Source organism: Lytechinus variegatus, chromosome 15 (assembly GCF_018143015.1).
Source record: "Lytechinus variegatus isolate NC3 chromosome 15, Lvar_3.0, whole genome shotgun sequence".
Classification (NCBI taxonomy): Eukaryota; Metazoa; Echinodermata; class Echinoidea; order Temnopleuroida; family Toxopneustidae; genus Lytechinus; species Lytechinus variegatus.
The window spans coordinates 7,670,073-7,814,251 of record NC_054754.1 but is presented as its reverse complement, the minus strand read 5'-3'; the positions used below and the strand labels follow the sequence as shown (position 1 = coordinate 7,814,251).

Sequence of the window (144,179 nt, the reverse complement as noted above, 5' to 3'; positions counted from 1 at the left end):
TTTTTCGACAGCTCGCGATTCCCATAGGCGCGCGTGTATTAACTGTGTCGGTGCTCGGCTCGGCCCCGCTCAATAACTGACTTGATTTTGTGATCATTTCTCCTCAAAGTACCACTTTTATCGCAGAAGATGGACTTTGTTGTATTCCATTACCTCCATTTTCTCATCACAAGGATAAAATTTGGTGTATTTGCACGATTTTGATCAAGTTTTTCACCTTTTTCTCTCTGGTCGCAAGAAGCGAACAACCGATGAACGGTCCGCTGCTCTTCATCGTAATTCTCCGTAGCTCGGCCGCCTAAACTGGCGGGGTGGGATTCAGACCGAATCCACAATGGAAGTGGGCGTGCACAGCAAAGAGCTGAGCTTGACTGAGTGAGAGAGAGTGAACTCGAGTTTGAAGCTTGGCAGTGTCGTATATAGGCTCTGCCTTTTTTTGTAAATATATATTTTTCAATTTTTTCTATATTGATTTTCCCTGGTTTCGAGCTCTAAGATTGTAATGATATAATTATGCTTCAATTTCTTTGACTGAGTGTGACTATGGAGTGGATGTTTGAGTTGCTCAAAAATATTGTTACGTGGGTGGGGGCTCGGGGCGATTTCACTCTTGCCCCCGAAATGCGAAAAAAATATATTCGGGATTTCGGGGTGTAGCTGTGTGGGCATGCCGGGCTGAGGCTAGCCATCAATATTTTTTTTTTTTGGGGGGGGGCTTAATTTTTCACTTTAAATTTATTATTTTTAGGCCTATTTTTTGTACATTCTATTTTTCATATTGAGTTTCCCTGGTGTAGAGAGTTGAGTTTTAAGTTGCAATAATTAATATGCTTCAATTTCTTTGACTTTGAGTGTGACCGTGGTGTGGATGTTTTGAGTCGAACAAAATACTTTTACGAGCTAGGGTGGTGGCTCAGGGCGATTTCACTCTGCCTCCGAAATGTGAAAATGATCTAAGTGTATCTGTGTGGGCATGTCAGGCTGAGGGTAGCCATCAATTAAAAAAGTGTTTTATTTGGGGGCTTGATTTTTAATTAAATTAATTATTTGTATTTTTTACAGGATTTAAAATAAAACTGATTTACTTTCTTTAATTTCATTTCTTGGTCTCAAGGGTGGATGTCAGGCTGCCGGGATGGAATTCAGCCACAATTGCCAATGGAAGTGGACATACTTGTACAGTCGTGAGCTTGGAGACTGAAGCCTTGCCCTACAGCTTAGAATATTTTTTAATCAAGTTTTAGGCCACTCAGTCTTATTCCCATTTGAAATATAATCAGGGCCGGGGGGCATTTTGTCTAGGAATTTTTGACAAAAGGTCTTTACTGCCAAATCACAGTAATTTTTTCTCAGGAAAAATTTGACAAGCAAAAAAAAAAGAAAAAAATGTTGTAAGTTGCCTTTTCAGTACTTTTTAAGGGGGGCGAATGTGCCCCCTCCCTCGATTCGCCACTAGAACTTATGTCCATATTATTTAGTTTTAATTTTTACAGGAGGAAAGAATACCAAATTAAATAAGTTTTATGTTTTGCATTTTTACCAATTATTGTTTATTCAAGTAAAATGTATTTAATTTAGTATTGTTCCAAAATGCATCATCTAATTAACTTGTTTGAATTTAAAATGCAAACCTGAATAAAAATGAATTATGAACTTTGAATAAATAGAAAATAATATGTTATATTCTGTAAATTGTAATATTTTCAAATCATATTTTATCTCCATTCTTATCTTATCATTGTCTCCCTTTCCCATTATGTTCATCACTCTCATTTCAATTAAATTTATATTCTATTACTGGAATAAAAAAAGACAATACCCAACACTGAAACATTGATCAATAGAAAAAAAACAAAGAAAAAGAGGGAAAATACAAAGAAATAACAGGTACAAGGAGGGGGGGGGGGGTAACAACAAGTCATTCTTGTCTGGGTTTTAAAAACAGGAGAAGAGTCGTCAATACAATATTGCAAATAGCAACTATGAAGAGGGTTTGGTTTTTATCAAATAATTTTTGCAGTTCCTTTGGAGTGATGTTGTTTTTGTTTCACCCATTCTAGAAAGTGAACTTTGCATCTAACACTAAGTTGCCCTAGTGTTGTTTTCCAATCTACATTTTCTAGTTCCTTGTATCATGTATGGATGAAATCATTTAAGGTGTACCAGTTAGAAAATTGTTGACTTTTGGTATATATTTACATTAATCATGCAAGTTGCAGGTATGATCACCTTCTCAATGACTCTTAAGACAAGCTTCTGCAATTAATAACATATATTGTATTTACTAGATAATTTGAACAACTGGACCAAATTGTGGCAAGATTAATGAGCTATATATAAGTGACAATGGGGAACCCGAGGCTGATAATGATATGATTTGAGCAAAGAAACAATAAAAATTTGATCAAAATCGGATAAGGAAAAACAATATTATCGCTGCATTTTAAAGAATGATTTGTATTTTTCTGGTGAAACAGGTCTGGCGTTTCTTCATGGATATTTAATCAGCAACCTCATACATGATGTCATATCCTCACTTGTTCTTTGTATTTTATTATGTGAAATTAGATTAATTTTTTAAAGTTGAATTCAATAACCCCGCTATTTGTTATCAGATTTTTATGAAATAAGCACTTTGATATGTGAATGTTGCTATGTCTACATTATTCATATATAAATATTTTCATCCCGGAGCATCCCTTTAAATGATTTATTATTTCTTTTTCTCGAGAAAGAGTATAGTCTCTACAATAAAACAAGTGGAATGCCTCTGGCGGTCTCACCTGCATCACATGATTCAATATAACAGTAGTGCTGACTTTGAAAACTACTATATACAACTCGCACAAGATGTTCAGTGATACTGGGTTACTCTTATTTCCATGTCTTATGAAATATACCAATACACTTAAAGAGATATGATGGTAATTCAACAAATACCCCCAATGTGGCCAAAGTTCATTGACCTTACATGACCCTTGACCTTGATAATGTGACCTGGAACCCTCGCTGCAGGATGTTCAGTGATATAAGTTATGCTGTCATTTAATAACCTTCGGTTATTAAATGACAGCATTAAGATTTGATGTTGATGCTGCCGTCGGAAAAGCGGCGCCTATAGTCTCACTCTGCCATCCAGGTGAGACAAAAATCATGACATGCACAGTGATGAAATATAAAGCAATAAAATGAATTTAATCAAAAAGAAAAACCACATGCTATGTAAAAGAAATTAAATTTAAAATCATAAATTCGTCATTTTTATTGAATGAAGAATTTAATTTATTTATAATTGGAAAAAAGGATTACCCCTATTTTCTTACCAAAATACTTGTAGGGCCTAATATGATTTTTCATCACATGACATGATTTTGAACAAAAATCAAGCCATATTTTGGGGTTATGTGGGACGGAATCTACATGGCGGCATTCGTGGGACGGATTTTTCTTCTTAAATCTATCTCTGCCGGCTATTCACCTTATCCCCATCCCTCCCCATCATCCTCGTCCCTATCATCATCCCCTTGGGCGCAAAACTGTCCGCAAAGGTAGAGGGGACCACAGGCTGCAAAATTTGACAAATATTAAAAAAAGGTTATCGCCCAAATGTAGGGTAATTTTTAACCCCAAAACAATTGACAAGAAAAAAGAGGGGGTTTTCAATAATAAAAGGTCATTTAGTCCTAAACACAATGTATCATTTCAATTGTGAATGATTCATTATTTTGTTCTCCATGAAGAAAAATAGTAGGGTGGATATTTGGTATTGTGTCCCCCTATTTTTGGTAGGGGGACACGTCCCCCCCCCCCGATTTCCTCCCATAATCACCCCTCACATCCTCGTCCTTCTCACCATCTCATGCACCCCTCTTATCAAGAGTCATGCATCTCTCTTATTTATATCCCTCATGCACCTCAGTCTTTCCTCTCATCATCAAGGCCCACCCCTTATCATCGCCATCCCTCACATCCTCATCTCCATCTCTTTCCCTTTGTCCCTCTCATCACCCCCCCCCCCCTCATCAAGAGTCATCAAAGATCCTCATCCCTCTTATCATCACCATCTCTCACCTCCTCGTCCCTCTCATCAAGGCCCACCCCTCGTTATCGCCGGTATGCTATCATCGCCATCCCTCACATCGTCGTCCCTTTTACCCTATATCCAAAACTCTGCTCTCTACACAAAGGAAACTCAATATAAAAATTAAAAATGAAATTGGCATGCCCACACAGATACACCTAGAACATTTTCACATTTCGGGGGCAGGAGTGAAAATGCTCGGAGCCCCCATCCACATATTTTTTGTTCGGCTCAAACATCCACACCACAGTCACACTCAAAATCAAAGAAACTGAAGCATATTAATTATTGCAACTTAAAACTCAACTCTCTACACCAGGGAAACTCAATATGAAAAATAAAATGTACAAAAAATAGGCCTAAAAATAATAAATTTAAAGTGAAAAATTAAGCCCCCCCCAAAAAAAAACCCCAACATTTTTTTATTGAGGGCTACCCTCAGCCCGGCATGCCCACACAGCTACATCCCGAATATTTTTCGCATTTAGGGGGCAGGAGTGAAATCGCCCCGAGCCCCCACCCACGTAAAAGTATTTTTTGTTCGACTCAAACATCCACACCACAGTCACATTCAAAGTCAAAGAAATTAAAGCATATTGATTATTGCAACTTAAAACTCAACTCTACACCACGGAAATTCAATATTAAAAATAAAATGGAAAAAAAGGCCTAAAAATGATCAATTTAAAGTGAAAAATTAAGCCCCCCCCTCTCCAAAAAAAAAAAAAATTATTGATGGCTAGCCTCAGCCCGGCATGCCCACACAGCTACACCCCGAAATCCCGAATATATTTTTTTCGCATTTCGGGGGCAAGAGTGAAATCGCCCCGAGCCCCCACCCACGTAACTTATTTTTGAGCAACTCAAACATCCACACCACAGTCACACTCAGTCAAAGAAATTGAAGCATAATTATATCATTACAATCTTAGAGCTCGAAACCAGGGAAAATCAATATAGAAAAAATTGAAAAATATATATTTACAAAAAAAAGGCAGAGCCTATACGACACTGCCAAGCTTCAAACTCTAATTCACTCTCTCTCTCACTCAGTCAAGCTCAGCTCTTTGACTGCACGCCCACTTCCATTGTGGATTCGGGCTAAATCCCACCCCGCCAGTTTAGGCGGCCGAGCTACGGAGAATTACGATGAAGAGCAGCGGACCGTTCATCGGTTGTTCGCTTCTTGCGACCAGAGAGAAAAAGGTGAAAAACTTGATCAAAATCGTGCAAATACACCAAATTTTATCCTTGTGATGAGAAAATGGAGGTAATGGAATACAACAAAGTCCATCTTCTGCGATAAAAGTGGTACTTTGAGGAGAAATGATCACAAAATCAAGTCAGTTATTGAGCGGGGCCGAGCCGAGCACCGACACAGTTAATACACGCTCGCCTATGGGAATCGCGAGCTGTCGAAAAACGCCTAAAATTACACTTTTTTTTATTTCAGCGAAAAAAAAGTAATAAAATGTGAAGAACATTACCATCAGACCATATCTCTAAAAAATCTTTACAAGAAATTTCGAAATGACGGAAAAATAGACGCAAACTTGTGGAAAAAAAATCTCGTACTGGGTGGGACAACTCGGCCCGCGGTCCGAGATGTCCCGTGGTCCGAGTTGTCCCGTCCCCATATTTTCGTGCCGTATCCTAAGTTGAAGACGGTTTCTGGAACGTGAAGACATACAAACGGATCTTGCCCTTGCCCTTGCGTGATAACAAATCGAATTGCTGAATTGATCTCGCGTTATTATCTTTTTAACGCTGAGTATTGATTACCTCGTATGGGGTCCCATTGTACCCCTCGAATCCTTCTATTACCCCTCATTCTTCCACAACAAAAAGTTTTTTGCTTTGACGTCATCGATCGGTTTACACATGCGCAAATCGAAGCAGGAGATCGCGAGAAAGTTGACGATTCACGTATAACACAGCCGCAAAGATTCCCAAGATTCTAACTTTAATTCTGGATTTATAACACAACTACAGCCATACAATATTGTGTGTAGTTTAAGAGATGGGTAAAAAGAATAAGGTGGAGGATGGAGAAAAGCTGACAGACGAAGAAGATTCTAAATATGGTGAGTTTATTCAAAAATCTGAGCGAGGAGTGTCGGCCAGTTTCACTTTTTAATGCGCCCGTCCTAGGCGGTTGCTAGTGTCGCAGCGTCCTATGCTACCCCAGAGGGTTCGGCATGCAATACTCGCAGCGCTCCGGTGGGTATTTAGCAGAGCGATGTGAACTCCCACTTCGATCTCAATTTGGGAGTTTTTAATGTGTTTCATGAGACATTAGAGTCTGTAAAATGATGCTTGGGTTGAATGAAAGTTTTTGTTTCAAATATAGTTTTTGGACGTTTTCGTTGACTTGATATTTACATATTAAAACCTAGTCAATCATCATGACATCAAATCAAAGGACAAAGGCAAGCCAGACCAGGCCCAGGCAGTAAAATAAGGCCATCAATCGTCTTCATCATCTCCACCCCCTACCACATCCTCATCTTCATTTCCTTCATCTTTATTAGCTACCCATCAAAATTATAATTCATTTTTAGATCTATTCTACTAATAGTAAAAGGGATTAGATTAAGTTAGATCTTGATTAGTTTCCATTTCTTAGACCTAGACTCGAGTCTGACGTTAGGTCTAATGTTAGACTACTTTTTATCATTCTGGGGTGTCTTGTATGATTATGAATATAATATTAGCTTGGCAGTTAGTACTAAATTGTTTGGAATGATAGATAATCTTTTTACATGTAGATCTATGGTTCACAGAATGCTTGGAAAAAAAGAATGTATCAACTGTGTGTTGTTTCTGAGGCTTATGCAAATTCAATTTAATATTATATCTCACATTGTACTAGGTCTAGATCTATATCCTAATTTAGTTTATATAATTTCTTCAAGCCCAAGCCTGAGGTACCGGTACATGTGTCAATGATTAAAACAAATTTTTGAAATCTAATGTAGATCTATTCAGAGTTTAGGACTTGCTTGAAACTATTTAATTGATAACACTGTGTAAACTATATTTCAGGAAATACCAAATTGTGTATGACGTTATGAATTGATTTTGGGCATACATGTCCATGTGATTACTTTCTTCAATTCTGTTTGACTGCCTGAAATATTGCTCTAATATATATTTTTTTTCAAGGAAGGCTTTTTTTTCAGTTTAGTTAAATTATCAATATTTTCCTTTTAGTTTCATTATACATGTTTATTCTTTTTATTTATTTATTTTACCTATTGTACCATTGAACAGAAATGACCGGCCATAGCTCAAAGTATACAAATACATTACTTTTTTTAATAGTTTGATTACCACTTTTCTACATTAAATTATGAAGTAGCAAAGCTGGCAATTTCTTCCATTCTTTGTATTTGTGTTTCTATCTACTCCGTAATGGTAAATTTATTGGTATTGTTTTAATAGCTGTTATCCATCAGCCAGATTTTTCTTAATCTGAAGATTCTAGTTTGATAAGCCAGCCTTCTTTAGAATTAATCTGAAAATTCAGGAAACTCCATTGTCTATTTAAAGGTCAAGTCCACCTCAGAAAAATGTTGATTTAAATCAGACAAAAATCAAACAAACATAATGCTGAAAATTTCATCAAAATCTGTAATCGGATGTAACATAAGAAAGTTATGATATTTTGAAGTTTTCCTTTATCTTTTTAACAAAATAGTTACATCCACAATTTAGTCACATGCAAAATAAGACTCAATCATGTCCCTCAATCACTATTTCATTTGATTTTTACTGTTTGAATTGTACATTATTTTATTTTTTACCGATTTGACAATTGAGAACCTTGACTGAACCGTAAATCTACATGTTTAGGGAGAAATGAAACTTTGGTTCACATGACAATGAGGAGAAAATTATGATATTTCATATAATAATTATACAAAAAAAATAATGAATGACTGATGTCATCAGTTCCTTCCCTTCATGTGCATATTACTGTTTTGTAAAATTGAGCAAAATTTTAAAATGTCATTACTTTCGTATTTTACATCCAATTTGGATGAAAAATTCAGTGTTATGCGTGTTGGATTTTTCTCTTTTTATTCAAATCAACTTTTTGTCGGCGTGGACTCATCCTTTAAGCATAAAATGTAAATTACAGCGTAGAAAGGAGCACAGTGCAGCTTGTGCTCCTTTGGTACAACAAATGAATTATTCTGTGCCATTAAACTCAAATGTATAATACAATCAAATTTTTAGTGAAGTCCAAAGTTTTATAAGTATGTGTTTCTCATCATAAACTTGCTAATAATATTTACTTTGAACTGTAAACGTATGTTAAAAGTATAGAAGTCACCATACCTGTATTCTACTTTGTTTACAAATTCTGTAAGCAGCCAATGTGACTTGCCCTTTATAAATAGTTGCGCTGCATATTGTACATGTATTCCATTTATTCACTTTCTTTTCAATCATCAAGGGATCCTTCCAGTTAGTGTTTCATAGCCGGATCATCTTCATTGTATAGGGCTTGAAGTGACACAGTTTGAAACCTATGCCTGATGCCCAATGAAGAGGCAGTTCTGGAGTGGAGGAGGGGGGGGGGGCAGTCTTACCTTTTTAATTTTCCAAGTAGATCAAATGAAGAATGAGGGGAGAAAAAGGAGCAGGCATATACATACATGTTGGGGTTTTTTTTGGGGGGGGGATGAAAACAATATGATTAAATTTACTCTCAAGATAGCAATTACTTGTAAAGGGGTGGTTTTTAAAAAGGACCTTTAAAGCCAGTGGGGTATTTCAGGAGCAAAATCATTTTAATAATTATGGAAAGACAAGCAAAGACACTGAAAATCATTGAAAGGGGGATTAAAAATGTTAAAAGTAAATGATTTCAAAGTTAGTTTACGAATGCATGTCTACATGTATGTACATGTACATGTATGTAATAACTGTGAGCTGATGAAAGGATTTAAGGATATATTCCTTGTATTAAGTCACAGTAATGATGAACTTGCGCACTACAGTAGCTGAATATTGATATTCTTGGCGCAAAAAAAGAATTAAAATTTATATTTTATTTTATAATAGTTAAATGAAAAAAAAAGAGATGATATAAGTAGGCCACTCAGTGAGCATCTATAGGCCTACATGTACTATAGATCTGTTAAAAACGTTGCCAAAAAATGGAATTCCATTATTTTTCCTGCTTTTCCAACAGTATAAGATCTACATTGTTTGTTATTATAGATGGATATATGTCAATAATCAATTGACATGAATTTAGGTCACATGATTAAGGTCAAAGCATTTGACCTTAATCATGTGACCTAAATTCATGAAAGGTCATCATTTAGGATCTATAAACTTTTACAAGGTTATGGGATAAACATAAAACTTAACCAAAGGATATGGAATGTGTGTTTTCGAGAAAATTTTGAAATTATTTGTCCCCGTTCTGTGAAACTTACTAGCAATTATTATATGTATGTCAGGTTACTGTGTCTATTAAGTCAAAGTATATTTAATAGGGTTTGAGTTCTACATTTACCCCCCCCAAAAAAAAAAAAAATAATGAATAAATACAGAAATAGATAGATAGATAAATAAATAATATTCCGCATTTGTATAGCACTTAACACATCGGAACGACGTCTTTAAGCGCTTTACAGATATATTATTACCCCGGTCATCGGATCCTTGCATGCCCGCATACAATGTTTGCAATAAAAAGATTTATCTAGAATAGATAAATAAAAAAATAATGAAATTTGTTTGAGATGGTTAATAGTGGATATCGAAATGACATGAGGTCAATGAATTTTTTTTTTCAAGTATTATTTGTTTCAATCAATATATTCATCTTTTGTTCATATCACATGAAGCTTGTATATAAAGGAGTATAATATTTTGGCAGTTTAATGAGTAAAATTTCAGAATATTGGATGAAGATCAAATGTCAGAAATTGAAATAAATTATAAAGTGTATCAGTTGTGTAATGCAGGCTAGACTGCCAGGAGCATTTCTCTTGCTTATTTTTTCACCCAAATGTGTTTTAATTTCAAGGGTTTACATGTAGGGGAAGGCGGGGTAAGTTGAGCATAGGGGCAAGTTGAGCCACCAGCCCCAGGCCAATAATGAATGATTCAGATATTGTGGTGGTGTCATGTATTGATGACCCATAGCATAACCCCTAACCCCACCACATTGTTTTCAACTTGAAACAAAAAAGCAGTTTTTTAGAGGGAAAAATATGAATTTCAGCCAAAAAAGTAAAAAAGAGCGTGAAATAGATAAGTGCTTTATAAACACACACGTCTTTAAATATAATAAAGACATGATAACAACATTATTAGTCCAGGTATGGATCTTCATTCTTGTCATAGTCTTTTATATGATGGATGCATAATAAATGTGTGGATACAAAATTATCGCACGAAGTTCGGACTGGGGTAAGTTGAGCCAAACAGCATGGGGCAAGTTGAGCCATGGTAATTCCTATGGTAATGTATCTTAAAAACAAACAAACCATAAAAATCGATTGAAATGCTGGCTGAAAGGAGCAAATTTACATGACTGCTCTTTTCCTTTTAAAGAATGTTTGTATCTATAGAGAATTAGCAAGTGAAAACACTTTAAACAAAAAATTGACATGCTGGTTCTCCCCTCATACATTTTGTACATAGTTTTTGTGGCTCAACTTACCCCAGAAGGTGGCTCAAACTTACCCCATATATGGGGCAAGTTGAGCCATTTGACATCGTTTTTTTCAAAGGTCATGATGACTTTCAGTGTGGGGATAGAAAGTTATATATAGGTGGAAAATATTTCAGAAGAATTAAATTTCAAGGCAAGGTACTTATTTCGACAAGATTATTAATCATATCAATTCTAACATGCAAAAAGCAAAAACTGTCACAACTTACCCCGCCTTCCCCTACTTGTTAAATGAAGACTAATACTCATTTTCAATAGTATTTCTTTACATTGAATACCATATTCTGACAGTGATCTTGCTGGAAAAGTGGATAAAATACATGTACATGGTATTTCAAAATGTGTTCTTGTACAAACCTGTGTATTATGATTTATGTTTTATTTAGTATTATGGTTTCTTTATAGTTAGGGAACTTAGTGTATAGCATTTACTTTGTGATTAAAAATTGCCTGCATTTATTTATTGAATCTCTGGCTGTATGAACAATGGAAATATAATTTTTACAATGATTTGAAAATTAAGTTAAATTCAAGAGTACCTGTAGGTTTTTACACTATTATCTGCCTATAATTTGCATAATAAATGGAAAATGGAGTAGTATATTGGTTAGACCAGTTGCATTAAGTCTGTATTATCATACATTTTCTCATTACAGCCTACACTGTACATGTACATTACAGGTCTGGGTAATCTCATTATATGCCTGAGGAATTTATATACTCCATCATTTCAGCTGACACTGCCTTCCATGTTTGCCAATTAATTGGCTTTCTCATAACAAGCCACGTTTGTCAGGATTGTGTGCTAATGATTGTGCAGCCTTGATGTGAAGCACTTTCATCTACATGTACATTATTAGCCTGTCATCTCTGTCAACCCTTGACTTCATATCTACATGTATATAGGCATTAAATTTACATTTATATGCAGAATATGTAATAAATTTCTGTCAATATTTACATGTACATGTACATGTATCCCCATCCCTGTAAATGTTCTACCCATTATTATCATAAACCTGATAAATGAGGATAGAGAATTGTGTTAGCCTGTGATACACGTATGTCAGCGCATCATGGTCTTTATTATTCCATTATGTTTGCATCATGAACTAGAAAAAAAAACAAATAATTTCTGATGCATTAATTCCTACTCAGTCTTCTTGCTCGATCCTAATTGCTATGCATTGTCAAGCACATGCCGTCAGCTTCCCCTATTCAGAACACAACCTGTTACTCTGTTGCTAGGCAACCCCAAGCTACTCTCACAATAGGTTCTTCCTCATACACAATGCCGATGATGGGACAGTGTCATTCAGCCCCCTGGTATAGGCAGGCACTCTATGGCTGCCCATTGACTGGAACAAAATAAAGCCATGGGTTACACTGTAATATTTATCTCCATGTACGTCTGGTGCTGGGAGGATAAGCAATGATTGGCTGAATGGAGCAGAGCTCCGATGGAAAATTGGGGAAATAAACAACCATGTATTGCATGTTATGTTTAGCATAAAACAAGCCTGTGGTACATTAGAGATGTTAACTAGAGAGTAGAGAGAGAGAGAAACAGACAGAGTGTGAGAGAGAAAAATGTGAATATAAATGTGATAGACTCGGGTGAAACATGTACATGTACACAGTACTCACAGCATATTGTACTATAGCACCGACTGCTTTTTCCAAGCTTCCTAATTCATTAAGTATTAATGTTAAATCAATAGCTTGTGATGATCTATTGAGAGGTCACAGGGTATAAAAATATTAATATGAAATGCTTATATCGTACAGTACAGTATAATGTAGGGTTAAAAATGAAAAAAAATCCTAATTCCTATTAAACTTTATGATGACAGTTTCAGATCTACTGGGGGGTTAGCAAATTCTTTTGTTAGACTCATTTCCCGGAACTCGCAATGGTTTTGAATCTACATGTACATGCACATGTATGTGTAAACCATGGTTTATGTTGTTTTCATACCATGTAGAATTAGCATATTAATCCATTTTAGTTTTTAGATACAAGAAATAAAACTTAAAAATCTTGAAAATATAAAAGGAGCTGTGACATATCATATCAATGCCAACAAAAAACAACAAAAAAGCAATAAAAAGTAGAACCATATGGTACATGTACCTAGCACAGTCTTATCACTGACATTGTGGTAAACACATATTAGCACAAATACCTATAGCTTGCAACATTGTGGGAAAAGCAGTGAGCCTAATGACTGTCATTTTCAGTGAGATAATGAAACATATCCTAAAAGTGACAGATCAGTGAGATCTCCTTAGGCTAAATATTTGTAATCTTATATGTCAAGATTATATCTGATATCCTGTCTAATTATGTACCATATAGACATATTTTTTTCCCTTCTGTATGTACATGTACATGTATTTTTTATCCGTGCGTCAACTGTACATGATGATACATAAATTGCCTAAACATACATTTAAAGGTTGAGTCTAGACAAGAGAATACTTGAACTAGACTTGTAGAATTGTGCACTTTGGAATATATATTTTTGTGAAATGATTCAGTCAAGTGCATACCTGTATGTGTGGTGGGATTTTTAAACATAAATGTACAGGCATGGTATTGTATTACTTCATACATGTAAATTGTTTGTTTTACTTGCTTTCTTTTTTTTTCTCTCCCTTATTTCACTTTCTTTATTCCATTTGATATTTTTTTATTAATATATATTCTTCCCTCCCTCTGTTTTTATCTTTTGAAACAATCAGGATTTCCATTATATACAAATATTCAGAACCTCTCATTTCATTGTTTATGTATTTTTTAAAATGTTGTTAAATATATATATATATATATATACAAGTCCCTCTTTGTTTTGCAAACTCACATTTAATTCTTCTTTTCTTGTTCTACAATGACAGGCCATCCATCCAAATATGACCCAACATTTAAAGGACCAATAGAAAATAGGTAAGTAATGGTTTGGGGTTGGAAACTTGGATTTTCACCAGAAATTATTTTGAAATTTGTGTTCATATGTCAAGGTCTCATATTTATCTAGTGATTATACCCTTCCTTTTCCAATGTACAATCTTTCACATGCGATATTTGAAAGCCATGTGTATGTGTTGTCGCCATCCTTTTATCATTGGAGGGACAATGCAATTGCACATCCTGGGATACATTTAGATATTACATATGGCTTCTTTAATCAGGTAGAGATATACATGCACTTTCAAAATAAAAAAATGTCAGACCTTGCCATGGGTGATTGCAGTTCTTCATTTTTTTAAATTTTTGCATACAGTACTAGTGGCTCTAATGTGCTGTACAGTATGCATGGAAAAAAGGCTGTGGAAAACAGTTCCTTCCCATGTTTCCTAGTTGCAAGGCTTTAATTTTACATGTTTGAGTGCAATAGCCAATTTTTAAAATGTAAATTACATGCATGTACCAGAATTGTCATTTGCATGGCAAGGAAAGTGACACTATTGTGATGAATGCGGAGGATTTGGATGAATTCCCATGATTTCAGACAGTTTCACTAATAACATCATTTTGTTAAAAAAATCACACAGCACACATGGAATAGAAAAAAAAATGTACACATGTACATGTAACTGCAACATATAATATTATGCTCAAATGACATATATTGTAAAAAAAAGGCATTACTGGAAAGGGGTGCTTTATACAGTATGTAAAGTCTTACCAATTTCATATTTCCAAATCTATTGATGAACAAATGGTAGGCATTTGCAATATATTTTTTTCAAAGAAGTCTTTTATAATTGTTAAATCTAAAATGTATGTGTAATACATATTTCATTTCATCTAATGTTTAATATACATCTGATATAAAGCTTGATGTGCCAATATTATACACTACATGTTTATATATCTTATACTGATATTTCAATTTCTTTTGAAATAATGACAATGATGAAAATTCTTTAAGCATTTGTTAAAATGATATACTTTACAATATTCAAACTTTACCCAAAGATATGGCCAGCTTAAAAGCAACTTTCCATTCACTTTCATTTTTTTTGCAGGGGCTGTACCGATGTGATATGTTGTATTCTCTTTCTAGCATGTTTCGCTGGTCTGTTTGTGGTGGGTTACCTTGGTAAGTGCATGGATGTTGTATTCATAATTCAGACTGCAGGGTTGGAAAAGATTAGCAGGTGCATGATAATCCGTTGAAGAAATTTTGAAAGATTGAAAAAAAACATATCCAACTTCAGAAGATCCTAATCGAATAGTGGATTGAAATGTTTCCAGGCAAAGGGGAGGGTGGGGGCAAATAAAGGAGCATTTAGTAGTTATGATGGTACATTTCATTTCATTTATTTCCTTATTCATTAAAGGGGAATCCAACCCAAATGAAACCTTGTTTTTATAAGAAAAAGAAAAATCAGACAAGTTGATAGGTGAAAGTTTGAACAACATTGGACAAATAACAAGAAAGTTATGAATTTTTTAAAGTTGTAAATATTGGTAATCACTGTACCCATGGAGACTTCAAATTGGCCGCTTATGTGATGTCATAGTGATGTAAGGCAAGGACTACTCTTCCATGTACTCCAATACTATTATGGCTAAAATGTCATTTTTCCCAAAAGTTTTATTTCAAATTATATTTTTCTTTCATGAGGACATTAAACAATATACTACAATGGGTTATATTTAGATTACTGCCCCAGGGAAATGGGTACTTAGGAGAAAACCACAAATCCCTGACAATAAAGTACATGCCCTAAGGGAAAGTTGTCCTTGCCCCTTGTCATAATTTACTTACCCAGTTGCCAATTTGAAATCTACATGGTATTAGTGATCTCAATTTTAAAGCAGCTATATTTTTCTTATTGCTTGTCCGATTTCTTTCAAACTTTCACCATTCTGTTTAATTCATTTTTCTCCTTCCCAACACAACATTCTATGGCCAAGGCTGGATTCCCCTTTAAGTACACCCTACAGTGATGACTGCAAAATTAGATTAAACTCTACCTGTAGGTTAATAGACCACACTTTTATGGAGTTCGAACAAAGTCACCAAAGAAAGATTATGTCAATCCTGCAGTAAAAATGTATCTCAAAAATCAAATTTGTTGTGAAATGAGAAGAAAACAATTAGTCAATTATTAATTTCAATGAATTTTCTTGTACATATTTTCTTTTTATTCATATTTAGGAAGATGAAACCAACTATTCCTTAAAAATCTGGATTGAATTTTTTGCTTAGTCTGGAGTTAAATCCCAGTTAAATTCTGAGAATGCAACTTATCGAGTCCTACATGTACATGTATATGCTAAATATAACCCAAGACAAATGTGTATCACGCTTGACATCATGTTCAAAAGCCCCCCTTTTCTTCTTCTTTCAGCTTGGACCCAGGGTAATCCTCTGACCCTCATCAAACCAACAGACACTCTGGGAAATATCTGTGGCTACTCAGATACAGTCACGTAAGTAGTGGTACCACAGGGTACACTGCTGGAACCATTTTGTTTTATTGCACAACAAACATATATCTACAAAGAACAAGCAATTTTTTCTTTTGTCCTTTACCTTATTTTGAATTGAATTCATCACTTTTTATGGTTCGTTAAATTTTCAGGTATAGAAAAGTGAATGTTGATGGACAAGTGCAAATGGTTGTGATATCATCACGGATATCATCACTGACAAATTAAGTGGAAAGTTAAAAAAATTAGTTCACTTCATGAATAAATAATATTGCTGAGAGATTCTTCATTATTATCATTGTTTTTTAAATTATTCTAAGATATGTTCTATGTGGAGGTAAAACTTTTACAAATCTGTTATGAAGTTTTTTCAAATTTTCAGATTATTCTCCTAAAATATTATATCAAGATAAGTACAATTGACAAATAAATTTAATTAAATGTTTTGTTGACTAAATCTATTACACAGGGACAAGCCCTATTTGTACTTCTTCAATTTCCTTGATTGCCTGAGTTATTCCACTCTTCTCAACATCAAGTGTGCTACTACACAGGTATTAAAAATCTCTTGTTTATGTCAATTTCATTATTCTTATTCTATTTTATGCTAATATTTAATTGTTTTTTTGAAGAATTTGAATAGGTATTGTTGTTGCATTGTGCTGTTGTTGTAGATGTTGGTATTTTTTTTAACATATAAAGCACTTAGTAAAGTTGGTCTGATGTAATAAGCACTAAAGTTGATGATTTTTTTTTTTGGGGGGGAGTGAGTTAGACATGTGATATCATATTTTTTATTCAAACTTCATTAAGCTACCAATATGCAATTGATCATTCCTTTTCTAGATCTGTGTGTCGTCATGTCCGAACTATACGGCGGCACCTTATACATCAGTAGCACTCAGCATAGCCGATAATCTACCATTAGATGTATCTCTCATCAACTGGGATAACTTCATCTGTGACTATGACTTCGACCCTCAAGCAGAATACCTCCTTTCGGGTGGACAATACGTAAGTTGAGAACTCTTAAAAACTTGAGGGTATTCACAATTTGCTTTGCGGCAAGTGCTTTTGCAAGGTATTGTGGAAATTCAAAATTCCTGCATTATCATTTACCTCACAAATTTAAAGCTGTGCATTATTTGTTTTATAAAAAAGGTTGGCAGCATGAGTTTGTAGTGAAAAATTTGATAAACCCCCTCCGAATTTCCTTGGATTGCATAGGCAAAGAGATCACATCCGCTTTCTATTGTGGCACAAAAAACGCCTTCTCACTGTATTGAGAAAGACATCAAGTGGTGCACTCAAAATGCACAGTGCTGATATTAAAAATGCATGGCGGGGGGGGGGGGTGTAAAAATCAATTAATGCATAAACACAGGACTTGCATGTGCAGTTGCTATTGGCTAGCTACATCGTTGAACCTGTGTTGTAGTAGAGACTGTCAATAAATATATGACTTATGTCATGAGTGTCAGTGATACCCTGATTATAAACAGATCGTACATTATGTTGATTTTTTTTTGTAATTGCAGGAAGGCTCAGATGGATTAGCAAAGATGTTTGAAGATCAAAAGTGTGCTTCATATGTGATTCCACAATCTCCTTGTAAGTATTTAACATTGCCATCCTCACCATATCTGTATCTTCATGTAATGCTCCGGTGCTCTCTGCCTGAATCCCAGAATATATTTTGTACAAACTTTTGTTGGTTGACCAATCTCTCAAGATCAATGTGAAGGAATGATATGACATTAAGGGTGAACTTGCATGCAAGTATCATGAAACGCTTGAATTGGACCATATGTAGTTTGCATAGAGGCTTTAAAGGACAAGTCCACCCTGACTCAAATTTGATTTGAATAAAAAGAGAAAAATCCAACAAGCATAACACTGTGATTTTCATCAAAATCGGATGTGATATAAGACAGTTAAGACATTTTAAAGTTAAGGTTAATGTCACAAAACAGTTATGTGCACATCCTGGTCCATATGCAAATGAGGAGACTGGTGACATCATCCACTCACTATTTCTTTTGTATTTTATTATGTGATATGTGAAATATTCAAATTTTCTCCTCATTGTCAGGTAAAACAATGAATAGTTCCTCCCTTGACATGTGGAATTAGCATTGTTTAATGCTATATGGTTCAGTCAGGTTGGTCCTTATTGTCAAATCTGTAAAAAATGAAAATGAAATATTGTGTAATTCAAACAATAAAAAACAAAAGAAATAGTGATGGACAGCATCAAACGACTCATTTGCATGACACTGAGTTGTGCATGTCACTGTTTTGTGAAAAATAAGCGAAACTTTACCATGTTGTGCTAGTTAGATTTTTCTGTATTTATTCAAATCAATATTTTTCTGGGGTGGACTAGCCCTTTAACCTAGGTTGGGGTTTATACCTTCTTTGTGTTTAAACTTCTTTTGATTATTTTGGGGTATTGTATTTTTATCTTGTATGAAAATCTGGAATAGTTTTATCTCATCATTTCTTGAAAACAAAATCAGACTTCAAAACATATTCTGATGGAAATGATGACACATTTGAGTTCTCTATTCAGATTTGGATCGGTGTATCCCATCTTTCCTCGTCAACTCTCTAAGCACCGTGACAGAAGTATTCTCAGAAGATGAATTTATTCTTACTGGTTCAGGAGAAAATAACAATATCACAGCAAGCAACGCTGGGCAGCTTTTTGAAACGTAAGCTTACTTTATATCATTGTTTTCATCTCATCAAGATGTTAAGAAGCATCTATCTTTTCATTTTTTTGTGCATTATTATTATCACCAATTTGTAAAAAAAAAAATAATTGCACTGGCTCAGCTTAAATATTTCATTGCATTAGAATATGGTACTATGACATTTAATGTATTTTCTGCATTTCTCATAATCATATTTAGACTACATGTATTACATTTCAATGTGAAAAGTATTTTCTATATCAAGAGTGTGTTGTTGATAATAATGGGTGTCCATCTTTGTATACCAGTAGTTTACTTTACAGTGCATGATTGAAAAGAATGGAAATAATGTTTGACGTATCAATAACATGAATGTACATGCAGTTTCAATTCAATTAAAATTCAAAATGGTGTATTAAAAATACTTTTTTTGCAGCAAAAGTTTAATTGCAAAAGTTTACATTAAAAACAAAATCATCAATAACAAGGTATAGTACTATAGTACTCCGAAAAAAATTCAATATCGACATATATTTAAATCGATATTCAATGATCAAATAGCAAAATACATGTAGATATACCTATTTATACTTTTTTATTAATGGTGCAAATTTCTTGTTATCTTTGTGTAGTTCTGTTAATCTGATCCTTGATGTATTCAATCTGATTGAAGTCATCTATCAAGATGTTGCATCTTCTTGGTATCTCATCCTGGCGTAAGTATAACATTATAGTAGGCTTGATTACTCAGCATCCATTATGCCCCGTTAGCAGTTGGTCTACGATCGTCGTAGGATCATCATATGCTGCTAATCATACAATCTCCTTATGGTGGCGTTCCAAAATCATAATTTTAAATGAATGAATGAATGAATGAAAGAGTTTATTACCAAAAAAAAAAACAAGATAAAATACATATAATAGAGATGAGTTGTTTTACTTTTGTTTGCTAAAAGGAATCTACGGAAATAGCAAGTTCTGCTAGTGAGATATGTAGACCCCTTTGTTAGGCTATTTACAATATAAACACACTTGGAGTATTTAGCATGATATAGCATGAAATAATACAACTAGAAATATCTTATAAACTTGAATATCTTACGGTTAGGTGCTTTTGAATAAAACTGAATACATGGAAGTAAATTAGCGCATTGTATGAGACAATTATACATGGAATACAAACTATAAACAGAGTAAATTAAAATATATATATTTTTTATATCAATATACTTGTATGAAGCTTTTTTTAAAAGCTCTGTGCGATACAGATTCATCAATAGCATCAACAATTTTGTTCAGTGCAGGGAAAAATGAATTTGTCAAAATCTTAGGATCATAGCTCTTTAAAAAATTTGGGGGAATTGTCCGATCAGTACGTGGTAATCTCATGATCAGCACGGGCATTGTACATGTACAATATACTGGCATTATGCAGTCAGCAAAAGGGCACGTTATATTAAACAGACATCCTGTGATCAATGCAAGAACATTGTATGATCTACATAGTCCCTCTGGATTGGCTTTGTCTTTAGCTATATATATTGCCTAATGCAAGAAAATGTATGATGGCCATAAATAATTCAAACGCAAAAATCATATCCTGTAGCCATCTTTAATGCCACCAAAAGTGTAGACTTTTCCATTATACAGTGATTGTAGCAAATGTAAACGAGGCATTATGATGCTGTTTGCATCCCCTCGTGGCTGGAAGCAACCTCTTCCAGTAGGCCCTGGACCTCTGGTTTAGAATGCTTCAAGTGGGATCGATATTGTGAAATTCATCTCTTTTTAGAAAAATATGTTCACATCTAATTTAGATGAGATAGTGTACAAATAGCAAATAATAATAATAATCCACTTTTATATAGCGCTTAATACATCGGAACGACATGTCGAAGCGCTTCACAGATATATTATTACCCTATTACCCACTCATATGCCTATTCAAATAGGCATGAGTGCGATGGTGCAAGATTTTGCATAAGGTGAAAGAAAAATGCTTTATTTAACAAGGTGTAGCTGAGTTGAATAGAGTGTCTCTTTCTTTCACCGAATGTGAAATGTATCATTGCATGAAAAGGAATATTCGCTATTTTGTGTTGTACAACACCTAGGAAGCTAGCAAAAATACAAACAATAAATCGATTCTTTCCTACGTAAATCTATGAAAATAAGAAAGAAAATTTTGAAAGCGAAAGAAATATCCCTCAAGCGCGCATCTGATCGGCAGCAGCAATGCGCATTTAGCCAGTAAGCCCTTTGTGTATTGCATGCACAGTTACTAAGCATATGTAATGCATTGAATCATAATTTTTGTCTCACCTGCGAAGCTGAGTGAGACTATAGGCGCCGCTTTTCCGACGGCGGCGGCGGCGGCGTCAACATCAAATCTTAACCTGAGGTTAAGTTTTTGAAATGACATCATAACTTAGAAAGTATATGGACCTAGTTCATGAAACTTGGCCATAAGGTTAATCAAGTATTACTAAACATCCTATTAAAGTTTCATGTCACATGACCAAGGTCAAAGGTCATTTAGGGTCAATGAACTTAGACCATGTTGGAGGAATCAACATTGAAATCTTAACCTGAGGTTAAGTTTTTGAAATGTCATCATAACTTAGAAAATATATGGACCTAGTTCATGAAACTTGGACATAAGGTCAATCAAGTATCACTGAACATCCTGCATGAGTTTCACGTCACATGACCAAGGTCAAAGGTCATTTAGGGTCAATGAACTTTGGCCGAATTGGGGATATCTGTTGAATTCCCATCATAACTTTGAAAGTTTATGGATCTGATTCATGAAACTTGGACATAATAGTAATCAAGCATCACTGAATATTTTGTGCAAGTTTCAGGCCTAATGATTAAGGTCAAAGGTCATTTAGGGTCAATGAACTTTGGCCGAATCGGGGGTATCTGTTGAATTACCATCATAACTTTGAAACTTTATTGGTCTAGTTCATTAAACTTGGACATATGAGTAATCAAATATCACTGAACATCCTGTGCGCATTTCAGGTCACATGACCAAGGTCAAAGGTCAATGAACTTTGGCCGAATTGGGTGCATCAGTTGAATTACCATCAAAACTTTGAAACTTTATTGGTCTAGTTCATTAAACTTGGACATATGAGTAATCAAATATCACTGAACATCCTGTTCGAGTTTCAGGTCACATGATCAAGGTCAAAGGTCATGTAAGGTCAATGAACTTTGGCCATGTTGGGGTTTTTTGTTGAATAACCATCATATCTCTGTAAGTTTATTGGTCTAGTTCATAAAAAGTGGACATAAGAGTAACCATGTATCACTGAACATCTTGTGCGAGTTAGAGTAGTATTCAAAGTCAGCACTGCTGCTATATTGAACCGCGTGATGCAGGTGAGACGGCCAGAGGCATTCCACTTGTTATATAAAGTGATATCACCTTTTCCTGACCCGTGCAATGGTACTTTTTTGACGGAACATTTTGGATGGTACAAGTGTTTGACATTTACCCACTCATTTGTTCGCATACCACAAGCTACTTAGTAAGTAGGCATTGTACAATAATAGTAATATATTCAGTTCTTGTATAACACATATCATGTTATCTTCTCCTCCTTATGCTTCCAAAAGAACTATGACAATATTTCCATGACCTTAGACCTGCAAACCATTGAGGGCGTGCATGCATGATAACCAATCTTATATTGTTTTTTATTTTCAGTGGTATGGGTATCGGTATGTTGTTATCGTTTATCTTCATCATCATCATGCGTTGGTTGGCTGGTGTTATCATCTGGTTCTCCATCTTTGCCTTGTATGCCGTCCTCGGAGTGGGTGAGTTTAATAGTGAGATAGTTCTAGGGGGTGTTTCACAAAGATTTAATTGTGATTTAGAGTCGCATTTAAATTTCAGTTTCGTATGATATATAATGCATCTCTGCGTTGGTCAGATCATTTTTTTAGTTTGTCGTGTATAAACTTGCGACAAAAAAAAATTTTACGCTAAACTTTTTAAGAAAGTTATTAGTCCACTGACTGATATTTTCTACCTCTGTGAAGTTTTATTTAACATTTTGTATCTTACTGACTTTATACTAAAAATATTAGTGCACTATGTCATGACTGAACAAGGATCTTTCTAATATTTAAGTGATTTACATTATGTTCATCCACTTGCTTGTCTTTATTGCCACAGATTTTTAGTTTACTATTTGTACATTTATATTTACCTCTGACTTTCTTTTGGTTAATCTCTATGTATCGTCAATTCTTTGCTTCTAAATTGTTAAGTTTGTCTGTTCTTTGGAGGGTAATATAGTCGTTTGCTGATTAAAAATGCTACTAATATTATCAATATCCTCCACTAGGTATCTATTATTCATACTACATGTATAAGAGCTTAGAGGGCGTAGATGGAGCGGATGCTGCCCTCACATTCACATCAAACTTGAGCAGTTATCTCAGACTTCAAACAACATGGCTTGTCTTTGGTAAGTTTGTTGCTTTTGTGATAGATGTATGTAGTTCTGTCTTCTATTACTTTTTCTTTTCAGCTAGGGTTGTAGTAATTCACCAAGTCATAGTGAACAAGAGTTTCAGAGAGAGTACATTATTATGACGTGATGCAGATATACATATAAAATACTAGTTCAAAATTGTCAGTTGGAAATTAAAAAATATGTGTCAAAGTGATATACTGATTATAATGAGCATCTTGTGTGTGCATGCAACTGTATAGGAAAGGCAACATTACTGATAAGCAAACAAGGAAAAAAGGGAATAAAGTATGAAAAGATATTGTAGACGGTCTCGAATACTCCACAGAGAGTGGATTAGATACATGTATGCTCACTGTTTGATAATGAGAATCTTTAAGGCCGGAATTCACAAAGGTGGTTTTGAAAACCCACGGTTGAGTCCATGGTTTATGCAGATTTCCTGTATTATTTACGCTTAATTTACCGCGTATCAGGCGCATGTATAAAACGTCCAATGCTGATGCGCGCTTTTGTCACAGTGTGCCAAATTGACGCCTGTTACCATGGTTCGATATGCTATTTTATTCACGAGTCCACTGTTTGAAGAGTGGACTCATGAATAAAATAGCGTTGATAACCACAGCAACAGGCGTCAATTTGGCGCACTGTGACAAAAGCGCGCATCAGGACTGGACATTTTTCATACACGCGCCTGATACGCGGTGAATTAAGCGTAATTTATATAGAAAATCTGCATAAGCCGTGGGTTTTCAAAACCACCCTTTTGAGTTTGGGCCTCAGTGTTTGTTAGATGCTTTGTCAAAACCCCCTAATTATCCTGAATTTGAACCAAAGTTTTTAGTGCTTGTTTCATTGCCATATTTCTTGTAGGGCATGCTCCTTATGAAAAATTCCCTTTCCTTGTCTTAAGCAAATTCATATACACAAGCATGATATTCTCCCGACTAAAATCAGAATTCTGATTTTTTATTCGTTTTTTCAGATTTTTTATTTCTTCTTTTACGTGATATCCTTTGCCCAAGAACATTCTCATGCTGTTGAGCTTGTAACCCTGACCGGGGCGTCTTGGACTTTGGCAGGGACTTAGCCACCCTTGGCTATTTTTCAGATACAGTTGCAGAGGTTTTGAGGTCTGTCCCAACCCCCTTATGAATAACTGTATTTACTATTTTATTTATTTCTCCCTTGTTTTTTCAGGTATTATCTTGTCAGTGGTCCTGGCTATACTGCTTCTAATGACACTATGTCTCTGCACTCGTATACGTATTGCTATCTCACTTATTAAAGAAGCAAGCAGGTAAACATTGTATACAATACTCACAAGTTCTCATGAACTTTTAAGTAGTTTTCCTTTTTTCTCTTTTTGTGTAATTTTTACTCATGTACATATTGTATATTGTCATTTTATATTGATGAGAAAATAAATAAACTGAACTGAAAAAACTGAACTGAACAAACATTGATAAATCTTTAAATAACATCAATTCCATTACATTTTGCAAAAGCCAAATTTGTCTCTCTAGTTCTAAAAAAGGGTTTCTTATATGGAATTATGAGCATTTTGATGTAATGTACAAACCCATTTATACAACACTTTAACATTATTACAGTTACTTTTGAATAATATTAGTCTTGATATTGATGATTGAAATCAATGAGATGTACTATTGTACTCTATTTCATTCTTCACTTTAGATTGAAAATAGTGTTTTTCTCAATGTTTACCATATTCTTAGAATGAAGCAATTGAATGATTATATGGTAAATATTTGTTTTTAGAGTGAAGTGACAAAATATACAACTTTGTAGAATCTGTGTTTAAAATGGGAAACTGAAAAAAAATTATGTAATTTCTTTTGAATTTTGCCTTTATTAGCTGATTGTAATTATTTGCACTGAACATTGATAAGATAATGTCTTTTTCCTTTTCTTTCAGAGCAATTGGGCATATGATATCAACACTCTTCTGGCCTATTCTACCATTCTTGCTGGAATTGATTGTAGTAGCACTATGGGCTTGTATTGCAGTGTATCCTTTATCATATCTGTAGTTATAAGAATAGAAATTCACACCGGGGAGTGTTAATACATAATACAATACAGTGTTAATCTTACAGTTACCATAGTAACAGTGCCTCTCGGCCAATCAGATTCAAGAAAAGATGTCGGATCTGACAACTTGTCGGACAAAATGTTTGATGAAACGCTTCCCAGGAAATACTGCTCTGTAATGTTTCTAAATTGTTACTAAAGGGATGGTCTGGGTTGAAAGGATTTATAGCTTAATAAATAGAGTAGAAATCAATGAGCAAAATGATGAAAATTTCATCAAAATCGGATACCAAATACCTAGGGACAAAGTTATTGAATTTTAAAGTTTGGCAATATTTTTTGAAAACAGTCGTCATGAATATTCATTAGAAGGGCTGATGATGTCACATCTCCACTTGTTCTTTTGTTTTTTATTATATGAAATTAGGTTTATCAATTTTTTTCCTCCAAGAACTAGAAAAATTGGATTGACAACTAATTTAGTGCATTAGATATTTATTGTTAGCATCTCTGTTAATTTCATTATAAGGGAGACACAAGTACACAAGTATGAAATAATGAAAAAATTATGATTTTATATAATAACATTAGAAAACAGAGAGTGGAGATGTGACATCATCAGCCCACCTAATGAATATTCATGACGACTGTTTTCACAAAATATTGCTAAACTTTAAACTTCAATAATTTAATTATTTGTTATCCGATTTTGATGAAATTTTCAGCATTTTTCTCAGTGAATTCTACTTTATGTATTAAGATATATTTTCAGCTCGGACCATCCCTTTAATGGAAATTGTACCTTCTCTAAGGTTGTCAAAAATGAAGGTATTGGAATTGGTAAACGCCTTCAAAGGTCCGTGTCAAAAAGAAAAAAAATACAACTCTGGTAACTTTGTCATAATTGCAACTAACATGGTAACAGGACTCAGCCGCCAGTCAAAATCAAGGTTTACTTGCTTAAAACAAAAACATTAAAACAACCACAACCTTCACATTTTATTGACAAAAAAAAACCTCACCAATTTTTACAGCTTACAAGTATACCATCACACAGCTTCGTGTTTGAAAAGTTACATAGTGTGCCTTTTCTCTAGAAAAACTAACAAGATATACTCATATTTTTGATTAATGTTTAAAAACCTTGACTCTAGTTTTCTTGTCACAGTTATCTCGCCACGTCCCACCAGGCCATGTATGTAGTGTACAACGCTCCATCAGACTATGGGCTTGCTAACGGCACATCATGTGATGTTGCTGTAAGTATTCAATTACTGTATGTTTCCTTGTTAAGTTTGTTTTTTCAATTTTGGTCTCAAATGTCCAACTTGTTACCTCATTTTCTTTTCAAGCTATCAATTCTTTTTTCCTTTAAACAATTACTTGTTCATTTTATTTTTCCTCCAAAAAGTTTGCTTTAAAGTTCCCTTTAAAGATTACTTCTTATTCCTCTTCTATAGATTACTGAGTCCCATTTGAAAGATCAGTTTGAAAAAAAATATCATCATTGATCGCAAAATTGCTTATATCATCCAGCTTTAGAAAAACAGGTTGGAATATTGCTTTTAAGCTTTTATTTTACTCATTTGTAATTTTAAAAAATTCATAATTTAAAAAAATTATATTCTGAAGCTACCATTTGTTATGTGTTGAGACATTATGGATACCAATAGTGATGTCAAACAATTTATTTACATTTACACAGGGCATATGTAATTAATCGATTTGAAAGGTTTTTCTGGTTACAGTCAACTTTGAACATAGTCTTTGACTAGTCCATGAACAAATTGAAATTTAATTCAGTCATTGTAGAAATTAGAAGTAAATGAATGCTTGCAATGAATTTACAATGTACATGAGTTTGACTGTGACTGCATACTTATGTACGTACCATTTTAAATTGTTTTCTCAATGCAGACCTTTGCGTCCAACAACACCACCGCCCACTGTGGTTTCCAGGAGTATGCACTTCCTTACTACACCATCTACCTACAGTTCTACAACCTCTTCATGTTCTTCTGGTTGGTCAACTTTATGATCGCCCTTGGTCAGATCACCCTGGCTGGAGCATTTGCTTCCTACTACTGGGCTTTCACCAAACCACAGGACATTCCTGCCTTCCCGCTCTTCAAGTCATTCTATCGGTCTATTAGGTAAATACTTAGAGATAGATGTAGGGTAAGGATTAGGGTTAGCCCTTGGTCAGATCACTCTGGCTGGAGTTTTTGCTTCCTACTGCTGGGCTTTCACCAAACCACAGGACATTCCTCCCTTCCCGCTCTTCAAGTCATTCTATCGGTCTATTAGGTAAATACTTAGAGATAGATGTAGGGTAAGGATTAGGGTTAGCCCTTGGTCAGATCACTCTGGCTGGAGTTTTTGCTTCCTACTGCTGGGCTTTCACCAAACCACAGGACATTCCTCCCTTCCCGCTCTTCAAGTCATTCTATCGGTCTATTAGGTAAATACTTAGAGATAGACGTAGGGTAAGGATTAGGGTTAGCCCTTGGTCAGATCACTCTGGCTGGAGTTTTTGCTTCCTACTGCTGGGCTTTCACCAAACCACAGGACATTCCTCCCTTCCCGCTCTTCAAGTCATTCTATCGGTCTATTAGGTAAATACTTAGAGATAGACGTAGGGTAAGGATTAGGGTTAGCCCTTGGTCAGATCACTCTGGCTGGAGTTTTTGCTTCCTACTGCTAGGCTTTCACCAAACCACAGGACATTCCTGCCTTCCCGCTCTTCAAGTCATTCTATAGGTCTATTAGGTAAATAAATAGAGATAGATGTAGGGTAAGGATTAGGGTTAGCCCTTGGTCAGATCACCCTGGCTGGAGCATTTGCTTCCTACTACTGGGCTTTCACCAAACCACAGGACATTCCTGCCTTCCCGCTCTTCAAGTCATTCTATAGGTCTATTAGGTAAATAAATAGAGATAGATGTAGGGTAAGGATTAGGGTTAGCCCTTGGTCAGATCACTCTGGCTGGATTTTTTGCTTCCTACTGCTGGGCTTTCACCAAACCACAGGACATTCCTCCTTTCCCGCTCTTCAAGTCATTCTATCGGTCTATTAGGTAAATACTTAGAGATAGATGTAGGGTAAGGATTAGGGTTAGCCCTTGGTCAGATCACTCTGGCTGGAGTTTTTGCTTCCTACTGCTGGGCTTTCACCAAACCACAGGACATTCCTCCTTTCCCGCTCCTCAAGTCATTCTATCGGTCTATTAGGTAAATACTTAGAGATAGATGTAGGGTAAGGATTAGGGTTAGCCCTTGGTCAGATCACTCTGGCTGGAGTTTTTGCTTCCTACTGCTTGGCTTTCACCAAACCACAGGACATTCCTCCCTTCCCGCTCTTCAAGTCATTCTATCGGTCTATTAGGTAAATACTTAGAGATAGATGTAGGGTAAGGATTAGGGTTAGCCCTTGGTCAGATCACTCTGGCTGGAGTTTTTGCTTCCTACTGCTGGGCTTTCACCAAACCACAGGACATTCCTCCCTTCCCGCTCTTCAAGTCATTCTATCGGTCTATTAGGTAAATACTTAGAGATAGATGTAGGGTAAGGATTAGGGTTAGCCCTTGGTCAGATCACTCTGGCTGGAGTTTTTGCTTCCTACTGCTGGGCTTTCACCAAACCACAGGACATTCCTCCCTTCCCGCTCTTCAAGTCATTCTATAGGACCAACGGGTAAAGATCTAGTGCAAATAGTCTGTGATTCGACTCTATTTTGTGGTCATGACATCAGAGTTTCAGTGTTGTTTTTTTTATTCATTTTGAATACGATTGAATAGCTCTTGAACTAAACATCATAATGAGAATGATATAATTTGTACAGTATTTTGATTTAGATGTGGAAGTTGAAAAATAAAAATTTTATATTAAAAGTAAAACAAAAATTTGACAGTGTCTTGAATATCGTTAGCTCAAGTTACCGACATTGAGTATTATTAGAGGTCCTCAACAGTAGGCGGACTGTGACCCAAAGGAAACAAATGATTGGAGGGGCACTGTATTGTTTGTGAACAATGCTGTGCCCCTCCAATGTTTTGTCTCCTCTGGGTCACGGTCCGCCACTGGTCCTCAACCATCTGAACAGCAGACAATATTGGTTGGCTTTAGAAATATTATATTTGACTATTTTCATGAATTTGTGTTGTTTTCATCAGGTACCATCTTGGATCTATTGCCTTTGGGTCTCTGATTATTGCTATCATTCAGATTATCAGAGTTTTGCTGGAGTACGTAGAGCAGAAACTTAAAGGTAAGATTTCCTCTTTGTTCTGTATTCTCTCATTGCACTTCCCTGTAGGAAGCTCTTTCTCTTTTTTCATGTAATAATAATGATAATAATAATTTAAGATTTGTATAGCGCACATATCTGTCAATGACACTCAAGGCGCACAATCAACTAATTATACAATACAGATAATGAATTAAATAAATACACAAAAATTGAACAAATTGACAAGAAGAAAAAAAATCAGTTAAAGTTGGGCGTAAAAATGAAAGTAGGCCAGATCCCACAACAATTAAGGAAATGCTTCCTTCATGAAGTAAGTTCATGTAATATGAAACCATGTCATATTTGAATTTTAACGGTTGAAAAGAGACTTAAATGCTACTAAACTTTTTTTTAGATGGGAAGGTTGGATGATTATGGTCCGTATTCTGAAGTCGGGTTTAACTTAAACTCAGGTTTAAAGTTGTGGTTTAAGTATGGAAGGCCAAAAGTATCAAAATTTCATCAAATTGTATGTTTCTTATGTTTACTGTGCTATTTCCTGATTCATCGATGATGAAGACAATCATTTATTTATACTTCCTACACAATTAGTAAATGATTTGAGAACCGAATGAGCTGAAGTATGATATCTTTACTGTTAGTGATTATGTGACAATTGGCTGTCCATACTTAAACCACAACTTTAAACCTGAGTTTAAGTTACACCCGACTTCAGAATACGGCCCAATGAGTATAATTATATAATATTGACTGGCCTTGAGGGGAACATCAAATATATTGCCAGCAAAAGAATCATATTGGCCCGAGTCTTTAGACGAGGGCAATATGGGTCATTTAAGGGCAATATATTTGATGTTCCCCGAAAGAAGAGCCAGTCAATATTTTTATTATCATCCAAATCAGATATCTAGAGCAAAAATCATGATAATGGGGATATTTCTTTTAAAAATAGAGTTTGTGTCATGTTAATATCGGTCTAGGCTCTGCACTTTACCATTATGACGTACTTGCAAGCTCTCGGATCCAGCGTTGTCTTTATTATGACGTATATTGTTGGTGCGCGGATCCTTATGAAGCGTATCTCTTTATACGCATCCACAAATGCCCGGATGTGAGACCAGGGAAAATACAAAGGTATATTTTGCGTCGTCTCTGCATGCAAAGTAAATGTGCACATTGAGACCGAGGAAAATACAAACAATATACCTACCCTTCCCGATATTAAGAAAATGTAGGGCAATACGGTTTTGTAAATGACCAGCTCAGATGTCTGATACGGGTGATAATTCACAATATAGACCCTTCACAAAAGCTTTAAACAGGCTTTAAACACTTATAGTAGCCCTTTATACTACTACTACTACTACTACTTCTTATAATAATATGCAACATTTATATACATGTAGCGCTTGATACAAATGTTTCTAAGCACTGCATATTATTACCCCGGCTTTAGCACAGGGTAATAGTATATAGCCACATTTCTTGTATTTATGTTTGAATTTCTGCAGGGAAAGCTGATAATGACGTAGTGAAGTACATTATTAAATGTCTCAAGTGTTGTTTCTGGTGCCTGGAGAAGATCATGAAATTCCTCAACAAGAATGCATATATTCTGGTAAGTATTCCTCTTAGTATACATATACAGTGCTTCCAACAACAACAACAACAACAAAATGGAAACCAAGGATCTCATTGATATTGCAGGCATGGTCCAATGATTTGTATTTTAAATGCATTGATATCTAATGGATTATCAAAAATGTATCTATCAATAATTAAGAAGGGTTTAAGATCTCAACATCAAGTTGGGCGGAAAACTTGGTCAAGAACTGTTTAGAATGCAACTATTTTGTGTATGCTGGTGAATTTGTTATTATATTTCTTTCGAAGAATCAGTAAATGATTGTGAGTGCATTTTTTTTGCGCAAATCGTTTCCTTGTGGCCTTGCCCTTAAAGTATCACAATTTAAGGCTTAGTGATTGTTCCCAGGTTCTGACATTTTTACCGCTTGTATTAAGTACAAATCTCATATCATGCAATGTTTATAAACCCTTTTCCCTTTCAGATTGCAATCTATGGGAAGAACTTCTGCACGTCAGCTAAGAATGCCTTCTTCCTTCTCATGAGGAATATTGTCAGGTTAGAAATATTCACATTTATATAATCAACCAGGAACACAAGCAAAGGGTCCATTTACATAGTTTCCATGAAGTATACATGAATGCAAATAATAGAGTCTGCATCATAGCAAATGTTTTGGGACCGCAGATATGTGTTTTAAATACAGGTTTGTGGAAACTGACTTGTAAAAATCACTTTTTCCAGATTTTGGTCTGAAAAGTGCTTCAACTTGGCGAATATTCAACTAAATGGAAGTTTGATTCATGCACACTGTACATTAGTTGGGCCTGGATTGATTTCTTACATGATTTGCAATAAGGTCCAAGCATGTGAAATTTTCACTTATACAAGATTTCCATTCATTTCCAAATTTCCATTAAAACCCCCCATTAAAGTATGAAGTTAGGTTTTCTGGTCTTGTGAACCGATCCATTTCATTTTATTAAGCACAGAACAACTTGCGGACAAACTGAAAAAGGCGTTTTCTGTGAGATATAAAAATCAAAAGAAATAAGCATTCAATTGGGAACTGAGCTATGATTCAAAGATCACTTGCTAATATCTCGTACAACTAAACATGAAATTGATAAATGTTAATTGAAAAAAATATATGGTCAATATTGACGTAATATTTCTGTTGTTTTTCGCCATTTTTAAGCAAGTTGTCCTGTTCTTGATGACAATAAACCATTGCCCATTTGAAACCAAGTTTGATAGCAGTTGCTCATTGGTAATTGGAAGTTTGGGGTCAGACCTGATCAGGAATAAATGCTAACCATTATATTTGTTTCTATTTTTTATTTTACAGGGTTGCAGTAGTGAACAAGCTGACTAACTTTGTACTCTTCATGGGAGAGTTGCTAGTCGTCGGGGCAGTGGGCGTGGCTTCATTCTTTTATTTCACCAATCAGATTTCCTTCATATCTAACTTGGTCACCGTACCAGATCTCACATACTACTGGATACCTATCATAGTACGTATCTTAACCTTACGTCCTCTTTTGATGATATACCAGGTGTGGATCCAGAAAAATCCTGGATCTGCGCCTGAATACTCCTATTTCTTATAACTTGGGTGAAATGCGTAATAGGGGAATAGTATCCCTCTTTGGAATACTATATTTATATGACATTGACTGGCTTTGAGGGAGATGTGATATATATTTCCCAAAGTAGTCTCACATTACCCAAGTCTTGACAAAGGCAGTATGGGTCTACTTAGGAAATAATGATGTATCTCTTAAAAATTAAAGCCATGCAGTCATTATTATTATCATTATTATTACCTATAGGCCTACAGTTGTATGATGTGTAATTCAAGCTATTATTTGTAGCAAATTATGTCTGTTTGCCTATTGTTACCTTTGAATTTAGGATATTCGTAAACTTGAAGTATAATCCTGGCTAAGTAAAGTAATTGTGTCGTAAAGTGTATACAGCGCATGCGTGCATCATGCATGGCGCGCACATCCACTTAACACATACACAAGACTTGCGCTTGGGTTTGATAAATGGGAATGGACTGATAATTTATTACAGAGGTGTATTAGGAAAATTACAAATTTGCAGAGGAGGGGTGTATGAATAATATGGTTCCTGGTCATGCACCTGTGCCCTGGCTTGGCCATTATGACGTATTGTGGGTTTAGTTAATCAATAAGACAAACAAAATATGCATTTTTTATCTTGCCTCCATAATGATTCATTCATGTTTTAAAGTGCGTTATTTGTCTGCGTGAGGCATTTTAGCTGCAAAAGAAAAGGCAATATTCTGCGTACCATTCTTAATCCGTACCTTAAGCTGCCAACATGTACTGTATTCGCCTACTGTGTTTTCCTTATATACATGTACCACATATTGTAGGGCAACATTGTGGCTAATTTACTTTTTCACTATTTCAAAAATATAAAATCATAAATTCCTAGTTAAATTACCTTATAAGTCAATGGTCTAATAGAGATTGTCTCTTATTGCTACAGAACAATGAGATTAAGCATGATTGAGTCATTAGTGTTATGTTAACCCTATCTAGGCCGGGGTATTTTGGGAGTTCCTATGGCCGGGGGGGCTCCCAGGCCCCCCCCTAAGATCTCGGCCGTCGACCGCGCGATCGCGCCGAAAATTGGCACGCGGGTTGTCTGGGATATAATCTACAAGATTGTATAGTAATTTTTTTCATGCGAATTGCTATTAAGTGATTATGCTAATTTATGCGTAATTAGTATGCGAAATCATACTTTTTCCTCTAACTCCCTAAATAAAGCTCCAAATGTACTAATTTTTGGTATAGGAACTCTTTGTGGTGTCCTTAGCAAGAGTACATGAAAAAAATTGTGATATCAAATCATTTTCTTATGTATTATATTGTTTTTTGGAATTTCTTATGTATTTCATTGTTTTTTTGACCTTTTGTTTTTCATTGTTTTTTCAATGAAATTTGTTGGGGACTCTTCTGTGATCATAAAAATCATAAAATGAATACATTTAGACTGGCAAAACTAAAAATAATCATACATTTATGAATTTTGGTTGAAAACACAATTTGCATTGACTTTGTACACGAAATCACGTTTTTGAGCAATTTTCGGTCTGACATGCACTTACATAATGTTACGTAATTTCGGAACCACATACCCGGGTGACGCAAAATTGGTCTCAAAAGTTGCGCAAGACTTGAAAGTAAAAACTCAGCGAGCGGCGTGGTAAAAAAATTTCGCACGGCGAAAATATCGCGCAATTCGTTGAGGGGGGGGCCTCCGAGGCCCCCCCCCCCGGCCTAGATAGGGTTAACTAGCATACTTTTGAGAACATAGAATGAGACCCATAAAGAACTGCCATATAATGACTTACGTCATTCAGGTCAGGAAATACATTTCATGCTCCTTCAAGGCCCATTAATATTTTATAAGTATTTGAATTGGTAATCACATATTTCTGTTTAAAGTAGCTGTGGTGAAGTTTCATGTGAATTTTCCAGTGATATGAAATACTTAGTAGAAATGTTCATTGAAATACTGATTTATTGCATTGAATTCTCCGCCCTGATTCTGAGCTAGTTCATAATAACACTCTGTTTTTATTATAAATTATTTGCAGGTAATTGTAGTAGGTACATATTTCATAGCAGTCTGCTTCTTTGGAGTCTATGACATGGCTGTTGATACACTCTTCCTATGCTTCTGTAAGTAATCCTATTGAGATATTTATCAATGTGATTATGGAAAAGAAACTGTTGCAGACATGTTGATCACATTGATGGTGATAATATGAATGATTGGAATGGTGATGATGATGATGATGATGGTAATGATGGTTATTGTGATGGTGGTTATGATGTTGATGATGATGAGGATGATGATGATGGTGGTGGTGATGATGATGATGATTATTGCGATGGTGATTATGATGTTAATGGTGGAGGTGGTGGTGATGATGACGATGCTCGATGATGAAGATGATGATGAGGATGACAGTAGTATTGATGGAGGAGTAGGTGATGGTGGTGATGATGATGACGATGGTGATAATGATAATGACAACGGTACACCCAAATTCACTAAATTAATACCAGGCAGGAACATTTCTTGAAATGCTTGCATGTCAGAATGACGGCCAAACTAAATTCAAGTTGATGATAATTAGCTCTTAATCGGTGCACTCTGCAGAGGGGATACAAGCACTTGATTGCAATCTCAGTTCATTTAAAAGCATAACTAATGATAACTTGTTTATATTCAATTTCTTTTTTTTCTTTACACAGTGGAAGATCTTGAGAGACATGATGGCTCTGCAGAAAAACCTTACTACATGTCAAAAGAACTCATGAACATCGTCGGCAAGAAGAACAAATTCGGTAAAGGCAAAGGTGACGATGACGATGATTAAACAGTCTCAACAAGGCAACACAACCGGACTCAACAAGCAATATGCTTTGCATTTGATGGATAAGATAATGAAAACCATTGTTTAAAAGAAATTGATATGGTTTGTTGAGAATGTGGAATCAATCCATTGGTTTATGTTAAGCATCCATGCCAAGGTCAATCATATTCTGATTGTGACGTGTAGAGAGATTGACCTTTAAAATTCAGAGTTACATACATCAAACGTCAGTAAGGCCTGTTTGGACAAAAAGTGGCAAATTTGTAAGTTTGTTCAAGCTGGTATGAATTTTAATTGGCTTTTCAAATGACCGAGAGATATATTTTTAAATATATTTATTGACATTAAATTTCTAGTCATAAAAAGAGGATACTTTTTATTTCTTTTTTTTTAAATTGGAATTGCAGAAGTATTCTACTGAATACAGAATTCCTTTGAAAGCACAAAGCCATTACGCATAGTGTCTTTTTGGCTGAAAAGAAAGCAATAAGATTTTAGTGGTAAGATGATAAGGTGGCGTTTTTAAACAGAAATTAGGTATCAATATTTGAAATTTTTCATATTCGGGTAATACTTTTATGGCCTTTGTATACCATTTATATACTGTGTGCTCTTTATATACATGTATATGGAAAGATGAAATTAAAAGTTTATTAAGAATTTCATTTTCATGGAGGTTTGTGCTTTTAATACATTTCAGGCTGAGAATCAATGGCTGATATTTTGTGCTTATAATGCTTGACCAGAAAGATAAGTCTTGAGGATGTTAACATTTTTTACGGAATGTACATGTAGAGTTTATAGATTCAGGTTGGTACAGTACTATGTGCTTATAAAAGTAAAGGTGAAACTTCTCCCTTTATCAACGCATCTTTTAACTTTTTTCATTGCGTTTTCAGTGAAAAAAAAAATCTTCCAAAGTTAAAATATATGCATGTGCTCCATTATAGTTATGCAGATTCTTTAATGAAGTCTATGAATAGAATTGATAATATGATTCTGTTATAAATGATGCGTAATGAAGTTAAAATTTAGTACGTAAACCCAAGAATCCTGCAATGAATTAGAAAGTGCATTTGATGAAGTTGAAACAAATTAGGGAATATTATAGTTAAAGGTCATAACCGATGGTGTGGGAACGCTGTGAGCATGCAGACAAAAGTTAGGAGTTCAAACCATTGTTTAACACACAAAAACACTCCCGGAACTACGTTTGACCTGGAAATGGTATCACAAGTCTTAGCAGTCATCGTAGAAGAATATCTTAACAATTGATTGCATTAACCACAATGTACAATCAGTCGTTAAAATGAAGGGTACAAACATACCTACTGCTAATATCAAAAGTAGAAGTCAACTCTTAAATGTATATATGTAATGTATTTTATAAACTGTATTTGTACTATAAAGTGTCAACACTGTGGACCAAGCTATGTACACAATAATTAAATTTTATTGAAGAAAAATGGTTTTTATTCACATTTATAGTGTATCTTGAAGAACGCTTGGAGGTGCATGTACACAGAAATAAAATGTTCAATGTATTTGTCATATTGCTATCGAGGGTACAAGTATTGTACAATCAATACGTGCATATTCCAGCTCAACCCAACTGTAAATCACAAATGAAGGTTTTTATCATTTTAAAGCATAAATTTGCTCTATCAAACTACATGTATATAGAATTAGATATTTCATCTTGTCCAATTTATTGTGGATTTGAGCCTGGCTGGCACATATTGTATTGCATTAATAAATTGTGTGCGTGCTGTATAGTATATATGTGAGGCCCCTCCAAAAATAGGGCACCCCTACAAAATTCAATTAGCTTTACTCATTCACATATACCACCCATTCATTTTCAGTGTATTATATAACCCTCAACTAGAACACTTGCACACCCCTATTTTATAGTGGAGCAACCCAAAACCTCCATCTCAGTTGTCAAGCATGTGGTTGGTCATCATTACCTTGTTGATGCCCATACAAGCTACATGTGACTGACAATTGTTTCTCTCTTCATTATTATTTACAGGTAAGAAAAGATACATTTTTATTGTTATTAATACCCAAAACTGTTGTATATATATATATTATGTTACTATGATTGTAATGATACTTTTGTTGTATGATATGTCTTCCTGAAAGTATATAGACTGATTGGGTAGGATGAACATTATAATTGAGAGTATACTGTTATATATCACTGGCATCTCAATACAGAGATATTCACCAATTAATAGTGAAAACATTAGTTATAGTTGTTACTGAAGCTTTTGGTATAGAAATAGAAATAGGTATTGATCAGTATATTATTTTGACATTTCCTTCTAATGTGTACTTGAACTGTATATAATATTAGATTCTGTAGTCAGAGGTGCATGTGCATATACCTATGCTGTATACTCCTTTGTTCTTGTTCTTCTCGAGAAAGTATCTGTTATCAACGTGTTATGTAAATAGGCTCTTCAACTTTCAGCTTGTTACCTTGACTCCTGGAACTTGTGTTTACTTTTAAGATATGTTAGGAGTTAGTGGTAGATTAGGGGTTATTAAGCCATATAGCATGCTGGAAGACAGTGTTAGTATGTTAGTGTATATTGGTTACTGATTCCAAGAGTGAAAGAGTTAACTTGGAGAGAATTAAGGGATCACCTCAGAAATGGCAAGGGATTCTTTTTGGATGTCAGAACAAAGAAAGTTCTCAAGTTGTACATAAAAGTTCCATAAGAATCAGGGACCATCTTAACAGTTTAGACCTGAGGCTTTAGGATGTATTCCCCTGTATCAATTGGCCATGTGTTCTCTTATCATTTAGTCTAGTAGTTCAGACTTTATTTCATCAATGTTTGGTTATTAGAATTAGAGACTATTAATAAGAATTAGGAAGTACTCTCTAATTCATATAATTTAGACTGATTGTTAGCAGTTATATTTGTATTGATTTGAGTACTTACATTCGTTTATTATTTAAGTATGTTAAAGAACAAGTGAATATATTATATAATCATAAGTTGAGAAATTAGTTTGATAGATTATGTCTATTCTTGATATTAATTGTTATTTGAAATGGTTCTTGTGACATTCTTTTTAATAAACGTACATGTATGATCATTACCTTGTTGATGCCCATACAAGCTACATGTGACTGACAATTGTTTCTCTCTTCATTATTATTTACAGTTTAACGCCCATCCCACCCAGGGAGGGGTAACATTTTGGCGACCCTGCCAGGACAGCAACTTTCGATGTAAATCTTCAAGACTGCTGTCTAAGGACGACCACCTGGAATCGGTGAGGATGCGACCAGGCCCATTTGAAGTATAAACATCTGAACTCAAATCATTGATGCTGTGAAGGTGACTGGAAGAAAGCTGTGGACAGGGAACTGCAAGACTACCTAAAAGAGTTCTAAAAGGGCAAACCAGTGGTAGTTGGACCAGTCAGAGGATCCACAGCATAGCTTTCGTCAACATGGCAGACATCGAGGATTTGGTGTTCGAGGTGGAGGAGGCGATATTTGGTCTGGCAGTAGGACAACTGCCAATGGTTTGCACCCATCTAGCTATCCCGTCATCGGAGACAGAGGGGAAGCCCAGGAAGTTTTTGGTCCGTCGACTTCAACGGCTAGTAAGGGAGCTGGGAGATAATGAGGCTGGTGCAGCCACGTTGGCTGCATTAAAGGACATTCTGCAAGGGTTGAAGGACGAGAGTCTAGAAGAGGTACCAGACTTGCACCTGCCTGTTGTAAAAGATGCGGTGGAGGAGAAGCCTTCAATTCCGGTTCCGGTTCAACCCATGCAGATGATTAGAAAGGAGCTGCGAATCAGCGGTCAAGTGGGTGATTCGAGTCACAAGGACAGGCTAACTCTATCTAGCCTCAACCACCAGATAGATGCAGCTCTTTTGAAAGGATATTCAGAAGCTGAGGTTGTGGAGAGTGTTTTGAAGGCCATTCACCCCAGCCTAAGGCTTCGATCATATTTGGAAAGCTGCTCCAACCTCAATCTTGGTACTCTCAAAGCATTCTTAAAATCGCATTATCAGGAGCAGGATGCGACTGAATTATATCAAGAGCTTTCTCAGGCAACCCAGGGGAAGACTGAATCAGCACAGAGCTTCGTGATGCGGGCTCTGGATCTGCGCCAGCGGATAATCCGGGCCTCCGAGGACACAACAACTGGGCTGAAATATGACGTCAGCCTGGTGCAGAATATGTTTATTCACACAATCATTACTGGGTTGTTGAATGACCAGATCAGGCAAGATCTTAAAACATCTTTGTCTGTCACAACCAGTGATGAGGAACTCCTGGAAAAATTGCACACTGCAGTTGCCCTGGAATCAAAGCGGCAACTGAAAGCTGGGATCAGACCCGCAGCACGGGTGAATGTCATCACGGAGGACAATGCAGAACCTGCAAAGCAAAGGAATAAGAGCCAGCACCCGGAGTTTGAGATGATGAAGGGCTTTGCGGCACAACTGGCCGAACTCAAAGCGTGTGTGGCAGCCTTGCAGGATAGGACACCTGCACCGGGACCAATGCCAGCAGATGGCAGGCCGCCCCGGCCTAAGGGATGTGAGAGATGCCGAGAGCAAGGTCGGGGAAATGACTGCCGTCATTGTTTCAAGTGTGGTTCATCTGAACATTATGCCCGTGGATGCAGGAAGAGGAACCAGGGAAACGGGCAAGGGTCAACCCGAGGGGACCGGGTTTAACCCTAATTGATCAGCTCCCCAAAGAGAATGTGGCATTGAACCAGATGCACTCAACCCCAAGACGCCGGAAACTTGTTGAACTCGTTGGAGAACGTTGCCTGGTAAAATGCACCATGAACGCCATAGATGCAACAGCGTTGTGGGACACAGGAGCTCAGGTGTCTGTGGTGACAGAGGCATGGTGGAAAGAAAAGCTACCTGATGTTGCTCTTCAGAAGGTAGAGGATCTACTTGGACGTGGACTCAGGGTGGCAGCTGCAAATGAGACTGTCATGCCTTACATTGGATGGATTCCAATTGATTTGCAGTTGTCCTCTAGGAGCCCAACGTTGTCGGTGCCATTCCTTGTTGCGACAGATGACCTCCGGGAACCCATCATTGGCTCCAATGTCATTGGAGAAGCAATTAACAATTTCGATGGTGATCAAATCCCACTCAGTACTCTACAAGCATCAATTCCAAACCTATCCGAAGACAAAGCCATGAAGTTGTTGAACGTCATCAAAGCAAGGGAGACTGAAGAGATCTGTTGTGTGCGGACTGGAAGATCAGTTGCGAGAGTTCCAGCCTACTCGACAATCAACCTAGCTACCAGAGTACGAGCCAGGTCTAACGCCAAAGACACCCAAGTCTTATTTGAGCCCAACTGTGATGGCGAATGGCCTGAGGGACTGGAGATTGAGCCGTATCTACTGCGACTTCCTCAAGGGAACTCCTCCCGGATTGACATTCCAGTTTCAAATCATTCTGACCGACCACTCGTCATTCCAAGCCGCACTATACTAGGCCAGGTACTCCATGTTCGTTCTGTGTTGCCTGGCTACCCTCCACCTGCACGTGATGAGATGTTCGTCAACACTAGTTCAGTGTCTGCAGAGTCAGGCGACTCTTCAAACAATGACCAGACATTTCAACTCCCCCATTTGCCTGAGGAGCAGAGATTAGCAGTACAGGAGTTACTTAGACAGGAAGAGGCAAGTTTCTCTAAGGGTGACAAAGATATGGGTTCAATTCCTGAATTGCAGATGACTCTGAGACTAAGCGACGATACTCCAGTGCAGCGTACTTACCAGTCTATACCACGCCCATTGTATCAGGAAGTAAAACTGTACCTACAGGATCTCCTGGATAGAGGGTGGATCAAGAAGTCAGAGTCCCCCTATGCATCCCCGGTAGTCTGCGTGAGAAAGAAAGATGGAGGATTACGTCTCTGCATTGACTATCGTGAGCTGAACCGGAAGACGATTCCTGATAGACAGCCGATCCCTCGTATGCAGGATATCCTTGACAGTCTCGGAGGAAATCGCTGGTTTACTACTCTGGACCAGGGTAAGGCGTACCACCAAGGCTACATGGCCGAGGAGAGTCAACCAATGACAGCATTCGTAACTCCATGGGGACTTCATGAATGGAAACGGATTCCCTTTGGGTTACGGAATGCACCAGCAACCTACCAGAGATGCATGGAAACAATTCTTGATGGCTTGAATCACAACATCTGTGAGGTATATCTTGATGATATAATTGTGTATAGCCAGAGCTTTGAAGAACATCTCACCCATCTTAGAACTGTCCTGCGACGCCTAAGTGAGCATGGGGTAAAGCTTAAACCATCAAAATGTAGTCTCTTCCAGAGCGAAGTCAAGTTCCTGGGAAGAATTATCTCAGCAGAAGGGTATCGAGCGGATCCCAAGGAGACACAGGCCCTCACAACCATCAGAGATAAGAAGCCAGAGACTGTAGGTGATCTGAGGAAACTTCTTGGTCTCACAGGCTACTACCGAAGGTATCTTCAGGACTATGCCAAGCGGGCAAAGCCACTATACGAGCTTCTAAAATCACAGAATCCACCAAGTACCCCGAAGCCTAGAGCAAAGTCTAAGAAGGCGGGAAAGAAGCAGCAACATGGCCAAGCTCCATCCAGTACTAGAATTATATGGACTCAGAAGCATCAAGCTGTTATCGACTCTATGATTGAGGAGCTTATCAACCCACCTGTCATGACCTACCCAGACTTCGACCAAGAATTCATACTTCACACAGATGCATCACAGGAAGGTCTTGGTGCCGTGCTTTATCAGAAAAGAGAAGGAATGTTGCGGGTAATAGCATATGGATCCCGGACCTTGACCCCAGCAGAGAGGAACTATCATCTCCATTCTGGGAAGTTGGAATCGAGTTCTCATCAAAAACTGTAAACCAAGAAATGGTCCAGGTAAGCTGAGAGCTTATTTTGAAGATGACATCTACGTGGTAGTTGCGAGGAAGGATGACTTGCCAGTGTATGAGCTGCGATCTGAGAGTGGTGAAAAGAGAACACGGACTCTTCACCGCAATCTTCTCTTTCCCTGTGACTCGTTGGAAAGCAGCCAGACGACACAACTTCCTACTACAACTAAGAAGGTTAACAGACGCTCTATTAAGAAGGAGGAACAACGTGAGCAATCCCATCAAGCAGAATTAGACAGCTCAGATGACGAAGATGCATACTTGACTGAGTATTATCATCGAGCAGCTTCTGATGCACTAGAAGAGACACCCAGGGTAGACTCGCCAGTGGCAGAGCAGGCACCTTTAGACTGCTCTGACCCGGTTGAGGACGTTCCTCTGCAGATTCCTGAACCTGCGGACCATCTCCATGAGGACACCAGGCCTGATGGAAGTACTACTTCTGAAGGAGGTCAACCTCTACCAGACCCAACAGTGACTGTAGACAGAAACCAGCCACCAGTGGAAGCATCTGGGTATCCCAGAGCTGATGCTTATCTTGATTTGCAGCCAACCGGACTGGATGAGATGCAGCCTGTGGACAACTCAACAGACCAGGTCCTTACACCGGATGAGGTTAACTTGCCACGATGGCCCGCCAGGGATCGACGACCTCCCAACCAATTCACCTACAGTGGACTCGGAGAACCAGACAGGCGAAGTATGAACTCGAATATAGGTGGAATGTATGTCCACATGCCCCCACAACAGATGGTGTATGCCCCAGAATATGTGCCAACCAGTAATAACATTTACTCTTACCCCAACCAAAGTGGAGTATATCTAAATCAACCGTCACAGTATTCCACACTGAATCAGCACGTGTACCCGAACTTCGTGTGCTGAAGAACTTTTATTGAAAATCATTTCCGAAATTGATAGTTTTGGAAGAACTTTTTAACGATCAGATAGAGATTTGTTTGGGAGATGAGATGCACAGAAACTTAAATTAGATACTGCGCAGTTGGGATAGAGACATAGGCATTTCTAAATTTCATTTTTTATAGTTATATAGCTATGAAATGTAGAATGCATTGGTTATCAGGCATCTCTCTCAAGTGATTTTTTTTAATGGACTGCTCAAGCACACTAATTGTGTTGTATGAATTTTTTTTTTTTTCGTATAAAGATCTAACTGATCGAGAGTTGTATACTATCAGGAAAGGCCGCCTGGTATGTTTACACTTTTCACGCAATGTTCTTAAACTTGCGATATTTAGGATATTATTCTTCTGCAAAAATTCATTGAGTAGACATGTGTTTATACACAACCATTATGTATACAAATTTATTCAGAATTTTGTGTCAGGAGTAATCCCCTTGATTACTTGGACAGCCGTTTTTGTATTGATATTTTGTTTTTGTTGATTAGCATCTATGTATTTGTTACTTGTAAATATGTGTCGCAAATGTCGAGGACGACATTTCTTTGAGGAGGGAAAGATGTGAGGCCCCTCCAAAAATAGGGCACCCCTACAAAATTCAATTAGCTTTACTCATTCACATATACCACCCATTCATTTTCAGTGTATTATATAACCCTCAATTAGAACACTTGCACACCCCTATTTTATAGTGGAGCAACCCAAAACCTCCATCTCAGTTGTCAAGCATGTGGTTGGTCATCATTACCTTGTTGATGCCCATACAAGCTACATGTGACTGACAATTGTTTCTCTCTTCATTATTATTTACAGGTAAGAAAAGATACATTTTTATTGTTATTAATACCCAAAACTGTTGTATATATATATATTATGTTACTATGATTGTAATGATACTTTTGTTGTATGATATGTCTTCCTGAAAGTATATAGACTGATTGGGTAGGATGAACATTATAATTGAGAGTATACTGTTATATATCACTGGCATCTCAATACAGAGATATTCACCAATTAATAGTGAAAACATTAGTTATAGTTGTTACTGAAGCTTTTGGTATAGAAATAGAAATAGGTATTGATCAGTATATTATTTTGACATTTCCTTCTAATGTGTACTTGAACTGTATATAATATTAGATTCTGTAGTCAGAGGTGCATGTGCATATACCTATGCTGTATACTCCTTTGTTCTTGTTCTTCTCGAGAAAGTATCTGTTATCAACGTGTTATGTAAATAGGCTCTTCAACTTTCAGCTTGTTACCTTGACTCCTGGAACTTGTGTTTACTTTTAAGATATGTTAGGAGTTAGTGGTAGATTAGGGGTTATTAAGCCATATAGCATGCTGGAAGACAGTGTTAGTATGTTAGTGTATATTGGTTACTGATTCCAAGAGTGAGAGAGTTAACTTGGAGAGAATTAAGGGATCACCTCAGAAATGGCAAGGGATTCTTTTTGGATGTCAGAACAAAGAAAGTTCTCAACTTGTACATAAAAGTTCCATAAGAATCAGGGACCATCTTAACAGTTTAGACCTGAGGCTTTAGGATGTATTCCCCTGTATCAATTGGCCATGTGTTCTCTTATCATTTAGTCTAGTAGTTCAGACTTTATTTCATCAATGTTTGGTTATTAGAATTAGAGACTATTAATAAGAATTAGGAAGTACTCTTTAATTCATATAATTTAGATTGATTGTTAGCAGTTATATTTGTATTGATTTTAGTACTTACATTCGTTTATTATTTAAGTATGTTAAAGAACAAGTGAATATATTATATAATCATAAGTTGAGAAATTAGTTTGATAGATTATGTCTATTCTTGATATTGATTGTTATTTGAAATGGTTCTTGTGACATTCTTTTTAATAAACGTACATGTATGATCATTACCTTGTTGATGCCCATACAAGCTACATGTGACTGACAATTGTTTCTCTCTTCATTATTATTTACAGTTTAACGCCCATCCCACCCAGGGAGGGGTAACATATATTTATAACAAAAATTAATACATGCATGCCTAGATGCATTCAATAGTGATGGCAATCGTTCCTGAAGTGCTATTTCTATCTATTTTTTTCTCTCTTTTATGATCATCCGCTATGCAGTCAAACATGTAGGATTATTCTCTTTCTGGCCATTAATTTGGGACCAAATTTTCATGTCTTATCGGTATAAGTTTATAAGCTCTATATCTACATGTTCAAGACCACCCCAATAGCATGCAGCGTGTATTCATTTGGTTATTCAAAGGAGTCTCTTTTCATGAACGATATTTATTCATTTAACATGTTCAGATAAAATACACATACACTGTTTTTCAACACAGTCCTGTTACATTGAAAATATTAAACAAAAATGCATACAAACTTAAGTTAATATTTGCAATAAAAGTTGCATCAAAAATAGAAAGAGCAGGAAGATAGAGATATTTCAAAATGATTGTGTCATAACTTGTGCTAAGAAACAATCCATTTGAAAAGTTGTATTGTTTTAGTGCATATATATATTTTAGTAATTCAAAAACAATTTAATGGAATTATTAAGTTTCTTAACCTTGTTCGATTCAAGTGCAATTATCCGCCTAATTAACTTTCACCTTGAGGTCATGGTTAATTCCTATACCAGTTTAACAATATTTCTGATCAGGGTGCAGTGTGTTTGATGAAGTTACCTAATGCTTCCTTATCATTATTCCTCACATGATATATGATGCCTAGCAAACTATCTATAAGCCTTCTGTTTAAGCCTTCTAATAAGTCTTCTTATAAGTCTTTCAATTTGTATATAGGCAACTAGGTCATAGATTGTTCACGATGGTTCAATTCTTTCTAAACCATCATTTTCACAAACCATAAGTTTTGCTTGTATGACAGAGAGTCAATAATAAACTTTCCATTTTCATGCTTTGGAATATTGATGCTTTTATTAATATCTAAATCATTTTATGCTCATGAATTGTGTAACACAAGGCTGACTCTAATGAAAAAATGACACTGTCTTTGAAACTAATTGAGTCACATATCAAGTTGTTTTGTTAATTTACATTTAAAGAGAATTTCAAGCATGAATTCTCATGAATAAAGTAGATGGCTTATTTGGGAATGTCAAAATGGTTACTGGTGAAAGTGGCGATGTTAACAATAACATGCATATTAAAAATTTATATCGAAATCATACTCTGTCTACACATAGCCTTAGCATATTGCAGAAAATTAGACACTATCCTTATTTCAGTTCGAGATCAATATTTATTTTTGATGGCTTATGAAACTAGAAATGAGGTATCAAATTGCAAATATACAGCAAAGCTAAATTATCGATCAGAATATTGTCTTGGTCCCACCTATTGAATATTGTGCATCTATATCTTATTTTCACATATTTTTATTATACATATATACATTTAGTTTTGCAGTATTTCATCCACCACCGTCTTTCACGTTTCATCCTTGGTTTATGTCTTTATGCATTTACATGTATCATAATACTTGCAGTCTTGAATTTATCAAAGTATTTTATTTAATCACATGGCTGAAGCATATGTATCATCTGTCTTCTAAGAATTTTTATCAATTGTTTTAATGAAATTATTGAAGCAGATCTCAAATACTTTTCTCAGTTTTCCTTTTTTTATTCATGGCAGTCTCATTTTGACTCTCTTATCTTGTATATTGTGTACATGAATGCCTCCATATAATACCTTGATATCAATCCGCACCTGTGACTATTGCTTCTCAGCATTGGTTTTAATCTTGCATTTTATTAACCTTTGGGGGAATCAGGGGTTAAAAAAGGATTAGAAAACATATATGCATGACATATTGTTTCTTGATTGTTTTGTGTAACATCGGTCATTCCCTCACTTGAATGTTCTTTTGAAATTGAATCAGATATGTTAGATGAGACTTAATTCATCTTTCCTACAAATTAAGGACTTGGAATACATTTATGGAATTCTTCTTGGGAATCTGAATCCATTTTGTAATGTGAGTGGTATTGTTGTATTACATCTTGTGTGCATTTGAGCCTTTTGAGGGAAAATAATTACTATATTATTGAAAATACATTGTAAAAAAAATAATAAAAAGATAAATGACATCATAAATGATTGGTGGAAGCTCCGTGGTGTAGCGGTTCTGACTCTTGCCTTGTAATCAGAGGGTCTTGTGTTCGAATCCACCATGGCCTAGCGCCCTTTGGCTTTGCCACTCTCACCCAGATGCTAATTGGGTACTGGTAGGAAACATCCGTCATTGTGGTTGGTTTAGCAAGTTCGCGCCTAACAGGCTGCTTGGAATGCTATGAATTCAGTGACCGGGTAATAATAATTGTGAAGCGCTTTGAACAGTCATAGATTGATAAAGCGCTGTATAAATGCCAATTATTATTATTACTAATAGAACAAAAGATATTGATGTAGTATTATACTCAGTGGTAGAGAAATAATTGTTTGTCACACAAAGTAGTAAACTGAAATTGATCAGGTTGCTACTTTAGTTGACAAATCATTATTTATCTACAACTTGTAAATTATATCAAGTTGAAGTCATTGTGTTAAAAAAATGTACAATTTATTTGCTCTTATTCTTATCAAACAGGATTTGATTTACCTCAAAATAAGAATACAATAGACATCTGTAATTATTTCAGATTTAAAAATGTAATTGTGATCATATACTTGTAATCGACATCATGCCGTTTAAATCAAAGATGAAAGAGGACTATTTTCCAGACATGAGAAATTACAAACTATAGTTTTCATAGCGCATGCACTTGAACATAGGTTTGTAAAAGATTCAATATGTGAATCCTGTCATTACACTGGATTTTTAAAGAAATTTATCTGGATAGTTTAATTCTGATGTCATTGACTTGTCATAAGGCTTGCATGCATTGTGAACCGTCCAATATGGTGATTTTGCAATATAAGAATTGAGACATTCGAGGACAATGAAGATGTTTCTCCAGACTATATTTATGATGTAAATATTTCAGAATGTTCTATTTTGAGAAGATATTTCATTGGTCCGTGACTTTGTATATTAAATATTTTCTTGTCTGTGCTGCTACACCAGTGTTTTGTGTGATTCATTTTGCATACATGTGTGAAATGTTTGTGATAGGTGTTTTTTCATTTTCTTTTTCTGTTACAATTGCGAGTTAATGAATGGGATGCGGATCCCATGGTCACTGATCGAAGTTGGCTCAGTCGGTAAAGCATCTGCCCATTGAACCAAAGATCGTGGGTTCAAGTCCACCCCGGGTGGATGACTGAAGCCAGTGCGTTGTGTGTAAACGTTTCTCTCGTTTCATAGATGCAGGCTATGTTACAGTGGAAAATACTCTGTCCCTCGAATAGGACGTTAAATGGAGGCCCCGTGTTGAGGAGAATCGCCACCCTTTGCACGTTAAGAACCCACTGCACTATTCGATTGAGAGTAGGGGGGAACCCCGGTGTAGTGGTCCACCTGCATTCCCCCAACCAGTTATCGGGAGGAGAGGCCTACGGGTCACAGTTCTGTGCGCGTGCCCTTGTAGGCGACCCAGATTGGCTGGCTCCCCCAATGCGCCTTTGAATGTCTTCGACAGATATATGGCGCTATACAAATGCTGTGCATCATCATCATCTTCATAATTACCATTCTTCTTTTGTTCAAGAAATTATATTAAAGGCAAAATATCACTTCATTCAGGATCTAAATGCTGTGATGCTGTTCTCATACAACTTTGGAAATAGTGATTAGTCCAGATCGTATGGGGGTTTAGTAGGAAAGAAGTCTAATAATTATTTCCTAAACTATAATTGCAAACATTTACAGGAATCACTCGAGATTTGTAAGCTAATCGGTTGCTTATTATACATGTAATGCTACCAGAAATACCAATAAGCCTCCATATGGACATATAGATGCTTAAGATAACGCTGTACATGTAAGCTATAGAGGGGAAATAATCACTTTTTTAAACTTTATATTGTAATATATATTGTAATGATACTTCTGAAATAAAAAATCTCAGGGTTTTCTTTTGAACATCATTGCATGCATTGACCATACGTAGAGCCCCACAGCTCAGAGTTTTGCAAAGCTCCACAAACTTACTCAATCCCTCCCAAGTACATTTCCAAATTTCACATCCCCAATAAGACTGGTCTAAAGGGGGCGTCACACCAGGAGCGTGTTTCACAAAGATTTACACAAATTTTCAGATTTTCCTCATCATCAAATTGCATCTTGCCTCCTGAGCACAACATATGTAATGGGGAGATATAATTCACACCACATACATGTATGTCAAGGTCAGGAGGAGATAATGTGAAATATGTAAAATAATGGGGAAAATCTGAAAATTTGTTTACAAAACAAGTGGAGAGTTGTCCACAAAATCAGCCATTTTGAAGCACGTTTGCCAATTTAAGGATCCCCATAGAAAGTACAACAAGACTTTCTAAACGTCCATAACTTGCTTATTTCATAACTGATTTTGATGAAACTTTTTTTAAATTGTTCCTCTCATTTTACTCTTTCCAATAAGATTGCTTCTCTTCTTGGGTTTTGGAGTCGCACTTAAATGCTGATATGCAACGCGCAATCTTAATACTTCCTTTGTATTATTCACTTACTGCTTATCCACTTGTCTTAGGTATTCATTGTTTGTTCGTAGTTATTAGTGTGATTTGTTTTTCTCCTTTTCGACTGTTTATACTTTATTTGTTCTTTGTTTATTCAGTATTATCTTTGTATGTTTGTCTTGATGTATATTACATGTAAGTTATTCGTTGATATGGACCTCTGCATATGCAGCTGTGTCTGGATTAAAGTCTTGAATTGAAATGAAAATTAATACGCAGTAGTACGCGTCTTCTAGGTATTGTCTGGCCAATGCGGTCATGCCTGTTATATCCAATGCAACTAGGCATTTAAGTGTGACTCTAATGGGGTGTTGCAAGAAACTTGCAATCAATTGCAAGTCTTTTTTGGTTCCTAAATCAATCATATGTCTTGCAATTAATTGTAAATTAGTAATTGATTGCTATAATCTGCTCCATGAAACAAGGAGTTTAATCTGATTTGCTGTAACTAACGTTGATCTATCAGTTGTAAAATTGCAACAGAATATTTGCGGTTGATCGCAAATATTAGTCATAGTTAAATCATCTGTAACTTCTGAAGTTTGTGAAACACCCACCAGGGGGCATTTCACTTTCACAAAGTGCAGAAGTTACGAGCAACTTTACAAACAACTGATGACCCTTTCTTGGGCACTAAATAAAAATTTGCATTACGTCATTCACCATAAGGATCATCGATCACTCGTAAAGTCGCTTGTAACTTAGTTTAGCCATTACGTATCGCAAGCTGTTTCATCAATTCATACCATTTCTTCATACAAAACATTGTCATTTTTTAACAAAAATGATTTCCTTGTCAAGAAATGAATTCATGATATGAAGAATATGAGTGTTTTTATATCAAGATTTCAACAAGTTAAAAATACCTCTATATATTACAACCATAACTTCAATATGATTGTGATAAATTCTAAAAATATTTATTGTGGTAACAATATATCATCAATCATCTTTACAAATATTCTCCTGTGACACAAAATTTCCTAACTCTAACACTTACACAAGTTATATATTAAAAATCATACTAAAATCAAAGTAATACATGTATCTACCCAATCTAATGAACAAATATACCAAATCTAATAAAACAAAGATATCATGAAACAATATACTCATCTGTAAAACAAGAACAATGAATTAGGTTAGTATAACATTTCAAACTTTGCAATAAAAAATAATTTCATCACATTTACACAGATACATGTACTTTGAAAAACTGTTTGACATAAATATTAAAAAAATAATATTACTGTGAATTGTTCCATTGTAAGGAAGTTTTCAAGAGTAAATTATTCCAACTAATATACTTGTTTAATAAAGAATACCATCAAAAGTCTAATACAATATGAGAAGTTGTTTTTTAATAGATAATTAAAAAAAACAATAATACAACAGAAGGAAAAGAGGAAAATTTGATAAATTGAAAAAAAAGTATCTCCATACACAAAGATGATATCTGAAAGACACTGACAAATCTCAATTCACATTGTGATATATATATATTTCTTATCTAATAAAGAGTAAAAAATGACTTCTCAACCTCTGATCAAATTCATGACCTCTTACAAAACCAGTCAGCCTTTTGCTTTTAAGCCTCAAAGAATTAGAGAGAGAGGGGGGGGGGGAGGAAAGCAGATTTTCAAAACATTTGATTTAAATTCAGCAGAAATGCAATATACTTTTCTTTCACGATTTGATTGCACAAACACAGAGAGAACAATATTTTTCCTTTCATACCAATGTTTTAAAAAACGCATTCTTGAAATTAACAAACACAACTTCATCTACAAACATCAAAGATTGATAAAAGTGATTTTGTGTAATGCCGAGAGTAGTTTCCAGGTAGTATGGATAGCCAAGAAATATTTTATAAGAATGAATAAAAAAAAATCAGTATACAGAAATGCATCCATGCCATAAAAAGAAACAAAGCAATGCATGGAATGAAGAAATAAGCCTGTATGGTCTTTGACAGAGACTACATTGTAAGTTTGGAAAAAATCACATTCAAAGTACTGAGCCAAATTTGCTAGAAAAAAAGAAAGATTTTCTGATGATCAGCCTGTCTTGATATTCTATGAAATGCACATAACTCCATATACATGAGTTCTTGATGGTGAAAGAAGACAGTGGTATTGGTAGCTTGCCAGAGATAGGAATGATTTCTGATAGTACATGTAGTCTTTGTCCAAGGATCAATACATATTAATTACCAAATGTGCTATTATAATCTCAATACCAATAATAATCAGTTACAGAAATTAATTTTTTTCTAAGCCTCTTAATAAGAGCAAGGCACTCTGTCATTAGCACCATTTACATATATTACAAGATACTTTCTATAATTCAAACTCTTTCATCACTTTGCACATTCCATTCCATTTTTTTCTCTCACAAGTTAAAATGCACCTCATTAAAATGAATTTCTACATTTAAATATTTTACAGGTATCCAGAAATGTGATGTAAAAACAGACTTTCCTGGCTCTAAATCGACAAAAATATTTGGAAAATAAAGACAGAATTAAAATCAAACATACTTAAGGGGAATACAGATCAAGTGAAATTAATTTTTAAATGAGAACATTTTAACAAATTATCCCGAGGTGCGATGTAAACAAACATTAATCACACATACCGGTATTATGAATAAATTATGACTAAAATTGGGAACAGAAAGGGAGGACTAAAATTGAATATATTACAAGAGAATACAAACCAAGGCCATAAGTACATGAAGCTGACAGGGAAAAAATCTGACGAACAGTCAATCTACTTTTGATTTTCATTGTAAACTCATGTGATTTAAAATGGGAATGGCATACATATCACTGTACATAAGGCATCAGATCAAACAGTCATACATGTAGCTTGAATAAAAAAATGTTGGTAAAAATCAGAACACTATATTGCCACTTAACATATACAGTAAAGCAATACCTTTTCCCCAACATCTTCTTAAAGGATTCACATAACTGATTAGTGATGGTATTTTTATGGAATGCTGATTTGATAAGAAAATCTGTTTCATATGCATTGATTGATGCACTATTACAGGCTATGTTTCCTTAAATCACTTAATATACAGAGTGAGTAAAAAAAAACTTAACACCTCACAAATCTTCATTTTAAAGAAAAATATGTCATAAATGCATAATCATTTTTTATGTCTGGAAAGAGCATCTTCTCCCAAATAATTTGATACCATATTCATGTTGTAAGTCTTCACGATTGGATAATCAGTAGGTATTAATTGCAGTGATGTAAATTTGAATTTCCGCCAAAGTAAGACAAGACTGCAGTGAATGAAGCCAGATGCCAATTATGTCAAAAATCCAACATGAGTTCGCATTTGCTAATCCATTTTCAATGAAATTAACTTGAGAATTGATACTAAAATGTGTTTATAAACAATTATAATGTAAATTGTAAATTACTGAAAAGGTGTGTTGAAATGGATTTTAATGCAACCCTCGTAGGATTATGACATCATTGACATCTGGATTCATTCAATGCAGTCATGCCATAATCTGGCACAAATCAAAATTTACATCACTGCAAAGAATACCTCCTGGGTCCTGTAACACAAAGGTTAGTGATTGATCGTACGCTTGATTTCTACGATTGATTGTACATTGTAGTCAATGCAATCGATCGTAGAAAAATGTTCTACGATCATTGCTAAGCTTTGTGTTATGGGCACCTGGTCATACAAGCGTTAAAACACATACAACATAAATATGCTATCAATTTTCTTTTGGGAAAACATACTCTTTCAGGCCATATGTAAAAATTACGTGTTCATGGCATATTTTTTCCTTAAGGATTTGTGAGATGTTAAGTTTTTTTCCCTCATACGGTAGTAATGGCAGCATCAATTTTAGTATGAAAGACTAAAACTCTTGAGATACAAAATATTTGAGATTGAAAGGCAACACTGGAGAAGTCACTGAGATTTCTATTCTTTTGAAAGCTGTGGAATCTATTTTTTACTCTAGGTAGATATGTTTCATTCATTCATCAATAAGTCATTCATGTATTAAGCTCACATAATCAATCAATTCCATGTTTTTAAGACTAAGATGTCCTTGAATTCATTGAATATCAATTTCATTTCTTTCTCATAATATAAAACTACCTTTAAGAACACAATAAAGTTACATATCGATATCTATGCATGATTTTTAAAAAATACCTTAGGTGAAAGATCTATGCTAAAATTACTTTTGATATACCTGCAGACGTGCTAAGATAATAATGTGACATACAAAAAACAATCTTTTCAACCAAAATTGCAATGACACTATTTGACAAAACTTGTTCATAAAAACTGTTTAAATGGTTGTGAAATATAATTAATAAACAGGACTAATTCTGGAATTAGGAAATTGCATTGTACTGGTCAATTGGTCATGCCTGCAAAACTCCAACACTTGGTAAAATAAGAACAGAATGGTGATTTTCCGTCAATGGATGTCTCAAACTCACATTTCTCTTAAAAAAGGGAAAATTGACAATTGTCTTTTATTGAGTAACCAAAGCCTGATTGGAGGCCAGACATCAATTTATTTAACGTCGGAGCTCCAGTGAGTTACATACCATAATGGCATATTTGTTTCTGTCTTTAAAAGCAAATAATGACGCATCAACACCTTCATGATTGGGAACCGCTTCAAGTGACAAAAAGCTGAATTAAATATAATTCAAAGAAAGATCTTGAGCTATATTTGAGCATTCTATTGACAAATATAAATGGAAAGAATTTAAATGTTTATTTACGACATTGTACTGATTAAAAATGGCAGTAATCAAAATTGAGGTTAGACTAAAAAAAAATTAATTGATCAAATAAGTACTAGTATTATGTATATAAAGACTTAAAAAATTCATCAGCAATACTACATACTCTTTGAAAAATGTGTACACACAAACAAAAACACACTTTGTTAAAATTTTATACATGTATTTTAAAATATATAAAATTCTGAATAGTCAATGATTGTTAAAATACTTCAAGATAAATATGTATTTATAATATAGTTTGTTCTTCATTTGCTCATTGAGGTAAATATTGATTTGGAATCTGACATGCATCCCTTGCTGAAAGAATTTTGGGTCTAGTGCAATACATCTGATCTAGTTTTCATATTTAAGATGATTAAAAACAGTTCAATCATATTTACGTTAAGGCCTCAGATTAGGGTTACATGTGTAGGGCTGAAGCAAACAGCACACATAATACTCCACTCATACTAGGATCATAAAAAATTATTTGAGGCTTCCATTCAAAGAGCATTGTGGATAATTCAACATGAAATACCTGAATTATGAAAGAGAATGTGTCTTTGCAGCTGTCATCATAATATACTAAGACAACGAATCGATATATAACTAATGCTAGCACATGTTCTGAGCATAAATCATTTAATATATCACAAGGCAGCTATCACAGTCAGTAACACCTGCCTATAATGACACTTTATCAAAACCTCAGAAACAGAAAGCAATAAATTACGATAGCTCGGAAAGAGTACACATAACACATGTCGATGAACAGATACCTCACAGCAATCTGCCACTAACATCTTGTGAGAAAAATGATCCAGTATTTATCCGAATCAAATAGTACTTTGCACAATGAAGAGTAAATCAAATAAAAAAAATATTTCCAAAGGAAAACTATTTCTTGCATTTGTACTTTTCTTTTAATCATTGTCCTTTTCATGATCTTTATTCCTCCTACCATTCCTCTTCCATTTTCTTGTTCTTCTTTCCAACAATCTTCATCATTCCTTTAGACATGTAGTAAGGTTTCTCTGCACTGCCATCGTGGCGCTCCAGATCTTCCACTGAAAATTCAAAATTAATCATTTTTATTAGCACCCTATTTTTTCCAAAAACTTTTAGAAAACTATAAAAATGACCATCTGATTGTGATTTTTGCATGGTCAGCACCCCCCCCCCCCACTTTCAAATTGGTTTATTTGCAATTATCTTAATTCCAATTGGTTCAATTGCCAACTCGTCTACAATAATGTGGTCTACATGTACCATCAGTTCATCCACATGGTCTAACTGCCAATTATTCCACTTTCCATTTCGTCTAATAACCTGTTGGTCCAATAGCTATTTGGTCCAAATACCACTTGGTCTAATTGGACTAGGTGTTAGTTGTGTAAAATGAATGAAAATGAAATGGATATTAGACCAACTTGTTATGAGACAAAATTGTCAAAGACGAAATAGTGATTAGACGAACTGATGATTGGACCAAATGGTTGTTAGACGAAATGTTGCTGGATGGTTTGGCACTAGACTAAATTAAAGTAGACCATGTGGTGAGTGGACGAATTGGCAATTTACCCACCACATTATGTGGCCTTCCATGTATGTACAACTAAGTTTTTCTATACAATATTTTTTACCACACTTCATTATTTTTCTTTTTGATACATGAAAATTATTTTGTTCTTTGTATACTTCTCTAAACATACATCTAATTTTGTATTGTAGGTATGTACAGGTGTATATTTGATTAATTACATGCTCTGTATCAATCTAAAACATTCAATTTAAAACGTTTAATCAATCAAAGACTTATACATCAGTTTTATCTCAAAGTTGTATTCGGATGACTTTTCATGGTGGTTTCCAATAATTTTTGCTTCTTCTTCTCTCAATTTGTCCAAGTTATAATTGCTCTCATGTTTCCTTTTCCCCTTAGTTTATATTTTTCTTCTGCCAATCTTTGCCACTGATATATATATATTTCTTCCATGCCCCCAAGAGGAGAAATTAAATCATTCTTATTTGCCTTTATTTTTGTCATTATCATACTGACAGCAAAAGCTTATCATTAGATAATTATATATTGGAGTTTGTCAAAAGAGGACAAAACTGTAATAGCTGGGCAATGCCATTCACTATGTACAATCACTTGAATCCACATAGGCTATGCTACAGTGGAAAACACACTGTCCCTTGGATAGGACATTAAATCGAGGCCCAGTGTAGAGGAGAGTCACCACCATTGCAATTTACGAAACCACTGCACTATTCGTAAAAGAGTAGGGGGAAACCCCCGTGTAGTGGTCCACCTGCATCCCCCCAATAAGTTGTATCGGGAGGAGAGAGACCTGCGGGTCATAGTGATTCAGCTCGCTTTTCCCGTTCCAGGCACAGGTGATGCCAAACTAGTACCTCATTTGGTGGTGGTGGGAAAAGTTAACATGGTGGCTCAGTGGTAGAGCGTCCGCCTCATGAACGGGAGGTCGTGGGTTCGATCCTCGGCCGAGTCATACCAAAGACTTATAAAAATGGGACCTTCTGCCTTTTTGCTAGGCGCTCAGCATTTAGATTGGAGAAGGGTAATAATAACATATAATGTTATGCAGGGCCCGCTGGTAGAGCAGTTTCCTAACTGAAGTGGCTACCCTGGGTAAATAAAACATTATTATTATCATAAACAATTAATAATAATATTAATACTTTGTTCTTTTATACATCACACAGCAGATTGTATGTCCCTATGTGCTATGCCTAAACTTTATATGAACCCCTCCCCCTTCTAATATGATCACTATTCAATGGCATGGGTAAAAAAAATGTGAAGGAAATACTTACAGAATGAGAGGAAGAGGGTATCCACAGCCATGTCAAAGACACCGAAGAATGCCTTGGCAATCAGATACACACCAATCCCTATGACCTGCAATGGCAAGAAAAGCAGTAGAGTAAGTACTTGATACATGACATAAAGGAACTTATTTAATACAGATTACACTTTGTGATTTTTACCCCCACCCCATCATGACATACTTATGTGAAGAACTTTTAAATCACATGCTTTTACCACAGCAATGCAGTTCCTTGCACACTTGGAATATGTGTCTCACACAACTTCACTCCAAGCTCATTTTGTGTGCCAAGCTTTGGGAAAGAACCGAGGAAGTAATTCACCGTGCAAGATTTTCCCCTGATTCAGGAGCCAGAATGTGCCTTGCATGTCTTCATGCCTATATAGACCAATGTGTGCACCAAGTCATGAGCATTGGGCAGAAAAAGAGGGAGTAGTTTAATTCACGAGATTTACCACCAATTGACCCACCAACCACATCCTGATTCCTATGTACGCCCTCAAACTTTTGGCAGGGATGTCATATTTTTGAATATGTAAAATCATTACTATCACAATACTTAAATATTGTTGAGTGGGAGTACAGAAGTAGAAATAGGAGTATTTCCTAATAAAATTTTTTTTTTCATTGCTCTTTGAGTCATTGGCTAATATTCTGAAGTCAGGGTTAACTTAAACTCAGGTTTAAAGTTACATGGTCTACGTTAAACCTGGTGGGTGTTTCATGAAAGTTGTCAGTACTGACTAAATTGTTACGATTGTTACATAAATCCCTATCAGTAGAGATATCATATTTCTGCTCATTTGACTCTCAAATCATTTATAATTGTCTAGGAAGTATATATAGATGATTGTCTTCACCATTGAAGAATCAGGAAAGAGCACAGTAAATATAAGAAACATACAATTTAATAAAAAAAAAATGACACTTTTGGCTCCCCATAATTTTAGCACAGAGTTAGACCATGGTCTAAGTTAAACCTGGTGGGTGTTTCATGAAAGTTGTCAGCACTGACTAAATTGTCAGTGCTGACAATTTCAGTGAAATACTTGGTTTTGATTGGCTGAAAAGCACTGGCCTCTGACTGTTACTATGGTAACTGTCGCAGAAGGACAACTTGTCAGTGCTGACAACTTTCATGAAACGGTCCACTGCAGAATGCCATTGTCTTGATTTGTTTGTATTAACTTACAATGATCACAACCCAGTAATAGTTGACAGCAGGAACAGGAAGTACAGCGTTGACCCAGGTCACCTCAAGAGTGAAGTAGAAGAATGCTGCTACAACAACCAAGGCAACAATAAGAAGTTGACCAAGGAATAGCAAGAAGTCTGTTATCTTGTTCACTACAGCAACTCTGGGAGTCAAAATAGAAGTCAGAAGAAAAAAAAATCAAACATTTAAAGAGGAAGGACAGTGGTGGTTAAAAATGGAAATGATAAGTTTTGTAAGCAATCTATTCTTTTCAGGATATTTCAGAATACTATTAATGATTGGTCAACTACAAGGGATCACCTTTATAACGTTGGCAATTGAATTGTCTAACAGAAAACACCAGTATGGTGTGGTACAATGCCGTTTGTAAGTTACGCATGAAGTAGCAATCAACTGGTGACCTGGGATGGGGGGGGGGGGGGATTTCACAAAGATTTTTAAGTGTGACTTACATGACTAACACGATATGAAATTCATAATCTTGTTAATTAATACACGTTGCAGCATCCTCTGAGTATGATTTAACCAATGCGGTGATGCAACTAAAAATTTAAGAGCAACTCTAACTTCTAAGTCACAGTAAATCTTTGTGAAACAGTCCCCTGTCTTTGTGGTGACCATGATACCCAACATTAATGTGGGAATTTCTTTTAAATGGAATTAAAAATAAATGCATTGAATTGAAATCATCAGGAGCATCAAAATTAACATCTCCCAATTCATTCTCATCACAACCATCGCAATAAATGTTATATTACCTGACAATATTCCTCAATAGTAAGAAGAATGCCTCTTTGGCAGAAGTGCAGAAATTCTTTCCATAAACAGCAACCTACATGTATTAGAAATAATATTAAAAAACATCAAAATATCATACAATATTCCTGAATTCTTCCTTAAAATATGCATCTACGGTCCACTATGATATACATATGTGGATTGACTTTCATTATACATGCATATCCTCCGCATACAAGAAAAACATATATATTCATGAGAAACGCAATTGCCAAGAAATCTACTATACACGTACATTATACATATGCATCAATAGAAATACGTGTATACAAACTCCTTCATCATTCTTCTTTCTGTTATAGTATACAAACTCTTTGAATGATACTTTTTCTATTAAGCTCTCATAAGTTTACTATGATAACTATATATATATTTTTTGTTGTTTAATGGATTATTGAAAAATCACTATTTTCATATTTGTATTGAAAAAGAAAGAAAAAAAGTGCTCCTATGAAATAAATCTCATCCTTACCAGAATGTATGCATTTTTGTTAATAAACTTCATGAATTTTTCCAAGCAGTAGAAGCAGCATTTCATACATCTGAGGATGAACTTTGCAACTTTGTTCTCCTTGCCTGTTATCAATAAAGGAATCAGAGAGAAAGAGTGGGAGGGAGGTGGAGAGAGAGAAATACAAAGGAGAGAAAGGGGAATGACGACAGAAAAAGTGAGAAAAAAAGGTGATGAAAAGAGAATAAAAAGAAAACAGAGAACGGGGTTGTATTAATGGAATCCAATCATAAAATAAATGTACATTCTAAACACAACATGTAAAGAGCTCTAATCTCAATTTCTCACTTTTGAAATCTTGATTCAAGAGCTTACTTGTATAATATATTTTTCAATTTGTTTAAGTGTACAAGATAAAGAACAGGCGTCATTGGGATAATGGTCAGGAGTTGGTTTGTTTTCGTTTTATCTGTTGCTCTTTTTTTTTGGGGGGGTGGAGACTTTCATTAAATCCACCCAAATAACATTTCTACATTGGCTTTGAAGTTGAATGGAATTGAATTGAATTACCTTTAAGTTGATATTCTGCATATTCCAATAAGACTCTGATGATCTGAATGATTGCTATAATGAGAGCTCCAAAGGCAATGGTTCCAAGATGGTATCTAAATGAATTAAAATACACAAAATATATTACTTCAATGTATAAACAAAAAAGGACCCCTTCACAACATAACCCAATTTTAGCTGGGCTATTTCAGATCAGGTTTTACGGGAAGGGGGGTGGAGGGTCAATTCGACTCCCCCCTTCGGATCTTGGCTGCTGACCAAGTGAATGCCTGGATTCTTACCGAGAATGCAATATTTAAATAAAATATATAGTTTTGTCTTAACCTACTAAAATGACAAAGAAACAAAAGACATTTAAATAACAGATAAATTAATAACTTCTACTACTCTTTACAACATCCAAATCACATTGTTTACCAAGAAACATGATATCGACCATATCCTTCCCAGCATTCCTTCATTTTTAATAAACACAATAATTTTAAACCAAAATTCACGAGATATCTCTGATTGTTTTGTGACAGGGCGCATGAATCAATACTACTCTAATAAACAATGGTTTTGAAAAGTTCAATTTAAGTTCTGAGCTGGGCTGTGACATACACGTATGCTGTGGGAGACACAACATTTTCTCCTGCAACAATTGTTTCAGGATTTATTTCATTTAAGAAGTAGGGTTAGAGTAAGGTGTTAAATCATGGGTTAAATTTAGTCATCCTATAAGTGTGTGAAATTAATACATGTATAAACAGAACAATAATTGTCGCCGGAGTAAATGTAATAGAATCATAGTGTGAAAAGAGCTTTGTAACAGACCTCAATGCTCTGAAGAAAGCTCCACTCAGAGCAAAGAATGGAATGTCATCCTTCTTGTTGAACGCCCAATAGTAAGACGCAAAGGCTCCTGCAAGGGTCATGTGACTCAGTCCAATGATGAAGTTGACGAGCCAAAAGAAAGCAAAGAGGTTATAGAGTTGGAGCCATTTGAAGTACTCCGGTAGACTGTAGTCAATGAACAGACAGGATAGTTCCGTATCATTGCTGGTAAGGTTGAAATCTGATGAAAATGTCTGCATGATTTGAAAATTAAGAGAAAGGAAAAATATATATTAAATAAAATAATTTAAAATCATAGTTATCAAAAAGTATTTTAACATGAAAAACAAATTCAAGAGATTCTTATTACTGATAATGAAATTACCAGCCTGACACAAATTGAGTAGTAATAACAAACTGATATCACCCCCCCCCTTCCAAGTAAATTTAAAAAAATAAGATAAACAATATCTTAGCCAGCTCAATCACTTCCCTATTTTGCTCGTATATATATCTTGAACATTTATGTAGGTAAAGAGCCCCCCACCTTCCTATTTAATTAATGCACATGACCATTTGTATAAAAAATATTGTTCTTAATTGAACCATTCTTATTTGAACCATGCTTGGACAAGTCTTAGTTAACTCTAAACTACTATGACTAATTTTAATTGTCTAAAATGATGCATTTTTTTCATTACAGGTAATATGGAAAGATTTTACATTCCTTAATTTCTTATTTTTGACTTCTATATTAAAGCACTGTTTCTTTAGGGTCAGAGCATATTTTTTATCAAGCTTTAAAGCAGTTAGTTACTAGATTAAGGGTTCATGCTAAAACTCTTAGCTGCTAATTCAACAATATTTGAAATCTTTTAAGTCAGACAAGAATTGCCAAGTGCTTTGTGATTCAGTAAAGGCCACCGCACACCTTACGACCCGACCGGTCGCAGACTGGCTTGCGACTGGGTGAGGGAAGATGAATCGCAAGGCAGTCATAAGCCTCGACACCGCACACCTTGCGATCCGATCTGCGACTCACGCATGCGCTTTTTGACATAGCATCTGAGAAATTGCGCTTACTACTGCGTATGCGTGTTGTTTTTCATAATACGCGTTATGCAACTCTGCTGTCTGATTGGCTGGAGGTTGGATTGAGCTTGCGATCCAGTCATAAGGATTCAACATGTCAAATCCTTCCGATTTTCCTTACGACTTGTCTCTGACCCGTCTGCGACTCTGAAGCTGACAAGCGCTGTGACGTCACATCTCCCCTCACCCAGTCGTAAGCCAGTCGGCGACCGGTCGGGTCTTAACGTGTGCGGTGGCCTTAAGATATCTATGACTTCGTAATGAGGGTGCCAACAGGGCCCAGTCTTACAAAGAGTTACGATTGATCCAATCAATTTCAACTATGGACGGCCAGCAACGTCAACATCGATTATGCATGTTTGTTCAAAACATTTTCTAGCTATGATGTATATTCATGCATTCATTGTTTTCTTGAATATTCACTGCGATTCTCTATGCATACAAAGGTCATTGTGCATATTTTTCTTAGAAAAAATGATGACACTTATGGATTTCCATGAAGTTACGATTGATCGGATCAATTGTAAGTCTTTGTAAGACGGGGTCCAGATCCTAATGAATTATTTGCTGTATTGGGTCATCTACGTGGTTTGCCTGCTGGGAATTTTTCGGCACACTGTATTGACAAGCATCAATTATTATTTTACCTTTCATACAGGGGCTCGAATTGAGAATTCAAAGGAGCAAGGTAATTTTTTTTTACAGGGCACTTAAAGGAAAGGGAAGGCAGTGCTCACTTTAGGGGCATCTAAGGTCATTTAAATAGGATATCAATAATGATGATGGGACACAAGCACTGGATTGTTTCAGGGCACCAAGGCTGCAGGCAAAAAGGGCACTTATTTTGGCCTCAAGTCTGCAAATATCTAGAAGGGTGCATCGCTGTCAAGGTCATTTCTAAGAACATAGGAGGCCATGGTTTTGGGTGGCCTTTGTTTAATTTGAGCCTTGTTTATTACCTCTATTTTATCTAAAAGTTCAAGTATTGTTGATTTCATAATAGGACGAGATGCAGTATACCTAAAATTATGTTACAAGCATTTTTTTTTTTTACTTTCAACAAAGTTGACCCATCCCTTTAAAATGAGTTTGAAAATCTTTTACAAGCTTTTTTTTTCAACATAGTTTACTCCTCCCTTCAAAAAGAGTTTGAAATGACTTTGAAAGGAGAGTTAATTGTCCTCATTCATCTAGTAAACATGAACACAAAAAAGCCACTATCCTATGCTGTGCATAGATGCATCACACAACGTAAGCTCTTAAAATGTGCACAAACAAAAGAATTGCTAGATGATTATTGAAAGCACAAAAGTGAATGAATGTGAGGAAATGAGTGTCTACATCACTTTCGTGCTGTGTGCATAAGAGAGTGAGTGTAAGTAAGAAAGGGAAAATAATGTTATACGATATTAAATGTACATGGTAAAATTTCAAGAGTAATTGCAAAAGTTACCAATATTCAAATGATATAATACATTAAATAATGCCTTTAGAAAAAATTGTTTGTTAAAATAATTAAGACTTGAAATTTGTAAAAAAAAAAAACATTTAAGACATCAAAGTGCAAATAAGAGAAAGAGAAAAATGACAATGACAATTAAGTAGACATTTTGAAATTCATTTTAGTTATTGAATTATTGTATGACTAATTTCCTACATCCTGTTTGAAATATATTTCTTTTGAATATGAAGCTGTTAAAATACAATAATAAGGGTAAGATTAATAGGAATATTCAGCTCATACAGACTTGACATGGAGTTAGATTTGAAAATATCACAGAAGCAATTAGAAGAACATGTTATAGATTAAAACATTAAAACCATGAAAAAATGTTTACATCAGTGCTGGCATCCCCAGGATATGTCTGTAAAGAAGAAACATATTTAAAACATGGTACTAACTTTACTACAACATTCATCACATAATTACCGTATAGAGCCAATGCATAGTCTCTTGTTTATCTTCTGTATTCTTTGTTAAGTACACTGGCGGATCCAGGGGGGGGGGGCATGTGCTGGATATGCCCCCCTCCTGGATCCTCCTTTTGAGAGTCATAATCAAAATTTTTAATGTAAATATGCCATATTTACCCAGTGTGCCCCCTTTTTTTGCTTGTCAAATTTTGGGCTGGCAAAATGACCTTAACTTTTAGTTAAAAACCTTTTTTCCTTGTCAAATTTTCATCAGGAAAATGTGCCCCCCCCCCCCTTTTGAAAATCCTGGATCCACCCAGGGGTGAGTTCTACATGCACACCTTGTTTGAAATTTACTTCTTTCAAACCTTATCAGCATTTTTTCAACACTCTTAAATGTATTTAACGTACACTCGCTACAAGCCATGCTTTGAGAGTTGTCACTTCCAGTATATCGTAACCAATTTGACGAATGTAATAACAAACAATGATTTGGAAATAAACATTGAATTGAATCTTGAATATTATATTCTACGTTCTTGCTCAAGGGCTGCCTTATATTATATACTTGGGTATTCTGCTGTAATATCACAATAAATAATTGATAGTCACCCCTGTCAAAAAATTGTTAAACATTGTTCATATTCTATCATTAATAAAAGGAAAACAATCAGATATATTTTGCTGACATTTGTATGCTTTTTTTTCTACAAGTCCAGTTCATGAATCATGATGTTGGTTATTAAAATAAAAGATTAAATGTTTAACTACAGTCAACATGCCTCCACTCAGAGTTTTATTTCTTTTGCGCTATACTATGATATGTGGTAATAATGGACATCTGTGATCTATTACAGTTTCCATAACATTTTATATTTTTGTCATGCAGCCCTACCCTTGTTTTTAGCATATCAAAATGCCAAATACAATAATGTGATAACTATTCAGATTTTAAAGATACCACTACGCTCGCTGCCTTCTTTCAATCTGAATTTTCAAACTCTGAAAGTAATATGTGTACAGTCACACTAGGAAACCCGAATCCAGCCTGATAAACTTATTTTATGTATACCAACGAGAAACCATCTGTCGGTTTGGTGACAGTTTTGTTGGTGTGATTGTAGAAGACTATTTTACATTGGAACCATATGATTCTACATTGTACAAGAGAAACAAGTTGAGTCAATCAGGTGAATAAGACATCATTTCCATTTCACCCCGAATATAAACAGAAATAAGAGTTTTAGCTGCATAACTGAAATCTTTTTAAAAAAAAATGCAAAGGCATAACCAAGGTAATGAAATAAATACCACACAAAAACAAAAACTATTTATCCTCTTAGATTAATTCATGATGATTTAATTTTCATTTATCATGAATTAATCTCATTAAACAGACAGATAGCAAACCAAAGTGGAAAGCACATAACAAAACTGCATGCATCTAATTATCAATGAATACTTTGTACTGAAAACAATAACAATGAAATGATTATAACCAAATGACATAAAATCAGTGTATAATGCTATGTTTGCAAAGTAGAAAGTGTTTTTGTTTTTTAAATTCTAACTAAATAATGAACATTTTGTTTTGAACAAATCTACTGGTAATTCAAGCTCCCAAAACAATATCTTTGAATGAATGAATATCTTAAAAGCAAAAGGCAGGCAAGATTCCCACTGCACACCAATAAACATTGACACATCAACAGAAATCTGCTTTATATCCATTCTGGTTTTTATTTCCTTCAAAAAAAAAACGTATATGTATAACCTCAACAATAAACAAATTGACAAAATACACACTATACACAAGACACTCTTCTGAGCATCATATCTCTAAGAGTGCTGTTTAGTGACCTCTTTGAAATATATTTTACTCATTGAGAAAATATGGATTTAAGTTTAACACATCATTTGCTCCATTTTACATCAAACAGGAAGTACACGCTACAGAATTTCAAGATAAAAAGTTGTTTATACTTACATCTATATTACACGAAGCTCCAGTGAAATTGGATGTTGAAGCATCGAAGACCTCATACATAGGTTGCTGAGATGTAGCCAGATAGCTGATCATCATGACCAGAGTTAAGGAATTCAATGCTAATTATATAATTTAGATTAACTCATAAAAATATCAATGAAATCTCTTAGAAAAGGAATATTTAGAGTTATATTTATAACTTTAACTAATTTTTTGAAATAAATGCTTCAGATTTCCAGGATGAGCTACCAGTAATAATCAAATATATCAGGTGTTCCATTCGAAAGCATAGTGGGAATTTTTAATCCTCGGTTGGACTGTCAAAACTACTCTATTTCGCCCCTCAGGAAAAATAGTACTTGCCAGACCAACCTCGGATAAATAATTCCACTATACTCTCTCAAAGCGTGATATATTTTTTTACTGTATAGAGTCATAACCACTGTCAGAATTAATATTAAGATATATTCAGAAATAAGGTACGTCGGTGTGGAAGTTAATTCATTAAATCATATTATACAACATTCAATGGAGAATCACTTCAAAAAAACTCAAAATTTTGTCACAAAATGGTAATTTTTTTTCTTTTAACATATAACCAATAAAGGATACACAGCTATGACGACCCAGAGTGCAATGACCCCTGTCTGAAGTATGAATGGAATGATCGGCCAGAAGAGCGTACTCCACATTGAACTAACAGCCCTGGAAATAAGATATGAAAATGGTAAGGTCGCTTAGGGGTTATCCAACACCCTCAAATGTGAAATTTGTTAACAGTATTACTCAAAACAACGGTGATTCCAAGTAAAATTTGATTCTAATTTGAACAATGTTATCAACACATTGGTTTATTGATGGTAGACTTACCACAGTAAGTTTTATGCAAAAGAGAATATATACAACTCACTTACATAAACTACAAGTGAAGAGAATCTATTAAGTATTAATAAATCAAGTAAATGATTACTTTAGCAACAAAGGAGTCAACATCTGTAAACTAGTTGTTATTAATTGCCAAATCGTGCCCTACATCTACGAGTAACATGATCCAAATCACATGGAACAGTTTCCCCTTTGACTTGGCAAAGTGGCATAACCTATTACAATGTTTGGATTTGAACACTATGCACTACTTGATAGAATATCTTGCTTCTATATTATCAAATTTGTTCATACATATACTTTGGGGCATTTCCGTGAACTAATCAACTATAGTGTACATCGAACCCCAATTTTTCTGCATTTTTACTTCAGTGCTAAAGAGCAAAGTCATGATAATTCGAGATCATTGCAAACATTCATATAAAGTAGAAAATAAAAAACAAAAGCATTTCTGGAGGCTCCCAAATACAGGTGTTGGACATACATCTTCTATGGAATGACCTTTTGTGCTATTTCCCCTTGGTAAATGCTTGCTAGATTCTGAGATGTATTCGTCAGCAATGCAAATATGTGAATAAAGTTTAGAAGTTATTAAACACTCCCACACTCATAGTTGTCTCCCTACAGAACGATCTTGCTAAATTCTGAGATGAGGTCATCAGCAATTCAAACATGATAATATGCACTACCAAACAAACCCACGTTCATACTTTCAGTTTTCTATCCAATGTCCTCACCTGCTAGACTCTGAGATGAGTTCGACAGCAATGCGAATACGTGAGCAGAGACAGATCGTAAGTAGAAACATGATCAGGAATACTACTGCTAAGATGATTCCTGTGTTTGACAAAAGATACAAAACGCATTCAGTGATTAGCACGGTGTTGAAACCTGGTGTGTATTCTATGAAAACACCAAAACCAGCTACAACATGTACTACCTGCATAATATACAGTGTGTGATTTCAAGTCTGGGGTTCAAATCCCACCACAGCACTCGCATCCTTTGGCGAGGCATTTGCCTAAATTTACCACTCTCTGCCCAGGCGTAGTAAATGGGTACCCGGTAGGAAGAACTTCCTTGAATGCTCCAACGCCGGGTAACAGTAGCCAATGCTAAAGCCGGGGTACTACTAGTATGCAGCACTTAGAAACACTGTATATAGTGCTATATAGATGTTGAATATTATTATTTACCTATAATAAGCCATGTCTGTTGAAGTCTTAGATAGCTGTCGAGGTTTGTTGTGAATTCAAATGTGATGGAGTCCATTGAGCCAGGGACGTCTTGGAGATCCTTGTACTGCTGAAAACAACAGTACATTCCTGCAAAAATAAATAATAAAAGTTGGTAAAATATAATAGAAATTGTACTTTTATAAAAAGATGGCAAGAAATGTTATCTTGAATTAAATCATAAACATTTTATAAAGAAAATTTAGATATGATACCAATTGTGTGCTGAGTTAATTATTCCATATTGATCAGTATGTTCCCAGGAGCCACCTGTATCTGGAATACACTCCGCAAAGCTTCTCTATATTTAAGTTCAGAAACATATTTTTTTTTTGGGGGTGCAACATTGCTCTTCATTTACTATATGTTTGCCTCCCCCTCCCCTTTAGATGCTGTAAGACACTATATCATCCCCTTCCCGCAGAAAGGCTGTTAATGCGCACGTGCGCAAAAAGTACATTTTCGAGAAAACGCAAATTGTGTTTTGACCTAATTTTTGTGCTTTAAGCAGCTAGTGTATTATTTTCTGTCCTAATTCTCATACTTCATGACAAAGCAAGATGCTTTCTTCATTGGTTGATATTTTGTTTGTTATATTCAAAACACTCTAAACGCTTTCTAATCTTAAGGAATACCTTACACCCTTTTTCCGTGAAGAAAAACATGCAATCCAGTGACTGCAGAAAGGCCGCTAGCACAAATTGGTCTTTGCACGCACGCACATTGAACGAGAATCGTCTTGCTCCCAGACTAAGGACGCGTCTAAGTGCTAAAGCACGTGAGAATGTTTTTGCTTATTATGCCATGACGTCCCATTTAGGTTCAAGATTGGTACCAGAAGAAAGTTTATGACATGCTTTTTCCATTTCAGCAATAAAACAAAATTCGATTTTTTTTGGCGCCAAAATACGTTAACAGCCTTTCTGCTGGAAGGCAACGATATATAGTGCACCAAGAATATGACCACATGATCACCACATCACCTGATGCATTGGTACCACCTGACACAACACAACCCTCGCCAGGACAGCAAGAGTTGATCATGTTGACCTTGGCCAGGAGAACTAGTGTGCTTATCAATCCCATATTTTTTATATGAAAAATAATATATTGAACAGTTAGAGACATGTGTATCATTTGACCATTCAGTTTTACTGAAAAAAAAATCTGGTTTCAATTGATACATCATAGTGGATATAGATCCCTGTATAATTTGTGAGTGAGAAAAAAAAAAAAATTCTCTCACTAGAGCTGCTTAGAATCCACCTATTGTGTTTAGAGATTTGTATGCACAACCTCACGGGTGGAAATGTCATTTGACCGTTTCTCTTTTTTTTAGATTTAGAGTGGCCATGTCAAAGTTTTTCGATCATAGCCCACACTTATTTTTCTCAATGTTACGAGTCACTATCAAGGGAAAAATTGTATTTTACAATTTTACACATGGCTTGTTTTGCTACTTCTGTGAATATCCAAATTAGATCTGCATTGATGTCAAAGGTAATTCACAATGTGGCTCTTGCAAAATACAAGAGCTACTTTTACAGTTTTGGAGCAAATCACCCAGAATCGCATGAGTTCATCCTAGGTCACTGTGGAATATCTTAACATACCTTGTACCTTGTTAACATACCTTGTTGCGGACGTAAAGTTTTACCTATGAAAACTTGTTTGCCCCTCTCCTCCTTCCAATTTCTTGATTTCTTGATTTCATAAAGTCAGTATAGTGGAACAAAACTGGAACTAGTTGTATGGCAATGTGTGATTTCAGCAAGTTAATAATGAAAACGGGCATGTAAAAGATAGGTTTGGGTTAAACTTATCCTTATTCGGCTTCCAAGATTTCTGCAAGTTTGATTTGAAAGAGTCTTACCCACAATGAGTACAGCATGAAGAAATAGGATGCTTGCCCAGACCATCACACCAGCTATCCATCTCATGATAAAACACCAGATCATTGATAAAACCATACCAATACCAAGACCGCTGAAATAAACAAAAAAGACAATTTTTGTTAAAGATATTCAAACTCACATTTAATCTGACACAATTTATACAGGGTTTTGTGTATTCACTGTACATTGAATACATTGCTATTGTATGGCCTACATAGATGTCTTAATTTTGTTTTAAATAAACATAGATAAGGTAATGTGACAATGATGGTGATGATGTATGATGGGTGATGTTGGTGGCAGCAAAGATGATGGGGGTGATGGTAGTGGGTAGTGGATATGGTGGTGATAATGATAGTGGTGGTAGTAGTGGTAGTGGTGGTGGGGGTGGTAATGGTGGTTGTGATGGTGGTGGTTGTGATGGTGGTGATGATGGTGGTGGTGATATTGATGGTGGTGTTGGTGGTGGTGGTATCAATGATGGTGTTGGTGGTGGTGGTGTTGGTAATGGTGGAAGTGGTGGTTGTAATGGTAATGTTACAGGCAATAATGATGGTAGTAGTGGTGGTGGTGGTGGTAATGATGGTGATAATGGAAGTGGTGATGTAGTTTATGGTGGTGACAGTGGTGATAGTGATGGTGGTGATAACGCTACATTCAAGTCCTTGACATTTAACTAGGAACTATTCTTGATAATAAGCTACAAAAAGACAACATGCTGAAATGACTTACATTAGGATGATATGCCATGAGTTGACAAAGTCTTCATAGACCACTTCTAAGACACTAGCTAGATTAAGGAATACATCCACAGCTCTGAAACACAAAAGCACAAACTAGTTAGAAAATTTCAATTTAAATTGAAGGCTGGCCTATTTCCTGATATTTCACTTGTCCATAATTTTGTTTTGCCAGTGTGGAAGCATATTGCCTTCAAATACACAAGCAAGCAACACTCATGTAACAATGGATCTCTCTAAGACTTTGGAGATTTCTCTGATCCTGATAAATCTTCTTGAGATACTATGGATTTGAATGGATGTCATTTAAAGACAGATAAGATCTTTGTTAATGATTCAACAAAACAATAACTGATTCATCTGCTAATTCACACATTATTGCAATTCTTTAGGTCAAACAGGAATAGCCAGAGATTTGCAAGAGTACCACCATACCACTATTCAATAATTATTATGTCATTCTTCATGTTACTGCACTGGGTCACCCAAGGGCCACCAGCTGGGTGCTCTCAGGCATGATGTATGGGGAACCTTGATTACTTGTCGCCTTGAGAGTTAATAACTTTCATTTGGCCACAAAAGTTCAGGTGGGCGTTATTTGAAAGTTACAAGCGACTTTATGAACGACTGGTGACACTTTCTTGGGAACTAAATCAACACCAATAGCGCCCTCTTACAAAGAGTTGCGATTGATCCGATCAACCACAACTATGGAAAGCCAGCGACATCACCATCTAAAATGCAAATTTGTTCAAAATATTTTCCAGAAATGACGAATAAACATACAATCATCGTTCTCTTGAAGATTCAGTGGGATTCTCTTTTTACTGAGGAGATTGGGCAAATTTTCCTGTAAAAAAATTATGGTAAGGATGGATTTCCATAGTTGAGATTGATAGGATCAATCATAACTCTTTGTAAGATGGGGCCATGGTGTATATCATTTACCACACGAAAGGGTCACCAGTCAAGTCACCCCTAAATTCAAACAGCTTTATGAAACACCCACCAGGTATTGTTGAATTTACAAGAGGAAGAGGTACTGTATACATCTCATTCCATCAGAGAGCAAATTTTTCTTTTTCGACAATGTTAAAGGGGAAGTTCACCCTGACAAAAAGTTTATTGTAAAAATAGCAGAAAAAATAATGAAAAATATTGCCGAAGGTTTGAGAAAAATTCCTCAAATAATTAAAAAGTTATTAGAATTTCAATTATTTGATTTGTGACGTCATATGCGAGCAGCATTCCTACATAGCGAATGGTAAAAAATCAATGAAATGTCATTTTCTCAGAAAATTGAAAATGGTTTTCACTGTTACTTTTGTATATTAATAGACTAATCGTTTCACACCCGATAATGAAAAGAAAACAAAGTTAAGTCATCAGGAACCATACAAAATTTGAAATTTATGCATTTTATATTACATAACAAATGGGACAGCTGCTCATTTATGACGTCACAAACCCAAAACTTTGAACTCTAATAACTTTCTTACACTTTAACGGATTTTCCTCAAACCTTCACCAATATTTTTTACTACTTTTTCTGCTATTTTTACAAGAAAGTTTTCTTCAGGGTGAACTTCCCCTTTAACTCATCCCTGCAACTACTGAGCATAGTTTCTCATTTGCATAATATGACAAATAAAAGTTTTAGTTATTTGGGCAGCATTAATGTGAGCTTTAGAGCTCAAATTTATGTGTAAAGTCATCACCTAACATGAATAGTAATACTAAAGTGTAAGTGAAAAATAATAAATTTAGATAGTTTGATTAGGCAACTAACAAAGCTATCAACATACTACATATACACAAATTTTTAGTGGTCACTGTAGGCAGGTGGTTGCAATAATAATAATAATAATAATCCGCTTTTATATAGCGCTTAATCCATCGGAACGACTTTTCTAAGCGCTTTACAGATATATTATTACCCCGGTCATCGGATTCAATCAGTCATTCCCGCACACAATGTGTGCACATCCTCCACTCCCTGGAAGGTATTCCAGTCAGTCGCCTGTGAGGCGCACACAATACTGGACTAGCTACAATGACTTTCACATCCTACCGGGTACCCATTTAGCACCTGGGTCGAGAGTGGCAAAGTGTGGATTAACGCCTTGCCAAAGGACGCCAGACCGCGGTGGGATTCGAACACACGACCCTCTGTTTACAAGGCGAGAGTCAGAACTACTACACCACGGCTCCTCCAAAGAAGCGACTCCATACACAGGTTTCACTGTACTTACTCTGAGAAAGTGCTTGTAATATTGGTATCTTGTATGAGAAGTCCACTCAGTGTTTGTAAGTTTGACAGACCTGCGTTGAAGATATCAGACACAGAAGCATTCTCTCCCACAAGGAATGATGGCACACACCGATCAGCATCTAATCAGAGAAACAATCACAATTATTTTAATAACACAAGTGCACATTCTTTTTCTACGGTAATTACATTATTCATATTTGTGGTAATCTTTCAATTGGCTGCATGCTTCATCAGGAATTTTCATTTCCTCAAGCCAACACACCAATCAGATGAACCTTTCCAGTGATGAATAATAATTGAACGTTTTTACACATAGAGAGATTCTCAAGAGGTTTAAATTGTACCATGGTACGAAATCATGGACTTTGCATATTTGTGTACGTAATTATGCTTATTTTATCATGTAAACTATTAAAAGAAAAGTCAAATTGTATACAAATGAACACTGCTGGCAAAGGGTACCTAATTAAAGCACAATAATATAAAAAATCTGCAACCTATGGCTTTGTACAAGTACAATCAAACCTCTTTGACAATATGGGCCATTATTTCTCATAACCTTGACAGCTGAAAAAATAGTTTCCGAATTAGTATGATTCTTCTAAGATAGAGAGATATCTTGAAACTGTTATACCTAATAAGTGACTGTATGGTCCGAATATACAGTATCTACTTACAATTAGTACTTGGCAAGTAGTATGTGGCACATTTTCGGTGTTCAAAGATCTTTGCAAGGTTCTGTAATTATAAAAAAAAATCAAATTTAATTTCCTTCAATACAAATAATTAAGACAAATATTGCTTAATATCACTCTACTGCTGCCTTCACTATAATCATTAACATTATCCTACAAATCATATCATAATTGACATTGTCATCCTTACTTCCATTATGATCATCATCACCACCATCATCATCATCATCACATCCACCACCACCATCATCATCATCATCATCATCGTCATCATCATCATCACCATCATCATCATCACCTTCATCATCATCATCATAACCATCACTATCATCATCGTCATGATCTTCATCACCATCATCATCATCATCATCACCATCACCATCACTATCATCATCATCATCATCTTCATCACCATCATCATCATCATCATAACCATCACTATCATCATCATCATCATCATCATCATCATCTTCATCACCATCATCATCATCATCATAACCATCACTATCATCATCATCATCTTCATCACCATCATCATCATCATCATCATCATCATCATAACCATCACTATCATCATCATCATCATCTTCATCACCATCATCATCATCATCATCACCATCATCATCATCATCACCATCACAATCATCAACATCATCACCATCATAATCATCATCATCATCATCACTATCCTCCTCCTTTCATCATTACATAACTATTACTTTCCTCCATCACTACTCATCGTCATCATCATCAGCAGCATCATCATTTTCACTATCATCAAACAATAATTCCTTTTCTCCTATTGAATAATACTCATCATCATCCTCATCCTCATCATCATCTACCTCATCATCCACCTCATCATCATCATCTTCATCACCACCACTACCAATATCATCACCATTGTTGACATCGTTATTACTATCATCATGAATTGAAATATACCTGGTAATAAGGCCCGTTAGCATCATTATAGGCAGCCTCAGGATCAAATCCCGGTAAGCAGATGAACTCATCCCACTGGTTCAGGTTAACTAGATCATTAACAAAGCTTTCTGCATCTTGGAGTAACAGGGTGTAAGGCGCAAATGTATTCTGAGGACATTCTGCCATACATATCTGTTTCACATAAAAAAAGAGGAAGGGAAATTGTGTCAGAATGAAGAAGAGAATAGCTCTTTAAAAATCAACTCAGATACATAGAAAGTTGGCACATATTTCTTTCCTTTAGAATACATACTCCATTCCAGTATGAATAGGAAACCTCGATATATCCCAATCATTAGTCTGCAGTCACAGACCCTTGGTTTAAGCATAGTGCTTAATGCAGAGTCTGAAGTAGTGAGACTAGATTCACCCATTTGCTTCTACACACACTTCAGGATTATGAATAGAGTCTCCATCCCAGTCTTTGAATCATATGTTAAAGTGTCAAATTTAAGTCTGTGCTCGCAGACTACCCAATTATTTGATCAGCAAAGAAGGGAAAATGATGGTTAAAAACGGAGCATGGTAGCAACAACAATGTGAGGACATTGTATTCCGATTTCATTTTGTTAAAATTTTTTTCATTTATTGTGGCCATTAATGGATATGTAAAGACTAGATAAATTCTTGCTTTACAAAACAAATTCACAGAATAATATCACAACATAATATCACACTCAAAGAAGTACAGTATTGCATAGACTGTGACAGCTGATATGTGAAATTTGCACCATTTAACAAAAAAGTCAGGTAAGGAACGCCATGTGTCTCAAGGGTGATTCCATGGAATTTAGACAATATGAGACCACTTTCAATTAGTTTTCTGTCAATTATCTTACAACTACATTATCTCATCATAACCATACATATGTTTCATAATCAGAATGAGAGTTACAATTTGGAAGACTGAAATATATCTAGAGATTATAGCATGACAGCTTACCTTGGGAGTTGGGCAGCCAAAGTTGATGACAGTCAGGGGTATGTTGAGAAAACATTCTAACAGATCAAAATAAAACAAGTAGCTGGCATTCCTGAAAAATACAATTCAATGTGAAAATATAATAAACCTATAAACATTTTTAGAAAAAAAGCTAATTTTGATACTTGAAAATGCTATAATCATCATCATCAGCACCATGATCATTATCAAATCATCATCATCATCGTCGTCGTCGTCATCACCGCCATCATTTACATCATCATTATCACCATTATCATCATCATTACAATCATCACCATCATCATCACCACCATCATCACCATCACCTTCATAGCCATCATGATCATCATCATTGTCATTATCATCACCGCCATCAATATCATCATCGCCATCATCATCATCACCATGATCATCATCATCACCATCAGCACCATCATCGCCATCATCACCTTACACCATCACCTTTATAGCCATCATGATCATCATCATCATTTTCGTTGTCACTATCATCACTGCCATCATTATCATAATCATGATCTTTGTCATTACAATCACTATCATCACCACCACCATCATTACTGTTAGTCACCATCAATCACCATCATCAGTATCAGCATAAAATATATAGATATCAATGACTTACTTCACATTTTCATCCACACCGCAGACTTGTCCTAGAGAATCTGTAGGATGAATCAACCTCATGGGATCACCATTCATCCAACCTGGTAAGAAAATCAATGAATGATTAGTTTTAATTGCAGTTAGTAACCAAAATCAATGATTTAACTGGTAACTTTACCAGTTATACATGTAACAGCAATCCTCTAGGTCAGACAGCAATGGCTGGAGCATAAGGCCAATTGGTCATTACTCAAGATATCTACATGTATGTCACAATGAAGGTACCACCATGTACATCTTACAAATTCTTCCGGCAGGTATGGTCTCCTGTGTCTCAAATGATATTTTGCAGAGAATCAGCCAATTTCCCATTTTCTTTTATTGTGTTTTACCTTCTGTTTTCAACTGATCATCCTTTAGCTCATTATTTACCATTTTCTTCTTTTCTCTCAAGTATTGTCATGTAAACTATATTCCTTACCCCTTAATGTCACTTTTTTCTTCTTTGTTTGGTGTTGATCATTATTTTGATAATCCTTACTATAATTTGGCTAATCTTGTGTGTCCTTCCGTTTGTTTGAAACAGCTTTTCTCCGTGGTTTTCCACTCAATGGAGCTGGAATTTTTTCTAAACATGGTTAAATTGTTCATAGATTGTCATGAGGGGGGTTGTTCGTGGTATTTTGGTCGCATTATTTAAAGTTTTTTTACAATTCGTAACTTTTTTACATTCCTTTTCGCAGCCCTGAGTATAGCTTCAAAGTTCCCAGTCCCTTTTACCTCTCTCGGGTCAGCGAAATACAAAGCATGCATGCCCCACTGAGGATACCGCTACACGCATCACTTGCACTTGTACTCTATGCAGCAGCAGTAATCGCAAACGCATAACACAACTCACAAGCGATGTGTATTTCTTGCGACGGTACATGTTGCAAAACTTCATCACAAAGGTTTTATCTCCCGATTTCTTTGACATACAAACAATATTCTCAATTCACTGTCACCTGCTTGCTGATCAGGTGAGAATGAAGTGAGAATATTATTTGTAGGCCTAGAATCTATGTCAACATCAGTGAAATCGGGAGATAAAACCTTCATGATGAATCGTTGAGAAGGTTACCTTTTCTTGATAATTAGGTCAATCCATTGACCTACCTACCCAGTTTCATTAAAACATCCTTTATATTTAATCCTGTATTTCAACAGATTCAGCTACCTGCTACTCAACGCTCCAAAATCAAATGGTGCCAGTGCTCTGTTGTACACAGTTCAGTGCATGGTTAGTATTTTGACGTAAATTGTAATATTTATATTGAATGATTGATGCCGCAGTAAATCTAAATTCCAACATATGATGAAGTTGTTTGGTTGAGTCAGATAATCAACTCAGTGCTAAGTTCCAAAACACAAAATCAAAATTGTCTGATTTGATCAGATTTTCTTCTGCAAATTGGCAACGCTGACATTTTTTTCTTTTTTTGCTACACACATTAAATAAAATTAATGTCTCTAAAATTTATTTACAAATAAATTAACTATATTTAAGCATTATGTTTGCCAATTCATATGTAAAACTTTATTTCTGTGTGATTAACAAAATACAATTCTTTCTATTAAACATAAAAACCTGTGAGGTAAAGTAAGAGTTTGAAGACTTTATATATACACTATTACAACTACTACTTTTAATAATAACAATGATACTATTACTAATACTTTTTTTTTTTTTGGGGGGGGCGGGCTAAAATATGTTTTGCCCCCCACTTTTTTTGTTTTGGGGGGCGACTGCCCAGCCCCCCCCCCCACTTCCGGCGCCTATATGCTGGGGGTAAGGGTCTAGATCTAATGTTTCTGCCCAGTTTCATTAAAACATCCTTTATATTTAATCCTGTATTTTAACAGATTCAGCTACCTGCCACTCAATGCTCCAAGGCCAAGCTGTGCCAGTGCTCTGTTGCACACAGTTCAGTGCATGGATAGTATTTTGACGTAAGACATAATATTTATATTGAATGATTAATGCCGCAGTAAATCTAAATTCCAACATGTGATGAAGTTGTTTGGTTGAGTCTGATAATCAGCTCAGTGCTAAGTTCCAAAACCCAAAATTAAAAATTTCTTAATAGATTTGCTATTAACCCTTTTATTTAAGGGCAAATTTGATCAGATTTTCTTCGGAAACTTGGTAACACTGGCATTTTCTTTCTTTGCTACACACATTCAACAAAATTAATGTCTCTAAAATTCATTTACAAATATAAATGAACTATATTTAGTATTATGTTCGCCAATTCATATGTTAAACTTTATTTCTGTGTGATTAACAAAATACTAATGTAGTGTGATCGTAATAAACAAGCATGATTTTACAGACTGTCTCACTCATTTTATCACCCCCCCCCCTTCTTTCACTCTCACTTCTTTTCGACATCCTGCCATACTTATATATGATTGAGCAACCTTTAATTTAAAAAGTACAAACAACCGCAGTCTAATGTACATTGTAAGGTACATGTGCAATGTACTTACATATTTATTTCTGACCCAATACATGTAATCATAGCATTTCTATATCACAATAATTGCCTCTTGACTGCTTACTAAATACACCGAGTTCTAATACATTTTTCCATTTTATAGTTAGATTTGGATTTCACTCTGTAATGATTATTGAAGTTCTTCCTCCAGTTCAACCCAAGATGCTTAACTTAATTGAACCTCCTATCTATATTGAAAGAGAAAGTCTGCTATGAATCAGTTGTCTAAATATATTTAATCAATAAACTGCTTGGCTTTCAGTGTGAATAGGCAGTCTAGCTGTACATACAAGATTGTCACCCCCTCCCCCCCCCCCCCACACACTTTGATAAAGAAAAATGACTCCTACCCTCTGTGCTGCCACGGGTAATTGCTGCTAGTCCTAATAATTCACTTCTATGCAATGAATTATATTTGGTTATTGTTGTTGCTTTATTTCATAGTTCCTAAAAGTTGGATATTTTATATAATTCTGCTGTCATATACTTGGTACAAAGGGTCCCTAAACTTACTACAAACCCTGCTTTTTAAAGGGTCCTCCTTTTCCTTTTTCAACATGTTTTACTATTATGTGATTATAATGAAGTCTTGTAATGTTTGAAAGTAATAACCTTTGTAACGCACATTATTTTTCTTGATAATAAACCACCTATGCATGAATATCATTCAATTTTCAACACATTCAACTCAAACATATTTGAAGGATTATTTCTGAGTCAGTTAAACTTAATTTCATGCTCGATTTAGTACAAATGAAGAAGGAAGCATTCCACAACACCATTCTAGGACATTTTATTGTGAAACGGTGAAGAGTGAAAATATGAGTATAATTGTCAATTCAACCCTGGTGCGTTAAATGAGTCATAAAGTGGAAAGTTGAATCAAAATTACCCATTTCTAATGTTTGATGGGACAGTTATCATATGGATCAAAATAGCTATTAAACACAAACAACTTGTAATGTATGTATATATATACATGCACAGTGCATACCAATAAAACAGTATATACTGTACTTTGAACACAATCTTGGCACTTTAAAAATTTACAACACAGAGATATTTTTAAAGTGGTTTTGTAAGGGTGGGAGTGGTTCTTTGGTATCTCAGCACATCCAACTGGTCAGCTCCCCCCCCCCTTTCAAAACCATTCTACTGCCCCTGATACATGTATGTGTATTTTTATATCAAACTTCTAATTTCGTATTAGTGTGTATATACCTGACACACATTCACACGTGAAACACAACTGTAATTCACCATATTATTTTCTCTATTTTCATATGCTATTGGATGTAATTTTCAGTTTCATAATGGTAAACTATAGGTGGTTTCAAACCGCCTCGATCACAAGAATCCCCATTAAATTACGAGAACTTTGAAGGCTAAAAATACCCGTTAATTATTCCTGCATTCAAACCGCCCTTTCGGGATAAGTTCCTGAAGTTACGAGCATGCGCAGTATGGTCTGATAAGCAGGCAAGGCGTGAGATTCAAAATCACTAGCCCAGCAGCCACCCACGGCACCCGTGCCCAACGACACGCTGGGCTAAAAGTTCCCGTAAATTGCTTTCACATTGCCAAAATACCTGCGACCTTGGAAAAATCCCCGCGAAAGTTCTCGTAATTTCGCCAAGTACCTACTATTTAGCGGGTATTTTCTTTCGGGGAAATTACACGTAGTTTGCTTTCACATTACCAAAATACCTGGTATTGATGAACTTCGAGTCGGTCTGAAACCACCTAATTAAAGCTGAATAAGAAACCTCCTTACCCAACACTCCAACAGCAAGCATGCCACCCACAGCCGCAATGAACAGAATACAACAGATCACATCTGTGCAGCTCCTAAACAGGAAAAAAAATTGAACAAAAAAACAGACAGACATATTTATCACACAAAAGGACTTTTTTAAACAGGGATGAAATGAAAAAAGATGATAGACACAATTTCTAATATTGCATGAATAATGGAATTATTCATTTTTTTGCAGATTTTACAAAAAAAGGAGAACTTTTCATTGATCAGCAATTGGATACAAAATAAAACATACACGTTTGTAAGATTTTTCCATGTATTCAATTAAACTTTTTCTTTTTGGGAATTGACCTTTTAATATCCCTGTTAATGTGTCTCCATTTCTAATAATCTCAAGGCTATTCTGATCAGGATATTTTCAGAGCTCAGGGGAGCATAATCATCCTACAAATTGTTAGATCTGAAAAATTGGAACTTGTCGGATAAAACTCCTTTCTAGTCCTTACAAGACACACTCCCCGGAAATATTGGGATAACATGAAATTTTTGGCTGATGAAGATGATCTGATTGAGTCAATCCCATCAGTAGAGGCCAACGAAGGTCAAATACAAGGAAGTGATACTTGTAGTATGATGTCAGTATGAAAGTTTCATTTCCGAACTTTAGGGCATGAATGAATCAGCTGACCAAAGATCAGTTTCATTGTTTCCTACTTTAATCTCCTCTTTAGCTCAATTCCTGGGTTTGCTTGAATGTTTTTACCAAATGTACTGGATATGTACAATTATACAACATGCAGGGAAAGAATGAGCCTTTTTTATGCTATACCATATTTGAGGCTCAAGTCGTGACATCAATTTGCATCTATACAGCGTTTATGGGATTGTGATTGCTTTTAGAAATCTAATAGTTGAATGTTGATTAACTCTTAATGGTATCACCCCTAGAAGCCTGTGATCTATACCAAACAGAGTATAATAAAGTCAGTTATATTTTAATAATGAATTAAGAACTCAATAGTAATGATTTATTGTTGCTTTTTAATATTGAAAAGTAATATATGCTCTCTACTCTCTCCCCTCCCCCTTTTTTAAATTGCATATGCATCTTTGGGGAGGTCATTAAATACTTTTGATCATATACATGCAGTCTGCAATAATCATACAAAATCATTATTTTTCTTTTCTATCGTAACTGATTTTATATTTGGCATAAACACAAATGTAGAATTCTACAGACACTTAGAAAATATAGTTCTTTTTATTTTCCTAAATAATTCCAGATTTCACATATGAAATTGTTAAAAAGCAGCTTCATTTTCCAATACATCAACACTTGAAATTCACCTGCAGGGAGTTATAAGCAACCCAACGCGTGCTGAAAAACCAATGTATCCACAATCTTTTCAAGACCTCCTCCCTGCTTTTATCTTGGGAAATCAAAGGTTTGATCCTTTGTTGATGTATGTGCTTATGCAGCAAGGCATATTTACTTTCTCTTGGATACGATTTTAAGATACTGTTGATCTACCTATGCTATAGCCTTCAGGCATTTGGTTTCTTTCAGAAATATGATGGCATAGGCAGGCTTGCTCTTTAGTTGATGCAGTTATCTTTCAAAAGAATATGAGGCTGAATAACTAACCTCTCAGTAACTCTTCCATTTATTGGTCTGCACTTAATAGGCCTATACAGTGCGTCCCAGAAAAAACGAAACCGAGATTTAGCGATCATTTATCATTACTTAATCATAAATAAAATAGACAAATGACCTACCAATTTAAAGCTTAGAATCTCCTCTTTCATCTGATATTACTTAGATTATTTCTCATTCACGCATGAGTGAGCAAAAACAATTTGAAAAAAGGATACCAAAAACTCATTTGGAGGGGGGTATCTGGGTTTCAAAAAGAAAACCACATTTTTGAAAAGTTCAATATCTCCTCTTTAATTTGATACCTAAATTACAGAAAATGATCAAGAAATAACAAAGTTCTGGTCATTTGAAATAAGGCTTGAATTTCAATAATTTCATAAAATGAAGAGGTTCTCCAGGCTGGCTTTCAAACTCACTCAACACTCTGTTTTGTTGACGATCAGCCATGCATTAAATCTTTTGTTCATCATGCGAAAACTTCTGTGGGAAACCGGTGAAAACACGTTTATCTCATGAAATTATGGAAATACAAGCCTTATTTCAAATGACCAGAACTTTTTTATTTCTTGACCATTTTCTGTAATTTAGGCACCAAATTAAAGAGCAGATATTGAACTTTTCAGAAATGTGGTTTTCCTTTTGAAACCCAGATACCCCCGCCAAATGAGTTTTTGGTATCCTTTCTTCAAATTGTTTTTGCTCACTCATGCGTGAATGAGAAATAATCTAAGTAATATCAGATGAAAGAAGAGATTCTCAGCTTTAAAATGGTAGGTCATTTGTCTATTCTATTTATGATTAAGTTATGATAAATGATCGCTAAATCTCGGTTTCGTTTATTCTGGGACGCACTGTATAGTTTGAAAGGCGGAGTCAAATTCACTTCATACATGTATATCAAAACAAGATGGGTAAGACTTTCACAAAACTAAGATTGAAGCAAATACAGTAAGTACATCTGAGCTGTCTGTTTTTGCATTTTCAGAAATTATGTCCTATCTCTTTTTTTTCTCTACACTTAATGGTATCATCATAATCTATTTGGTTTCTCTTGTTATTTCTGAGACTGGCATTGTGTTTGAACATTAAATTTTATACAAATTATATAAATATATACTTCAAATACAAAAAATTTAAATAGAGAACTTACCTGTTTTCAATAGGCCCATGGAATGACGGATCATATTTCTTGGGTGTCCCTGGAGAAGAATACAAAAGAAAGGATATTCACTGAGCAATGCATTCAATTTTCAAAGTAATTCATTAAGATAAAATTTGTCAAATGAAGAAGCGCAACACTGGTCACATACATGTGTGTATATTCATATTTGACTCATCAAAATGTAAATCTAGCTAGCACATCAATGATGTGGAGCTCATCCAGCATCTCTCAACAAAATTTAACACAATTTTTAATTTCAGCCCAGTTTTTATTTATTTATTTATTAGGTCTTCTTTATACAGGGTAGCCCTTTCAATATCGAGTATTGTTCTGCCAAGGGGCCCTGTCTGTTGACACTGTAGTGGAATATATTGGTGACATAAATTGAGGAAACAGAATTGAAATTGATGAAGAAATTACATGGAACACGCATTTTTGTGATTTCTGAATAAATTTCATATAAATCAGAATAAATCATTTCATGGTCGAAATTTCTCAATTCTGTGTAGAACTTTGGTGAACCTCATGTAGCTCTACCAGATGGAAGCAAAAAAAATTAAATCGGTAAACTAATAAAAGAAACATTTTTTTTAATTTTGAAAAATGTGCATAAATTAGCATATTTAACAGTTTCAAAATTCTGTGTAGAAGTTTTGAATCCCCCACCTAGTGCTATCATATGAAGCAAGCAGAATAGAAACCAGACTTGAAATGACAAAGAAGAAGTATTTTGAAATTGTGGACACATGACAGACGACAGACACCATGCCACGGCAAATAAAAAAAATATAACAAAATAATCTAAAAATTACTCAGGTGAAATAAGACAGTTGGGATGAAGCTGTCAAATAAATTATTCTCAAAACCTTTCGGTAAAAAGTTATATCATTTTGATTTCAATAGGGAAAGCATACTTGCTTGATATGTCAATTTTGTACACACATGTACTTTATACTTGTTTAAAGGTTTGACAAATACACCTGATGTATTCTCAGGAGGAAAATTTCAAAATGCCCCTACATGTATGAAGCATAAATAAAACAAATCAGCAAATCCTTTGTTTTGATTATCATATTCTCAAAAAACATTGACTGCTGATTGCTACTACGGCAACAGTAATGAAACTGTGCACCCATTTACATACAATATGAGGAATTCTATTTCATGGAATGACACACTGTTGATTGAACCTCACTAATTTTCCTATAACCCCAATAAAAATTTCATGAATAATACATCCTGCTTTCAAATGCTTGTTAACAACAGAATTTTATCCTAAAAAAAGATCACATTTCAACTTCAGGTGAACACAACAATGCACAATTTCTACAAGTTTACTATCAGTCAATCAAATTGAATGATTCCAGTAGCTTAAACTGTAACTTATTGCAAATTTGTAAGTTTTATAAAAAGGGGCCTCAGATGATCAATGCAAAATCACAAAAAAAGATTGAAAATATGATTTACAATGTAGCACAATACGAGCATTCGTGTACAGTATAAGAACAAACAAGTGGAATGCCTCTGGCCGTCTCACCTGCATCACGCGATTCAATATAGCAGCAGTGCTCACTTTGAATACTACTCTAACTCGCACAAGATGTTCAGTGATACATGGTTACTCTTATTTCCCTTTTTTATGAACTAGACCAATAAACTTACAGAGATATGATGGTTATCAAACAAAAAACCCCAACATGGCCAAAGTTCATTGACCTTACATGACCTTTGACCTTGATCATGTGACCTGAAACTCGAACAGGATGTTCAGTGATACTTGATTACTCTTATGTACAAGTTTCATGAATCAGATCCATAAACTTTCAAAGTTATGATGGTAATTCAACAGATACACCCAATTCGGCCAAAGTTCATTGACCTTTGACGTTGGTCATGTGACCTGAAACGCGCACAGGATGTTCAGTGATACTTGATTACTCTAATGTCCAAGTTTAATGAACTAGACCAATAAACTTTCAAAGTTATGATGGTAATTCAACAGATACCCCCGATTCGGCCAAAGTTCATTGACCCTAAATGACCTTTGACCTTAATCATGAGACCTTAAACTTGCACAAAATTTTCAGTGATGCTTGAGTACTATTATGTCCAAGTTTCATGAATCAGATCCATAAACTTTCAAAGTTATGATGGGAATTCAACAGATATCCCCAATTCGGCCAAAGTTCATTGACCCTAAATGACCTTTGACCTTGGTCATGTGACGTGAAACTCATGCAGGATGTTCAGTGATACTTGATTAACCTTATGTCCAAGTTTCATGAACTAGGTCCATATATTTTCTAAGTTATGATGACATTTCAAAAACTTAACCTCAGGTTAAGATTTCGATGTTGATTCCTCCAACATGGTCTAAGTTCATTGACCCTAAATGACCTTTGACCTTGGTCATGTGACATGAAATTCTAATAGGATGTTCAGTAATACTTGATTAACCTTATGGCCAAGTTTTATTAACTAGGTCCATATACTTTCTAAGTTATGACGTCATTTCAAAAACTTAACCTCAGGTTAAGATTTGATGTTGACGCCGCCGCCGCCGCCGCCGTCGGAAAAGCGGCGCCTATAGTCTCACTTTGCTTCGCAGGTGAGACAAAAATCAAGCACAAATTTTATAGACATCATGAAATGGTCCCCCTAGTGTCATATCAACATCCTTTGAATGCTTGTCAATTTCAAACGAGTTCCCAAACTTGGCATGGAATAATTGCTAAACAAAACAACTGTATTCAATGTCACGGATGCAGTTAATTCCAAAGTTTTCCACACTTCACATAAATTCATCAATTGCCAAATCACTTCACCAAATTAACTAGCCAAATTAAGTAGCTGTCCATTTTCATCACAAATTGTCAAATATTTGGTCTTCTGATTGAACAATGTCCTGATTTTTAATAGATGGATTATTTTTTTGAATTATAATTTACAAAACTGAAACGAATATTGTGTGAAAGACTTTTGAAATCAAACACACAAAGACACTGTTCTCACTACCGTCCTAAAACTAGTTTAGTGATGAGAACGGTCGAAGCAATCTTCCAAACCAGTTCATAGAACCACCCTGCGATGTAGTTTTCGACATCGCTTTGCTTCGTTAAACTGGTTTTAGTGAGGACATAACCGTTCTTTGAGAAGCAATCTTTGCACATTTTGAGCGTGCCACTCAACACGCTGTGTGAAGAATGCCTAAGATGCGGTTTCGAATTACACGCAAAACGTGTCACCCCACTGAGAGTGTTCCCATAGCAACAAGATCGCTTTACGTGAACTGATTTTGATAACCACTTTCAGGTTATCAAATGGGAACGCTCGCAAAGCGATCTTCCAAACTGGTTTCCTGAACAGGTTTCCAGTATAGTTTTAGAAAGCGTAATGAGAACAGGGTCTCAAACAGTAATCTACATGTGTGTTTGTAAACCTGGTTTACAAACACATGGAGCGCTGTTCTTATTATGAAACTGAAAGCTATTATGAGCACTGTAAAACCAACGTGAATACTAGTGCTCAATCACTGAATTACACAACTCGGGTAAAGTAAGGTGTGCAATAGCAGGTAATTGAACAAGGCTGATCAATAATGTATGTAAATTTTCATCATCAGTTATTGGGAAACAAGATAAGGTTGCTCAGGGGTGAACCTAGGAATCGTGAGATGATTAAGGGATGGAAAATATGAACTAGTAATAATAAGAAGTCAATAATATTTCTTCTCCAAATATTGTACATTTGAATGATCTTCTACACAAAACCCCTGCTATAATATGATGAGTACCACTGTCCAGACACAATATTATAAAGCAAAATTGTGAATGGGAGAGATCATTTCATGAACATGTAATTAGTTCATGTAGGCGTACACACTGTAATAAAAAGTAAATACAAATTGTACATTATAAATGCATATTACATGTACAATCCTGACTATTGCAGGCAGGCAATCTTTGTGACAGCTTAGTGACATCATCTCAAGCATTGGTTACCTTGGTAACAAAATGAGTACTGATATTTGCCCTCTCTCTCTCTGTCTTTCCTTCTAGCCATTCTCTCTTTCTGTTTTCATTCCTGGAAATCCAAAATACGTTTTAAAAAAAGGTATATTAGATCCCCCAATTTAATGATTTTTAATTCTACTGATTTCATTGTATGGAGGAGTAGGTCGACTTGTATTCTGTACTTTCCGAACTCTTAAACCTCCCATTAATTTTCATACACAACCATGTCATATAAACATAAATCGAAACTACATACTGTGTGTTTAGTGCCACTCATTAAGCATACTTCAAGTGGTATTGTGTCATCAAAATAACATAAGGTCATATTGTACACAAAGGAAACATATTCATATCACGATCACTGTGGCAGTGATCGTGGAATTCAAGTGGTATTGTGTCATCAAAAATAATATAAGGTCATATTGTACACAAAGGAAGCATATTCATAAAACGATCACTGTGGCAGAGGCTGCATGTATACAACTGGTTTACGCAGATGTGTGAAATACATATTGATCCATTAGTTGGTGGCAGTCTGTTATATGTTGTCTGGCATTTATTTGGGTCTGAATAAGTCCCGAACAGAAGGGGGGCTTGGGAGCACTTGGCCCCCTCCCCCAATTTTTCACGACTAAGAAAAAAAAGAGAAAAGGAAAGAATAGGAAGGAATAGGAAAGAGAAGGGTGAAAACTGAAATATGACAATTTTCAGAGTTTTATATCAAAGTCTATCACAAAAATTGATTTTGTAATAGAAATTTTACTTTTGTAATAAAAATGCTTTTTTCCTTTATAAATTTGCCTGATATGTCATATCTGGCCCCCAAACATTTTTGGCTCATTCCGCCACTGGTCTAATTAAAGTTACATGTACATGTAGCTACTTAAATGCATTATCAGAAACAAGAAAATGAGGAACTGATCATCATTAAATTCTGTCATTGCATGCATGAGAAAATTCAAATTACATGTAGAAACCGCACTTGGATATAGGCTCCTAGTATACATGCAATACCTTAATAATGCTATCAAAAAGACTAATTAAATCCTATCCATAATGCATAATTAGAATGACTTCAATGTATGCCATACCATTCAGATTCAGAGTATTAAAATGGAAGTGTGTATACAAATGTTGGTATTAATATTTCTCTCCATAATTGATTTTATAAAATTTATAACGTATCAAATGCAGAGTCAAAATGGAAACTATTTACAAGATGCCATTGTATGATGTAATGTATTGTAAGTCTTTTGGACTACAAATCATTTTTTGAAGAAGTAAATTCATACTCGATATGTTAATTCACTCTAAGAATCTATTTTAAGTTTGCTAACCTCACCCTCCCCCCTCGAGTGCATAACACAACTCCCATTTTCATTTTAATAGATTAAATGTGCAGGCCCTAAAGCAATATTGATGTGAAAAATATGAAATAAAAATAAGTTTTATTGGATAAATTCTGCAATTTCACATTGGGTCCAACAATTTTTATTGGGATGCCCACTCAAAATAAAATACATAATTTATTTATTTTTTCATTTCAATTTCAAAGCAGTTCTCAATCCTGGAATGGGCTGAAAACTTCAAGTTACAATCTTTGTCTATGGGTTACAGATATCATATCACTATATGTAAGTTTTTGTATAGTTGAAAAAAATACTGGTACTGCACATTTGTAGGATTGCAATATTGGATGATAGTAATACTTGAGCACGATGCACATACTAATGACCCTTTAACATAGCTTCAGATGGGCTTTAAACAACCACATGCCTTTGCCAAATTGGACATTTTTTTGTCAAAGCAATAGATGAAGGTCATTTTATACCAGGATTAATCTCCTGTATTCCATGAATTTGAATGAAAAGCTTTTTAAAAAAGGGTCATCAAATTATCTACGCAGTTAGTTCTCGCCTTATTGAACAACTCTCCTTTCAATTCATTTATTATTTTCCACTATTCAATAAAAATCATTTCAAAATTGCACAATCATCAGTCAAAAAAAAATTGAAACAATAAATAGAACGATGCTTACAAAAACAATGGATAGACAAAGCAAACAAAGTATCAAAAAGTGGAGAGACAAACTAAGGCCTGAGGCCTATCCATGGCAAGTCCCCAACATATTTCAGATAGCACATAACTGATCATAAACAAACAAAAAAACAGACAAAAAAGCAAGAAGTCATACATAAATCAAAAATAGAATCAGGGGGTATACGACTCAATCATGAAAACATATGCCTTTTAAACCTTTAAATGATATAATCCAGGGAAGATTTCATCACTGACTATTCGTAATAACTTGTCAAATATGACAACTTTCCAAGATTTTTGATTGGCTGATAAGTACTTACAGGTAAACTCTGTGGTATGAAAGTAGTAAAAGAGGACACAGGATAAAAAGTCTGACAAGTTCTTTCATGAATCGATTTCCTGAAGTATAGAGCTTTGGGAGGTATTAATCAATCAACTTTAATCCTCAAATTGGCATCAACTATTTTTTCCACTCCTACAGAGTATGACAAAAAAATAAGATAAAAGACAGCAGAGGGTGTTGATCCAGGGTTTTAGGGAAGGGGAAGGTGAATCATTGATGAGGGAGAAAGGGTATAAGCCTGCGATAGATATAGCCCCCCCCCCCCCGAAAAACAATAATACATGAATAAATACATATTAATGAATGAATGAAATAAAGAATGAATGAATGAATAATAAATGAATAAACAAATAAACAAATCAATGAATAAATAAATAAATAAATAAAATAAACTAATATCAAATAAAGTAACATAAAAAATTAAAACAAATTAAGAAATAAAGAAAATAATAAAAGAAAATTAATAAAAGGAATACTGAGAGAAACAGTGTTTTTGCTGAAATATTTTGGTACAAAGTCAAATACAGATTTTTCAAGATGTAGGCCTATACTTTATTCATTGGGACTGTTTCCACTAGACTAAGACTATGTAGCGTGAGAGGCCTATTCACTTTATATCTTCCCTGAAGTATAAGGAATAAGGTCAAATATTTCACAAAACTTACTGGTGGGTAGCCAGGAACAGGGTTTATTCACACACAAATATTATTGTGAATTGACATATTATTATCCCTTGTTACCCCCATCAATATACATGGGGGAAGCAGACCATTAGCTAGTAGAAAATATATGAAGCATGCACATGAGTCCGAGTTGCCCAAGACGTGTTTATATAAAATAATCATGCAGGCTAGCATGAAAATTAGGGCTAGTAAAATAAAGGGGAAAATAATTCTAAGGTTTCTTTCACACATTCAGAGATTGGACCATAACATCATTATTATTATTGTCACTTCTAAAATATATGGCAGATTGGATTGCCAAATGTTAAAAATCTGAGTACATGTACGAACATTTCTGCCTACATCTGATATTTTTAAAGAGCTCACTCAAATACCAAAAATATTTCATTTTTATATTCACATGTGAACTACCCTAAATAAAGGTCAAGGTGCCAAAGTCATGTAGGTGTATTAGCTATGAACAATCAACAACTGTTATCAGTTTATTATTCAATGTAAAAGACACAGGAAGCCTGCCCAAAACTGGACCTTTTCAGCGATGACCTAATCTATTAAGTTAACATGCACCATAAATGATTACAGTAAATGGTTAGCATTTTCTATTTAAAGGTCAAGTCCACCTCAGAAAAATGTTGATTTGAATCAATAGAGAAAAATCAGACAAGCACAATGCTGAAGATTTCATCAAAATCGGATGTAAAATAAGAAAGTTATGACATTTCAAAGTTTCGCTTATTTTTAACAAAATAGTTATATGAACGAGCCAGTTACATCCAAATGAGAGAGTTGATGATGTCACTCACTCACTATTTCTTTTGTTTTTATTGTTTGAATTATACAATATTTCAATTTTTACGAATTTGACGATTGGGACCTCCTTGCCTGAAGCACAAAATGTTAAAATAATGGAATTCCACATGTTCAGGGAGGAATGAAACTTCATTTCACATGACAATGACGAGAAAATAAAAATATTTCATATTTCAAACAATAAAAAACAAAAGAAATAGTGAGTGAATGACATCATCAACTCTCTCATTTGGATGTAGCTGGCTCATTCATATAACTGTTTTTGTGAAATGAAGCGAAACTTTGAAATGTCATAACTTTCTTATTTTACATCCAATTTTGATGAAATTTTCAGTGTTATGCTTGTTGAATCTTTTCCTTTTTATTCAAATCAAGTTTTTGTTGGGGTGGACTTGTCCTTTAAAGGTCAAGTCCACCTCAGAAAAATGTTGATATGAATCAATGGAGAAAAATCAGACAAGCACAATGCTGAAAATTTCATCAAAATCGGATGAACAATAAAAAACAAAAGAAATAGTGAGTGAGTGACATCATCGACTCTCTCATTTTGATGTAACTGTCTCGTTCATATAACTTTTTGTGTGAAATGAAGCAAAAGTTAAAAATGTCACAACTTTCTTATTTTACATCCGATTTTGATGAAATTTTCAGTGTTATGCTTGTTGAATTTTTCTCTTTTTATTCAAATCAAGTTTTTATTGGGGTGGACTTGTCCTTTAACTAATCTCTCACTGATACATGAATATTGCATTAGAGGATTCAAATAAAATATAGACTACAGTGTATCAATCAACAAGTCTCTTATTTTTAAATAAAGGATACATGAATAATGACAAGTCAGAGCCAACATTTGTATCAATCATTTTCATTGTTCAGTTAAACTTGTAATGGCTGTTGCAATTAATTTTATTATATTTTGAAAATATCAAATTGTGTTACTTTGAGTAAAACTCAAAAGACATATTAAACTAACCATTAAAAGTATTCTAGCAAAGTGAAAGCATAGAGTAAGCTATGTTGGTCTAATTCCCTCATCTAACGATCAATTCATCTTACTACAGCCTTTCCTTCAATCTGAGAATAAACAATTAAAACTACATGTATAAAATTACACGTATTTAGAGGTTTAGAGTAATTCAATTAAATTTAATATTGGTTTCAGATTATATAAGTAGATATAAGACTAATCACAATGATGAGATTGTTACCCTATAAACTTGATTTAATTCCAGTTTCCATTTCTCCAAAGAAAACAAACCCAAAACAATTTTTGATGAAATTAAATGATTAACATCTAGTATACATACATATTCACGCACAGTGTACTTCAGAAGAATTTCATTAACGTCAAATTTACTTGATCTATTACCAAAATGTAAAAAATCAATACAGATACATTTTATTCCTGTTCGCATTCACTTATTCTGTTATTTCTTTAATATTTTATTTCAGCATATCATTACTCAATATTCCTTTCTTATGAATACTGAAAGAAGATAGTAGAATCAAAGGTCCACAGGTAATTCAAAGATACTTTATATTACCATGCACGCCGAAAGGAAAACAATGTAGAGAAAGAGAGATTATTTTCAAAAGGAAATTATGAGGAAGGAAACGGGATAAAGATTATTAGCATACAAATTGGCGAAATATTCAAAAGGAAAATATTTTGAAAAAAAAATACATTTTGGCTATGGCCAGAAAGCAACAAACCAAAGAGGAATCTTCAGCAGAAGTTTATTGAGATTCTCTTTATTTCCGACAATCATATCCCAGAAGGAAATCCAACAATTTCAGGAAATATTCCAAGGTGATGGCATTGACCTTGAGGTTAACAGGGGTTAATTCCTAATGGAATACTCGATCCTTAATCAATTGCAGAACTGTCACAAAAAATGACAAAATCCATGTAAAAGTATTTTTTCTTTCTTCTCTTTTGAGTTTCACGAGGATGTGAATACACAAAATATATTGAATGATAAATTGATTTCTATTTTATTTTTATTCTTTTGAATCTTGTAAAATAGTAATAGGTAATATTATATAGTGCTAGTTACTGAAATGTATTCATTTCTAGACATGAATATTTTAATGAAAATTGTTTGTGATGAAATTGTATCTACCGTGTAAGGAATTCTATTAAAAATATCTACCCGAATGCAAGCATACATGTCTCATTTTGTAATAAAGGCCAGATTCTTCAGATTGAATATTTTTGTCCTTTTTGTCTCTCAAACTAATAGCCAGTATGTAAACATACACATTCACGCAACACTAAAAAATAATTGAAGGAAAATTATCAATAATAACAAACTTGAATTTACAATGCATGTGTCGCAATCTCTGTTTACATGCAAATTGGTAAAATGTACATGTAGCTTATAAAAAAAGGCAACTATGAAAGAAAAATGCAAAGGTGACAGAGAAAATCAATATTTCTGACTTGAAGAATAAAACGTACTAAAATGATGTTTAAAATGAATTTTCAAAAGGTGGTTTAAATGGTCTTTTTTTTCTTTACAATATTATTTGTTTCAAAATAGAAATTCATAATGATAATTTCATATTACCTGCTTTTGGTGGATAGCGGTGGTCATTTTGCTCAGAATCACCAACTTTGCTTGCAGCAACCATGGTTGCAAGAATAACAATCAGAATTTTATCAGATAATTCTATTCAACTCTTGGCTCCAAGTTACTGTACAATGTCTGCATCCCACAGCTAAGACTTCTTAAAAAACAAAACAGGTTTGGGAAGACTTTTCAATTCAAATATACTGCTCTCATATGGACAGCAAAGACATTCACATCACATCTGCACAAAAAAAAATCATCAAATAATATTTGTCCGATGCATTTTGCTGGTTGTTTGGTCCATAATTACAATCCCGTTTGCATATTGTCTCCATGTACCACTCTATACCAAGACCGAATGATTCATACAGGCATTGTTCTTGTCTTTTCTTGTCTTGGAACAGGGCTGGTAAAGTCAATATGACCTCCATACTGGGGGTACTAGGGTACAAAATATTGGGAAAACCCAGTTGTTAAATTTTGGTTATATAGCCCCTCAAATCAAATGTTGACCATGCAAACAACTAATATGCCAGAGGATGCAACCATTCTGTTGTATATTTTGAAAGGTTATAAAAAGGTAAACATTTAGGTGTATTACTTCTGCGAAAAACATCTTTATTCTAAAATGGTTTATAGCAACAATCAACAGTCATTTTAACTTTCAGTTTTTTTCTGTATGTATGCACTTTTTAACGATCATGAAATGAATTTCTCATAAATTTTCATTTTTGTTTAATATGGACCTATATTATTCAAAACAATCTGGTCACTGGTTGGTGCTTACTGTATATTGCACTGTAGAAGTTTTGGGGCATTTTCACGGTAACTGACGTTACATGGCACAATTTTATACACTTTTCATCGTGTGTATGGTTATCTCTTATACAACAAATGATTGGAATTTGCTTAAAAGCAAACTCCCATCATTTGTTCTTTTAGAAATAACCATACACACAATGAAAAGTGTGTAAAATTGTGCCATGTAACCGTGAAAATGCCCTTTTGCAGATTTATTACCCGACATCCCAGTCATTGGAATTAATCAGTCATTCTCTAATTCAACATACAAGTATGAATGCACAATTGCACATCCTCCAGTCCCTGGGTGTTTGGGTGAACTTCTTTATCTCTTCTTTCATTTGATGGATAGGAATATCAGAATCATTTAAAATTCATTCAGTACACAGGTAGTAATTATAGCACACCATACATGTACGACAAAAGCAGGGTGTTCTAATACTACCAATAAAAATGCAGTCATAAATCCACTGTTTGTGATCAGAGTGCACATTATTGATCAGACACACCTCATGTACATACATGTACACTGTATGTGGTATCTATTCTTTCCTACACAGTATGACTTGAAAGTTTCAAGTTAGTCAATATTAACACCCTTTCTTTTCTATTAACATATATATAAAACACCTTATCTATCTGTATCATAAAGCCAATAAAATTAATGCCTCCCATTGAGAATACTATTAATACTATTAATCACTTTTAAAATTTTAGTGAACAATGCAAATCCCATGCTTTCATAGTCTCACTCAAACAACTATCAAAGCTTCATTGGAAATGATAGATTAAAGTGTTTGTTTCAAGAAAATAAATAGTCTAGACTCTAGAGATTTATGCCCATTATGATATCTTGCTTCTCAAAACATTGACTACATTACTTTGCGCATGGCTTCTTTTTTCTTTCTCACATTCTACTCCCTGCTGGGACGGTGGTGCCCGCGGTGGTGGCACTCGTTTTAATTTCCAATTTGCAATAGTAGGAATACACAGATAAAAATGAGACATTACATACGTGTACCTGGATAGTACTGTACTACAGGTATCTAACAAAGTAAATCTCAAATAAGATAAGCAAAGTGTCAAATTGACAATATACACAATCTTATCTTGTTGCCAGTGCTTGTTTTACAATTATCCTGTTATCAACTTAAATGTTTACATTATGTTTAAATCCAGTAGAAGTAGTACTAGTAAGGATCTAATTAAGGTTGCACATTCTGCACCATTATTTAAAAAATTAAACATATTGAATGTTTATGACATACATTTATTATACTGCCGTTCTTGGATTCTTTTATTTTCAAAATGTTTTACCATTGAATGTTTTACAGATGTTTCAGATAAATAGCAATGTTCACAATTACAACACTCGAATAAACAATGATTTTCATTTATTTAAAATTTCCTCAACCTTCACAAAAAAATCATTCCGTTTTAGTTTTCCCACTGTTTGGAATTCCATTCCTCGTAACATACGATCATACACAAATCTAAATTTATTTAAAAGATGTCTTAAAAAATCCCTTTTGTCCAAGTATTAATTATTTTGCTCTCCCTATTTTTTTTTTTTACATGTTTTTGATGTCATCCTACATTATTATAATGATCTAGATATGCCTGTGTAATATATATTATAATTTCTTTTGAGAACTTATTCTCACAAGGCCTCTGTGCTTTTCTTCTCAAGTTCTCTTTCATTCAATTATGATATTTAATCAAGGCAATGTTTTGTTTATTTATGAAATGATTTACTCTGTATTATTGTATGCATTTTTAATTTGTTTGCATTGTACATATGTTTTTTTTTTAACCTATTTGAATTTGAATGAATAAAGAATTGAATTGAAAATTGAATTGAAGGTATGTTGGCATATTTTTTTTCTTGTCCTCCATGGCTGTGTTAAAGTGACCTCATTTTACAGGCTACATGTAGAATCACAAACATGATAACTGTGGAATAAGTGTTTAATTGACTCTCCCCAATGCAGCTTCTCCCTTAGTTTGCAGATTGACCGAGCAAGTATGTCAACTACTACATGTACATGTATGTCAGTGTTAAATAAAAAACTTGGATACAAGTCAATTTCCAATACAAGTGTAAATGTAAAAGCAAAAGTGAAGAATACACCTGGCAGCATCAATCATGATTCAGATCATTTGTTCCATTTACGTGCAGTTGACCTTTTTGGACAAAATTCTACAGATAAACGTCTTACAAAATGCCACTTTTTAACAACGCAACCATAATTCTGCAGAAACATCTTTCGATAGGTCTTCTAACTAAAATCATGATTCTGGGGTATAAAAACGGTTAACTGCAGCCCTACATGTATGTATGTACACGCTATGACTTCGAAAAAAAAAAATATTCAACCCAATAAAAAAATATATATCATTTTCCCAGATCAGGTTTGCGATGCTATCTAATTCTTCTTAATTGTGATTGTACTGGTAGTCATAGAAAAGACATTTTCATTTTAAAAAAGATTTTCTATAAGAATTGACTTTTTAATTTTCAAAGATTCTCTGCTATTTACAGAACCAAAAGATTGCAATTCTGTTCTTTTAACTTCATTAAAGGGGAGTGAAACCTTTGGAACAAATAGGCTTGTGTAGAAACAGAAAAATCGGACAAATAGTGAGAAAGTTATGAGCATTTGAATATTGCAATCACTAATGCTATGGAGATCCTCACATTGGCAATGCAACAAGGATGTGTGATGTCACTGATGAACAACTTTCCCTTTGGTGGACTATAAAATACCCTCAAAATGTCTCTTTTTGCTTTTTCTTATGATGATACAAACTCTTCATCCATGATGTATTCTTAAAAAATATGTATTACATGACCTCATGTAGACAGAACACATGATTTACGGATAGATGTGATAAAAGAGGCAATTCTAGTGAAATATATACTAAAGTACTGGGGAGAGTTGTTCACAAGTGACATCACACATCTTTGTCACATTGCCAATTTGCTATCTCCATAGCATTAGTGATCGCAATATTCAAATGCTCATAGCTTTCTCATTATTTGTCCGATTTTTCTCAAGCTTTCGTTGATCTGTTTCTTTGATTTTCTGTTTTCACACAAGCTCTCTTGTTCCAATGGTTTCATTCTCCTTTAATGAAGCTGTATATCCCTTCTAGACAACTAACACAGCTCTACTTCAACAGACAATGTGAGACATTCCCAAACCATTGAACTGTATTTATTGATTGTTTGTGGAAGAATACAAGTGTATTCAACCATGAATCATGCTACTTCTTTTAAACCAGAAACTGACCAGGATTTCTAGCTGTGCATACAAGTGCATGAAACATGTACAAAGTGTGACACTTATATACAGACACATGGAGCTATACACAAAATTTGTCGGGGGGGGGGGGGGTAAGGATTGAGGTTTTATTGTAAGCTTTGTAAAAAGACGTAAAAAAGTATAAACTCAAGGGGAAAAAAATAAAAACACCTTTTCCAGTGCTTTTGATCCCACTCTCCAAATTGGCTAATACATTGTACGACAGTTTGCTTTGGAAAGTTTGGACCCTATGTATTTCATGGGTTCTTTGAGGCATTTCACCCCAAGCCCCCCCCCTCCTCCTCCCCTTTTATTTTTCCCCTTGCATGAACTGTTATGAAATAAAAAGTGAGAATGACCCCTACTTCACTCTCTTCGTGGGAAGAAGAAAAAACAGACACTACAAAGAATGTCTGACAAGAGATCTTACCAACAAATATGGTCAGATATTCATCTCTATTATCCATGCATACTTCAAGGCTAATTCCTGCTTAATAATTTCATACCCTTCACAAAAGTGAGCCTAAGCTTTTTTTTTGTATCAATTTGGTGTCAAATGAAACTGATTCTCTGTGCCTTTCATTCATAGGCCTACCAGTATAAATTTCCCAGAATTATAATTGGCGACCATTTCAAAAGTGTGAGCAAAATTTTAGAGACAAACTAAGGAACAATTCTTTTTCATGTACATGTGTTTTTTTCATGATGACTTTAATTATTAATAAGGATCCACCATAATGATCAAACAAATCATTTATAGGTCTAAATGGAATTATTAAGGCCTATACCAATGGTTATGTAATTTTAAATAATTTTGTTGCAATGTTTGGTGAGTCAATCTTAATAATAATACCTTCACTGCATATGATTGATTGATTTGAATTCAGTTTGATAAAACACAAACAGCACCAATTCAATACACTTTTTGAAATAAAATTAGTTTAATAAATGAAACAGAAGCATGAATATTCAAATGAAAAGATAAGCTTGAATAGTCTTCATTGCAGAGGATATCATCATTATTGCATTTTTTACATACAGATTGAATAGCTCAGTCATGTTTAAGCATAAAGAATAATGATCACATACATATTTAGAGAGTGAACACCTCCCCCCCCCCCCCGATCCCACCTTCAGTGTGCATGCATCAAAATCATGAATGTCTCTCTCTCTTTCTCTCTCATTTCAGTTCCTCCGCCGTTTGGATATTGACAGGTATCACTGAAGAAAGAAGTCAAGTAGTCTATGTCAAGTCTGAAGTGACTGAAAAATTGCCAGATTACTCAGGGTGTCTTGCAAAGCTTCCATGTTCATGTAGGTGCAGTTGACAAGAACTCATTTTAATACTCACTCACATAAATATGTGGAAAATATATACTATTGTCAATGGAGGTACTGGACAGATGCTACACAAATATGCCACAATTTCACAAATTTGCATTTTGATTCAGAGTGTAAGAGCTGTCAAAATGTCACTTTCATTACAACAAGCAAAGCTTACTTATTTACCCACCACCACCACCCCCCCCCCAAAAAAAAAAAAAAAAAAAAAAAACCTGTTGTTGTCAAGCCAGGTATACCAGCCGGCAGCCTCAAGTGGTAACCAAAGATTTCGAAAATATGAATTAAACATTAATCAAGATCACTTTCAATTTTTGATTTATCTGTGCAAACAATTTACAGAGTGAACGTAACATGAACTGACAAACTATTAATTCGAATGACTGAATCCATTTCGGATAATAAACAGCGAGCAACTCAGACCCTTCCACGCCAGCCAGAACTCCCGGCTTACCATCCCTTCCAATTCCTCTGCAATCTCGCAACAAGCGAGAGAGAGTTTTTTTTTAAACTATTTTACTCACCATACTTTCCCGACGACTGGCCATGAGATGGTGTTTCTGGTGGCGAGGCTGCTAGTTCTTCCTTTGAAGCGTGTTTATCCTTCCCCATTTCAGAAATATGTCATAAATATCACTTAAAATGTAGATGAATAAAACGTTTACTTTATTTTAACCCGTACGTACGGTCTCTCTGTCTGGCCTGGTATTCTGGGGCCGATTGCACGAAAGGGTCTTTCCAAGGACCGTCTTTCGTGTCGCCCATCTTTTATGATATGCTATAAGCGGGGTGTTTCTGAAATTTATGATAAAGAATAAGATTCGTTTGGCTTGCTTTTAAATCAAATTTTATACAATTTCATGATATATCACATCATTCTATAAACAAATATTTTGTTAATGAACGGACGAATGAAATATGTTTGCAGGTAACTTATTTAAAATGTGTTTCACATATGGCGCATCGTAAAAGATGGGCGACACGAAAGACGGTCCCTGCAAAGACCCTTTCGTGCAGTCGGATCCTGGTATTGCGGAGAATTGCGCGGCTGGCTGCATGCTCGATCTTTAGCGTAACAATAGCGGTTGTAAACAATAATTTTATGGGTGGGGCTCGCGACTACTGTACTTGTATTATGACACACCGAAACAAAATCCGGGAGCAAAGTTATTAAAGGACTCTGTTAATAGTAAAAAAATTGCCAGTTTTTTATTTTTATTTTAGTGTATCCAATAGATAACCGAGTAATATCTAGTCCTGCTACGTAGTTTCTTTTCAGTGAGAACAAGGCCCTGATTCAGCGCTAGTGTTGAGAACCAAAACAAATTTCCCAAAAGTGGAACTCAAATTTCCTGAAATAGACATATTTCCTGGAATTGATTTTTCTTAAACGAAAATCGGACAATAACAAAGCAATTGACCAAAATCAAGGAATGCGCTTTTTAAAAATAGCTACAAAGTTACAAAATAGGCCTACGAGCGCGGAGCGCGATCAGAAAACTTTGAGCAACGTATGAGGCAAACAATATTATTCTTCTTTGAAATTAACATGAATATTGAAAGTTGTTACCTTTAATTGTAGTTTAATTGTAATTTTCTGATTTCCCAGAATTTTGTTCATTTCCCGAAAATTACTTGAAAAGGATCCAGATTTCCCGGAATTCCCTCAAAGTGGAAACACTGCACTGATTCAACCAATAACTGTGTCTCTCGACTAGTGTGGCGTAAAATCAAATGTAAAAGTGAGAAACCCAGTCAGGATATATGTTAAAACCCTGTATGCAGTGATAATTGCTTTTTCTTTTTCATTTTTAGATTTTGATGAAATACGTAGGCCTACAGCATTTTTCTCGGTGAATTTTACTACATTTATTAAATTATCATCTTCAGCCCAGAGTACCTCGCCCGGATCATTCGGGGGCACATCCGCCAGTGCCCCCCCCCCATTGAGAGACATAAATAAATATTTGTTAGGGTACTATTTCGTGCAAACGCAAGTGAGGATTTTTCCTTTTTTCTTCTCCTTTTTGCCTGTCAAATTTTGCTGGAACAAAAATATTTCATTTTGTATAGTGAAAACCTTACATTGTGAGTGACTGACCCCCCTTTTTGGGGGGTGTTAATTTTTCTCTATAAAAATGCCCCCCCCCCTTGGGAAATCCTGGATCCGCCCCTGCCCCCTTATTTAACAATGCTGGATCAGTCCCTGTAGGTCATATTAAATCAAATCAAACTGAGAACACAGTAGACCCTATCTTTTTAACAGACGTAACGAAGCAATTCTTACCCATGTAGGTGTAATTCTCCGGACGAGAGCTCCATCCTTTCTTAACCGTCATTATTAATGGGAATTGATCCTCCTATGATAATGAGCATCAACCAACCAAAAATAGGGAAGAAATAAAGAAATAAGTGTATGATGGAATATGAGAAACCGCAACTGTCATAGGCAATAAACTCATCTATATAGCTAAAACATGGCAGGTCATGGTATCAAATCGAATAACCATGATAACAGACTTGCCAAATCCAAATACAAAGTTGAAACTATTATCAGTACATTCACTTAGCTCATAAACCGTGACCGACTCTCTATAGTCGTGGGCCGATTATCAAAAGAATTCCTTTATAAATAACAAAAAGAGCCCGTTCGGTCTAATTACATAAATTATTCAGATCATCGCAGAAAACCAACATTTTAAACAGGGTGTCACTGCAAGAGCGGCCGCCCTTGTGATTTTTAAATAGTTAAAAAGAAACGACAGTGAGAGGAAAAAATAAAAAGAAACCCCAAGAAAGGGAGTCAAAGAAAAATATTTAAAATATAGGAATGCGTCGACCGTGACGTGTTTTTTTTTCTTTTTGTTTGTATTGTTTAATTAAGAAACGAAATGACATCAGTCATGTCAGACAATATTATTGACGTCATCTAGCCGCCCCTATCAAAATGCACTGGCACCGCCCCAGATTTTTTATACAAAGATTATTTGATACGACGAAAATGATTGCCTGAAGGTCACAAACATAGCAACAGGTAATCATCTTTAACTTGTAAAACAGGTTGCCGGGATGATTCGTTCTTCGGTTCAAAGGGAAGAAGAATCAATAAATCTACCGGTATTAACCCCGTCTATATGGTATTTCACTTATTCGAAAAAAACAAAACAAAAACAAGGGCGTTTCAATGTATTTTTATAACAAGGTGACCTGAAGGTCAATATTCCCTTTTTTCTTCTTTATCTTCTTCTCAGGGAAGAATGTGGGGTTTTATATAGGCCTAGTTACGTATCACATGACACGACACATGAATTAAAATAATTATATCTCATTGTTTTTTTTTTCTTTCCATCTTAGTCCTCCATTGTTATTACTGAATAAGACACACACCCGCCCCAACCCCCCTGTGGTGCACTGCGTCTGTTTTACTTTGAGTGACAGGAATTTTCATCAGTCTTCTATTCTATTCAAGTATGATCATATAGAAATGCACCATGGCATGGAAAACAGCTTCTTGAGTCTATTCGATTTTCCCGTTTTGTTATTGATGTTGTTATATTGTCAAATTGTTAAAATCAAAATAAAGAGTGTGTAATGAAAAATAATTAATAACGCTCGCTGAGAGAATACAATGTTTAAAAGTTAAAACCATTAATTTGCAAGGAGATATTATAGGTCAGTTGAATAGTAATCATTTCATCATTAATCCTTTAAAAAAATATATTTTGTCCACCTTAGCTAAAATTAAAATGTGTAATCCGTCCAAGAAGATTCTATGACTGGAGTTCCAACAGGCAACTAATTTTTTCAAGCAGCTGTTCATTTCTAAAGAAGCACAAAAGAAAGAACGGCAATAAGGACCTTCTGATGTCCGCCTTCGAAGCCGCCAGTTTCAGTGAAGAAATCTGAGGGGTGAAATTTTACGAATATCCATTTGTATCAATTTTCCATCTTTCATATTAATAAACAAACTGAAATTTGAATGCATGACAAAACATCAATAACCAAGCACTTTTACGACGAGATATTTGCCGAGATTATATCAATCAACCTTTAATTAGTGAAAAAAACAAAGAATTTGACCTTTTTTGAAACTAGATTTTAGCACTTTTCCGATTGTTTGCGGCGAATTAAAATTTCAAATGTGGTCGGTGGAATATTGTTGTTCTTTACCATGTTTACTGTATATGCCAGATGAGTGCCCGCACATGCCCAGACGAGCAAATTTGAGTCATATTTCAGGACATTTTGCACAGTTTATTTTCGCATGCCTCCGAATCATGTACTACACAATGTCATATAACCAGACCAAGATGCGGCGAAAAAGTCATTATCATCACAAAAAGCATATTTACCCTTTATGTATGACCTATAGCTGAGGAGTCATGCGGGAATCAATTGTCTACATTATTGAAAGAGATGTTTAGCAAAGTGCATGCCTGACATACTTTCTGCTGGCGGCTATCAACCTTTTCCAAAGAGATTTTATTTGCTGTTACTCCGATCTCATTTGGAACCTATCCGTCTTACCTTCCAACTTTTTTTACTATACATGACTCATTGACCAGGATCGTGTGTAAAGTAGTGGCTACATCGTAACTATTTTAATATTGGGCAAGATTACCTCACGATGAAGTCGGATTTATCAATGAAAGAGGTATTATACTGTATAGTTTTACGAAAGAGCCTCCTGGTTTTTTGCCACGTTCCCCCTCCTTCATTCCCCCATTTTTTCCTTTCAATAAATATTATTTTTTCAATTACTTCATATATAGATCATGCCTGGGTGATCGCCCCTGCCCCAATAACCTTTGGCGTCATCGCAGCATGCATACATCATCACCCCTATCAGCAAGTTGAATTTGAAGAAGAAATCTGAGAAATTTTCGTACATTTTTTTTTCTGATTAAGACATGCGAGATGGGGGTGTCATCACGGATGCACACTCCCACGTCGAAGCCTTTTGCATTTCAGTATATTAAAACAGTTTCAGCTGTTCACCGCATTATCGTAAATAATAAAATGAAGAGCTTCGATTAAAAATCAAAGTTGAAAAAAAGTAAGAATTTCATACAGTATAAAATAATTGTCCGTAAGTTAGCTTGTTTCATGACCTGATGGCACTTTAGTTAGTGCACCGGAAGGTCATAAACCACTGTGCAATACACTTTCATTTCGCCGCTCGATCTTCTGAGGGATCACCGAAAGACAGAACACCATGCGCCTTGTGTTTGATTGGCGAATCGACAATTCACCACGTGATTCACTTTCCGCCAATCAGACAGCAGCATTCTATAAGAACCTGTAAGATAGAACCATAGGTGGATATTTTTATCTACCTCTATGGATAGAACGAGCTTTCATTTTGGGTGTAATCATAGAGCCATATAGCGCATACTCCACTTCTGAGGGTCGGCGAAAAACAGGACACCACCTTGTTTTTGATTGGCGAATCGACATTCATCACGTGACTGACTTTCCACCAATCACCCATTCTAAGACCGACATGGCAGAAAATCACACTGAGCTCGTGGAATGGCTGGGCGTGGGTGGATAAAAAATGTTGTGAGAGTACGTGATATACGTGGTAAAGAGAAGAAATGGTTTGAGATGAATGAGTCATCATGTTGAGGAGAGAAGATGAGGAACGTGTGAAAGGAAAATTGGGTAAGGAAGTGATAAAGGGGAAATGGCCCGGGGGAAAGGGATCATGAAGAAGGAGCAAGCAGTAAGGATAGTATGAACGAAGATGACGTTAGACAGAAAGAAGTGAAAGGAGGGAGTGTCATCATGGCACAACAGTCAGTAATCTTCGCAAGATGGAAAATGCTTACCGGAAATGAATGATGATGATGAATAGTAATTAGTAAAATGTTCGGGGTAATCTATATATTTAAAAAAAATGTTCGTGTGATTCATGACTGACCCATAGAGGGCGCTACGGCAATGATAGAGCCAGCTGTATTAGTGGCTCCGGATAAAATGTAAAAATGATTACTAGTATATTACAGTCATCAAGATACTTGCCACAAATTTTCTTGAAAGGGTAATCCTTTTTGAGGGGGGGTGCACATAATTAATTTTTAAAGTTCAAGTTCTTCCCCAACAAAAATGTTGATTTGAATAAAAAGAGAAAAATAAAAAAGTACAATGCTAAAAATTTCATCAAAATTGGATGTAAAATAAAAAAGTTATATCTTGAAGTTTCGCTTAAATTCACAATATAGTTATATGCACTTTCTGGTCGATAAGCAAATAAGGGGACTGATTACATCATCCACTCACTATTTTTTTGTATTTTATTTTATGAAATATTCTTATTTTCATCTCGAGTCATTGTCCTGTAAAACAAAATTTTGTTCCACCCTGAACATGACTTGTATAGTACCACGGTTCAGTCAAGTTGGTCCTTATTCTCAAAACTGTAAAAAATTGACATATTGTATAATTCAAACAATAAAAAACAAAATAGTGAGTGAGGGATATCATCCACTCTCTCATTTGCACTGATCACTGAGTTGTGCATTGGTGAAAAATAAGCGAAACTTTAAGATTTTATTACATTGGACTTTGATATTTTGTTGTTTGATATTTCTTATTCATGTCAACATCATTTTTCTGGGATGGACGTGACCATTAATAACATAGCAGCCTATCATGATTTAAGTGGGCAATCAAACTTACATTCAAGCAGAAAATTAATTCCAACTCGCATTTTTTTGATGATTTAAGTTGAATACAATTAATTTTCTATAGAAGCGGGTGTATATAGGCCTATGTGTGTTTAGTGATGTAGGCCTAAGGAATACATAAAACAATAACCATAACTTTTCTGAGAATTTTTAATTCTGTTTTATAAAATCCAAAATTCCGTACCCTTTGAGTTAATCTCCCCCACACCTGCACTGAAAATCTTCTAATGTGGGGATGTCGATCCACACTCCAGGATTTACACCGATGGAGAGTGAATACCCCGGGCACCCGGTCTGCCTTCAATTAAAACTGGAAAGCTATTTAATCTCATTCAAAAAAATCATCCTGGGGAATAATATGGATGACTAGATCACTCGAATAATATACATATATTCGAGGAAAGCATACCGTTATACCCTTATCTGTGTAACTCCCCCGAACAATACTCCGCACATGGACAATTCCCCGCACAATACTCCGAACAGGGACAATTCCCCCGTACACACAAGGACAATTACCCCCGAGCCCCCCACTGCGCCAGGACAATTACCACCGAGCACAAAGAACCACATCTGACCCCATGCAATCACGCATCGCCCATACAAGATCACCCAACTTCCTCCGCATAAATTCTCTACAGTGTGTATACGGACAATTACCACCCGTACTATATATGCACTTGTCTGCTCTAGCTCTCCATACACACAGTCATATCATAGAAAAGTATACTACGACTGCTAGTACAGTGCAGTATTACCGTACGTCGAGAGTATAGTACACGCTTTAAACCTTAGCAGACAGCATAATCTTCTGAAGTACATAACAAGAACAACATCAGACATCGTGTGTTCTCGTGAAGGTAGTTTTCTTTGGTCATATTAAGGGCCTCTAATAAAACGATGCCGATGGAGTGGACAGAAACAGAGCGAGGAGGAAGAAAACTTTTATTTGATGGTTATATATATGTGAAGAAGAGGAATTTAGCTGGTGGATGGGAAAGCTTTGAATGCAATCAGAGAAGGAACAAAAAGCAATGCAAAGCCTGCATTAAAGTCAGGGTAGGTATAGTTATTATTTGCCAGGTACTGGTTCTTTATTATTTGGCAAAGAAGGGAAAATTAGCGGGGGGGGGGGGCGGGTATACAGTTAGGAGAAATGGGAGATTGGACTTTCGCGGGCGCGGGAAGTCCCTGCTGAGGCGTTTTGGGCTATCTCAGGATCATTAAGAGAGGTCAGGGAAGGGGGGGGGGTCACTGGGGACCAAAGGCTTAGGGGCGATGGAGATTAGGATTAAGTGAACCCGTGTGCTTTTGAGAATGATTTGATTCATCCATAGAGCTATAGCTCCATGATTCATCTATTGAAGAAAACCTCATGATAGTCCTGACTTCATCACTCGATCGATCCTCTGCATATAGGAGTGCCCCCCTCGGGTTTTGGAGGGGACACTGTGATCTTAATACTAATATGAAACACTCTGTAAGAGAAAATTGGGAATATATTACGATTGCTAGGTGGGGCCAGGGTGACAATTTGAAAAAAAGTTTTATGGTTATGTTTATGAATTTGAAACAAATTCTGCACTCCAATTCCATTCAATCATGCTTCATCTTCTTGGGACGATATCATCGTGCCCGGGCATTGAGCAGCCATGATCATTCATATTTTGTTTATATTGAAGGCGCTTTTTTCAATTTTTCAAAGCAATTTTTTTTCTAGTGTTAAGAGTTGCTGTTTCCCCCTTTAATGTCAACAAACTCTCATTATTGAGAATATTATGATTATCATCGGATTCAATTTAAACATTCTTTAATGTGAATATTTCCAAATATTTTTTTTTCTAATTTGTTTGTAGTATCCGGACTATTAAATATAGTTACTTTATATTCTGTTATAGGTATCTGGTGAAAATGAATTCAGAGATAGAACAGAACACAACCATCCGCCTGACCATGGCAAAGCTAATGCTTACAAGGTAAAGAATGCTGTCAAGAGAATGGCTTTGGAAACAGATGAAAGTCCCAAACAGATTCTGATGGCTACAATGCAGCAAGCAACGCAAGAAGGGTTGATGGCCATGCCAGGTCTAGAACACATTAGAAGATCCATCCGGAGGCAACGCCAGGACAGTCGACAATCAATGAAAGTTGAAAGGGCAGTGGAGCCTGGTTTGAGCAATATTTGGAGCAGTATCAGGAAACAGCAACGAGACATCCAAGAAGCCCTTGTAGATCGACGAAAGGACCAGGAAATCCTTGAAGACAATGGTCCATCGTCGCTTCCAGGAAGGAGTGATGATGCCATAGAAAAACCAGGTTGCAGTATTCCAAACCATGCACTGAAAATAGATCCAGAAACTGAAGGCAGAAGATCATCTTCACCTGCAAGAGAGGATGATACTGCAATTCCAGGGCATCCCCAAGATGCCCTGTTAGAATATTTGGATGGTGATCAATCAACATCCCCTGCAGGAGAGCATGATGAAAGCATAGCTTATCAAGGTTCACAACATAGAAAAAGGCATCACCAAAACATCCAACACACTAGCTTTAATGACGGTCCAAAATCATCTTCCCTAGCTTCGTCTAAATATTGTGTTCTTCTGGAACAACCGTGCTCAAAAAGTGCAAAAATGCATCATCAGGACAACCCTAGTGAGGGAAGTACAGGTCATAGATCCTCTGCAGTGATGACTAGTGATTATGCAGCACCTTCGGGTTCTGGAAGTACAGATATGCAGGAGCAAGCCATCCAAGACCTCTTAGCTACAGATCAGGACATCAACAGCCAAGGATCATCCTTTCCTGCTGCAGGGGTCCATGATCCATTACCAGACCTGAGAGTTCTCAAGGAAGAACATGAAGACCTTCAAAGAGCATTCGGAATCCAATGGGAGTGTTAAGACCAGGGCCCCATCTTGCAAAGAGTTGCAATCGATCTGATCACAACTATGGAAAGCCAGCAATGCCAACAACTTTAAAGCATATTTGTTCAAAATATTTTCTATACAAGATGTATATTCAGACATTCATCATTGACTGGACAAGTCAGTGTGCTTCCTCTGTGTTGACAAAGGAAATAGTGCAGATTTCTGGTCAGAAAATTTATGACAATGATGGATTCCACAGAGGGGAGGTTGATTGGATCAATCACAACTTTTTTTAAAGATGGGACCTAGGGTATACAAAGAAATGCCAAATGCCCTCTTTAACCAAACAACAGTGGAGTTGTCACCGGTCAAGCAATGAAGTAGATGACCCATACTGTTACGACGATTCCAGTGTATCAAATTTCTATATTTTCTTCTTTCCTTTGAATCCAAGGCCAATTAGCCAGAACTAAACAAATAGACGGCAAAAATGTGTGAAATTGAAATTTACCTGAATTTCACCAAACACTGTACAATCAAACCTACTTTAGCGACCAGTACCGGCTGCAAAGAAGAGTGTAAGCCTAGCAATATGCTAGGCTCTGTTACAACTGGTAATATGCCAGCAATGAATGCCCAATGTCACAACAATGTGTTTTTTTATCAACATATGACATCACAATCAAAGTCTGGGCCCTCTCTTAGTGTTCTGTTAGCGATAACAACATTTCTGTGCAGCTGCCTCAGCTGTATTGAAGGAACTCCTGTCTACAAAACCAATAATCTGGTTTCCATTGAACAGTATTCCCAATTGAACCATATATTCAAGAACCTGTCCATAAAAAAATCACTTTCCTTGTCTTCCTCGGGTAGTCTTTATATACTGGTGGGTGTTTCATAAAGCTGCTCGTAAGTTAAGAGCGACTTTAAGAACGACTGGTGATCCTTTCTTGTGGAAAATGGTATATTCACTGGCAATGGTTAAGCGCATAAGGTTCATCAGTCGTTCTTAAAGTCGCTCTTAACTTACGAACAGCTTTATGAAACGACTCCCGGGTCCCACTGTTGATTGTTCATTTTCATAACGATTTCATATCAATATTAAGTTTGGTGAGGTTGTATAACACATGCAGTAAATAAATACATTCTACACAATCATATTCTTTGTATGTACCAGTAAATATGTTTAATAAATAATTTCTGATAAAGAGAAACTTGGACAAGAGCACTTGTAACTTACTGCAGGTTGATCTTTATTTTGAGAATTTGGTAAAAACTTGTTCAACAGTTGGAGTATATTTGAAAGGTCTATACAGATTACAATGGTTGCCCAAAAATTTGAACAGTGTAAACTAGTGTATTCTATATGAATGCACATGAAACCATTATTCTGTCTATCAGAGGTATATTTCCCAGTATTCAGCTTTGATTTCTTAGTTTTCAGTCTCATTTCAGGTACATGTACATGTTGAACACGTAAGGACATTATTACCACAAACTACAACTTAAAAATTTTCAAATATGACAGGTTATGTCTTTGCAAAAATCTCTAAACATTGAAATGTTTCAAATTCAAAGGCACAAGACATTTGATTGTCTTCTTGCTGTCAATTTCTATGGATTAACCAAAAAAATTACAAGATGCTATACATATATTAAGAAATGGACCTACATGTATTCGCCGAGAACACATCAAGCAAGAGTGTCAGTACATAAGGGAAGACCACAAGAGGAAAATAACTTAATTGAATTTATTTATAAATAATTTTTTTAGTCCCCCAGCAAAACTACCACCAAAATAATTTAGCACACTATCAGTTGAACGTACAAGCCCTTAAAAATGACACAAATACATTGTATACACTTTATACAATACTAGAACATTACGATCAAAAGCAATTATCCTAATGTTATGGAAATATAACATTATCAAAAAGATGCGAGACCTCTATCAATAATAGTCTGACAATTCATGTTAACCCTAACTAGGCTGAAAAGCTGTGAGCATTGGAAGCAATACTGGCTTAGCCTGGTAATACTGGAGTGAATTAAGCACTAATAAAACAAGATGTATATGTGTGATATACAAATATGCTATATTATTATATTATTGAAAGATACAATGTATTATTATTATATTATTAAAGAGGCTAAATAAAATGCAACTGGGTAGATATGCAAAGATTTAAAGAATAAATAGCTATAAGTATCTATTTTGAATATTTGATACCAATATTGAACCCAAAAATGCAGCTAAAAAAAATATTTTTCACTTTTGAATATAAGATATACATGTAGAGTGACACAAATACAACTTGAATGACATTATTTTGCAACCTTGCAATTACTGTTACCTGAAACAAAGAATTATGGAATACGACATAGAAACTACAAACAGCGAGAAAAGACAACATTATTACAGAACACGAAGAAAAAAATATAATATGTAACCACAGAAACAAGCTTAACAAAACATGAATACAATATTTAAATATGAAAATATGCATAGTATTTGGGAAACAAAGACTGCTGTTACAAAACATACAAAATATTTTACATCTTTATTTATGACACAAAATGTACATACTTGCATAATTGTATTATGTCTATAAGCACACCTTGAATCCCAGTTATAGGGTGAGCACCAAGAAAAATTCAAACAGGGTATTATGTGTATTAAATAAGAATTCAAGCTTTAACTTTTTAGCAAAGTCATATCTTCCCACATTTGGATGGTAAGTCATTGCATTTCTCTAAACAAGGGATAGAAATACCTATCTTTTTTTTTGTCAAGACTGAGAAAAAAAATCTAATTTTATTGATGGATGAATAGTCTGAAAAGTGATCTGAGTACTAATTCTGAAGTACAGTACAAAGCACCATTCATGTTATAATGCAGTCACATTACATATCACTAACAGTATTGACCATTCAATCAATGAACGTGTGTGTTTCATCAAAAGACGTTAGACATTTTATCCAAAAGTATGTTTTATTCGACAGTTACCATAGAAACTGTGCATCTAACATCTCAGCCAATCAAAATCAAGAAAAGCTGTCAGATCTGACAACCCGTCAGACAACAAAAAATGTGAAATGCTTCCCAGATCTAGAATAATCAATAATTTTGCTGTTGAAATATTGAATAACCAAGGTTATCAGAATCTTAAAAAATGCAGAAAAAAAGGAAATACATATATCAATCATGGTGAAATTACAATGAACTTTCAGAGAAATAGAAATGGTTGTGAATATTACTCTTCAATCATCAAAATCAAATCACAGAAAAAAAAACACTCAACGAATAAACACTAAAAATTACTACAAAGGCATGGTAGCAACTTATCAGTTACTTTCAAAAACATTATTTACTGAGGCAATGAATAGGCATTTAAAAGTAAAGTTTATACCCTCTACATAAATAGAAAAATCAAGGTGAAATGAAAGGTACTAAATGAATCCTTGAAAACAGGATAACCAAAATATCATGGAGATGTTCACATTATTCAAGCTTGTAAATCCCTATAATCCAAGTATACTGTATTGTGTGTAGTGCAGCATTTAGGAAACAATGACAAAAAAGAATAGAAAAAAATTCTCTATTAATTAAATGATTTAAACCGGTGTGTTGGCTCGGTTGGTAGAGCGTCCGTCTCACAACCGGGAGGTCGGGAGTTCAAACCCTGGCCGCGTCAGACCAAAAGACGTTAAAAGATGGGAGTTGCTGCTACCCTGTTTGGCGTTCAACAATAAGGGATAGAGCCTCGTCGATCTGGCGCTGCACAGCAGCTGCTGGGCCCACGATAATTGGGCAAAACAAATTTTCGGAGTATTTCATTTCTGGTGTCTATTTCGAACAATAAAAGATGGATTTTAAGATTTTTTAAAAGATTTTTTTTACCGTGTAGGTGAGTTTCTACATTCAAATAATGTATAGGTGAGAATGATTGCTTAGCAAGTTTCCATAATTATCCAATCTTAAATTTCAACATTGGAACATTCATATAATTCTTTGAAATAATTGGCACTGGATATTTTGAATCAAAATACTTCATAACGTGTATGCATAGTAATAGTGAGAGGTGTGGATACAAACAATTATCTTGTTATTTTTGGCATCAGAAATTACTTCTGCAACTATTAAAAAGTGACAACGTTACTCTTGACTCACTCACAACTGAATTGAAGCCCAGAATCAATCTTGCTTTCTCATAGAAGCTAGTACACGGGTACAGCCATATTATCTATTGTATCCCAGTCACGCTATTTACACACACACAAATATATATATATATACAGGTGCATAAAAGAAAATTACTTCAGAGTAACTTTTGAAAGATACCTGAATATTTGAAGAGAAAAAAGGTTGGTGCACTAAACCTTTGAACTGAAGTACCGGTATATGATTATCTGAAAACGTTTTCCCCCAGAAAGGAAGGAAATGGGAAAAAAAATAGAAAATGGAAAAGTTAGGGGAATAACATTTGAACTGAAATATATGTGATTATCCAAAAGTTCTTTTTTCCCCTCACAAAGGAAGGAATGGAAAAGCACCTAAATGATTGCACCTATTATTCCAAATGACTTTCCTTGCCTCCGAATATACTCAATGGCTGATTAAATAACACATGTCAGCATAGACACACTATTAAAAATGTTAGACAAAAAAAGGCCAAATTTTAACCATCACTGGGCAATATACTGTCCACACAACTATTGGTTAAAATCTGTCCAAATTGGGTAATAAATTTGCTCAATTGGATAATAATTGCCCAGAATAGATATATTTTTTTACCAACATACATATATCTACTTTGGAATATATATATATATATATATATATATATATATCATATATCTACTTTGGAAATGCACAATACACTAAATTGGCAATTGTTGGACAAAAGAAGAAGCGATCATTCCCTTATTCTCATGTATAAGATCATGAATAATCTATCTCCAAAATATTTAAGAAATGAATTTGAGTTAGTATCACATACCAGGCGTGCCGGAACACTTTCAGTTTTGGGGGGGCAAAATCCCAAAGGGGGCACAATATCTTTGACAGTGTGAGATACCAAAGCGATTGAGCGGGAGAGGCTGTGGGACCCCCCCCACGGTAAGGACTTTATGTAAAAATGGAGTATAAAAGTTGCGTTTCTAAGAGCATTCAATAATCAATATATTGAGAATTAAACAGTCTTGGAGTTCTTTTTCCTCCTTCTGTTTCCTCCCTTCTGACCCAGACTGGTGTTTCTTCATGATCAGGGTCGCAGTTCCAGCAAATTACGAGCCTTATTGCAAATGAAATTGTTTCAAACCAATGTAATATAGGCCTTTTAAAGACTTTAAGATGACAAACATGTCCGTACGCAGCCGGTGGCCGCCGATCGAGAGGGCAAAATTCACTAAATTCACCAAAAGTGTGCACGAAATCCTTCAATTTTATTTTAGAAAATTTGTAAGCTCCCCCATCACAAACCCCCTCGCTTTTAAGTTTCTTCAGAAATTTAGGTCTTGCAGCCCCACCCACTCCCGGATTGTTTTTTTTTTCAAACGTCCATGAATAACAAAAGCTGGGACGAACCACAGAACATAGCTGCCATCTCGATCTGATTAGTAACAGGTAATGGGAAGAAGTTTGGGAATCTAAAATACATAAGTGCTATATCATATGAGCTGAAATAGTATCAGACATAACGCCTTCCAATCATGCCAATGAATAGGAATAGAGGAAATACGGGGCTGTGAAAATATCTTAAGATTTTTTTTTATATAGTAGAGCAGTACTGTAACGCTCATTTTTTCTTTTTATATTCTTTATTCATATCTCGGATAATATGAGTCCGGTCAAGAAGACACTTTCACAGATGATTTCATTTATTTTCATGTCTAAACATTATCTCAAGTTGCTTTCGAGTGGGATTCACCATTTTCACAAATTATGAATTATAATCCTCTACACATGATTATTCTGCGTCTAATTTTCTGATAACATGTCTATATTGAGTTGAAATGACCTTGGTATTTTCTTTAGGGCACTGACTTGTTAGCATTGTAGTAACTCAATTTATATTTAGTTGAAAATGAAATAATTGAAACAAGTTTCTCGAGATGTTATGATTTCTGGGCTTGACAGCTATGACATAGATTCCATGTTGCTCGAGTAACTAGTGTTCACGCGCGTTAAGTGATTTCGGGCCGGTCTGAGCGTTTCTGGGCGACCGCGCGTTTGTTAGACGACACAGCCAGCATCATACAGTTATAAACCTAATCATTGGCAGATTGGTGGACCACTATCAATTTAATTGCCATTTGCTTTTAGTCTGAAATGTATTCATTAAAAGGTTAAACGTTATCACACTAATAAGATGGAAAAGGGGCTTATCAAGGTATGTTTCACAGAGGAACTGTTCGTCTGAAGACAAGAGCCTTACTATGATAATGTATTTGCCCCGTCAGGGGCAAAATTTTTTCAATTTTTGACAATGGAAATGACAATTTTCAGGCAGAAAAGTGCCTTCGTTTGCTTTTGTCCTTAAATAATTTATCATTTTTCTACTTTCAGGGGGGCATATTTGGGGGGGGGCAAAACGAGATTTTGCCCCCCCAAATTTTATTTGGGGGGCAAGTGCCCCCCCTGCCCCCCGCTTCCGGCGCCCTTGTCACATACGTATCCCTCACGTTTCGGAACCAAATTTAAATTACCCAAACCAAGAACAAATTACCTCAAAAGATCCTCAAGTATAAAAGCGCCATGGCTTATAATTCCCTTCCTCCTCACATCAAATCATCCCCTAGTATTAATATCTTCAAATCTAAGATTGTTAATCTGTAGCCACATGGACTCCGATATACCCCCCCCCCTCATCCCCTATTAGGTTTGCACCCTATACTTTTTTTTTTCGTCTTCTTTTCGGTGTTTTATCTAAATATGTTTACTGTTAAATACTTGTATTTTTAACCATTTATGTTCGTCACTACTTTCTTTTATCTTCTGTACATCTCTTATTTTAATCTTGTTATACTGTGTCTACAACTTATATGTTAATGTTAAATGTTTTGGACCCCACGGAAGACCAACGTGACTGTGCCAGTCACGCTGAATGTGGGCTATCCACCGTATTTTATTGTATATAATTGTGCTTTTAATACGGAAATAAATACTACTACTACTACTACTACTACTACTACCCAACACAGTGGATAGTATGTTGCCCAACGTTTTAAGTGTGTATTAGTAAGAATTACACACATAAAGTATCTTCGGGATGCAACCAAGACATCGCCAAGGGAATTCACACTGTATCAAAAATATAAAAAGAAGTGTGGGAAATTATTCTAATGCCCAAGGAAAATGATGTATATTAAACATTAAGATAGTATTGTGGATCCTTGTTATTTGATAACCATCCTCATTCCAAAACCATGATTGGACATAATACTTTATTTTTGACTGCTCACTACCAGTCAGATACACTTGCAAGGTCGGAATTCAGCTTGTCATCTTATATTCCAAAATGACCAGTAATCTAAATACAGTAGAGTAAAATATTTCAAGGTATTTGATGTCCCGTGTAGGATGGATAAACAAATGAGTTAATTTTTTATCAGTTACGATGAACATATTACCTTCACCTGAGAAAAATTCACACACAAAAAAATGATAGCCTAAATTAAAATAAAATAAGGATGAGAATATGAAATTTTCTAAGTATGAAATTTCTTGACTTGTGCACTAAAGGAAAAAATTATAATTCAAATCTCTAATACGTTAATAATACACTAGCGATGATTTGCATTAAATGAGAGACGATTGAAAAGCACAACATAAGAGTTGTAATGATTATTCCTATTATTTGCAACTGAATATTTTGAATGATCAGTATCACATATATTATCAATTTCATGGATCTATAAATATATCAGTGCATATAAAATAAACATAGTTGGCAAAATTAGTGACAACACATCGTCAAAATGACAGTTTTACAAAATAACTTTTTTGTCTCAAAACTTGCAAATTTGTTTATAAATACCACAAAACTACAATAACATTTACAATGAGTACATTTTTTACAAACCTGAAAATATTTTTTCATTCCATGATTGATTGAAATGGAATACATTGCTTTGCTAACAAAAGCTGTTCTGAGTTGTTCTTGCAATTAACGAGAACATGATCATAGTATTGGCAAATTCGAAAATATAAAAATATTTGGCATGTTTTGATCAACTTTCTGGGAATTCCCACTTGTATTTCTCATAAGTTTTCTATGAAGATAATATTCTAACGTCAATCTCTATACATGGGGTCTGGAGACATCCTAACGTTCTGTAAAAAGAAAAAATTGAGATTGTTAGACGCATACAATGAAGCAATTACTTTGCAAGGCTTACATGTATGCTTGGATTTGCTTGATTCCGTACACATAAAAATGAGCAACTGCTTTTGATAGTAATCTTAAGCAACGGCTAACTGCCTGCTAGCATTTGCTTGACGATTAGGCAATTTTGAAAAAGCGCATGCATCAAGTGAAAGTTTTGCTTGCGATTTTAAGCATTTGCTTGGGTTTTTTTCAAGCTCCTTAAGGGCGGCTTGACTGTTTGCTTGAATGGGGTGTTTGTGTGTTACTATGTTTATGCACCTGAGAGAGAATCCCAAGGTGTACAATTGCCTACATTTACATGTTTTCTTCCTAGCAAAAGCAAACAAAAGGCCAACTATATAGATTTATAAATTTAGAAAAAATTTAGTCTCTGTTAGAGGAACAGTTTCACAACTCATCTAGGGAAATTTTTTTACACAAGTCAGAGAGAAGCAGTATATTTTGCTCTGCCATATTAGGAAACCCTTTGCACATGAGTCCCACCTTTGTTCTTTTAGTCATGTCCACACCAGCATGACGTTGCTATTGTTCACACTGCTAGCGATTGAAGGCTAGCTTTCTGAATGCAAGAAAAGGGTTTAAGCACAAGCAATGGGTTATGCATATGAAATTTTTTGAATGACTAGTAACTGACTGTGCTTGATGGAATTGTTTGGAAGCAGTCGCTATTTTTTATGCATCTGACCCACTACCGTACGCATCCAGTGCATTTAAAAAAATACTAAAAGGCATGCACAGATAATAGTGTGTACAACCATTCTCCAAAATCATGTGTAGATTATCAATGGTACTTTATACTGAAAATGCATCTCCATGCTTTATTTTTCCACTCCCTATGGAACAATCAAAACAGGTTCAATAAGGTTTTACCAAAGATGATTCTGTTGGGTGAATTTGGAGAGCATGTTTGGTGAATGTTGAGATTGTATCCACATTTTCCACTCCATGGGGAGCAATCACAGCTGGGGGCCGTTTCATAAAGCTGTTCGTAAGTTAAGAGTGACTTTAAGAACGACTGGTGATCCTTTCTTACGCGCTAAACCATCGCCAATGGTGTATACCATTTACCAAAAGAAAGGATCACCAGTCGTTCTTAAAGTCGTTCTTATCTTACGAACAGCTTTATGAAACACCCACCAGGTCCCATGACAATAATATTCTGATTGCTAGAGATAATGATTCTGTTGGGTGGATTTGAAGAGCATCTTTGGTGAATGTTGATTTGCATCTACATTTTCCACTCCCCAGGAAGCAATCATTACAGGTTCCATAACGTTTTACTAAAGATAATGATTCTGTCGGGTGAATTTGGAGAGCATTTTCGGTGAATGTTGAGATTGTATTCACATTTTCCACTCCATGGGTAGCGATCACAGCAGGTCCCATGACAATAATATTCTGATTGCTTGAGATAATGACTCTATTGGGTGGATTTGAAGAGCATGTTTTGTGAATGTTGAGATTGTATCCACATTTTCCACTCCACAGGGAGCAATCATAGCAGGTTAAATGAACAGGTTTTACTAAAGATACATGAAGTGATTCTGTTGGGTGAACTTAAGGAGCATTTTCGGTGAATGTTGAGATTGTATCCACATTTTCCACTCCATGGGGAGCAATCACAGCAGGTCCCATGACAATAATTTTCTGATTGCTTGAGATAATGACTCTGTTGGGTGGATTTGAAGAGCATCTTTGGTGAATGTTGAGATTGTATCCACATTTTCCACTCCATGGGGAGCAATCATAGCAGGTTAAATGAAAAGGTTTTACTAAAGATAATGATTCTGTCGGGTGAATTTGAAGAGCATTTTCGGTGAATGTTGAGATTGTATCCACATTTTCCACTCCATGGGGAGCAATCACAGCAGGTCCCATGACAATAATATTCTGATTGCTTGAGATAATGACTCTGTTGGGTGGATTTGAAGAGCATCTTTGGTGAATGTTGAGAAGGTCAATGTGTGAAGTTCTTGGGAAGACTGGAGTTGAAGTTCTTTGGCATGTTGTGTAACAAGATGATTGTCACCATATGCAGTCTCAAGCAATGGTATGGCCTAGAAGATATTAACAGAGAGTATTAGGCAAAGTGAGAGAGGAATGGAGAGAGGGAGGGACAGAGAGAAAGGAACGGGGAATACAGGCAAGAGATAAGAGGGAGTGAGCAATCTGTGCCTCGTCTTACAAAGAGTTACAACTGATCCAATCAATCTCAAATATTGTTTGGGAAATCCATCCACATTATAATTTTTCAACAGGAAATTTGCACAATCTCCTTACTAGCAAACAAAGAAAAATCGCACTAAATCTTCAAGAGAATGATAAATGTACGAATTTACATCATATCTAGAAAATATTTTGAACAAATTTGCATTATAGATGTTGACGCTGCTGGCTGTCCATAGTTGTGGTTGATTGGATCAATTGCAACTCTTTGTAAGACGGAGCCCTGACGTCTATTTCAATGATATTTTTACCTACATGTCATGCAAAGAAATTGAAAGCTAATGATGTCTTTTTTTCCACCTTCCTCAAAAGTAGAATATTACTTTAAACTCTCACTTGACATTTTGATTTTGAGACAATGCTTACCTGTTCTAAGAGCTCATATGTCTTGTTTGTTTCTCCAAGGTTACGATGGATGATGCTCACTTTCAAAAGATAAAAAGCAATATAAGGATCTTCTCTACTCAAATGTAACCTGCATATGAAAATTAAATGATCATAATAATAATAATAATAATTGGCATTTATATAGCGCTTTAATAATCCACAACTGTTCAAAGCGCTTCGCAATTATTATTACCCGGTCACTGGATTCATAGCATTTCAAGCAGCCTGTTAGGCGCACACTTGCAAAATGACGGTTGTTTCCTACCGGTACCCAATTAGCACCTGGGTCAGAGTGGCAATGTGTGGATTGATGCCTTGCCATAGGACACTAGGCCATGGTGGGATATGAACACACGACCCTTTGATTACAAGGCGAGAGTCAGAACCACTACACCACGGTACTATAATAATAATAACTCCACATTTTACCCAGGGTAGCCACTTCAGTTTTGAAAACTGTTCTCCCAGCGGGCCCTGCTTAACATGATAATGTTATCATTAACCTGGCTTTAACACGGCCTCCTTGATCGGGAGCTCGAGCATTCGAGGAATTTCTTCCTACCGGGTACCCATTCACTCCACCTGGGTCTTTCTTAAGTAATACTCTTGCTGGATTCTCGAATGTGCACAGAACAGTTGAAATTTATGACTTACATGTAGATCTAGCCATTGGCAAATATATTACACACAGAACACCTAACTTTACAAATAAGGTGTGACTTAACATTTCTTGCAAATAAATGTAACAATAATATTGAGAGTACAAGGAGAAGAAAAGGAAGAAAAGGAAGAAAAGAATGAGCAGAAGGATGGGGGTAAAAAAAGAAGAACAAGACAATAAAGGAGACAGATGAGAAGAAAGAAGAAAAGGGGAAATAAAGAGTACTTACCTTAACACATCAAGTAGACCTTTGCTAGCTTCTAAGGCCTCTTTCCAATGGCCGTAGTAAGAGCATGCATCCATGATCTCCAGACGGACCCTCATCACACAATGATGGGTCTGGTGAAGGAGACTAGATTGCTCCTTAAGGCACTGCTTCAAGATCACTACAAGACGATTGTCATGTGATCGAAAAACTGGTTAAGGTCAAATCTTCAAAGAATCTCACTCATACTTATTCACTAAATATGCTTTCCTTAAAATCATAATTTCTTCTCAAGTAACCATGCTTTTTTAGCTCTAATTCATCCCTGGAATACATTGTAATAGACAATGCTACCGGGGGGGGGGGGGGGGGGGGGGATTCACAAAGATTTATGAGCGACTAAAAATGCAATTAAATTCAAAGCTGATTTTGAAGGGCTATCATTTTAATAATCTAATCGCTAGAATTTAAAGGATATTTTCTGAGTTGGAGTTGGATTCCACTGTGTCTCTGTGAACTTTTTTAACTTCCTCTAGCACTCCCTCTGAAAAGGCTTCCACCCTACTCACTGCAGTGGAATGTTCCGTTGAAGTTACTTCAGTATTACAGTTATTGCATGTCTGGAAGAGTCCATCTGAGAAATGGGGAGGGGGACGCAAAAGAAATGATACATTACACATTTCTCTGGAAAACACAGTTTTGCAAAACATTACATAGAGTTTATGATCAATCCATATTTTTTCTAGGTTTCTACCATTGAAGACTAAAAGACTGAAGAAAAATTATCTATTACCAAGTATCATTAATGGAGGCAGGAACACATTTATGCACAACTTTTTGACCAATCACTTACTGAGATTTCCCAAGCCAGCTGGGGTAATAATATCCTCTGAAAAAAGGGCTATATCAATCCAGCCTTTATTCTACAAAAACCAATGACTTAGATCACAATGGATGTTATATTCACCTTGGTTAGGAAGAACAGGACCAAAACAGTTTTCATTTGGACATTTGATGCACAACATAAGATTGTCCTATTAGAAATACAAACATATACAAAAATAATTGTAAAAATCATGATCCACCTCAAAGATATACAAACATTAAAATGTACATTAAAAAAAATAAATAAAATGATAAAAATTGTGAAAATCATGATTCATTTTACCGAAATATAAATGTTCCTTGGACACAGTTTACTTGGACTGCATTTTTTAATTTGGCCGTCAAGACAAACCCTCTAGTGTTTTATACAGCAGCCATTTTCCATGTTTGATCGTGTAATTTTTATCTATATCATGGTATAATTGTATTTTGATTACCATAGTTATACCTGTTGATGTAACTTTTCTTATGCGGAATGGAATGAAATAAATATCAAATTGAATTGAATAGATTATACAATATCCTCTTCATCAATTAGCAAATGAAGGTGAGTTTGTCCAAGTCAAAACTCTTTGACTTAGGGGAAATTTGATTTAAAAGATTTATTAACCATAAACCTTAACTTGTCTTATACAATCAACAGCGCTTTGTATCCTCTGGAAAAAGCGCTATATAAATCCAATTACTATTATTATAATTTGCATATTCTGTGACCCGAGAACACACAGCTTAGCAATGATTGTAGAACATTTTTCTACGATTGATTGAATCGACTACCACGTATAAACAATCGTAATAATCAAGCATATGATAAATCTGTAACTTTTGTGTTACGAGACCCTGGACTGGAATAATGTATTTCAACCAAAATAAGAGCTCCTTTCTAATACTCTATGCCACGTAATGTTAACTCAGCAGTATGTGGAAAAATATTTTTATCCTTCCTCTATATTGTGTTGACATTTATGCGTGATTGTTCGAACAAATTATGAAAGATTAAGCAAGACTCTTACCCTTTCAATATCCAAACAACGAGGGCACTGGCAAATGAATCCATAAGTTGATCTTAACTTATCTTGTCTTAGACTGGTTGGTAGAAGACTACTCATATAGCTTATACAACACTGATAAAAAGAAGAAGATAACTCAATACATGTATGTAAATTTAAAAAATTATATAATTTTCTCAATATTTCTTTAAACTGTTTTACTTCTAATAATACTCTTCATCTCAGAATCCTGCACTATGATTTGACAAATCTTGTTTGTGTATGAGTCTGTCATTTTGAAAACTGGTTTCCTTGGTAACTCAAACTGGCCAACAAAACAATCCAGAACTTTTACTCATTTTCACTTTTCAAACCTCTAGATTTGTATAGAGTTTGATAGAACATATTTTGTTAATTCAGAAAATAGAGATGTATAAACTGGTATTCACTTATTCAACAAGGAGAAGGAATAAAATTGCAAGAATCAAGTGGCTTGATCTTGGAATGGTTTCAACCTAAATCCCCAAGTAAAGCTTCAGCAGCCAAAACTTGAACAGACCTACAGGAGTGATTATCCAGCCCATATAGCCCCATTACAATGATGAATATAAGCCTATCCTGTTGGGTAATTCAGCTAGATATAGTAGGATAATCATATTTTTATACAGTGAATAGTATGCAAATAATACACATTAATGTTGGTATTGGTAAAAATTACATGGAAAAGCATTTTGACCATTTCAAAAGTAAAAAATGTGTGTGATTATATTGCCCTTAGAAGCAAACTGATGCATCCTCATGGATGTCAAAACCATGACAGTTTGATAGAAATGGTCATGAGTACCAGTCATACGCCGGTTTTCCTTTTGATTGGTCACATGATTAATTTCAACCAATCATTTTATTAAGATCCATAATGCATGATATATCATCTCAATACATAAAAACAATATAAATATGGTATAGAATAGTATTTTGATGCACAATCTTTCATCAAAAACAAAATCACAAGTTTATTTCAATTGAAGAATAGTTTGACATTTTAATTGGTGTATCACATTGGCTTTATCATCCTTACCTCTTCTCCAATCTGTATATTTCTAATGGCTCTAACAGTTAATCTGGTTCCATCAAATACAAATGTACAATTAGGTTCACAGCTATGGTTGAACATAGAAGCTCTACATGTATACAAATAGAAAAACAGAACAGATATGAAAGTTTTATAATAATCATAATAATATAATAATAATAGCTGGATTTATAAAGTACATTTCGCCTGAGAATACAAAGCGCTGCTATTATTATTACCCAAGTTTAGCTACCATCATCGCAGCTCAGTGCATGCAAGGATTTTATTCTACCTGGTACCCATTCACCTCAACTGGGTAGATTCCAGCAGTGTGTGTGGATAAATTTTTTGCTGAAGGAAAACACACCATGGCTAGGATTTGAACCCACGACCCTCTGTTTGAAAGGGGAGAGTCAGAACCACCTGTCCACGATGCACCCACAACTGACATTCCACAAATTCTTAGAAGTTAAAGTCTTATGCAGACCTGACAACCTTCTACAAACAATAAAAGTATTCTTTTAAAGTGATTGGTTAACGTTGGTTTTACTTTAAAAAACTCTGAGGTAGAAGGTCACACTTGTCACCTGTGTCTGTGATATGTTCCAAAAATGAAGCCCAGAAAAAATTGCGTTCGAAAATGATTATTTAGTGCTTCAAAAATTGAAATGTAAAGTGACCGGAAACACCATCTTAATTTCATCCCATACACTTATGTGTACTATTTAGGTGTCTATAAGACGCCTATTTACAAAATCGGGGTTTGCCTTGTAGTTTTAGCTTTTTATTCACAATAATTGTTGTTTTCAGGGTTTATAAGTTCTAATACATGCACTTGTACACATGTTTCATCTTGGTTTGAGAATTTTTTTAAACCAGCTGCTCACAAAGTTAAACAATACCTTTAAGGAAAAAAAATTTTTTTACAAGAAAGAGTATTCTTAAAAATTTGTCTCAAAGTAACAATCGCCAACCTGTTGTAGTGAGATCGATGAAAAAAACATGTGAAATGACTCTACTTGAAAACTAGATAATTCATCCTTTTAAACATGTGCTCGTAGGCAAGAATTTACTTGTTCTTTTCTTAAAACAAGTTACCGACCCGACAATGAGTTTTACTGGTCTGGGACTGTCAGACCGGCGCTAGCGTCACACGCTGTGTATAATACACACTCCATGATCAGAAATTTTTTTAAAATAACACATCATACAAAAAAGTATTGGTGTATTTAGAGCAAAAAAAAAGAGGGACAAAATACTCTAAAAAGGGAACGGTTGGCACGTCTGCTTATGTCTCATAAGCCACACCAGCAAAAAAAACCAAAGCTTTTATGTTATTTCCAACGGCGTTCCATCGGTCAGTTTGGAGACGGTTTCATTGGTGTTACTGTAACATAGACACTCTTTCTTGCATGTAAGTTCATTGACCTTTTGACCTTTGAACCCAGTAAGATTCAAATGATTTTTCATTTTTATCTTTATGTTATGTTCAAGTAAGGTATTTGGGTAAAGCCGATTGGATCCGATGACTGCTCTAACGGTACAGTTTTGAGATATAATGTTGGTGCTAAGCACCGAAGGTACCTTCATGGCATCATGCTGAAATCTCCCCCAGGAGTAGAGAAGGTTCATGCATTGTATGTGGATAAACCCAAATAAATCTGATCACAGTAATTTATATAGTACAGCTTTTAGATATATTGTTGATGCTTAGCACTGTATGTGTAGGTGCCTCACGTGGTGATGTAATGGAATACTCCCCCAGGAGTAGAGAATGTGTATGCATATATTGTATGTAGGCAAACCTGACTGAATCTGTTAAGTTCTGATAAATTGCCAATGCTCAGCACTGTAAATGCTAGTGTAGTCATACTGGAACAATCCTCTTGGGGTGGAGAATGTGCATACCAGGGTATGTGAAAATCTCATTGAATCAAATAATTGAGGGCATCACAAATCAGCAAGTTTATCTAGGATATATCACAAGAAAATATAAGAATAACAGATCACTCTTTACCAGACCTGCCTACCTCTGGGAATGAAACTTGTATCCTGTGATAAAAAAAGTTTATTTTCCCCAAAATAGTGTTTTTCATAATAAAATGCATGGCACACTCGCTCATCATGGCCCTCAAGCTGCATGCAAGCTAAAATGCGCACTGCTCTTGCAGATGAAAAACAACCAATATTTAAACGTGTGTATATCTATCTCACCCTGGTTTTAACAAAATGATTGAAAACAAAATAAGTTACCTTAAATTACATTGATCTAATAACCATATTTGTGTAAGTTTTATGAAATAGAGACATAATAGAGATGATTTTTCTCAATAAATTACAATTTTGTAAAAAACAAAAAAAATTAAATAAAAGTTTTTTAAAACGTATTTTTTATAAGAAAAAACGTACTGCAGTATTTTGGTTGTAAAGACGTACTAGATACGTACTAGATACTAGATATGTGGAGCGTTGTGGCCCAGTGGATTAGTGTTCGGACTTTGAAACAGAGGGTCGTGGGTTCGAATCCCAGCCATGGCGTAATTTCCTTCAGCAAGAAACTGATCCACAATGTGCTGCACTCAACCCAGGTGAGGTAAATGGGTACCGGTAGGAAGTAATTCCTTAAGAAGCTGTGTGCGCTATGAACGCCTAGCTTAGCCGGGTAATATAGGAGCGCCTTGAGCACCTAACAAGGTGGATATGTGCGCAATATAAATATCCTATATTATCATTATTATTATTATACGCCAAAAACGTACTGGTTGGCAGGTTTGCATTATACCGATTGATTACAGACATCAGATAGTCACCACAATCATTGTTTTGAGTACAGATCAAAATAACTTGGTAAAGGCCCTGTCACAATGTTCCATGCAAGCCTTGCGGGTAACTATTTTTGCTACCCGCATGTCGCCCAATTTGACAGTATCTCACACACAGTTGTCTGCACATGCACACCCAAGTCTGATTTGGATGTGGAATAGTCTTGAACATGCTCAAACCTTTGTTACTGGTGAGTTGTAGGCAATCACCTAAACTCACCTGCACGGCTTACACGGAACAATGTGACGGGGTCTTCAAGAAAGTTACCTGATGTAAAGAGCTTGTCCAATGATAACCCTCTTCATCTCATCATACATAGAGAAGGTATTGATACTCAGTTTTTCATAGGTATCCAGAACCTCTTCACCTTGAAATGGTGAAAGATGGCTTCTAAGTTTGCTCCTCCAGCTTTTCTCATAACGGCGGAACAATCTCAGGGTACACTCCCGAGCCTTCAAAGAGAGTTTCGCTATAACAAAGGAGAATTCAATCCAGTATCAATTTTAATATTTTTATTTAGTTTTGTAAGAACTTATGTTCAATTTGTAATAGAACCCTAATTACAGGCATGTACAGTGGTGCTAAAAAGTCAGTTAAAACCGCCATAAAATGATCATATTTAGAAGTGTTCAAGTTCTGTCATGGTATAGAGACTTAATTCTGAAGTCAGGTGATAAAATATTACATTAAATAAAATTTGTTTCTGTGGGCTCACAGAAAATTGTAGTGTTGTTGTCTACATTCAACACTCAGCATTAAGGAGTGTATATTGTGGTGGGGTTTACTAACTTTCTAGCATTGCTGTATAATATGCACATTATAACTTTTTCAATACTCAGTTCAGGGATTAATTTTCCTAACATCTCATTGCAAGATAGCTTTTTAAAAAAAAATTGTGGGAAAGAGTTTTCAACAGATCTTGCACAGTATATATATTTCATGTAAGAGTGAACCTTAAAGTTCAAACTTTGTAAATTCCTTAGTTCTTTTCATCCCTAGTGGATTTGAATCAAGTCATTTTGTAATCTGTTTTTTTTTCTAAGGCTAAAAAAGTTCTCCATTCATTTTGGGTAACTTAAAGCAATTTTTGAGATGATGAAGCATATCAAATAAAGCCAACTTACATGAACAAAGGTCCCTGAATGATGAGGGAAATTCATTAAGTGACCGGTTGGATTTCTGAAACTTGCATTTCTGGTAATGAGAAGAAAAACAAATAAAAGTGGAATTTACAAGCAAGCAATACAGATTTCCCGTGAAAAGCAGCACCATCATCGTAGCATGAACATTAGACCGACCTCATTCAATATGATATGCTGTGCTGTCCCTATAAAATAAAAGTCATTTAACTTGCAAATATCATTACATTGACTGATGATATAGGCGAATATATGTTATAAGTTATGTATTTCAAAAAATTAAATTTCAAATATGTTTTCAACTATGTAAAAGGGTTCAGGAAAAAACTTACGACTTGAGCAGTAAAAACTGAAATAAAAGTTACAAGCTAAGCCATGTTAAAATCTGAAGTACCAGTACCTTGCTTTTCAAGATGAGCTTTGTGAGTAGCCTGAGAGTAAGGTCATCTCTAGCCTTCCCTTGTAACACTTTACATTCATAGCGATGCTCTTTACTGTCTGCATCCTAAAGGAATTCAAAGAAGAATGAAAACCTTCAAACAAATCAGCTTGTATAAAAACAGAATTGCAGAAACAGTAAAGAATAATACAAGGAATAATTTTGTGGTATCACATTGCAATCTGCTCCATATTTTTCAAAGACTGCTGCCCAAAAAATCTTGTGTGTTTTGAGTTTTACAAAGGACTGTACTGAACTTAATTGAGAACTTTGTATTGTGACCAAAAATGCTAATCAATTTGATAATAAAATTTGGTAGGAAAAGTTATTCCTGTAATATCAACTAATTTTGAGAACAATCGGACAAACAATAAAATGTTATGTGCATTAAAATGTCAAGAGTGCTAATGCTGTATGAAAATCATCCTTTTGATATGCAAAAGTGTATGATGTTAACAGGGGTGGATCCAGGATTTTTCAAAAGGGGGGGGGGTATTTTTTGGAGGAAAATTGGATTGATCCAATCAATTGTATCTCTGTGGAAATCCATCAGTGTCATTAATTTTTTTTAAAGTAAATTTGCAAAATGTCCTTTGTAAACAAAGGAGAACACACCAAATTGTCAAGAAATCGATGAATATACATCATATCTAGAATTCGTTTAAACAAGATGCAGACATTGCTGGCTTTCCATACTTCCGATTGATTGGATCAATTGTAACTCTTTGTAAGACATGCCTCAGATGTTTGGTAAGGTGCCTTGTGAGATCATATTCACTTACCTGACAGCTTTTATTGCAGTAAACCACTTTCTTGCAGGACTTACAGATATTACATCCAATCTCACTAGAAAATAAAACAATGAAACGCGTAAGAAGACTAATAATCTCTACACCCAGCTCTAGAAATGTCAGTTCTGAAACTTCTGTGTTGTCTTTAATCGGCAGTGGATTTGAGTATGAAGAGGGTGTGAATAGCTTCTGTATGCAGGGCTCGAATTAATCCAAGGCCATCCAAGGCCATGGCCTTAGATGCCCTCAGAAATGGCCTTGATGCCCTTTCAAATATTTGTAGACTTAAGGCCAAAATAACTGCCCTTTTTTGCTGTGGCCTTGGTGCCCTGTGGTATTCCAGTGCATGTGCCCCATTGAAAAGTGCATTTATTATTGATGCCCTTTTTTTGGTGGCCTTGGATGTCCCATAAAGTGAAAACTGCCTGCCCTTTCCCTTAAGTGCCCTTTTAAAAATGGCCTTGCCCCTTTAAATTCTTAATTCGAGCCCTGTGTATGTTTTGGGTCACAAATCACATTGCAATTTGGTGGCTCTCGCACACACTGACATTTGAACAAGTGAGTGCAATATCAAACGAAGCTGGGGTCTGTCAAATCACCACCGCATGTGAAACATAGAGATACATTTCAAGACTTTTAAGAAATAATGATACAAAAGTTAAAATTTAACAATGCAATTAAAAATAGACTTCTAAGACCTATCAAGTTTGAAAACAAAGAAACAAATTTTTGATGGAAATTCCTTCCTACACTACACCTCAATCACTTTGGTTCCAATTCACTTGTTCTTAGCTTAAAATGTGGTTTTAAAAGAATGTGAAATGCCGGAAATTAAAACAATGTTGATTATTTCATATAAAAACTCAACTCTTCTATACACAAATTTCGCATTAGTGAGTGATCCTTTACGTAATTTGCAACTTATGCAATTTTCAAACAAAAAAAGAAAAACATAATAAAAAAGCTTGACCAATTTTATGTTGATCTGCACTACAAAACCTACAAAATGAGAAACTGTTGCCCTTTCAATTCTAAATAAAAAAAGATCTAAAGCTAAAAAATAATACCTATTCTAACTCCAGGGCTCCGTAACACAAAGGTTTGCGATGGATTGCAAATATGTAAGAACCGCACTGATTGGTCCCTGACCCTGGTCAGTATTTTAAACCAAATGCGTGTGTAACGTTGATTGATCAGTTCATTTAGCGATTGATCGCTAATCTTTGTGTTACGGAGACCTGATCTATGAGGGACTTGATTAGAACTAAAGCACATCCGATGTAATGACCAATCCCTCATATCAGCAAATTCATGATATATGTTGTTCAGTTTAGTTATTATTCTCATTCATTTCATTCATTGCAATGAACATGATGAATTAGGTAAACATTTGACTAGATATATAGATCTATTTATGTTAACTGAAAAAAACTAATCTGTTTCTCATCAATATTGCCTATTGACCATCAATGGCGGGATTCAAACCTGTGTGTCGTTACGCCTTGAATCAATTAGTCATCAAATCATAATCATTCATATTTGTGGACGAGTGACCAGTGCAGCATCGACTCGCAACAATGCAACAGCAATGTGAGTAAGTGGGACTGCACTGTAAAAAAATTACCTTTTATTTTCGATGGATAATGCACGTAAACAGTGGCCACATCTTAACTGCAATTGTTCTTCATTCAAAATATACACATAGGGTTCATCTTCTAACACACATGTTCCTGCTTTAATACTTGAAACTGCTCTCACACCTCTCCCTTTTAGAGAATCTGGCGAAAACACTTCCACAAGAACTCCCATTTTCATGTTTACTGCATGGTATCTTTGAAGAAAGCAATAAAAGTGCAATTCTAATTGGAAATCAAAAGGCCCTGGGCAAAAAAGTTCTGCAACTCCAGGTTGTGCAGCCCTGATAAATATAAAGCAATGATGAAAATGAAATGCTGCGAAATAGGTTGTTTTCACTTTTCAGTCGTGAATTTGAGGGTGTACTGAATTTCAGTGCTCTTTTAGCGATCGTGTGTTTCTGCATTAAAGCAAAATACAAATTTACAATATAAAACACACTACATCCAATAACTGATTAAATTACAACTATTGCAGTGGCGTAAATTCGGGGATGGTGCATGTGCCCCCAATTAGCTGCCCCCCAAAAAATAATTCGAGGAAAGGGGGATAAAGAGGGAGAAAGGAAGAGAAACGTGGGGAAGAAGAAATTATTATACATTGTAACTATATTTTATTTTATATTATATTATATTATATTATATACCGGTATGTTTTGTTAAACAGTGCGTCCCAGATAAAAACAAAAACGAAACCGAGATTTAGTGTAATTTGTTGCTATCATGATCATAAATTTGCTTCATACGTGTATATGATTCTCTTCTTTCATTTAAAGCCCATCTCAACGTTCATAATGCATATGCATAACTGGGTTAACAATATGGAAAATGGTGTTACCAAATGTTCTGATTTGCACAAGTAATTTGCGATTTTGAGTTACTTTTTCTGGCTTTTAATGCTTTCAACTTAACCCTAAAAAGACTTGGCTATTTTGGAGGCTAGAAAAACTGGGGGGGGGGGGGGCCTTTTGGGCCCCCCTAAGATCTCGGCCGTTGGTCGTCCGATCGCAACCAAATTTGGCACACACATCCTTTGTCATGTCCTCTAAAAGAAAACATAGTCAAAATACTGATATTCATTGTATTTTTTAATATATGCATAATTAATTATGCGAATATGCAAATTTTTATCAAAAAATTGAATTTTTCATACTTTGGTACCTATTGCGGTCCATATATTCCCGTTTCAAGGTTTTCAGCTGTAAGAAGAGGTTGTTTATCATGGAATTGTGTTATTTCGTGCTTGAATTATTAGATATGCTTATGCAAATTAGTAATTACTAAATATGCAAATAAGTACTCCGCATGCGTTATGTAGAGAAATACAACATTTGGCATGTTTTATTGCATTACACTCTCTTGCAATGAGCCAAAGCAATCTTGGAAGATAAACAAGTGATGTGTTACATGTACACTAGCTGGTGAAAACAAAGCATAAAAAATATCACATAATTTATGCAAATTACATTCATAATTAATTTTGTGAATATGCAAATTTTTATCAAAAAATTGAATTTTTCATATTTTGGTACTTATTGCGGTCCATAGATTCCTGTTTCAAAGTTTTCAGCTGTAAGAAGAGGTTTATCATGGAATTGTGTTGTTTCATGCTTGAATTATTAGATATGCTTATGCAAATTAGTAATTACTAAATATGCAAATAAGTACTCCGCATGCGTTATGTAGAGAAATACAATAATTGGCATGTTTTATTGCATTACTTTTCTTATGTTTTTCTTTGATTTTAATTTCTTATGTATTTCTTTATTTTGCATTTCTTATGTATTTCTTTATTTTTTATGCAATGTTTTTCATTATTTTCATATCCTAGAACTGCTACTTGAATTCACAAGTGACATAATATTGAAAGAAACAAATAAAAATGTAGTTAGAAAACAATGTGTATAACATTCATTCAAATACCATACACTTTACACACAAACGAATACAAATTTCAATTTCTTACGTGACATGTGATACGAAAATGTTACGTAACTCCGTAACCGCGGCATGGGGGTATACAAATTTGGTATCAAAAGTTGCGCAAAACTCAAGAGAAAAAAGTCATGAAATGGCGGCGCGAACGCTTCATGCGCAAAAAAAGTTATCGCGATTTATGTACAGGGGGGGGGGCCTAAAAGGCCCCCCAGTCTTTTTAGGGTTAACGTTCATAATGCATGCACGACTGTGTTAGAACAATGGGAAGTGGTGTTACCAATTTTTTTTCAAAGTAATATTTTATTTCTCTCCAAAATAAAAAGAAGCATATAATAATACAATCTGATCAACAAAACATTTTTCAGGTATAGCTGGTGGAAAATAAAGATTTGTTTGTTTGTAAAAAGTTCGTTTGTTTTCTTTTATTGTGTTATACGTTTCAGTTGCCGGTTTTCTGGGACAGGCCGAGAGAATTGAGAAAATCAAGTAGAACGAGAGAATTTAGTAAGAGAGTAGATGAGAGAGCTGTATAGTGTTTAAAGGGATGGTCCGGGTTGAAAATATTTTTATCTTAATACATAGAGTAGAATTCACCGAGCAAAATGCCGTAAGTGTGAGAGTCGCAGAGGGGGAAAGTTGATCGAGAGAGCAGTTGGGAGAGTGGTGAAGATCGAGAGTTATGCAAGAGGGAAGAATAGTGGAATGCCGAAGAACTTGAATTTGGAATCAGAATAAAGATACACACCGCACACCACTCCAACACAGCCCACCCACCCCCCACACACACATACCCTCGGAAGTACACAGCCTCATATGGTACTACATGTATATCATGGAGCTATCTGCGTTATTAAATAGCTCCATGATACATCATATCAATCCATGATATACAGTACGTGCTTGCCTCGAACAGCCATTCACCGTACGTTAGCCTATGTTGACTGCTGCTTTGTTTGGAAAACGCGATCCGTCGAATAATTAATGATCTAGCATGTTTTGGGGCAACCTTTTCTCGACCATGCGGCAATCATATTTAATGCATGATATGATGTCATATGAAAGAAGAAAGCAGTGGATATTTAAGTTATGAACTGTGTTTTCCGAATTGACAGCATTAAAAGCCAGAAAAGTTTACTCAAAATTGCAATTTGATAAATCGTGAAAATGAAAATTTGGTGACATCATTTTTCATTGCTTTAACTCAGTCATGCGTACATAATGAACGTTGAGATGGGCTTTAAATGAAAGAAGAGAAGCATATCTTTCCATTCATGTACATTTTATGAAGCAAATTTATGTTGAGCAAAAAATTACACTGAATCTCGGTTCGTTTTATGGGACGCAGTGTATTACATAAGAAATATTGTTTTCATAACTTTATGAAACATACCATTAATCATGAAATCCTACTTAAAAAAATATCTCACTATGGTGTGCGAGGGAAGGCCTTGGAGTGGTTCAGGAGCTACCTACTTAACATACAACAATACGTGTTTGTTAAAGATCATAACTCCAATTTGAAATATGTTAATTGTGGAGTCCTCCAGGGTAGCTTATTGGGCCCACTTCTTTTTACAATTTATATAAATGATTTCTGTAGATCATCCAAAATATTATCCCTTATCTTGTTTGCAGATGATTCGACCTTATTTTTTTCTCATCAGAATCCACAAACTTTAGTTGATGTTATTAATTCTGAACTTATTAATGTTACTGAGTGGATAAGAGCCAATCGATTATCTTTGAACCTTAACAAAACAAAATACATGTTATTTAGTAATTCCATAGACAAGTTACCGATGAACATTATGTTTGATAATACCCCATTAGAAATGGTACCTTACACCAAATTTCTTGGAATAATAGTTGACAGTAAACTTTCTTGGAAAAATCATATTGAAAACATATCCAAAATAATTTCACGAAATATTGGTATTATTAATAGGCTAAAATTTTGCATTCCCTCCACGTCATTAATCATGCTCTACTCATCCTTAATCTTGCCTTATTTGAACTATGGGATTCTTATTTGGGGTGATACCCATCAATATTTATTAGATAAATTGTTGCTTTTGCAAAAGAAAGCACTTCGTATTATTCATAGTACATGTTTCCGTTCTCATACGGACCCACTTTTTCTAGAAAGTAAACTGTTGAAAGTCAAAGACCTGTATTTACTACAGTTAGGGCACTTCATGTATAGTTATAATAATAATGCACTTCCCCATATTTTTGATGCCATGTTCCCTAAAAATCAATTTTATCATAACTACCCCACGAGACACTCTGACGAACTTCACATCCCACTTTACAGAACTTTACTGGCCAAAAATACATTCCTATTCAACGGTCCTAAATTCTGGAACTCACTCGCTAATAATGTTAAAGACAGTGTCTCCTTGAATTCATTCAAACGTAAACTCAACCGTATCCTGCTTAATTCCTATAATTCTTCGCAACGGAACTAACACTTCATTATCTTGATTATAATCCTTACATTTTTCACTTTTATTTTATCTTTTTTCATCTATATTGTCCAGTCATATCCTTTGTTATTTCACCAGATCAAGCTGGTTCATGGTCAGCCCTTTCCCATTCTTAGTTTTACTCCTTTTTAAAAACTAGTTGTCTTGTACTGTCCTGTCTCTTGTTTTGTCTTGTCTTCTACGTCTTGTCATCCCCTCTCTCTGTTTTTTTTCTGTCTTGCGCAACATATGCTTTACTACGAAGACCTCTTTGTGTGAAAAGCTTTGCATTTGTTCAGTTTTTATGTTTCCGTCAATATGATTTCTTTTTCTCTTTTTCTTTCCTGTAATACATGCATGTACGCATATAGTAAGTCGACTATAATTTCTTCTTTTCCAAGGGGAATCCACAATTTTACAAGCTTTGCTTTTTAGTGGATCCCCCTCATTTCCATATCCATTTATGCTCTATATTATACCGGTTTTTTTACGAAGTAAGAATGCCATTCTGTAAAATTGTATTTGATTTGTATTGTTTTATATTACTTTGTATTATGTTTTGAATGGAAATGAAATAAAAAGAATTGAAATTGACAAAAACATAATTTGATCAGGGCCTATGTGTTCATCATTCCAGTTGCTCGCATTGTCTGTTTAACGAAATACATAAACCAGATGAGTGTTTCATAAAGCTGATCGTAAGTTCAGAGCGAGAACGATTGGTGATCCTTTATTGTGGTAAAAGATACATTTATTGGCAAGGGCGGATCCAGGATTTTTCGAAAGGAGGGGGGCACATTTTCCAGCAGAAAATTTTGACAAGCAAAAATGCAAACAACAATATAGATTCATGTCCTTTTTTTCTAGGGTCTTCAAAGTCGCCGTATTTGAATGATATGCAGTCTTGCGCGATCAAGAGAATTATAAATGCTCAACAAATAATTACACCAAGTTAACCAACATCTCAAATTTGTTGGACACTTTAAAACATAAAAAATATATGTTCGTGCTTCTATTCTACTTGAGAATCACGCAGCATTCATGAAATGAAGTTGACCTATATTTTGTGGGTCTACTTTTTAAGTTGAACAACATACATTTCTATCCCATACCCTTATTTTCTTCTTATGTTTTGTCTTTTCCCTTCCTTTTCTCCCGTTTTGTGAGAGCCACTACTTGAACAAGGTGTTTGTCTAATTGCCATTTCCTAATAAGAACTTTTCAATCATTTTCGCTCTCTAGAACTCCGTATTCCTTTGACATTCATTCACCGAGGGTGATGGGAGCAGCGCAAATTATTGATTAGTCTTTGTGATAAAACAAATCGATTGCTGGATCTTTACACGTAACGACCACGAAAACATTGTTTCTCTGACCATAGAAACTTTTGAAGATGAAATTCTATTAGACCATGACTATATATCTTCTTTTTGACACGTCAACCTGTAGTTTGACTTAAAATTTAATACCCCTATATCGTGACCAGTAAAGATAAAATAATAATGTAGTTAATTACAACATTTACGCATCATGATTCATGCATTTATAGAGCCTACTATAATAAACCTGAAAATTGATATCCATCCTAACATTGCTCTTGTTGAATTTTTTTCTTCAAAACTCTAAGATATTTGTAGTTTTTCAAGTGTCCATTCTTATTATTTTATTTGAAAGCTGCAAGAGTATGGCCAAAATATGAAGGCCTATACAAAGAGAAAATAACTATATTTCGAACTATATATTCGGTCTATTTGTTTATGAAAATAAGTTCAACTCTTTTGACCCATTTGTAACTGTGTATGAAATTAAGAAAAGTTGAACAAGAAAACAGAAGGAAAGCAAAAAGAATTGAAGAAGAATCGAAGAATCGAAGAAGAAAAGAAGAAGAAGAAGAAAAAGAGGAAGAAGAAGAAAAAGAAAAAGAAGAAGAAAAAGGAGGAGACTCAGTACTAAAATGTGGCAAACTTTTTGAGATCTTAAAAATTCTTCTAGGATGTTTGAACACTAACTAGCTCACAAGAGCATCCGCACCAGGTTGAGACGGGGGAACTAAGGAGAAATCAATAATAATTGATCTAAGCTGCAATTTCCAATATCTTTACGGGCTACATTGAGATGTGCTCTTTAGAATCCATTGTTCTCAACACCCCCTTTCCCTTTGTCATGCTCGAAGACGAAAACGAAAAAAATCATTATCATAGGGCTGCGCACTAGATTACTGTTGGAAACTTGGGGCGCCGTGTCGTATCACTGACTTGCTGCCCAATTTTTGTCATTTTGAGGAGTAAATTAGTTTTGGAAAGATGCATTCTTGGAGTATCGTGGCCATTCTAGCCCTCTGTTTGACCGTTGTCCATTCAGCAGGACCAGTACAGCAAGAGGTGAGTTATATTTCATACTTAATTTTTCTTTAGGTTGTTGTGTATGACAAGATATTTAGATGTCACAACGAATCTCAATCGATAAATGTGCGCCATATTGTAAGATGTGCGCCATACTGTAAAATGAAAAAGGGCATGGAAAGAAACTATAACAAATTCTTTGCAGTTGATCGCTTCTTTGCACATTTCTTTTTACTCTGTTATCTATTTGTTCGTTAGGATTTTCTTTCTAAATGAATATTAATGCTTGAAATGCATGAAAACAGTCTTCATGGTCTTTCTTCTTTCTTTTCTTTCATCCATTTTCTCTGCACCTTTTCAAATTTTCCTTCTCTTCTTATCATTTTTTAACACTAGTTTGCTCTGCTGATAATAATCAACTCAATCTAACCCAATAAACATATTTTCGGCCTCGTCTGTCTAGCTCGATATGGTTGCCAGGACCAATCTCTCAATGAATGGTCACTCCTCCTCCTCCTCCCATCCTCTTCTTCTCCATCCTCCTCCTCCTTCTTCTTTTTCTTCCCCTTCTCCTTCTTTTTCATCTTCTTCTAGTTCTAAGTATCGCTAAACCTGATGCCTTAATTCGTGATTTAGTAATTATCCTCGAACAGAGCAAATATATATATATTTGCTTGCTGGGTGGTGGAATCGTTCCACATTGTTCACTGTTTTTGCTCACTTCGAAATCTACATTTCCAGTGCTGAATCGATACTCTTCACATCAAGAAAATATAGTAATTTTGCACCCTTCATACGCAACATTCTGATTAGGGTGCAACTTTGCACCCTAATGGATTTGTAGGCCTACGTTTGAGGATATGCGAATAGCTATTTTGCACCATTTCAAGATACAGAGGTGCAAATTTGCATCTTCTGAACACAATATTCATGTTCCCCTTTATATAACATACATGTACAAACCTGCAAACAAGAAAAAATAAATGTGCATTTTGCACCCTTTTCACTTATTTAGCGAGCAATATTGCAAAAAAGAAGAAGTGGACCTGTGTATGCGTGCAATCATGAACGAACGTTTCTTTTTGAGTGTGTTTCGATGCCACATTTCTGAGAACATGGGTGGGTCTTGAAGAGTTGCTATATTTTCAATGGGGGTAGAATTATCAGGCATTGGGTGAAGCATATGGAGATAAAACTTGTACGGCTCGAATATGATTAGAATAAGAATACATGTATATCCTTCTCCTCTCCCATCTTAAAAATATGTTGCTCCAACTCATGTCTTTCAGTCTATTTGATCATTTGTTCACTCATCCTCAAAGTTATGGAATAGCCTCCATGAGAGCATTAAACAGTGCTAGACCTCTTTCAAACAATACCTTAAAACTTTTCCGTTAAATTCTTCTTACATTCCTTTATAATTTCCTAAAAAGCGCCTTGAGCACTCAACAGAGAGGATTTAGGGCGCGATATAAGTCTAATTATTATTCTTATTATCATTTATCTATTTTCCACTCTTTTCCAAGATAGTTTTCTTCCTCCTACAATTCGCCCCTTCATCCAATCTCTCTCTCCTTCCCATCCCTCGTCTATCCCCTCTCCCTCTCTGTTACTCCCCGTCTCTTTCACCACACTCTCCACTCGTATATATTTACAAAATAATATTCAATATTTGTTTCTTTCTCTAGGATGAGGTAACCGAGCAGCACGAGCAGGGCCCCTCAGCACCGCAGAAAGCAGCTCTCCGCGAGAAACAGGCCCATTTCATCCAACGAGCCAAGGAGATCAAAGAAGATGAGAGTCTTAGTGAGGAGGAGAAACAGAAACAGCTTCACCAACTAAGGGAACACGCCATGCTTTACATGGGACCTCACGCTATTCTACCCCATGCTCTCATGCAACAATCACCCATCCCCGCGGTGGAAGAGAAGAGACGACATCTAATCCGTGCTGTAAGTCCCCATATTCCTTTGAAAATACAATTGAAATCACAATGGAGATCTGAGAGGCTTTTGTCGAAAGTTGCATGGTAGACTGGGACAGCAGATCATTCCTCAGAAGATTTGCACCGGACGAACAATTGGAAATATGCATTGGCGGCGGAAGCCAAAAAATTAAGGGGGGGGGTCCACCTGAAATTTGGGATGGACACAGGTAAAAAAATTAACAAGCAAAAAAAAATGGGGATCGTTTCCCTCACCTCAAATTAAGGGGTGGACAGGTCCCCCCCCCCCCCGCTTCCGCCGCCTATCCCCGGGGGGGCCACTTCCATTCACGAGTGGATACCATGCGCGACCATGGGGTCTCGGAAAGGACCCTAAACACGTAATTTCCATATTCTGAAAATGCACCCCTTAACAAGTATTGGCGTGTGAAACCCTACCCTTAACAAGTATTGGAAACAAAACGATACTCTTGGCAAATATTCCCTGAAATGAACCCCTAAACAAGTACAGGACTGTTTTATTATTACGGGTCCTTCGGTCGTCGATCGGCTTTATTACTTTGGTTTAGTGCGACCCCACCTTCTACACCTCGCGCAAATAGGACTCTAAACACGTAGTGTTGGGGCAAAAAGGACATCCTTTATAAAACATTTTAATTTTGTTTTATCATCCCCGCAAATTCGACCCTAAACACGTAATTTTCCGAGCGAAATAGATACCCTTTTTTCATTATTTTTTTGTGTTTTTGACACCCTTATCACGTTACGTACGTAACGTGCCCTATCGTGAAAAGGACATCCTTTTTACGTGTTTTTTTGGTCGCGCATGGTATCCACTCGTCAATGTAAGTGGCCCCCCCCCCGGGCGCCTATCGGAATATGAGTTGTCCAGAGCCAAGAGATTCCGATGCTTTCCCGGTCCACGGACTTTCGACAAAAGCGTCTTGAGCAGCTCTCCAATGTGATTTCCTTGCATTTTTAAAGGAATTGGTGCGTTGTAGAGAGTGTTCTCCGTAGTAAATGCGAAAAGACCGGATAAGGAGTTTTTGCTCCATATTACGCACGTCGGATTAAAGAAATAGAAAATACGCCTGTATGGCAAGCCGTTTTTAACATTTAAGCCAATTTCTTTAAATCAAAAATTCATTTGTTGATATCAAGTATTGAATTCTTGATATCAGGAATTCGATTTCTTGATATCAAGAATAACAATTGCTTAACTACACAAAACCATTTCTTGATATCAAGAATTCGATTTCTTCTTCCTATTCATGATAAGGGTCGGTTTATTATTTTTTTTGTCGACAAAGACCTCCCAGCTCTTTTTTTTGGGGGGTGGGGGCATTTTACATATATTTACTGTATTTTTCAATCTGTCGTACGTCGCGGAGCGGAAACTACCTATTCTCGTTTTAAAGACATTTTCTTATAAAGGTCCTATTATGAAAATCTCGATCTTTCATGTCAGTATTGTAATTATATTTCATGTGGGTTTGAAAACACCCTGGAAGAAAAAATAATCCTCCATCACTTTTAAGATGGGCCTATCTGTGACTGAATAATCACTGAAAATCATCATGTATTCATGAGCGGAAATCCCAGGGGGGACGTGTCCCCCCTACTCAAAATAGTAGGGGGACACAATATCAAATGTCCCCCTACTATTTTGGGTCTTTGGTGATGCTAAGAAATATATAACTCAAAATGGGAATAAAACGTGCGTTTTGGGATGAGATGATTTTTTTTTGGTTGTCAAATATATTTTCGTCGAAATGACCTTAAATTTTAAGTAATAGCCTTTTTTTTTGCTTGTCAAATATATTTTCGTCGAAATGACCTTAAATTTTAGGTAATAGTCCTAGCCTTTTTTTTGCTTGTCAAATTTTCCAGACCCTTGTCCCCCCTACCTTTTGGGAGAGATTTCCGCCCCTGCATGTATTTAATCTCCTGGGGCCCGTTGCATAATAGCTAGCATTATGGTAACGTTGCCATCCATCGGTAAATACCATGGTAACAGTACTCATCAACCAATCAAAATCAAGGATTCCATGCAAGTTACCATTGAATTGCAAAGTTACCATAGTGGTAACTTTTATGCAACGTTGCCCTCGAGAGCTTGATTATGGGATAAAATCGAGATGGTCTTTCCATGGAGCTATTAGCTCCATGGTCTTTCCATGGAGCTATTAGCTCCATGGTCTATCCAAGCACTTTATTTTTCACGTTTTGAAGCACTCATTCATGTTGACGGCGAATATTTGACTTGGCTTTGAGAAATTAACAAAATGTCTCACAAAAAGTAAAGAAATAAAAAGTTTAATATCACAATATAAGATAATTCAAATTACGAATGCATGGTGTTCACGAGATTAAATTTTGAAAAGCTGAATTTATAAAAGTGAGAGGCGAAGGCCTATTCCTGTAATTCTTTATATATTTTTTTTTATATTTCACCGAAAATGACTGAGTGAATGATCAAAGTCAGTGGAGGAAGGAGAATCAGCTGCAGCATGGGGAATGTGTGCTTTTCGTCACCCTTGATTGACTTCTTCAAAAATTTCCTTTTGATGTATAGGGAAGGATATGATCAGTAAAAACTGATGTATATACTCTGAAAAAGAAAAATCTGTAATTGGTGTTGAGAGTCACGCGTCTTTGCACATTTCTAAATTCTTGAAATAATTTGTTAATCATAACTTATAGAAAAATTTCACAATCAATGGTTCCGTTCATGCAGGTCGAAGCCATAGCCACCAGCGATCGCGACTTTGATGAGAAGAAACGCGAACTGGAGAGCGTCCGTGATCAATTCAAGGAGGAGGTCAACGCCATCCACCAGGAACTATCCGAAGAGGACATCCAGAAGGTCCGCATGAGCATCAGAAAACGCGGAGAGGCTAACGCTTACAAGCAAATGATCCATGATGGCATTCGTGGTTCCATGGAAGCTGGAGCTCGCGGCCAGGCTTTCAACCAAGCCATACACCGTGGAGTCCAGAAATTGACGGCTGGCCTGAAGAACAAGGAGATGGGAGAATATCGAAAGAAGATGACCGGCAAGCGGATGGCCAACGCAGGCCACAAGGCAGAGAAAAGACGCGCCGCCAGAGAATCACGATCCCGACCAGATCTTTTCTAAAACAAAAATTGAAAAATTAAAAAATAATCTTAAAGCCCGCCGCACCCCACGCGATCCGACTCCGACGCCCATTTTTTTTTTGGTAAACAAATCCCATATTGCATTAAATATGAATGTTCCATGTAGTAAACATATTTGATTTGAAGTTTGAGATCATGCAAAGCATGATAAAACCAGAATTTTGCTTTGCTGCAAGCCTTAATTGTGGAAGAAGTAAAATTCAAATGGGCTTCAAGTCGCGGGAGATGATAACGTCAGTACGATTTGAAATTAAATTTTTATATCATTCCTTGACGGAGGCTTGGAATAGTATTCATACCACTTTTCTGAACTTTAATTTCACAGGTTGGTATGTTCATATTAAATGTTCATACATACATACATACATACATACATACATACATACATACATACATACATACATACATACATACATACATTTTCCTTAAAATCGGATCGCAACGGATCGTGCAGTGTGCGCAGACTTTAGATTCGTTTTTGTGTAGAAAAAACCTCATTATCCATGTAATATAGACTCGTTTATTTGCAGAAGAAAGTTCAATCCAAACAAAAAGACTGATAAATTTAATCACTATTGATCCTATATACACTGAACTTGCAAATCATGCACTGGCAATTTCATTAAGGTACATAATTATTCGGGGCCTGTTCATGATTTTATTAATTACACAATCAACGATAAACATAATCATAGACTAAACTACTGTGGAAGTAAAAGATGTGGGCCAAGAAACAAACAAACAGGGACGAATGAGAAACGGTAATCGGTTACATACAAATTTAAAGAAACACATTTTAGTAAGGTCGAGATTCCTGAAAATCACAATATTTTGAGTATCATGAATTTTCATGACGTAGTCAAATGCATATTTTCTTATTTTTTGTATTAAGTAGTTTTTATTGACAACTTCAATTCATATACAAAATAAAGTACATCATTATCATATAATTTTGGTTATCGATCAACCTGTTAAAATACATTTCCTACATTCTTTTTATCTAGAAAAAAATGTCAAAGACGACCGTGTATTTTTCAGCATAAAGTGTTTCAGTCATGCATTATGAACGTATATAATTTGAACAGAAAGCAACAGTTGTGACGAAAAGATA

At 35.4% G+C, this 144,179-nt stretch overlaps 6 protein-coding genes and 1 long non-coding RNA gene across 12 annotated transcripts; 5 read left to right on the top strand and 2 right to left on the bottom strand.

Moving 5' to 3' along the window:
- The first annotated feature begins 5,969 nt into the window (after positions 1-5,969).
- On the top strand, positions 5,970-37,505 carry LOC121429244 (choline transporter-like protein 2). 2 transcript variants are annotated; one of them, XM_041626211.1, is made up of 22 exons: positions 5,970-6,165; positions 13,680-13,728; positions 14,814-14,887; positions 16,146-16,227; positions 16,697-16,781; positions 17,074-17,241; positions 17,766-17,838; positions 18,800-18,941; positions 19,556-19,639; positions 22,642-22,754; positions 23,288-23,410; positions 24,617-24,716; positions 25,356-25,448; positions 26,640-26,730; positions 27,389-27,518; positions 28,289-28,394; positions 29,644-29,738; positions 31,232-31,338; positions 31,790-31,863; positions 32,654-32,819; positions 34,943-35,027; positions 35,607-37,505. In XM_041626211.1, the coding sequence occupies exons 1-22, from the start codon at positions 6,102-6,104 to the stop codon at positions 35,729-35,731; spliced, it is 2,229 nt and encodes a 742-aa protein (XP_041482145.1). In that variant the 5' UTR covers positions 5,970-6,101; the 3' UTR covers positions 35,732-37,505. The 2 variants fall into 2 exon arrangements, with proteins under 2 accessions (XP_041482145.1, XP_041482144.1); XM_041626210.1 differs by lacking the exon at positions 28,289-28,394 and having other exon boundaries at positions 5,971-6,165; positions 27,389-27,624.
- A 68-nt stretch (positions 37,506-37,573) lies between these two features.
- LOC121429001 lies at positions 37,574-40,447 on the top strand. The gene is made up of 2 exons (XM_041625896.1): positions 37,574-37,763; positions 38,912-40,447. The coding sequence occupies exon 2, from the start codon at positions 39,203-39,205 to the stop codon at positions 40,445-40,447; it is 1,245 nt and encodes a 414-aa protein (XP_041481830.1). The 5' UTR covers positions 37,574-37,763; positions 38,912-39,202.
- A 3,884-nt stretch (positions 40,448-44,331) lies between these two features.
- Positions 44,332-45,678, top strand: LOC121429245. The gene is made up of 2 exons (XR_005971883.1): positions 44,332-44,412; positions 45,561-45,678. It is a non-coding gene; the product is annotated as an uncharacterized LOC121429245 (long non-coding RNA).
- A 6,309-nt stretch (positions 45,679-51,987) lies between these two features.
- Positions 51,988-102,491, bottom strand: LOC121429249 (choline transporter-like protein 2). Of its 4 annotated transcripts, none has more exons than XM_041626222.1 (22): positions 102,307-102,491; positions 84,099-84,147; positions 81,307-81,380; positions 77,015-77,096; positions 76,372-76,462; positions 75,387-75,560; positions 74,424-74,484; positions 73,727-73,865; positions 71,467-71,550; positions 70,713-70,825; positions 68,801-68,929; positions 68,342-68,441; positions 67,332-67,424; positions 66,720-66,804; positions 64,657-64,683; positions 61,727-61,980; positions 60,911-61,005; positions 60,362-60,465; positions 59,850-59,923; positions 59,068-59,233; positions 57,862-57,946; positions 51,988-56,087 (listed from the first exon to the last, which is right to left on the bottom strand). In XM_041626222.1, the coding sequence occupies exons 1-22, from the start codon at positions 102,356-102,358 to the stop codon at positions 55,978-55,980; spliced, it is 2,241 nt and encodes a 746-aa protein (XP_041482156.1). In that variant the 5' UTR covers positions 102,359-102,491; the 3' UTR covers positions 51,988-55,977. The 4 variants fall into 4 exon arrangements, with proteins under 4 accessions (XP_041482156.1, XP_041482153.1, XP_041482154.1 ...); XM_041626219.1 differs by lacking the exon at positions 102,307-102,491 and adding an exon at positions 100,544-100,727; XM_041626220.1 differs by lacking the exon at positions 102,307-102,491 and adding an exon at positions 94,570-94,648.
- Positions 102,492-107,295: 4,804 nt separating this feature from the next.
- Positions 107,296-111,499, top strand: LOC121429099. Its single transcript, XM_041626002.1, has 2 exons — positions 107,296-107,767; positions 108,607-111,499. Exons 1-2 carry the CDS (start codon positions 107,609-107,611, stop codon positions 109,609-109,611), a joined length of 1,164 nt encoding a protein of 387 aa, XP_041481936.1. The 5' UTR covers positions 107,296-107,608; the 3' UTR covers positions 109,612-111,499.
- Positions 111,500-119,819: 8,320 nt separating this feature from the next.
- LOC121429269 (N-lysine methyltransferase SMYD2-like) lies at positions 119,820-131,492 on the bottom strand. 2 transcript variants are annotated; one of them, XM_041626252.1, is made up of 12 exons: positions 131,210-131,489; positions 129,577-129,640; positions 128,756-128,860; positions 128,341-128,410; positions 127,484-127,685; positions 124,400-124,502; positions 123,346-123,456; positions 122,415-122,481; positions 121,926-122,081; positions 121,472-121,646; positions 120,561-120,669; positions 119,820-120,025 (listed from the first exon to the last, which is right to left on the bottom strand). In XM_041626252.1, the coding sequence occupies exons 1-12, from the start codon at positions 131,398-131,400 to the stop codon at positions 119,831-119,833; spliced, it is 1,548 nt and encodes a 515-aa protein (XP_041482186.1). In that variant the 5' UTR covers positions 131,401-131,489; the 3' UTR covers positions 119,820-119,830. The 2 variants fall into 2 exon arrangements, with proteins under 2 accessions (XP_041482186.1, XP_041482187.1); XM_041626253.1 differs by having other exon boundaries at positions 119,938-120,025; positions 120,561-120,619; positions 131,210-131,492.
- Positions 131,493-137,800: 6,308 nt separating this feature from the next.
- Positions 137,801-143,812, top strand: LOC121428932. Its single transcript, XM_041625823.1, has 3 exons — positions 137,801-138,003; positions 139,653-139,916; positions 142,647-143,812. Exons 1-3 carry the CDS (start codon positions 137,926-137,928, stop codon positions 143,046-143,048), a joined length of 744 nt encoding a protein of 247 aa, XP_041481757.1. The 5' UTR covers positions 137,801-137,925; the 3' UTR covers positions 143,049-143,812.
- The last annotated feature ends 367 nt before the right edge of the window (positions 143,813-144,179 follow it).

What these genes read in the sequence shown, in the direction of transcription:
- LOC121429244 (XM_041626211.1), top strand. Translation starts at nt 6,102, where the DNA reads ATGGGTAAAAAGAATAAGGTGGAGGATGGAGAAAAGCTGACAGACGAA. An exon ending in TCAAGTGTGCTACTACACAG is followed by an intron (nt 16,782 to 17,073) that starts GTATTAAAAATC and finishes TTCCTTTTCTAG; the next exon opens with ATCTGTGTGTCGTCATGTCC. An exon ending in CTATGGGCTTGTATTGCAGT is followed by an intron (nt 25,449 to 26,639) that starts GTATCCTTTATC and finishes TTCTTGTCACAG; the next exon opens with TTATCTCGCCACGTCCCACC.
- LOC121429001 (XM_041625896.1), top strand. Translation starts at nt 39,203, where the DNA reads ATGGCAGACATCGAGGATTTGGTGTTCGAGGTGGAGGAGGCGATATTT.
- LOC121429249 (XM_041626219.1), bottom strand. Translation starts at nt 100,631, where the DNA reads ATGGGGAAGGATAAACACGCTTCAAAGGAAGAACTAGCAGCCTCGCCA. An exon ending in GGTGTGGATGAAAATGTGAA is followed by an intron (nt 76,463 to 77,014) that starts GTAAGTCATTGA and finishes TGTATTTTTCAG; the next exon opens with GAATGCCAGCTACTTGTTTT. An exon ending in CTAACGGGCCTTATTACCAG is followed by an intron (nt 74,485 to 75,386) that starts GTATATTTCAAT and finishes TTATAATTACAG; the next exon opens with AACCTTGCAAAGATCTTTGA.
- LOC121429099 (XM_041626002.1), top strand. Translation starts at nt 107,609, where the DNA reads ATGCCGATGGAGTGGACAGAAACAGAGCGAGGAGGAAGAAAACTTTTA. An exon ending in AAGCCTGCATTAAAGTCAGG is followed by an intron (nt 107,768 to 108,606) that starts GTAGGTATAGTT and finishes ATTCTGTTATAG; the next exon opens with GTATCTGGTGAAAATGAATT.
- LOC121429269 (XM_041626252.1), bottom strand. Translation starts at nt 131,400, where the DNA reads ATGAAAATGGGAGTTCTTGTGGAAGTGTTTTCGCCAGATTCTCTAAAA. An exon ending in AGCTCATCTTGAAAAGCAAG is followed by an intron (nt 128,411 to 128,755) that starts GTACTGGTACTT and finishes TCTCATTACCAG; the next exon opens with AAATGCAAGTTTCAGAAATC. An exon ending in GGTCTACTTGATGTGTTAAG is followed by an intron (nt 120,670 to 121,471) that starts GTAAGTACTCTT and finishes TTTCATATGCAG; the next exon opens with GTTACATTTGAGTAGAGAAG.
- LOC121428932 (XM_041625823.1), top strand. Translation starts at nt 137,926, where the DNA reads ATGCATTCTTGGAGTATCGTGGCCATTCTAGCCCTCTGTTTGACCGTT. An exon ending in CAGGACCAGTACAGCAAGAG is followed by an intron (nt 138,004 to 139,652) that starts GTGAGTTATATT and finishes TTCTTTCTCTAG; the next exon opens with GATGAGGTAACCGAGCAGCA. An exon ending in GACGACATCTAATCCGTGCT is followed by an intron (nt 139,917 to 142,646) that starts GTAAGTCCCCAT and finishes CCGTTCATGCAG; the next exon opens with GTCGAAGCCATAGCCACCAG.